Genomic DNA, 144,179 nt, shown 5'->3' with positions numbered 1-144,179 from the left:
CCAGCTTCCAACATAACATCAAAAGCATGCTCCAGTAAATGAGTCTGAAATAAACATAAAACATAAAGGTCAAAGTCACACAATATAAATAGTTAAATATGATAATTAAAAAAGCACAAACCTTTCCAGCACGGGACGCTTCAACGAGCAAAAAGGAGTGTTTATTTTGATCAAGTTGATACCCCGAAAACACCATTTCCTTATAAACATAATCAAAGTACTCCCATTGATGAGAACTAGCAGATACTCTAAGCATTTCTCCATACGTGTATGCATCCGGGTTAACAAACGGACCATCGCGGCCCATGTTAACATTATGGCCATTGGATCGTTTTGTATCTTCAAATAACTCCTTGGCCTCAAAAAACATGTCGCTCCGACCGTAAACTTTAAGCATCGCGTTTATAATCCCAATATCAGGAGCACAATGCTCTTTACTGATATCAAAGATCCGTATACAATTACCAATATGCCCTCCGTCCATTGAAGATAATATCATGCCCGTGAAGGTAACCACTAAAGGTCTAGTTAGAGGAAGTCTTTTCATCTTCTTAATCTGCATTTGTATCAGCTATAATAATCAAACAAACCATATATACAAAAAAAACACTCATGTTTAAAAAAATGAACCTCTATAATAGCTTCTTGCCACATGCCATTGTAACAAAGACAAAATGCCAGCTCACAGTATACCGAAGCGGCCCCCACAATACCGTTCATTTCCATTTCTCTAACTGCTTCAACTGCTTTGTTCACTTTACCTTCTTTCGAGAAGGCCTTAACTAACACTAACAAATTTCACCAAAAAGAAGGTTAATTGAGACATTAACACACATGATGTCATGATGATACATTTAAGGAGAAGTAATAATACCTTTATAAGTAAGGGCTTTGGGGGTATTCCCGCTTTTCTTCATCTTTTCAAAGTACTCATGCACAAGCTCATACTTCCCGGATGCCAACATTACCTTTTAAAAACGAGTTATTCTTTAAGGGGGTGTTTGGGATTCCTTATTTTACATCATTATAACTTTTCATTAAGTTAATAAATTACAAAAGTGTAACTTATGGAACTTTTCCTCTCACATCAAAAGCAATCCCAAACACCTTATTCTTTTTCATAAAGTTAATAAGTTATAAGTTGATGAAAATAAGCAATCCCAAACACCCCCCTAAGACTATATAATTGGCAAAACTACCCCTCACCTAAAAATCCAACAGTAACATAATTTACATTGGAGATGTAAAACTTTACAAATAATTAACCAACCCATGACGACGAAATATAAATACTAAATGAAAAACTAGACTTTTTATAAGACAAAACTACCGCTCATCTAAAACTTGGAAACATATATATGTACAACTTGTTATCCAACCCAAGAACATGGAATGTCTGCTAAATAGCCTTTATAAACAACAAAGCTACCGCTCACTTAAAGTTAACATAATTTACATTAGAAATGTATAACTGTGTAAATTGTTATCCAACCCAAGAACATGGAAATACAAATATTTAAAAAAAAAACTAAACTTTATAGTTGACAAACCTGCCCCTCACCTAAAACTAACATAATCTACAATGGAAAGGTGATAACTGTACACAATATTATCCAACCCAAGAACACGAAATATAAATATTAAATGAAGAAAAGAACAAAACTTAAATTAAATAATACCTCCATTGCAAGTCCATAAGTTGCTCCACTTGGTTTCAAACCACTTCTTCTCAACTCATCAAACACCCACGGCACGCCTTTCCAATCTCCCGTCAATGTACAGGCATTCAGTACCTGTGTGTAAATTTACAACATTACTTTTATCCCTAGAATAAACAAGATCCATACAATTTGTACAATAAATTCGTATAGAATCTAACTTACAGCATTGTACACAACCAAATCTGGTTGAAGAACCGGATCCCAGTTTTTTCGTTTCTTCATCATCTTTGAAGGCTGTTGCTTCATGCAATCAATCACATTCACGAGTTCTTTTAGAAGACCCGATTGACCGAGTGCAATCGCAATACAGTGGTATGCAGCCATATCAGGGTATATATGGTAATCAGCCTACATTAGTTTCAAGAAAAATTTCATTCCACCAGATAAAAATCACAACTTTGGCATAAAATTAACAAGATACGTTATTATCAATCATTACCCGCATCGAGTTAAATATTTGAAGGGCTTCATTGGGTCTTCTTGCTTTTCCCAAAACTGACAAGAGTTTCGTGTACACAAACCTACAAATTAAAAAACACACAATAATTTACTTAATAGTAAAATAACAGAAATGTTACTAAAAATGAAAGAAAACTAAACCTGCTTTTGAAGTGTTTATGCTCTTTAGAACTGTAAACCCACTTGACAACAGATAAAGCATGCCTCCATTGACCTTTATCACCAAGTCCACCAACAATCTTCAACAACTGGTCTTCTGTAAACTGCAACTCTGACTGTTTCATCATTCTTGAAAACTTCCAGTTCTTCATACTTAACTCTGTTCCACTAAGCCTACCCAATATCCAAATTAATCAAATTAACAGCCTTTAAATCTTTAATCACTCTAAAATGGTATAAAGATACAAACTTGGCTACATATTGGGCTGTAAAAGAGCCGAGTGTTCGGCGGAAAGTTCGTTTATGTTCGTTTAATAAATGAACGAACACAAATAGAGGCCATATTCGTTGAATTATGTTTGTGAATGTGAACGTTCAATAATGTGTTTGTTTACGTCCGTTTATAATGTCTATTTGTTTATGTTTGTTTATTAAAGGTTATATAAAGTTTTAATGACTCTACTAATCTTATCATGTAGATTTAAGCAAAATACTAACGATAAAACTAAAATATACATGAGTATTATGTGATTAATTATATGTAAATAAAATATGAATATGAATGTTAAAAAAAACACACAAACTTGGTAGCCAGACCGAACAGTTAACACAGGCCATTATCGGTTAGCCAAATGAAACAAAACATTGTTTCTGCTCGTTTGTGTTCATGAACCATTCTACATACTTAACTCTGTTCCACTAAGCATACCCAATATCCAAATCAATCAAATTACTCTAAAACTGCATAAAGACACAAACTTTATCACAAACTATTACATACCTATCAACAAGAAACTTAATGGCTTTGTTATCGTTAACTTTCCGTCTGGGTCGAACCCAATTACTCTTGTTTTCAAGCAACCCATCTTCCAACTCAATATCATCTTCCATAACCCACTTGAATTTATCACGTTCCTTCTCAATAAACTCACTCAATTCCTCCAAATGCTCATACTTCAAATTACCCCCAGTAACAATTTCTTTATTAACATTCGCATACTCCATCAATTCGGCTCGTTCGAGCCGTTCCCATGGCTTTCCGACCAAAGAAGACGAACCCATGTCCTGTTTGGTCTTGGTGGTGGCTTTAACAATTGCTCTGTTGAAGGATTTGAATTCATCTTTTAGGGTTTGGAATTGGGCTTGTTCTTGTTCTTGTTCTTGTTCTTGTTGTGGTGAGGATTGAATTGGGACGGCGGCGATTGGATTTTTGGATTTGTTTTTTGCGGAGAGTGTGGATGAGTTTGGGGGTGGGTGTGATGCCTTTTTGTATAAGGTTTTGTTTGATGGGTTCGGTGTCTGGTGAGAGTGGTGGGTGTGGGTGTGGGTGTGGGTGTGGGTGTGGGTGTGGAGGTCCTCTTAATGTTAAGGATTCCATTCTTGAAGATTGAAATGGGTAAGTGGGAGTGTTGCAGAAGAAATATTTAGGTGAGGGTTTTAGGATAGTACAAGTAGGATTTGCCACATAAAGGTACAAGTTTGTGATGCATGTTATGAGTTGGATATTATGTGTTTTGAGTTTTATTATTAAAAAACATAACTTGGGTAGTTGCTACAATGACCTACTTAGTGAGTATGAGAGGTAGGTATTCAGCAAAATAAGATGGAAGAGATTATTGTAGTTTGAAGTGTTTTTGACAGTCGTGTTGGTCTGTTAATCCTTGGTTGGTGTATATGTGAATCGTAAGTATAACGAAAATAAGGGGGATAATGCGATAACGAGGAAATGTCAAGCATTCCCTTCTCTCGAAATAGCACACGCAGCAATTCCCACACATGGAAGAGGACAAACCTATTGCGAAGACAAAACGATAAGTGAAACTTAGGGCGAAGACAAAACGCATAGAAGCCTTGGGTGATGCTCCTAAGCTCATAAGGCAAAGTAGAAGAAGAAGAACCACTGTGACATAATCTCTTCTTATTTCTTTAGAGCAACAAGTATATTTAGAAGGTTTGTGTACAACATAATAATTTTAATATATTCATGTTTGATATTGTTAATGAAATGAATGAAGAAATGAAATGAACATGATAATAGAATGAGCAAACGAATTAAATGAGTTATTACCATTACAATGAGATGTTTGGTCACCACATGGGAATGAAATGAACTATTAATTTTCCTTGCTTGATAGGCATGAAAAGATGAAGGAATAAAATTAAAATGGTAATGAGTGGTAGTGGTGGGTGGAAGGTGACGGTTGTGGCGTTGGCGGTGAGGGTGGTTAGCAGTGGCGGGTGGTGTTGGGCAGCGGGCGCTAATGGTCGTTAGAGATGGGTGGTGGTAGTTGCCGGAGGGGGGGGGGGGTAGTGTTGGGGAAATGATGGACGTAGCAGACGAAAGTTGTGGTTAGGGGTAGTGGGGGTGGTGGGTGGCGGCAACGGTGGTGGTGGTCGTGGGTGGCGGCGATAGCGATGGTGGTGGTGGAGGCGATCGTGGGAGGCGAGCGGGACGATTGTCGGTGGTGGTGATGGTGATGGTCGGAGGCGATGACTGGTGGGTGTGACGATAACAACAGTAGTGGGTAGCAATGGTGGTGATTGGCGGTGGTTGGTGGGGATAACGGTGATGATCGTGGGTGGTGGTGGTTGGGGTTTGGTGGTGGTGGATGTTGATGGTGGTGGGTGTTAATGGTGGTGGGAGGGTAGTGGAGGTGATGTAGGGGTGAAAGAGTGAATGAATGAAAAAAAAAACATGGGAAATGAATGGAATGGAATTGTGGTGTTTTAGAGGTTAAGAATTGACTATGGAATAGGTTATTCCATTCCATTGAATCATTCGTAAACATAGGGATCATTAGCCGATACTTAAGGTTAGCCCTGGTACTATGACCCTGACATATGTTGGCCTAATCCTTCAATGGGGATGGTCGTTAGAAAATCCTGAACCCGAAAGTATTCAAACACCGCCTTTTGGCGAAGTGATAAATCAAACTTCACTTATAAATAAGACACTCGCCAAAGCATGTTGGCCTGGGGGGTGTCCTTATTAGAGAACCCACTAAGATCAAAATAAAGAAGTGAAGTATGTAAATGATCCATCACACACGCATAATCAAAGTCTAACCCATAGATATAACCACCCCGAAGAACATGGCCATGCAAACTCCATGTTGTGCTCTCAAATCCACAAAAGCATATATATTTTTTATTAAATGTATTCTACGTAGCTCAATAAGTAGCATATGCTAATATGTTGGTAGCCTAATGTCATGACACTTGTTTACGTCTACCTTTCGTTCTATTTTTATCCTCATATGATGGATTTAGGCTATACATAGAACAGAAGACATTAATTTTGATCAATGATCAAAGTAACCCAACTTTGGTTAGTTACCATATGTCAAATTGAACATTACATTTTGAGTTGTTCGCAATTGAGGCATCTTGTAAGAGTATATAATGCCTATAAACAGTTCATCTTTATCATAAAAGCATCAGTAAAACATTAAAACAGAACTCATTGAGCATCATAAAAGCAGCCGAAAATGATATACAACACAATAATCAACATCAGAAAACAAAGAATGACAGAAAATAATGATAATAAAGTATACCATTGGACAGACCGATACCCAAATTCATTCAAAACAACTCCCCATTCTACATTAAGTCTGCCAAACCCGACACAAAACCAAACACACGAAAGCATCCGCCCTTTAACTTTTAGATTTTGAGTGCTTCACAAGCCAATCGATGACCGAGTCAATGTTGGTTGAATTCTTGCATGATATCATAAAGCAACACACTTCTCTATCTGTAATAGCCTTCAAATCCCTGTACACCATCACAAATAAAAGAACTGATTCCACCCACAAAGATTATTCATAAACAATATAACATACAAAATTATAAAAAACAAGTCTTACATTTGATCAGTCAAAGCTTGTTTGGAGAGTGCACCGGCCTTATCAATTTTGTTACCCAAAACCAACAAAGGAATACCATTCAATGCAGGTTTACTCAGCAGATCATGAAGCTCACCCTTTGAAATGCTCAAATTATCATGATCCGCAGCATCCACAACATAACTGCACACATCCCAAATGAAATCAACAAAAATCAATCATTTTTACGAAACACAAGTTTTCCAAAACATGTTTTAGTGAAAGTAACTTACACGATAGCAGATACTGCACGACAGTATCTTTCCCACATGCTGCGAAAGCGGGGTTGACCTCCAAGATCCCACAACTTAATGGTTACATTTCCTTTAGTTACCTTTCGCATATTAAACCCCACCTAATCGCCAATATAATTATTCGTAAGGTAATGTGTAATAATAACTAGGTTCAAAGACTTTGTTTGCAGACACCAAAAGTGTAAATCTTTGAAGAAAACTTACAGTTGGGATCATGTCCTCAGTATATCCACCAGTCTACAAGCAAGAAAAAAGAAAAATAAATCGGTTTCGATTACGTTACAAATAAATGTTAACAAACTGTATATGGAACTGGTTTAATTAACTTACAGCAACAACATTAACAAGTGAAGTTTTGCCAGCATTCTGAAGCCCAATCAACGAAAGCTCCATTTCTTGCTTGAAAAACAAGCTGTAACAAGTGATATAAACATCATCATCAATTCTCATCTATGAAAATAATTATCAGTGAAAAGAACAGACAGATCCTTAAACAAATAGCTAAAACCAGGGGCGATCATAAAACGAGACCCGACCCAGTTATTTACAATAGAGTCTGTTCCCGGGTCCTAATTAACCGGGACTGGGTCGGGTATCACGGGTCTGACCATTTTCTCTTTACAAAAACCGGTCAAGACCCGAACAGATCAGACCCGATTATTTGCCACTAAACGGGTGGGTCGAGTCTAGCTAAAACACAGAAACCCTAACAGACCAAAATTGAAGCGTAAATTAAAGGGTTTGGAACATAATTAGGAGTAGAAAGTACCTGCGGAGCCAATCAAGAAAAGCTTCCCATATGCCCATGGCGAATCAATTGAGGGATACAAAAACCCTAATTTCAGAATCGGAGAAGGAAGAGAGAAAGAGATCTATCGAATGGAATTGATTTTGACCAAATTCAACAACAACTGTGAGCTTGTCTTGAATCAATTTTCAAAACCCATGGACGATTGATTGGTTTTGAATTGAAATTGGGAATTAAGAATTAAGAAATGAAGTGGAGAGGTGTGATTTTGAAGCATGTGTTTGGGTTAGGGTGATGTGGACCAATCAGATGTGAGCTTAACTTATCTCACTCGAAGGTGGAGCGCGTGGAAGATATTATCTATCGAGAGATCATGTGAGTGGATACGCCAACTTAAGTTGTCATCAAGAAAAAAAAAATGTATTGTATATGATCCATGTGTCTTAGTGGAGAGCTCGATATTATATACCAGTTAGAACCCGTGTAACACACGGGTTAGTTAAAAAATTTAAATTCTTGAAAATGCATAAACTACAAATATAATGCTAAAAACAAATTTAGTGTATAAAATATTAGCAAAACCGAGACAAAAAAATCTTCTTACTACCATAGGATCAAAAATCTGCAACTTTTAACTCAAGCGAACAAAACTTTCACAAATCCCTAAACTGGCCTTGGACCAAAAACTGAATAATTTTGACTCACACTCAAAATCTTAACTCGAAACTAAATAACTGATATGTTCACCCTACACATGTATAACATTTAGTTCGCGAATTTTATGTTACAAAAATAACAAATAAAAAATTCTATAATTATCCTTCAGATGCGAAGTTCATTTACAATATATTGCTGGTAATTTATGGCTGACACTTGTGGTTAAAGAAAATGCAGATCCAGAATGGCCATATTTAAACTTGATCATTATCTTAAATTTATTTCTTTGTTTTTTAAGTCAAGAAGTCCTGTTTCAACTGCTTCATACATTAAACCCCAAAAAATAATGAATAAATAAAATAAAAAATTCATTTTTACATAAAAATAAATGGAGCAAGAAAAACCAAATTCATTATTTTCCAATTCACAAAAGTCATCTTTTTACCTTTTTCAAACCAATTTCTTTAAGGTAACTGATAATTATTAAATCTATAAATAGTTTTTAATCATAATGTCTACATATGAAATTTTTGGTAGTGAAGAAAGTGTTAGTAGGAGAATGTTTTACAAAAAATTATAAACATGTTGGCATATGAAAAGTTAAAAACAAAAAAAAAACATTTTACTTATAAAGTGATTGTTTTTTTCCTTTTTTCCCTTTTGTTTTATTTGACAAGAAATTCACATAAAAATATATTTACAGTTAAATATAAAAATAATAGTAGACGCAAAAAAATGAAAGCAATTGTTCAAATCATGCTCGTTTGAGCCAAACTCATTTTTACGTAAAAAATACATTGACCAAATTTATTTTAAACTAAACATGAACCCAAGCCGGTCATTTAAAATTACTTATACTTAACTGTATAATAAGGGTGATATAAAGTTGCATTATGATGTGCAGATTGATAAGATATTTGGTAGTGGTTATTCTTTTTGTTATCACAAATCATCTCCTTAAAAACAATAAAAGTCCATAATTCTTCAAAAACAATCCACTAAGAATAAAAGTAATTCAAACATTCCATATTCGAGGACATTTACTCGTTAACTTATTAAACATGTACTATATTAACTTGCTTTTTTTGGACTTTTTTATGTGTATATTTAAAGATAATATGTCTTTATATAAATAATACTTATCGATGACTGATGACATACTTTAATTTTTTTGTAATATATATTTAAGTAAATAATTTGTGTTAGATCATAAAATTAGAGTCTCAATTGAAAGACAACGGATTACATATAAATCAATTACGTGAATCAGATTACATGATTCGGATTAACTGAATCGCATTAAGAAGATTGATCGATTGAACCTATGAATCGATTGAATATGTGTAGGTGAAACAATTGATTATGTGAATCCGATTACAAAGGTTTGATAGTTACCTTGAATACTGATGAATTTCAATGTAATATGTATATGGTGATTGCAAGGGTTAGAACATGTGAATTAGGATGATAAAATTTAATAGGCATCACAAGTTTGATTTTGAAATTGAATTAAAATAATTAGGAAATGTCATGTAAAAATTTGAAGAAATTTGATGAAAAATAAAAGAAGAATTTGGTGGAACCAACTTGTTTATTATATATAGAGTTAAAACAATTAAAAAATATTTAGGAATTGCCATGTGACAATTTGAAGAAATTTGGTAAAAGCAAAAGGAGAATTTTGTGGAAAACCATTTGTTTATTATATAGAGAGACTAGTAAAACTTACATCGAATCGAACGTAGAAATATTGACGTGTGTTTGTATTTTGAATTTGGAGTCACGTTACTTGTAAAAAAATGTTAAAGTATATGATATTGACCAGGATCGGTGTAGTACAAAACTGGTACTGAAATGTAAATATAAATAAGTGCATCGCAATGGTTATTTAGAATTTATGAAACATAATAATTTAAAAATAAAATATGTCAAATACTAATTATAGAAATAAATAATACTAAATTATTATAAATTGAATAAAATCAATATGTATATGGAGAGACATAAATTAAGTTGTAACTAACTACTTTGAAAATTGAGATGTTATGCATACATGTAATGCATTAATTGGTTTCTTTCATAAATAGTAAATTTTATGAGATAAAACTGGTCGCTATGGTGGGGGGCTTCGAAGCCCCTTCACCGTGCCACGCCAGCGCCACGTAAGCACCGAGGGCATCGAAGCCCCACCCAAATATGTCCCGCTATGGTTTAATGCCCCAAAGGCGCCCCTATTATACATATATATGTATATGTATGTATGTGTATGAGAGAGAGATGGAGAGAGCTGCTGAGAGGGGGGCCCACCCAATTCATCAACCGCGCCGACCGTTGGAACGACCATTTCTTCATCACCCATGGTTCTTTGGTGCCCCACGACGGTGTCCGGCGCCCTCGTCGCCCAAAAAGGCGACCCAAGGGCGCCCCACGTGATTTCTTTTGAGAACCACTTTGAGTTTTAAGAACTCGAAAGAACTCAACGTAACAATTTTTTTCGAATTATTTTTACACATGTGTAATACGTAAGTGTAAGTGATGTACAAAAAATTACGGTATTTTTTTACACACCGAATCGACTTTTTACACATGTGTAACTGACGGGTGGTCCATTGGACAACCCTTAAGTGATATAAGATCGTTTATAACCATGCATACAATTGGTTTATTTTGTGGAATTAGTTGACTATGGCTACTCATATAATTGCAGGTAGGAGAAGATAGAGGATGTAATTACGAGAACGTGGGCGAAAACGGTGAAGAAAACGGAGTTGAAAAGAGAAAGTTATCACGAAAACAAGGTGGCTTTGTTAAAAGCCACCGTAGCTTACGGTAGCCACCGTAAGCTACGGTGGGACCTGATAAAAATGGTCATCGTAAGGTAGTTTTAAGCCCCGTAGGGTATTTGGAAGCCACCATAAGCTACGGCGGCCACAGTAGCTTACGGTGGACCTGACGAGGAAAGTCGTAAAAACGTTATAACTTGTATTTTTGGACGGCTTTTGACATCCTTATCATACCCTTTGATCCTAGAGCGACCTAGAGGCGATTTTAGGGTGCAATAACATTATTGGGAGTGTGGTAATCATTAGAGACTCGATTTTGATTCGAATGATTACTATAATCGAAAGGATGATGAACGGAATCATGCTTGGCTAATTCTCTTTGTGTTTTCCCTCGGATTGTAAGGTTTTATTATGAATGTTGATTGAATGTTTTTGTAATTTCTGAGATAATAGTTTGATCTTGTTGATTTCATTATTATGGTGTTTATGAATTGATTGATAGATTGTTAGTTTATTGAGTTTGTGTTCTAAACCGTCAGTTCTTGGTGCTTTAAGCAATCGAGATTAATCGGAAGGGATTCGGGGTTGGATAAACTAATTGTTATTTGAGTGATTACCTTGCGTTTATAATCCAAGTACTTAGTCTTCAGTTATCACAATCGTTTGCATAAGCACGAACTAGTTCATCTCAGATTAAACATTTACTTTAACATTCATGGAAACCTGAAACCGAGGGAAGGCATATTTTCTCATATTGTTTTAAAACTCGTTAAATTGTTTTTAGTTCTTTTTGTTAATCAAACCAAACAACCAAATCATTGATTTTATTTTTTTGCACTTAGTTTAATATAGATTAGTTACAAAGCTACTTAGTAACACATTTTCCACAAACTCCTTGTGTTCGACACCCGCTTATCGCTATCTAATTAGTTATAATCGGTTTATTTTTGAGTGAGTCTTCGACCTCACGTCAAATTTTGGCGCCGTTGCCGAGGAGTAGTACGCAACGTGTGTTAGCTTTAGTAGTTTTTGTTTGTTATTTTTGGGTTTACGCTGGTTGTGTTAGTGTGCAGGTACCTACAGGTGTATGCATACTAGAAGATCTAACAGGTCATCACCACTAGTAATCAATCCCGAGATTGACAGAACGCTTCAAAGAAACCGAGTTTTACTTAGAGAGAACAAGCTTTTGAGTTCTCCAACTGCATCAAACAGCAACATGGATTCACCAGTTCCCACTTCGGGTCAACCAATCCCGATTACACCTCCACCAAATCAACCTCCACCGATCACTACTAATATACCTACAACATCAAGTTAATTGCATCCACCACCCATAACCGAACCCATTCATGCTCAATACACCTACGCAACATCATCCACATTGCCATCTATTTCCAACCTGTTTCCTACCTTTGGTGCATCATCATCTCAACAAAATCAACAACCAACCTTTCAACAGTCATAATCAAATGACCAATATCAACCCCCACCTTTCATGCAACATTCAAGATCATAAGGTGATGGATACAGATATGGGTTTGACTGTGAATTCGAGGGGTACGAAGTGGAAGGTTACTACATGGGAGGTGATGGAAGCAAAAGGGTAAATCCGGGAAATTTTGGTAATGGTCAATGGCAGCAACCGGAATTGTTGCAAGAGCTTAATCGACAACAACCACCACCGGTTGTCCAACAACAAGCTCAACAACAACCACCGGTTGTTGTTCATCAACAAGTTCAACCGCCACCGATTATTCAACAATTTCAACAAAAATGCCCCAACCACAGTTTCAACAACAATTTGCACAACCAAGGCCAGTTTATAGGCAAATGGGTCAACCAATAGTACCAATGGGGGTACCAAGAAGGCATGCAAGAGAGATGGTTAAGAGGATTGAAGCCCATTTCCGACCGGTGATTATTAATAATCCGTCTTCGGTGGTTATTCCTCACAATCAACAAGGGAGGACATTCGAGGTGAGAACAAATTCACTTCAAAGTCTTCCAAAGTTTAGGGTCTAGCAACGGAGGAACCTTACTTCCACTTGGAGGCATATGACTCCATTTGCAACACAATTGGGGGTTAAGGTTTTACATCGGATGAGGTCAAGTTAGTTCTATTTCAGTTTTCGTTGGAAGACAAGGCAAATAGATGGTTTTACACATTACTGTCCGCATCTATTTATACTTGGGCCGAGATGCAACAAAGATTCTTAGAAGAATTTTATACGGCTCAGAAGACTAATGATGCAAGAAGAAGCTTGAGAGCTTTCCAACAACAATCGGGTGAGATGCTTCATGAAGCATTTGAGCGGTTTAATATGATGATCAAGAATTGTCCTCATCATGGTATTGCTCTTTGGGAGTTATTGAATGCGTTTCATGAGGGGTTGAGTACAGAAGATGAACAAAATCTGATGTCGATTACAAATGGGTCATTTGGTACTAACTATGAACAAGATGATTGGGCATATTTGGAGCAAATGGCGGTCACATCAAAGAGAAAGGCTCAAACCGGTAGAAGAGCAAGGCCAGTAATTGGAAGATCACAAGTACAAGCCGTGAAAGATGGAGAGGTACAAACCACTAATCAAGTAATCAACGTTTGTACAAATTGTAACGAGTTGAGTCATGCATCGGAGGTGTGTACGGTGGATCAAGTACAAGTGGAGGAAGTGAATGCACTTCAAGGTCAAGGGGGAGGTGGTAGAAATACAATATGAACTCCAACACTTACCACCCCGGGTTGAGAAATCATCCGAAATTTCGTTATGGAAATCTGGCCAACCAATCAAATCCGAATTTTCAAGGGGTTTCTCAAGGAAATTATGTTCCTCATTAACAATATGCAAATCAAGGTTTCAAAGTCAATTTCAACAAGCGGGAAATGATCAAAGTGGGTCTTCGGGTCAAAGTTCTTCAAGTGGGAATGAAGTTATGGAGATGCTCAAGGTGATGCAACAAGACATGCAAAGGAGAAATCAACTTGATGAAGTGCGCATGCAAAAGGATGAAATCTTTGACAAAGCCATCCAATCGTTGACCACTCAAATGGGTCAACTTGCAACCGATGTGGCGAATTTGAAGAAAAACAGCTCGAGTTTAAAGAAGGGGAACAACGTGCATATCAACGCGGTAAGTCTTTTACCTAATTTTGAAATTTCTAGTGTTCAAAGTGATCTAACACCACAGTTTGTTGAGATGGTGGTGGAAGATATTAGTGATATGATTGAAAATGTGGGTAATTATGAAATAATTTTTCAAAATAACTCTGAATTACAACCGAATGAAACATCTTTTTGTGAAAATTGTTCTTGTGATAAATATTTAAATGACAAATTAACCAAAATAAGGGATGAGAGGGTTGATAATAATATTATAACGAGTAAACTTCAAGACCCAGGGGTGCCCCTTTTATCAATCCAAATTGGTGAATTTAAAACTGATCGGGCACTGCTAGATCTTAGAGCTTGTGTTAGTATCATGCCCGGTAGTTTATATGATCAAGTATGAGTTTGGTCCGCTACAAAAAGTAAACACCACTGTGGTATTAGCGGATCAAACCCATACACTTCCCCGAGGCATGATATATAATGTGATGGTACATGTGGAGGATTTCTGTTACCTAGTTGACTTTTTAGTGCTTGATTATGCTAAAAATGTAACTAACACGCAACCCACAGTCATATTGGGTAGACCCTTCCTTGCCACTTCACGTGCAGTGATTGATTGTGCTAAAGGGACATTGGGAATTAAATTTGGGAATCATGATAAACGGTTATTATTATTTGAAAATACTACTGACACTCTTGTTGACAACGAAAGCCTGAAGGCAGATTTTTTTAACAAGTGTGTATCCTTGAGCAATGATCACACGAAAGTGGAGTGTTTTGTGATTGACAGGTTAGTTGAGAAGAAAGAAGTTGAGAATCAACAGAGTGAGAAGGTGGCTAAAAAAGGAGGCCTACTAAGGAAGACGAAAAGGAGACATCCACCTAACCTAAATGATCAAGGGTGGAGGATGAGGATGTTCGGGCCTGACCCTGGTTTTCCGGAAGGCTGGAAACAATTGCTTGAAAAGGAGCGTGCTTATAACGAGAAAGCTGCACTGGAATGGGTCAGTCACCCACCTTGAATGTCATAAAGTTTCAAAAAGGTGGTAATTGTATATTTTGTATATTTTTATTTTTATTTTTATTTTGCATTATAATTTCTAGTTTGTTTGTTATTAATGGTATTTTAAGCATATCATCTTAGCAAAAACCAAGTGTGGGGAAATTCTTCTGGATTTCTCTTCGACACTGTGTTGGGAACAACCCGGGTTTTTCATGGAAGGAAGTGGAGTTTTACTTAGTAGTGTCTTTGTTTTTATTTTCTCAAAACCATACATTGGGGACAATGTATCCCAAGTGTGGGGATGGCGAAAATTTCGTTTGTTTTAATAAATAATAATAATATATATAAAAATAAAAAAAAATTAAAATTTTAAAGAAATCGGAATGTGGTAAGATTGGTGAGGTAAGGCTCGGGTCCCTTTTCATTGTCACAATTCTCAAATAACATGTTTGACTGGTTGTTTTTAAAAGGAGGTTGTTTAGTATTCTAATCAAGGTTAGCATGCTTTTGGTGCAATAACTTGCATCACATGTTCGTTTACACTTGCGAGTTGGAATATAAAGATTGTTGAGAAAGTTGAGTTTTCTCCAATAGAACTTGTACAATTAGTGCATTTCGAGATCTTAGCTTGACATAAATGCAAAAGTGATAGATGCAGCTAGGTTAAGCCTCGTCTGGATTAGTGCGAGTGTGGGATTTTGGGGTTGGGCCTCATACATTACATATATGAGCGTGGATAATGAGAGGGGAGGGGGGTTGGTTTCCTTAGAAAACATTTTTGGGCATATTCTTTCACTTAATCAACCCTGTTGTTATATTGCGAGACGATCCGGCTTAATAGGTTTCTTTGTAATTGTTTTAGTATTTATCAATAGGATGTAAGCATTATGTTATTATGCTTCAAAAAAATGTGTTAAAGTTGTAATGTTCATGTATTATGTAGTGAAAAAAAATATGGAAAAAAAAATACATAAAAAAAGAAGAAGACAAAAAGAAAAAAAAATGAAAGAAAAGAGAAAAAGAGAAGTTAGTGATGCTTTTGTTTATTTCATTGTTTACTTAGTTTGTTTGTAATAGGCCGTATCAGATCGTTTGAGCTACTTTCAATATTCAATTTCCATACCCTTACACCTAGCCCCGTTATGACCCGTTTTAAGACCTCTTGATTTACATTTATGTTAAAGCATTTACATAGGTGGAGATTTGATGATTGTACAAGCGTATGCGAGGAGAATTGGTTATATGTGTAAATGTGCGCTATGTATGGGTAAAAACTGAAAGCATGTTAGGTTTGGTTAGAATTCTATGGTTTAAGTAGAATAGCAAGTATACTAGTGCAACTCATAGAAATGAGGAAATAGGGTATGACTTGGGACCTTGACTGAGCCGGAATTGTTGCTTGGATTGGTGGTTATAAGTTAAAAATGAAAAAATCGTTGTTTGAGGTGTTGCTTGAGGGCAAACAACGGGTAAGTGTGGGAATGTGACGGGTGGTCCATTGGACAACCCTTAAGTGATATAAGTGTTGGCTTGAAGGCTTTAAAAATCAAGCGTAAGAGCATCCACAACGGTGGATGAGTAGAAAGAAACTAAACGCGCCACATCAGATTTCCACACATTCGTTTTCAAACACTAAAAGTTCTTATTTATTCTCCAACACTACATCCACTTTTAAACACCCATATATTCCACATAATCACTTATTCTATATTTTCTTTCTTTTTTTTATTGAATTTTTTTATTAGATATTTTTATTTTATATATAACACAAACCGAGCTACATCTGGATAATGGGTAAGCGAGCAACAAGTTGCGCCGCTATCCCCTTTTGAATCGCACAGTCTATTCTACTAAATATAAATCCTTGGTTCCTCGGGCTCTGCGAGTCACTGTGGACCACCTTCTACACCCGCTCTAAGAAGCGAACCGCCTCGGGAGCTAGGGATCCAAATGTGTCAAAGGCAAATGGAATGAACACGTGCTGATTCTCCAAACACGCTGCCTCATGCTTAGCAACCTTCCTAGATTCCGCTCTCAAAACCGTCTGTCCCGGTACGAAGCCACTATCTCTTAGCCCCACCAACGGGGACACCCCAGTGAGGTCAACACACGCATGTTTACCCCCTGCCCAGCCAAACACAAGAACGCCCAAAGGATGCAGGGTAAATCTTCCCTCTCGCGGATCAGTCAGAAAGTTAACAGGTGCCTCTTTCTTGGCTGAGATCCCGGCACGCCTAAGCACATCTCATAAGACATCTCTAACCCAGTCATGACGATACTTAAATCTCGACAATTCCTTACAGTGGAGGGCATGCTCACCAAATCTATCCAAACAAGCTTTTTTACAAATGAGACATAATTCATCTGGAGGGAAAAGAGGAATCATAAGCCGGTATTTAAGGATGACTATGTATTCAACTGCCGACATCCGTTGCGCAAGACCTTCAATGGACACAACAGTCAAAAAAATTTCTTTCTATAAACTAAAAATACTTTTATAGGTATCTTATTTTTTATTTCATATTATTTAAAAATAAAATAAGTTCTGGAAAATAGATTTAAAATAAAAATAATAAAAGTCATATAAATTAAATTTAAAATTACATAAACAATAAATAAAACAACCGCACACAAGCACATTTAATTTTAAATTTAATAAACAATAATATTTTTTATTAACAAATTTTATTGTTGAAAGTAAAAAAAAACAAAAAAAATTATTTTTTAATTCAAAAAGAAAGATTATTAAAGTGGGGCTTAAAATTGGTTTCAAATTTAAGTGAAAATTAATTATATTATGCCCAGTTATCATGTTACTTCAATATGGTTTTGTGAATATGCTTTAAAATCAACATTATATTTAATGTGTATTTATCTAATTCTGAATGTTACCATCTCATAACTAAAGTACTGAACAACCAATTGAAGTTCCTCTAATATACAACAGTTTTTGGCTTCATTAAAAACTATTTTTTCTACCTTGAATTTTAACCTGATAAGCCTAGGAGAATTAAATGTCTAGTAATTCAGGAAACATAAAAAACCATAAGGTACAAGAATGAATATGCATATACGATATTTAAGATACATACTACAATACTAGAGTACTAGTATTGTAGCCCGTGTAATATGCGAATGTCTTAAAAAATACAATAAAAAAGTTAAATTTAATAATATACGTAATAACATACCTTATGGATTCATAAGATATAAATAATTATATATAAAATTTAAAATTCATAAATATTTAAAAACCTTATTTAATATAACATTTAAAGTTACATTTGTAATTTTATTAGTAATTCTATAAATGATAATAGTGTTAATTGGCATCCTAGTTGGCTACTTTAGTAGAATAACAAGTGGAAGAATGATTTTGCTTTAATAATATACGTGGATGATACAACCATTGACGGATCTTAGTTTGGGTCAAGGCGGGCAACGTCCCACCCAGCGTTTTCATTATGTAGTTTAATTTTTTCGAAAAAATCAAAGAATTTATACGTTTTGAGTCTAGTCCATCCAACTTATTGTTCAAAATCCTCCAACCCACCTATGTGTTTAAGATTCGTCATTGGATACAACATTAGGTCGGTGACAAAGGACAAGTTGAGTAACAAGTCAATACTAGTAATTTTTGGCATGAGCTACACTTTTTGCATTTAAAGCTATATAAATGATTTTGCGGAGTGAGTGAATTGCCTAAATGATATTTTGTCTAAACTTAAATATTACATGTATTTTTATTTGCAGCATATCTATTTAAAACCTTTTCAACTTGGTTTAAACACGACTCAAAAGATGTGTCAAAAACTGAGAAATCATCTATGAAGATTTTCAAAGACTCCCCCACCATATCTGAAAAGATACTTATCATGCACATTTGAAAGGTGGCGGGAGCATTACATAACCCAAATGACATTCGCCTAAATTTGAATGTGCCACACGTTCTTTTCCTGATCTTCAGTATTAATAGATATCTTATTATAACCTTATCATTTTCAGGTAAAATTAAGGTATATGTCTAGTATTCGAAAAACCTGGTTTTAAGTATGAAAAAACCCGGGTTTCAGCGGTGAAAGACATACCCTATGGATATGGTTGTTTTTCTAATACCTGGTTCCATTGTGCATCTTCAAACAAAACACAACACAAACAACCAAAATGAAAATGTGAATCTTGTTAGCGTGAAAGAAGGTGAATTAAAAGCGTGTGAAGGAGGGAAAATAAAATAAAATAAAATAAAATAAAATAAAATACAAGAACGCAAATGACGGGCGATTCCTAAAGAGATTTGCGTATCACCTAAATCTTCGTCTTCTTCGTCATCATCTTCTTCCTGACTCGATCACTTCTTTCCATCAACCAAGCTATCCTTACCTTAACCCCCAAGTCATATAATACTAATTATTATTCAATCATGCATTCCTTAATTCCCATTTCCATATTCACATTATTATTATTATTATTCTCCCATGTCCATTTCCAAAGCCTCATTCATCTCCTTATTGCTCCTCGCCTCCCTCTTCACCCAAAACTCACCCGTCCTCGCTTCCCGCCCCGACCCTCTTCGCCATTTTATATGATTTTTTTTTCAGTCTGCCGCGTTTACAGGCGTCCATGGCTACGCGATGGCTGGAATTTGGATCATGTTCGGTCTTGGTTTTGGGAGTTTCTTGATGGTTAAGAGTTTTAACTGCGGCGGTTTCCACCCGTTTCTTGATCATCCAAGTTCTTATTTTCTTGCTTGTTTTGCACTCACTGCTATGTTCATATTAATTGCCATGTAAGTTTACCATCATCATGATCTTTATTATTATTATAAGCAATATGCTGATTATATATATATCATGTTTTGGTTTCTTGAAGTGTTTTCTCGAGTTTGGTTTTGGTGGCAAATCAAAGCTCTTTACACAAAAGCAAGACCCTGATGGACACTATTTTAGGAGCTGCTAGTAATATGCAACAAACGATTGAAGCGGTTATACACGGGTTTATAAAAATCCAGGTCCTTTTATAGCCTTATGATCACCAAACATCCGAGATTTTGAATCAGATAACTAATCAGATGAGGAAGGAAATAGTTTCAATTCAAAGTTTTGTTCAAGATGCGCGACAAGCTTCAAATCGTGCAATGAAAGCCGTGTAAGCAATTATCTTTATTAAATATTTGTAGCTATACATCATGGTTTTAACAATTTTATTTCGTGTTACAGTTACACTACAAATCTTGTTTTTGTCACAGCTAATTTAGTGGTTTTGGTCACAGGATGTGGTAAGATTTCATTAATCTTTATGATGATGTAAATATTAAATATATATAGTTAATAATAATATTATATAACTGTATTGTTTTCAGTTATCCTGTTCTTGCATTGGCACCCTGGACTTATCATGTGAGTTGAATGACATATGTTTGTTTTAACTTTCATCAAATTATTGTGTCAAACCTATATGTATTAACACTTTCACACGCAGCCTTATTGTCGTGTGCTGGATTTTGACGACTGTTAGTTGGATTTTGACCGGCTTTGACTTCTTCTTCCACGTGTGAGTACGATGTTGACTTTTTTTCTTTTGACTTCACAACGATAAGGTGCTGAGATAGAGTTGACACGTGCGCAGCTTTGCAGGTGACACGTGTGAAGCTTTTGAGGTTTTTGAACAAAGCCAAAGTTCCAAAAACAATGGTATCATGTCAATTCTCTCTTCATGCTCAAATTTGTCAAACTCGGATAAACTCATGACTCAAGTTGGTTACACGGTTCATAAATATATAGCCGAGGTACATTCACCATTATTTGTTTGAAATTTTCAAATTTAGAACGGTTAATGTCTTAATGATTGATGTTTTCTTTTTAATTGCAGTCAAATTCACAGATAACGTCACTGGCTTTCAAAATGATTCAGCCGAACGGCCAAAGTGATGATTCATTTATGATCCAGAAAATTTGTGACCCTTTCTCGGGACCACCTAATTACACTTATGTCCCTGGGAACTGCCAACAAGATGCTATTCAAATTCATGATCTACCAAGTGTTAGTCTCTATACCCATAGGCCTGTTAGCGAACCGAACGAACACACACATGGCATGTTCGTGTTCGTTTGGTTAACTTGAACAAACGATCAAACATGGACAGTTAAATGAACATGGATTTCTTGTTCGTGTTTTTTAGTTAAGAAAATGGGCATGTTTGTGTTTGTTTATGGTCGTTCATTGATAGTATAAACGAATGGTTCACAAAGTATACGATGGACAAAAATAATTGAGCAACACTAGTTAAAATTAATGTGATTAATAAAACTAGACCTGATTGCAATGCTTGATATTTTGATTTCTTAAAACTAGAATAAATTGTAACGGGTCTAAAAAATTTTAATGAATATATAAACCAACGAACATAAACAGTAAACTAAACAAACATAAATGAACGAATGATTTGTGTGTTCATGTTCATTCTTTATTTCTTTTAACTAAATGAACAAAAAGTTTTCTTCATTTACGTTTGGTTCACTAAACGTTTGGAGTGTGTTTGCAGCCAAACGGTTCATTGAACGTTTGGTTCGTTTGCAGGCCTACCAGTACCCGTGAACTTGAATTAGTTTTCATTTTATAGATCCATGTTTTTTAAGGAACTCAAGTTTTTTTGTTTCCACACTTTTTGGAGTGTGTTTGCAGATTCTTTCAACCTTAACATGCAAAAAAGACACGCCATCGAACATTTGTAAAGCCGAGGGTAGATTCTTTCCTGAATCGGCATACGGGAAAACAATGGCTTATATTAAATCTGTTGAGAATATAATAGCTACATATCCAGATTTGCAAAGCTTAGCTGGATGTACACCACTGAAACACGCGATTGCTGACATGGCAAAACACCAATGCAAACCGTTCAAAGCCTCAATTAAATTGCTATGGGCTAGTTTTCTAACACTTTCTATTGATCTGACGATTCTAACGTTGTTTTGGATCATTAAAGCTTACCAAGAAAAGGGTAGACATTTTTCTTTGTGTTCAACGGTTCCTAGGAATAACAATCAACAGAATTTGTAAACGAAAGTATAGAGTTACAGACTAACCCGATCATCAAGTCGCAAGACTTTGGTTGACTCATTGAGGTTGTATTGTGTATATAACATCATATACATTTGTTTGCCATACTGTAATAACACCATGAATTGGTCAATAACATTGAATACATGTACCACCAGTATATGTACCAAATATACAATGAGTGTAAAGGAATCTTTGTTCTAGGATAAATAATTGGCTGGTACCATAACTTTATTGATATTTAATGTTTTTTTTTTTTTTTAATTCTTTTTGAGATGAGAATATTGTTAAGCATTTGCTCTTTTGGGAACAATTGTGGGTCCGCATTGCTGGATGTTGGTTCCAAACTTATGACTTTTGGCTTTTCTGTTTTACACTTATGTTAGACATTCTCCTCCTCACAAACTCTTTTTATCTTTTTTGGACAAAATTAATGAGAGGATTATTAACTCAAAACAGGGATAACATTTTTAATACATATTTGTAAAAATAGTAGCTGTTATCAAATATTTATTTGAGTTCAAAGAATTCATTTATGATTTATCTCAACTATAAGTATTTTCTTTACAACAACTTTATAAAATTATCAACATAATCATTAATTCTCATTAATTCTCTAATATAAATTAATTATTTTTTTTGGAACGACCAACTAAGTAACGCCGAGTACTCCGTACACGGCCCCTATTGGCTAAAGGTAGCCCGAGACGGCCACAAGTCCGGACGGACGGAGCCCCTAGCGGTCCACTATTGAGGAATTCCCCGGATAAAACCCGACCTCCACGCCCGCCAAACGGCATGATAGCGATGAGCCGGTAAAACCGGGTGAGATCAGGACTCGAACCCTGACAATAAAGGGAAATTAATTATTATTGTTTTTATAGAAAAATAGTGTAGTTATAAAAGCGTGATATGAATAGGAAATTATAATATTAAATAGTAACAAATCTTATATATTTAGTGGTTGCTAAAATGGTAGTAAAATTAAAGGTTTGTTTTTCTAGTTTAATACTAATAAGAAAATTAAATGTATTATTATCTAAGAAAATTATCATTAGACATATGTTGTTGGCCATTTCAGTTTTGACGAGGTGGTAAGGTGGTTTGAGTGTGAAATTAAAAGACAAGGGTTTAATCCCCATAACGTATAATACATAGTTGTTAAAAAAACGACATATCGTCGAAACGGCTGTTAAAAAACATATGCTTTGGAGGTAGAATTGGATCCCGGGGCGTTATATAAGGTTATGTGTAGTGGAGAGGCTATAATTGGGGGTGAATTGTGACACGTGGCGCCCAGTCAGCATGGAGTGGAAATTTGTTTTTGGGGTGTAATGGTTTAGGGGCTACAAGTTGAGCTCACAGTTTCTTTTTTTATTATTTTCTTTTTATAACTAAACTAAACAAATAAAAACCAGTTTATTTAAATAATTAGATAAAAATGCATTAAAATTAAAAAGAAATACAAAAAACTTAAAAAACATAACTAATAATGCATTAAAATTAAAAAAAAAAAAATACATAACTAAAAATATTAAAAAACATAACTAAATAAAATACTAATATCCATAATATTCGCGCATTTTTTCCATTCGTCGTCGTTGTAATAATGCGGCCTCTTCGTGTAACCCGGCATCTTTGAGGGATTTGTATTCTTCACTCATTTCCCGCAATTCCAACATTTGGGCAATCTTTTCGTGTTGTTTGTCGGTTTCTCTCAAGGCATCGTTGAGTTCCTCGACACACTTTTTGTGTTTTTTGATGATTTCTTTCATGGTAGCGGCGAGTTCCACGAGTGTCGGTTGGTTCGTGTTGTTTGTAGGATTCATTTTGTTAGATTTTTTGAAGAATTTGGGTATGAATTGTGTATGAAATGGATATGAAGTGGAGAAGGTGTGTGTTTATATATATATATATATAATGTTTTAATTATTTTTTTTATATTTGCAACGGTCAAATGAATTTAATAATAATATTTCTCAAACACTGCAGGCGATAAAAGAACCCCGCCCCTTATCGCCCAAAAATCGTCTGGAGGACGGTGTTCACGCCCCTAGTCGCCCACGTTTCGCCCAAAGTCTCGCCCATTACATATGGCCTAAAAGACGGTAACAAATGATAATGAATGTAATAATAATAATTTAAGAGAAACAACCGAACCAAACCAAAAACCAAATAACTAGTCGTTGAAATCATCATCATCATCATCATCATCATCTTGTACAGAGCAGATATAAAAGCATCCGTTGATTATTGAAAGCTACATATATTTTGGTCTTAAGTCACTATCAGCAGCATCACTTCCAGATCCAAATTCAAACTTACGAAACAAGTTTTCAATCCATTCAGATCAGATTAGATTACTTCATTGATTCATCAATGGTATCAGGTAGGTAACCCTTACTTTATCTTTAATTATTTAATTGTTTGTTTGTGTTTTTTGATTGATTCTTCGCCAAGTGAGTTACTTGAACTAGGTTTTGATTGTTTCAGAAACACAATTGTATATCTAATTACCAATCCATTGTTCACTTTAGGATGTTTTATATCACTGATTTTGCTTCGATTCGACCCGTATCATTCGGACTCCCAAACTTATAATTAGGGTTTTAATTAGATTAACAAAGGTTGACTATTTTGACTATTTTGATTATTAATTTCAGTATTATCTTGAAGAAGATTAAATAAATGGAGATCAAAACAAGAATGAAGAACAAATACAAGAAACCAACCACTTTAAATTACTACAACCTCTCCCTTATTATATGCACCGTCATACTATGCGTACTCGTCTTCCACTTTTACCTACTCGACCAAAGTCAACACACGCTAACCTACACGAGCCAACATCCGTTTTACCGTGAACTTGTACAAGTCGATGACGAGAGCATAAAAATCCCACCCCCACGAAAGCGGTCTCCGCGCGCTATCAAACGCAAACCTAAACGACCGACGACCCTGATCGAAGAGTTTCTTGATGAATCTTCTCAGCTTAGATACTTATTCTTTCCTGGTCAAAAGACTGTCATTGACCCGATTAAGGATGTTGGCAACGAGAGTCTTTATTATCATCCGGGTAGAATCTGGTTGGATACTGATGGGAATCCTATTCAAGCTCACGGGGGAGGTATTTTGTATGATGATCGCTTGAGGACATATTATTGGTATGGAGAGTATAAAGACGGGCCCACTTATTACGCTCACAAAAAGGCTGCAGCTCGGGTGAGTATCTTAATCTTGATAACTGGAATGGGTCAAACGGGGCAACTAAAAATGTTTACCTAAAAAGCATACTGATCGAATTGGTTAAACGGGTCAACAGTTGTCCATGGTTAAGTGGCCATTTTGAGCGATGAATTTGATAAAATAGGTTTGACATTTTTTGGTTCAGTTTCAGTTTGCTATTGACCAAAAACTGAAACGAACTGAAAAAAAAAAAACGATTTTAAGTAATTTATAAGAAATTAATAGATGGTGCAGCCGTGCAGCCCAAATTAATAGATCAACTAATCATTAATTAAAAAAAAAGGTTTAGGCCCAAAGTTTCTGGTCCAAATTCTTTTTCTTTGGGTCATATTTTTTCCAGCCTAAAATTTTCAATCCAAATGGTAAAACCAAGAATACCGAACCAAACTGAAAATCAAGGAATTTAAGTAATTTACAAGAAATTAAGAAACGGTGTAGCCCAAAATTTGTAATAATCAAATAATCATTAGTTAACAGAAACAAGTTAGACGAATTATGTTAAAACCGAAAAAACTGAATCGAACGCAAATAACCGATAAGTAATTTATAAGAGATTAATAAACGATGTAGCCTAAAAAATGTAGGTGCAAATGTGCAATTAGCAACTAATCATTAATTAACAAAAAAAAATAAAAAAAAATAGGCCCAAGTTCATTATTTTGGGTCATTTTTTTCCAGCCTAAGTTTTTCAAGCCCAAATGGTAAAACCGAAAAGATTGAAACCGAACAGTTTTCAAAAAACCCACAAACCTTCTCTTTTTTTTTTTTTTTTTTTTTTTGGTTTTTGGTACTATTTGAACCAAAAACCAACCCGGACGGACCCATCACCCATGCACAGTTGCACACCCCTAACTCCCTAACCGGAATGGGTCAAATATAGAAATTTAGCTAAAATCAAACTGGTTGAATGGGTCAAAAGTCAACCAGAGTTTATATTTAATCTATGCAGCTGCATAAATCATGGTATTAGAAAACTCATATTATTGTACTAATAATATAGCTTTAATTGCAGGTTGACATCATAGGTGTCGGTTGCTATTCTTCAAAAGATCTTTGGACATGGAAAAACGAGGGCATCGTATTAGCAGCCGAAGAAACAAACGAAACCCATGATCTTCACCCATCTAATGTATTAGAAAGACCAAAAGTAATTTACAACAAAAACACAAATAAATACGTAATGTGGATGCATATAGACGATGCTAATTACACGAAAGCCTCGGTAGGAATTGCCGTTAGCAGCTCCCCAACTGGCCCGTTTGACTACATCAAAAGCAAAAGACCACACGGGTTCGAAAGCCGAGACATGACAATATTCAAAGACGATGATGACGTGGCATACTTAATATACTCTTCAGAAGACAACAGTGAGCTTCATATCGGCCCCCTCACGGAAGACTATCTCGATGTTACAAATGCCGTGAGACGGGTTTTGGTGGGCCAGCACCGTGAAGCTCCGGCCCTGTTTAAACATGAGGGGACTTATTATATGGTGACTTCAGGCTGCACGGGGTGGGCCCCAAACGAGGCCCTGGCCCATGCGGCAGAGAATGTTATGGGCCCATGGGAGACGATGGGGAACCCGTGTGTTGGGGGGAATAAAGTGTTTCGGCTTGCTACGTTTTTCGCGCAAAGCACGTTTGTTCTTCCATTACGTGGGTTTCCGGGTGTTTTTATATTTATGGCGGACCGATGGAACCCGGCTGATTTAAGGGACTCGAGGTATGTGTGGTTGCCTTTGTTGGTTGGAGGGCCCGTGGACCGTCCGCTTGATTACTCGTTTGGGTTTCCTTTGTGGCCACGGGTCTCGATTTATTGGCATAAAAGATGGAAGCTTCCATTTAAATGGAGTGGTAAGAAGTGATATTTTTTTCCTCAATTTGGGGGTATACTTATTTTATGTACATTATATATCCTGTGTATTGAGTGTGTATTTTAGAGAGGTAATAATGAAGCATGATAAATGACTCCACCATTCAAACTTAGTTATAGAAGTTTAGTATACGAGAGCGATAAAGTTTACAAACAGTCATCAGTTTATATACGAATTATACACCTGCATCATACGTGCATACAAGAGATTTGTAACTCTTGGTACTAGATACCGTCCTGTTATGATCGAAACAGTAGTGCATAGATTTGTAACCGCGGCTACTAAGTGTTGCCCTGCTAAGAATGAAATAATAGTCCCGAGCTCCATCTTTGCGCGAACCAAGTAGAGTGCCAAGACTATAAGGGCTAAAGCCAAAGAGACTCCAGTAACCATAAATAGACCCCAAAATCTAACTATGTTTGGGGTTTTAGGCATGGTGGGGAACGATAAAGAGAAGTCTTTCCCGAACCACTTCTTCTCTAAGTTCATTAGAGTCCCGTCTTCTCTTATTTTCGCAATTTCCCTCGACATATCTATTACCAAAGGCGAACCTTTTGCAAAGATCTGAGTGATATACATGAGAATGATAAGTTAATGTGAGATTCATATAAGACAATAGGGTGCATGTAAAGGGTACTTAAAAAGCCAAAGCCAGAAGTAATAGTTTTAGATAACACCATGGCATGGTCATGTGGGTACCTCCTAAGAAACATCTTGATGTAAGGAATTTCATCAACAATGGCATCTGCACCACCATGCTTTCCACCTCTTGATAATGCACCAGCGTAATCCTCATATGATCGATAGGGGTTTTGCATATTGTCTGTAAGTTTCAGATCTCCAAAAAAAGAGCCACCATGGAATCCGACAATTCCCTGTTTCGTGGTTAACTCAAGTTGTTCAACCGACGACAATGAAGCCTGTGTTGCGATATAACTTTGTTTAAACAAGAAAGCCACCATTACAAACCAAACAAGCATCGCGAGTCTTGACAGGTTCCTTAACAACCTCTCTCCTGCAAAACCAACAGCAACGATTTATTAGCTATTGATTAAATTTTGTTTTTTAAGTATAAAGAATGAAGATTGAGTGACTACTTTGAGCGACATATATGCTCAATAAGACGAGAACTGCAATCGTCCCAATTTGATGAGGTGGTGTGCTTTCAGGTGCTTGAATCACAGCTAAAATAGCCCATACAGGTAAGATGGCAATGATGCCGAAAACAACATAAGTTAGCCACAAATCCACATCGAATCGCTTCAAGAACCCCCACGGGTCTTTTTCTTTTATTCGAATTAGAGTCCCTATACCAACGTCAGTGTAAGTTGCCGTGAAATCAACATACTGCGATCTACTGGCTAGGATCGTGGAATCTCCAAGAACACCATCGAGTTCCTGTTGAACATAAACCGAATTAATGTTTTGTCATTTTATGCAATTTGTACATGTCAAACATGAAGCCGAAAGTATCCTTACCTGATTATAAACCTTATTAATAAGATCATCGTAACTTCCACTTTTAAATGCTACGAATTCATAAGACACCTCGTACGACAATGCATGAATACAAGTGTTGAAAACCAACGGAGAACCCAGGGGCGAAGGTTAGTGAGGGCCGGGGGTGCCCCCCCGGTTTTCTTGCGTAATAGTGTAAATTTACCTGTTTTCGTCCGAAATTTTTTATACGTAGTGTAAATTTAGCCGTTTTCGGCCGAAAATTTGAGCCCGGCCCTCTCTGTTTTTGAAATTGTTTATACATTTTGAGTCCGCCCCTCAGATGTCTTAGTCCAAGCTTCGCCACTGGGAGAACCCAAAAGCAGTTGTCTTATTTTTTGCTGCTTCATAATATGCATCTACAAAGTACTTAAAACTTAGACCTGTTCGGACACTAATCCTTAATGTTTTCCCGACACTCATTCTTGTAATCCAACCTCTTGGAATCATAGTAGACCCTCCGGGCCAAACAACCTCTTCGATGCTACTAGAACGTAGCACAACGTCATCGAGTGACCAATTAGCTCGTCTAATTCCGTTTGATACAGTCCAATATCCCACTTTCCTTTCTCTATGGTCGATGGCATTTATAATCTTGAATCACTGGAAACTAGTTTATTTCCACTAAGACGAAACTCGCCATCAGCGCCCTTGAATTTGACTTTCAAGATCTCACTTAAAAGCATATGACCGTTTTGTGGGACTTCAACTTTCTCCACAGCCTCCGCAAGGGCCCACACCGTGTCGTATGCCCATATGGCAAGCGTATGCAGTTCTCTCGAGAACACATTGTACCATCTTTTTGTCAAGTCATGCAGCTTACTCGACATTGGAATGTCAGGCCGAAAACCAAGTGCTCCACGAATATATTAGCTAAGGTTCACTCAGGGCGACGTCCCAAACTTGAGTGAACCTAAGCAATTGTTTTTGGCTCCACGAATAGGTCTCCAAATTTTAGAAAGAAAATATTATAATTCATACAATTGCTTTTGTTTCTCTCCTATGCTTGAGTCCTCATAAATTCACATTAACTAACTGGTTTTGTGACTTTACAAGAAGGACAAGATCCAAACACTCCATAGTTACTTTATAACTATTTAGCCACAAAAAAAACCAATAAGGTCTCTTTGTGTGAATTGGCTACGTTATTTGCAAAAATACCGCCAAGGGGACCCGTTGTCTCCTTTTTTATTTGTAATTGCTATGGAAGCTCTTACATGCGTGATGAAGCGGGCGTTGGACAAAAGGTTGTTTTGTGGGTTAAAGTGCGGGTCGGAGGGGCCGGTACTTTCCCATCTTTTGTATGCAGATGATGCAATTTTCGTGGGAGAATGGAATTTATTAAATTCGGTAAGTCTAAGAAGAATTCTTAGGTGTTTTTACCTTGTTTCGGGTCTACGGGTGAATCTGTCCAAGTGTCGGTTATCTGGGACTAGGTAAATAATATTGAGGAAAACCAATTGGCGGAGGTACTTCGATGTAAAGTTGGAAAACTACCGTTTATTCATCTTGGTCTTCAAGTGGGCAAGATGAAAGGGATTAACTGATGGGAACCAGTCGTGGAGGTGTTTAGGAAGCGGTTATCTCGATGGAATGCACAGATCTATCTTATGGGGGGTGGGGGGGTCACAGTGGTTAAGTCGGTTCTAAGCTCATTACCGACTCATTATTTCTCGTTATTTAAGGCGCCCGAAGGAGTTGTAGATAAGCTTGAGAGATTGAGACGAGTATTTTTTTTGGGAGGGTCGGAAGAAAAAGCGAAAATGAATTGGGTTGCATGGGATAAAGTCGTATCTCCCATTGAATACGGGGTCTCGGTCTTGGTCGGTTGAGGGATATGAATGTTTCTTTATTAGCAAAATGGTGGTGGCACTTCAAAAATGAAAGAGGTAGACTGTGGTGGAAGGTCATTTGGGCATTTCATCACTCGTCGAGGTCATGGTCTGTGATTCCGGCAAAATTATCTAATCCGGGTCCGTGGAACCGGATTGTAAAAATTGAGTCAGTTTTACAAGAAAAAGGGATTGAGTTGAGGAGGTGTTTTTTGCATGACGTGAGAAATGGGATGAAGACATGGTTTTGGTTAGATAATCGGCTTGGTCCAGTTCCACTTTGTAACCGGTTCCCTAAGCTCCTTTCCTTAGAAAAGCATAAGAAATGTGTTGTGGCAAATAGGTTGTTTATTATTGAGAGTTGGATTTGTGGGCAGCGGTGTTGGTCACGACAATTATATGGTAGGGAAGAAATTGAGGAAATGTGTGGTCTGTTGCAAATGTGTCAATGGGTTGTAATTAAATCAGGGGGGAAGATAGGGTGGTTTGGATGTGCTATGGGGAGGGTGATTTTTCGGTCCGAAGTGTAAAAGAGAAGCTGATTAAGTGTGAATATACCACCCCTGATTTTAATTTTAACCGGAACCGGTTAGTTCCTAAGAAGGTCAGTTTCGTAGCATGGCGGGCACAACTGGGTCACCTGCCAACTTTTGACGAGCTAAGGAAAAGAAATATTCCGGTTAGATCGAATTTGTGTTTGCTATGTGGTGAAGTTGATGAGTCGGTGGAACATGTTTTTATTTTGTGTGATCTAGCACAAGCCATGTGAAGTGTGATTTCTCAATGTTGTAAGATGCCTACTTTCTTTTTGTTTAGCTTTCGCGACTTGTTGGAGCTCTATAATTTTTCCACGTTTCCAAGAAAGAAAGCAAAAATCTTTCAAGCGGTTTGTTTGATAGCGGTTTGGTGCTTGTGAAAAAAAAAGAAACAAACTTGTTCATAGTGGGGTACCGGTTTCAATTTCGAGCTTGATTAAGGAAATAAAAGTGTTGGGGTTCTTATGGGTTAAGAATAAGGGAAATATGATTAATCCTATTATATTAATCTCAATTAATCGTTAGTCCCTATGGTGTGTTGTGCTGCGTGTAGCTTGTAAAATAGTAACCGATTGGATATTTAGCTTTTGCACAAGATCGTGTTTTAAATTTATAAAAGTGATTTCTACTAAAACTAAACACACACAAAGTAGGCGAGTGTACCTATCATATATGTAGGATGGTATCGGTAAGAACCAAGTATCGATCCGTGGACACAAATGTTTCTAACAATGAATCGTCGTTTTACTTTAATCGGAGGTTTAATTATATTGAGATTGATTTTTGAACTTTTTATAAAATATAAATACTTATATAATATATAGATGACCAAGACGAGAAATTCTAAATAAGTAGTTCAATTATATGAAGGTTACCATCTAAGATCAAGAATCCACTCCATTTATCCTTGATGATTATAAAGTAAAAATGTGATAAACTTGCCGTAATAATATATGGTAGAATAGCCCCTCATTTCTAAGTGCGCATATCCTATGACATAAAAGAGAGTAGCATGCGCATTTTAAAGTCAACCATTTCTTAATGTCATGCTACCACGAGAATGTCAATTTAAGTTGGCAAGTAGTTTAGTAAAGTAGAAAGATTAGGATTGACTTCGATTTCTCAAATACCAATTCTAACAACTTTGGGTGGTTATAGTTTAGTCACACAACCTCCCCTTGGTTGATTTAAGTAGGTTATAATTACACATTCCGTTAACATATGATTTCTTTAACTAGTATGATAACCTAAGCAATCGTGTTAACGATGTTATTTTAAAATTTCCAAACCTAGAGAAATAGATCATAACTTATATCTCATCAGTTCTAAGTACAATATAAGGATCCATGTTTCGATAAATTATCAAAGTATTCTATCTTTCAAGAACATGAATAGATCATGAATGATTGTCAATCACCAACTTTGAATTGTTGAATTAAGATAGTGAAACATTTTTCATCAAAAGATAATTGCAAAATAACCATGTACTTTACTAAACCAAATCACATGTTTGATATAATCATTAAGTAAAACAAAGCTTCTTCATAGATTTTAGATGGTAAATGGAGTTTAGCTCATAATGAGCATGGTTATGAACATTAGAATGTATGATGATAACAAACACATGATTAAACTAGAACAATCTAACCAAATGCGGATGAATCTTCCTTCTTAATGATGATGATGATGATGATGGTTGTTGATGATGATCTCCAAGCCTTCAAACTCTTCACTAGATCTTTAATATGAGTGTTAGTGGGTGTTTTTATAAGTGAAAACTGTATAGAATTCTCTTCAACACTTGATCAATGCAACATGAGTCATTATTTATAGGCAGTTTGGAGGAAGAAGCACGGCCCCATGCTTAGGTAGGCACGCCCCCGTGCTTTTATTGACATGTGCTACAATTGTTTTGTCTTTTTGTTGAGGGTGACCACGGCCCCATGGTCAAGAGGCACGGCCCCGTGCTTTTGTTGACATGTGCTACAATTGTTTTGTCTTTTTGTTGAGGGTAACCACGACCCCGTGGTCAAGAGGCACGACCCTGTGCTTTTGTTGTCAGTATTTGTCTTTTCTTGTAGATTTTTGTCTTTTCTTGTGTTTAAAAGCATGGGGGCGTGTTTCTTGCTTTTCTTATGTTTTCTTCCGTTTTTCTTCGTCTTTTCACTTGTTTCTTCGTTTGGGGCTTGGGTTTACCTGAAATTGTATTCTATTATGATAAGTAGCCTTCTGTGCTATGTTATTTGATAGAAGTTGCAGTTTTTAGAGATTATTTGATGCTAAAAATATGTATAAATTTATGTACATCAAACATCCCCACACTTGAACATTGCTTGTCCTCAAGCAATCTACTTATAAGTATTTTCTAAAAATAGCAACTTAGGACCATAGCTTAAACATCCCTAAAAGAGTTTCAAGAAAATGGGAACAAAATAACCATCCCTAAAATTATAGGAATATATGTAGTGATACATACAAAAGATTTGTTTTTATGAGTTTCTGTTTATGCAAAACGTCACGTTCTCACAATGTTCACTCACGGTCGGTTTATATATCTGAACATACCTGTGATGTATGTATGTGAACACTCTTAGCCAAAATGTAACCTGTGATAAATAAGCTTGTAACAAGTTCAATCTCCATCTTTGTGAAGGGTTGCTTAGATCAGAAGGTAATATGGGTTGGTTTTGTGTGAGTAGAGATTTTGGTATTTTTGTGGTGGTTCAATGGTTTATGTTAATAAGGATGTTAAATACAACTTCTGCTGATCATCGGGAGTCCTAATATGTCTTCAACGTTTAGCTCCTTTCTTCTCCCGATAATTTTTTTTAAACTAAACTAGTGACTCTTTTAAGGTCCAATCGTCAATACCAGTTTTGTCGAGGATGTGGATAAGTTCTTCCTCAATCCTGTTTTGAACATAACTTCCAACTCTAATGGATCGTTCGGCTTTGAGCCTAATAGCCCCCACCCTCATTAGCTCGGTATATTCATGCTGAGACTAAGTTTGAATTTTTCTACATCTTCCTTCGTTAGACCAGTTTTCGCAACCTAAGCATTGTTCGTATATTTTTGCTATTCTTTTCATTGCGCTTTTGGAAACTCCACAAAATGATGGCCTTTGTTTGTCTTGCCGCCACTTTTTCCTCACCTCATTGCTAAAGAGAAAAATTCTCTCCATAAGTTCTGGAGGCAACCTATGTTTTGCTAAATGTATGCAGCAAAGGAAATTGAAATCGAAAGAATGCATTTCCAGTTCTTTAGGGTCTGTCGGTAAAAGACCAGTGTTGTATTTTACCGGTGAGAGGGATAAAGTGGTGTGATAGGGTTTTCGGGTTTTGTGATTTGGAAAATGGTTTAATGGGATTGTGATAATATTACCTTCTTCCTTATACAACACTTCGTGCGTTCTTGAAATGAATAATTACGACAAGTTCTAATTCACACGAAACATATGACTCACTCAAAGCTTCCGAAAAAATATTTATATGGCATGAGGTTTATCTCACGGTAACGGAGGAATTGGGTATAAACGCCATATTTTGCATAAACCTGTTCTCAGTATTACAAAACTTCTTTTTACTTTTTCACATTTGTTATAGTAGCTTTGTAGTTGGTTATCTTGCAAAAAAATTTATTGGCCTTTTCTTTTGGTTTTGTTAAAAATGGTCTTTATTTGCTACAAAAATTTTGTTTATTAGAGAATCTTTTATAATTAATTGAGCAAGCAATTGGTCAAGTAATTCCCCTCCCCACACTTGAATCTCACATTGTCCTCAATGTGAAAGGATTCATAAAAAGATTAGAATTTTAATTAAGTATGGTAGGTTACAATGGAGAGGTACTTCCTTATGGTTTAACGAAATTTTGACAGAGCCTCCCCTGTTTATCGTCCGTTTTCCTGTTTTGTACCTGTATTATGTAAAACTACAACAAACACAAACAACCAAGCACAATTTTTGCTGAAAATTGGGTATGGAATCATCCATTCCCTGCCCAAACGGGCTAAATAAGTACCTAATATAGTGTCTTGGCACCACCGGCCATAAAAGTATCCAACAAACAAACAAACAAGTAAACGACGGAATGTAAATTGTTTAAACAAACATAGTAATAATAATGTCATGAAAATACTACCAACCCATGCCCATGCCCGACCTACCATTGCCGCTGCTCATCAGTTACCCGTCTCCGGGTCAAATGGTCCCCACTGCCTGTCCATGCGATAACCCAAACGCTCAATCTCTCGCCTCGTCTCTTCATATTCCGTCGCGCATTGTGCGTCAGAGGCAGCAATCTGTCCTGTGATCCTGTCAAATGAGGTGGTGGTGTTAGCTGAGAATTGATCGATGAGACCCTATAGGCCCTCGAATGAGTATCAGCTACCGTGTGACGAGTTGGGGCCGGCTCCTGATGAAGATGGGCCTCCTCGCTGATGGTAGGTATGGCGACGACTATGTCTAGGTGGTGATCCTCCTCTCCTCTCGGGTACATCCTGGAGTAACATCTCTGCCGGGTCCTCAGGGTCCCAAAACCTGGTTATAGGCATCACAAAATCTCCACACATCCGAGTTTTGACCAATCCGTTAAACCATTTGCATGCTGTTACAAAAATCAAGGCTAAGAGAAATTGGATTTGGGCTTCGGGTCCCTTCTCTGTCTACATCATAGGCTCCATAGAGGTTATAGATCCATGGCCCACCAAAAATCGGTGTGTTCCCTTTGGCATTCGCATTTGTCATGAACATCTTGCAGAATAAATAAGTGACGTTGTAGGGTATGCCATTCTTCATGCAATATAGTGCCCAGAGATCCCTTAAATTAACAACCCTCTCACTTTGACCTCTAGCAGTGGCAGTGTGACTGAGCAGGCGGTGAATGTATCTCATAAGTGGACCACGTAGTGTCGTGCTCTTTGAACTGCTTGCATTGTAGTTTTCGGTCCCGTAGCTCAGTTGTTCCCATGCTTCTAACCTTGTGTTTCCAGCTTCAGCATCATCATCACCATCTTCATCTGCGAATGTTGCTCCTGCTCTGAACCAAATTTCTTCGTATGTTTCCTCAGTCGTGTATATTCCCAGATCAATCCCAAGTTGAGTTAAAGAAGTTGTGTGCCATTCACCCCCACACTTGAACTCAACGGCTTCTTTGTCCAACATATCCAGGTTCTTGGTCTTCATAGAGAAAGAAGCTAAGAATTCCTTTGTCAGTTCCGTTACAGCTTCTCCTGTATGACCAAAAACTCGCTTCCTCGACCCTCTAACAAGGGTTTTGTACCGGTTTCATTGGTTGACTCGCTTCAATGTGTCCCTGCAGGCATAAAAGTTTGCCTCTAGAAACTGTTGGTTGAGGTAGGTTAACTTGGTTTGGGCTCTTCTATTCCTTGCATCGCGCTCGGGAAAGACCAGAAATGCATGAATGTCGTCCCCATACTCGGCCATCTGCAATTTTTATTCAAATTAGTCAAAATGTATCAAAAATTATTAATATACTGGAACAGAGAGAAAACCACGGCGCCGTGCTTTTAAAAGCACAGCCCGTGTTGCTGTTGTTCTTCGGTTTCTTCCAATTTTGACTTTCTGTTGACCAAAAGGTGACCACGATTCGTGTTGTTTAAAGCACGGTTCGTGTTTTCAATTCTAATTTCAAGCCCATCAAGGCTCAAACCTGCGTTTTTAACCGGTTACATCAATTGGGTTTTTAGTTGCTGGATACTCAATCCAAGATCCAAATCCGAACAAATTCTTCCAACATTTTTTAGTATAAAACCTACCTAGCAATTCATTATCTTAAATCTAATCGAATAACCCATCTAATTTTCGAGGTTAAACCCGATTCAATCGATTGATGAGAAAAGGGGTTAATCTAGACCAAAGAATATGAAACCGAACAATAGATTTGTTAATTTAACGTACCTTTGGTTGGAGAACGAGGAATTGATGTAGAGATTTATAAAATTGATAAATGGTCGGCGGTTTGTGGTGATGAACGAAGTTGTTTTTAGGGTTAAGTGGGTGGAAAAGTTAGTTTATTGGTTTAAAACTCGTAACTGCTATGGACTCAAAAGCACGGCCCGTGTTTTTAGAAGCACGGTACCTAAAAACACGGGTCGTGCTGCACTAAGCAGTCAGTTTCTTTGTTTTGTTGTTTATTTGTCGAGATGGTTTGTTTTTAACTGATTTTCTTTGAGGGTTAGAATCAAGATAGTAATTAAAAGTCCTAGGTTTCATTAAAACATAAAACATAGTTAAACATAGTAGAAAGAAAAATACAACAACAATCCCGAATCATGAAGCATAACACTAGCAAAAGTAACTTCTTAACAAGACAAAGTCGGAACTTCAACGACCACCATTTCCGAACAGGTCTTGGATGTGTGGTGGAGCTCGTTTAGATTCCAAGAGCCCAGAAAGCTTTTTTTCGAGCTTTGTGATCTCCCGGTTAAGATAGTTTAGCTTAAAGGCCACATCCTTGTTGTGGCTATCCACAACATGGAAGTTTTCGAACCGTAGTAGTTCGACTTTGTTGATTAGCTCGATTAATGGAGCTTCGGTTTGGATGTTTCTTTCGACTTGGTCCCTCATGATGCATTGTAGCCTCATGACCTCTTCCTCAAGATTTGAGGAAGAATCATGTTGCTTGACTTTCCTCACTGGCCTCCATTCAACTTTCTTGCTTTCCATTTTAGTATTTTTGTGTTTGGTGTGAATGGAATAGTGAGTTTTTGCATGCATTATATAGAGACTGGAAAGTCGAGCACGTCCCCGTGCTACTAGGGGAATAAATGTTTCTGATTCAGAGAATTGTACGGAGTCAGCGCGTATCATGCTAAAGATTCTAAGGTGACCACGATCCCGTGCCTCAAGAAGCACGACCCGTGCTTTTGTCACTAAAATTTTTCTTTTATTTTTCAGCCAAACGCGAGAGCTGGAATTTTTAGAATGATGTTTAGTATGTTATTTCAAGGGTTTGATCATCCTAAAAATTACTTTTCATTAAAATTAAAAGTCCTAAAACAAATATGGGATAAGCCCGGTTTTCCTAGAAACATAAAAATATTCGGGTTAAGCCCGAACTTCCTAACACGATGTGCCTAGTGCACTTGTTACACATGAAAACAGAAAATTAAGGTTCCTAGATCTCTCCGAAGGGTTCTCCTCCGTCGAATGGTCCTGGTGGTGGAAAGTACGTGAAACCGAGAACTTGAAACTGGAGTTGTTCGTTAATGTCTCGAAGTTCCATTTTCATATTTTCCACTGATTCGGTAAGTTGTACGAGACGCATTTCAGCAACGAGATTCATTTCAGTGAGTTCCTTGACGAGTTCTTGAAGTTTCAAGAGAAGATCGGTTTTGAAAACATGTCGGGCATCGTTTCTCGGTTGTCAAGGAACGGGAACTGCTTCACTCATTTCAGTAGGCATGTCGAATTTTCAGAGAATAGTGTTTTGGTTTTGGTTGGTGCAAGGAATGCATTGGCAAGAGGTGCCTTTTATAGCCAACCAGATACCAGGCACGACCCTGTGCTTTTAGAAGCACGGCCCCGTGTTTTTGCTCTGACAATTTTGTTACAAACCAGTCTGACTGAGAATTTTTGCAGCTAATATTCCGGCCCGCATATTGTGGCACGGTACCGTGCTTTTTAAAGCACGCCCCTTGTTTATTATTATAAATTTATTTTAAGATATTTACAAGAATGGATTCATGAGGACAACATGATTTTTTCTATCCAGCTGATCTTGAACATAAAACACCTGGCGTGCTTGCGAGGCCAATATGAACGGATCATCCTTGTGGCCAAATTTGTTTAGGTCGACCGACGTGTAACCAAGAATATCATGTTTGACATGTTTACGGTCAACTCATTGGCACATGAAGACTGGAATTCTTTTAGTATGATAATCTAGGACTCATATCTCTTGCAAAACCCCAAAATAAAAGTTTTGTCCATAGATCACCACGTCTTTTTTGATGTGCATGTCATCCACCTCTACACCAACCCCGCTGTTCTGGTAAACTCTACCATCATGAGATTTTGTACGAAATTCAAAACTGTTGATGTCGTATGAGTCGTATTTGTAAACGTTGCGGCGTGCTCCGTGTGCAATCCACTTTACGGTTTCCGATACAGAACCAGGGGAGCCCGCTAGCTCTCTTTCAACCTGAATTTCATTACAAGGATTAGCTCTCTCTATAAAAGATTTTTGAAATTATAGAAGACTTAATTAATTGATCCACCTTGTCGCGTAACCAGTGACCAAACTTTAAAGTATGCTCCTTCTCCAGCAATGCTTGTCGTTTACCAGGTATTTGGTTTTTCAAAGAGGTCTTGTGTTGTCTGCAAGTAGGAGTAAATATATTGTGAATTAATGTGTGTGTATATATATATATACATATATGGGTGCAGTTACTGTACGCTAATGCCTTAACGTATGGTATATTCTGAACTAATATATATATATATATATATATATATATATGTATATATATATGGGTGCGTTTGCTGAGCGTTTTAAGTTTTCTGAGCGTTTTAGGTTTTTTCCTTTGTTTTTTGCCTTTGAGCGTCTCGCATATCTTTCGTACGTTAAGATATTAGCGTACAGTAACTTCACCCTATATATATATAATTTAGAGTATATATGTTAGTAATACTTACTCGATATACGACGCTATTTCAGGCGTATTCTGCAGCACATAGAAATTTGCTCTCATGAAGAGATCAGGAGAAACTTCAACTGATTTAGCGCCTGTGACAGGAATTGTCTCCCCATTATCATCATGCTTATCATGTGGAATACCAACAATACTCTTGATGTTTTTTTGGTATTCGCTCAGAAACTCGATTGTTTCTTCTGCAATGTTCTCCTTAGCAATGCATCCTTCTGGATAAGTTTTGTTTCGCACATGCCCTTTGATAACCTTCATACACCTTTCAAAGGGATACATCCAACGAAAGCATGGTGGCCCACATAATTTTGTCTCTCTGACAAGGTGCACGGTTAAGTGAACCATGACATCAAAAAATGATGGAGGAAAGTACTTCTCCAGCAGGCACAGTGTAACTATTTGCTCTTCCTGCATCTTATCAAGCTCTTCTACAATGATTTCTTTGCTACAAATTGACTTGAAAAAAAAAGCCTGATTATAGCATTTCTCATTGGTTCTGGCATGATGGACCGTATTGAAAGGGGCAGAAACTGTTGCATAAGCATGTGATAATCACGTGATTTAAGGCCTTGTAGCTTTCTTTCTTTAAGATTCACCAAACTAGAGAAGTTAGAACAATACCCTAGTGGAGCCTTCAGTTTATACAATGTTTCAAGAAACATGTCTTTTTCTTGTGCTGATAATGTGAAGCATGCTGCAGGCAATTTTGTATTGTTGCCTTTTGCTTTTGGTTGCAACTCCTTTTTAATCCCTAAAAACTCCAAATCCTTTCTAGCTGCCAATCCGTCTTTTGTCCTACCGGGAATGTTCGGCAACGTCCCGACAATACTTTCTGCCACATTCTTTTCAACATGCATCAAATGAATACAATGTTGGACAGGTAAATACTTCCAATAGCTGAGCCGTTGGTACCATATGTTGAACTTCTTCCAATATGGCTGCGGCGTTGTGTTATCCCTTTTCCTCTTACTCCCACTTAGGGATTCAGATCCCTTTCCCCATTCATTGTTAATGTTTTTGACCTCGTCGTATATCTCTTCCCCTGTCATAGGCTCTTTAGCGGTTCTCATCTCCTCTTTTCCATTGAACGTCTTTGTTTGTTTTCTGAAAGGGTGGTCATGTGATAAATACCTTCTGTGGGCAGCATAACTCTGCTTCTTTGTGTGATAAAGTCGAACACACTGAGTGTCTCCCCTACACACCACACAACCTTTGAATCCACTGTAAGGGCAACCACATAGTGTACCAAGAGCAGGGTAATCATTAATCGTCCATAACACAACTGCACGTAGTGTAAACATTTCTTGTTTATATGCATCATATGTTGGCTCCCCGACCTCAAATAAAGATGCTAGATCGTTTCCTGGCACTCTGGATATTAATAAGGAAAGCATGATGAATTTTTTTTTCATACACATCCAAGGTGGAAGGTTGTAAATGACTGCTAAAACAGGCCAGACACTGTGGTTTCTGTTGCCTCTATGTATGTCCACCCCATCAGTGCAAATACCTAGACGAAGATTTCTTGGATCGCTTCCGATGGTATCGGAGTACCTGTCATCTTTGGCTTTCCATGCTAGTGAATCTGATGGGTGGCGTAAAACACCGGGTTTATTGGTACTCGTGGCGTGCCATGTTAAATTCTCTGTTGTGGTCTTTGACTGAAAGAGGCACTTGAATCGTGGAATAATGGGAAAGTACCACAGTACCTTAGCGGGCGTGTTTATATAAGTTTTGTTAGTCTTCTCATCCACGTTCCATATTGAATTTTTACAAACTGGACATGCTTCCAAATCCTTGTAATCCTTATAGTAAATAATGCAGTCATTGATACACACATGTATCTTTTCGTATCCTGAGCCCATTGCTTTCATCATCCTTTTGCCCTCATACATATTATTTACCATTTCGTTGTCTGCATGTAGCATCTTTTTCAACAATTTCAGAAGTTCATCAACGAACTTATGAGATACCCCGTGCTTGCTCTTCAAGTTGAGTAGTTGTACTAATGCATACAACTTGGTGAAGTCAAGACATCCTTTATATAGGGGCTTCTCAGCGTCAACAAGTAGTTGTAGAAACTGTTGATACTTCTTGTCGCCTTTGAAATGGTCTTTTGTAGCATTTACCATTTCTACAGTTTCACATGCATCTGTTGGAATGTTGGTGTCAAAAAACCCAGTATTATTATCATAATTAGTTGGAATGTAGGTGTAGGCAAACCCAGTATTATTAACATTAGTTGGAATGTTGGTGTCGGATTCTCCATGTTTTATCCAAGTAGTATAACTCTTATCAATTCCAAACATGTACAAGTCATGTTCTACATCGTCTACACTAAGAGATACGTGGTTCACACACCGAACACATGGACATGAAATAGAAATTTGTGGTGATGTCTCCTTGCAATTACGAACTGCAAAATGTAGAAATGCCTTAACACCATCTTTATATGCTTTACTGCACCTGTCGCCTACTGACATCCAAGACTTATCCATCTTCCAAATTTTTTTTATTAATTGTGTCATCAACGATATATATATATATATATATATATATATACTAATTAACGCCAATAAATGTAACTGACTAATTAAATGCAAAAATATTTGCTACTTACATGGGATTAATGAAGCCGTTTGGTAGGATTGAGATTGATAAGAGTTCAACAAATACACTAGCAGATCATTTATTAGGGTTTGGTGAGATTGTGAGATTTTATTTGGTCAATACTAATTGATGTAGGTGGCTTTCAGAAGATAACTCGATTAATTAGCGGGTAAAAATGAAAATTTTAAACTTCTAAATTTCGTTATATAAATATTAGAAGAGGTTCTATTACATTCTCAGGGTGTAGCTCAAACGGTTGAGGCGCTTGTGATTAAACATAGATTGCAAATACCGCGGGTTCGAAACTCAGGAGGGAACATAGTTTTATTAATTTTTTATAATAACCTCTTTTTAATGAAATAAATACACTGTGATTTTGAAAACACTCAAACTAAACTACTCATTAAAGGCCGTTAAATCCGTTCAGAAACATAAAAATACATCATAATAGCTGGTCTAAAATCATAACAAAGTTTCTTAGCTTTTAATTACAAAACTAATTAAAAGCCCTAAAAACAATAAGAAGCAAATAAAATACAATATCTTCACCTTTTTTTCTGATTCAATCAGTGAAGCTACACTCCTTACAAGTTGATCCTATAATGACTTATTTTCCCTTATCAAGATAGGAATTATGTCTGTACATCTTGTGCACACATCAGATCTTGTGGACGAAACACAATCAGACCATGTAAAGAAATCACATTTTTTGCCATAAGTTAAAAAATTAGAGTTTAAGGTCAACAATTGTAGATGAATTCCAACTTTATTTGCAATTTCACTAACCTGAGATGCACAATTGTAGAACCTCCGACCTGGATTTTTGGTGGTCCTTGATGTTCTTAGAATGGCTTCTTGACCACAAATACAATAAACCTGAGATCGATTGTTACTGGATGTTGTGGTCCACGATGAGATTTCTTCCATGGTGAAAAAGGAGTTGTTATTGAAAACAAAACTAGATATAAGTATATATATATAGGAGGGTTTAGAAAGAAGTTGTTATACACATGCGTGTTACTAGGGTTTTAGGATATTTATATATGTCTTTGTACAGTAGCGTGTTGCAAGATTAATAGACTCTTTTAAACAAATATATAACATATTTTAGCTAATTGATTACACGCATTTTTAACAAAGAAAGATGAGAACCATTAATCCATTATTACCATTCATCAAAAGATGCATCACAAAAAGTACCATTAATTACAATACATAAAACATGTTAAGAAAGCATTTTAAGATAATCCATATTTACCATTCATAAAAAGATGCCATACCAGCAAAGCTAACATCACCATCACTCCGCCTTGTCCACAGTCTCCGCCCCCATCTCCTTAAAACTCATGTTGGTTGACACCGTAGTTATGGTGTCAACCAGGGTCTCACACACTAAGTCGTAGCATTCAGACTGTTGTTTCTAATAATCAGCAACCATTGCTCGCAACTCATTGTTGTCTTCAAACAACATGATTTTACAGGAGTCGAAGGTCGTTGTTTTTTCGAATGCGAGTCTAGCCCTAATCACTTCGACTGTCTTCAACAAAGTGTCGTCTTTCTCTTTCTCAAGATCCATCGACGTTTTCACCATGTTCTTCACGGTTTTGTCAGAAGAATACATTTTTATTATCTTTCTGAAATTTTTAGTGTGATTGAGTAACCAGTAAGTTAGTATGTTTGATTTGTAGTAAGATATAGTAAGATCTAGAAAGATATAGCTTAACTTTAATGTAGGCTATCATTACCATAATATTTTTCCCGGCATTTTTGACATGTGAGTATAATTGTGATCAATTAATTCTGACAGGTGATATAAATGCCAGTAATCTCTAGATTAAACAAAAACACATGGACAAGTTTGTGCGTTTCCCAAGCGTGGGACACCCTTTTGTTTTTTTATTACAGAGTTACTATTCATCCGGTTGTGTTTCCCTAGCGTGGGACACCCTTTTGTTTTGTCTGTGAGCCTTTTGGTTATATATACCTACACCACATTTGTGAAACTCATATACCTACATAATTTTAAATTATTTTTTTAGTTAATAATGGATTGCTCGTCATCATCATCATCATCATTCAGATCTTACAAGGCTACCCTCAGAAGGCATATTGAGGCTCAAATCGAGATAGATAAAGCTTGTAGGGAAACTCTTACTGAATATTTTGTAAAGACTAGCAACAGCTTGGATGCCAGGGATGTCATTGCAAAAGTTCTTACTTGAATTCCCGCTAGTACTATCCGAGATCTTGCTGTTTTGTTTATGGTTGATGTAGGACAGAGAGAGCTTGACAAGTTAAAACTTTTGGGCAGGGCAATTCTTAACCTGAATTGCTCAATGGAATTGAAGTTGAAGTTTCTTATGTCACTCAGAGATTAGTATGTGATGGTGTTTCATGAGTGTTTATGATGTAGTGATTGTGTGTTTTTATGTGTGTCACCCAGAGATTAGTAGTAATAAAATTTGTATGTTTGTGATGGTGTATTTATATGTGTGTTTTGGTAATAATAAAATTTTTATGTTTGTGTTAAAACATTGATTCAACATGAAACTATTATCTTAAAGTGCATTACAAACTGATAACAGAAGACTAGAGATCTCCATGACAAGTATCTTAAAGTACATAGCAGTCAGTTTTGAAATCATTCAAATTTTTTGTTGCCTTTTTCTTAAGTTCAACAATCAACTCTTCTCCGGTTAAACGAGTGTCATCATTTTCATGGAATAGCAGTGCTTTCTTGATAAAAGTATTTATGTGTTGGTTTATATCCGAGAGGAGGATTTTGCACAAATACTTTGACCTCAACCATTTTAGCTGTCTTTGTTGTTTATGGCCTTCCTTTTTGAAATTACACCCCCATGGTCTCTTCCCATCATATGTCTCCATGTGTCTCATAGCAAAAATACCACAATCTATTCCATTATTTCTTGTTCTCCATGTCATCTTCAGTCTATTGATTGTTGCTACTTGGATTTACTGAGTAATGGGGTGTTTGATTGTTTTAAGATACATGCAAAAGACGTTTCTCTAAACAACATAGAAAGCAATTTAAGTATTTTGAAAATTTTTATAACAGATATGTATGTTTTTTGGGTTAAAGGTATATATGTTTACCAGTATATCAGGAGTTTTTCCGTATCTTTCCACAAAATTCTCTCTAATTGCTTTTGATTTGTCTTCTAAGCTTTTAAACTTTGCATCAGTTGGTATTTCTTGATTTGCACTGTTGTCAAGTAATTCTATCACTCTTGTTTGAAGATTGAAGGTAACCACAAAGAAATGATCGCGTTGTAGAATTGGCACGAGCACTATAGCAACCTCCTTGAGTGATAGAATTCCACTCCTTGCCATTTCTGTTTCGATGTTGTCTGAAAACACATCCAGTCTTTCTTTGTCTGTGTAACCCCTTGACACAGCATAATGGTCACTTGTCTGTATAATAATTAAAATGCAGATGATTAAAGCGTTTATTGTGCGTTTTCTAATAGTACAAACAAAATAGATTAATTTGTACCAGCACAGTGCTTGAAGCAAAGAATCTGAACGGTGATGCTACAGATTTTTTCTTTTCTTCATAGTTCATTACTTCACTGAATGCATCCATTGCATTGGTGGCTATATAAATGCTAGGATAGAAGCTTTTAAAGACCACCTTGAACGAGTCTGTGTGAGTGGACTTGTAGACCTCCTCCCAAATGTCTTCAAGACAAAAAAATATATACTCTGAAATTATTTCTTCATCTACTGTGACACTAGAGGATACGTCAACCTCTCTCAGAAGATATGGAGAGTTCAGTGTAATGAGGCTATCACTTGTTGAAAATCCGGTGTCAATTGTTAAACATAAAATAACTCACATTAAATTTGACTGAAAATAATTGTAACTATAATTAAATACCTTCAACCCCTTTTGGTTTTTATTTATAATTAAATACCTTCTTTTGCCCACGCAACCACTGTATTAACAACTTCATCAATATCTGCGCACGAGACATTGTTTTCTTGACCTGCATCATTTTTTACGACGGCCAAAGATGTAATATGTTCAACTATGATTATAATTAAGCCGGTATATAATTAAGCTGGTACATATATGATATACCTTTTTGAGCAGCCACTGGACCACCAACACCAACATCTGAATCAACTGCATCACACAGATGTAATAAGTTTAAAATAAAAGCATAAGTGTTTTAAGTGAGTTTTAATTATACTAATAATTAATTTAGCCCAAATACCTTTTAGAGCAGCCACTGGACCACTAACACCAACATCTGAATCTTGTGTTTTAGGGACCACATTATTAGTGAATCTGTTTTCCCATTCACAACATCTAGCAAAGATATTCTCATTTTATGGATGTCGATCCTTTCCTTGACGGACCAACTCGTTGATCTCGGAGCAAATTTTATCAAATTTCTTCAACTTGTTATCCATTGCTTTATTCCAAGACTTTAAAAAGAAAATATAGTTATTGTTAATTCAAAAACATTTTCAATTTATCCCAGCCAGTTGTAATGGAGTTAAATAATAGTCAACAAGCACGATAGGCATTTGCAAACTTAAAGGTGAATAATCGCTTACATAATCATCCAAATCTTGTTCAGCTGTTTGATCGGCATTATCTGTTTCAGATGCACTTTGACCATCTGTTTTTTAACTACATATAATGTTGTATTACATAAAATGCATGTAGATATAAGAGATATGAGAAATTTTTAGAAGAAAATAACAAGTTTAATACCATGTTCTTGTTTCTCCTCAGCTGCAGTGTTTTCTTCTACTCCAGGCTTACCGGCAGCACTAACCGTCACAGCAGCAGTAGCAGCAGCAGTCTCATCAAGTCTCTTCCCGGCAGTACTAACTGTCACAGCAGCAGTATCAGCAACAGCAGCATCAGTAGTCTCATCAAGTCCCTTCCCGGCAGCACTAACGGTTATAGCAGCCGCATCAATCCCTTTCCCGTCAATACTAAACGTCACAGCGCAACCTCAGTAGCATCTTCTTCTAAGGGAGGACCATTATTCTCCAAGTATTTTTCCATCTTATTAAGAGTAGTTGTTGTTATGTAGTTGACTGCAGGCGTTGTGACGGGAGTCCCAAATGGACCATATTTTTTCTGGTATTCATGCGTGTAAAGCATAACAAGGAAGGTGATCAGACCGTTGTATTTAGCGTTGATACCTCTCCATTCTTCCTTTGTCATTTTCAAGTTTTCAATAACAAAGCTGCACCAGTCTATATTTGGAATATCCGAGGTTTTATCAATTGTGGAGATGAATCGTTGATTGACTGTTGTTGATTTTATCACAAATCCTATACAGGAGTTGAACAACACAAGGAAATTAATCTTAAACAGTTCACCAACTCCTTGATCCGCGGCCAGTTTGTCTTTCACATGCTTTATACTTATTCTTGAATTTGTCGGGAATTGATTTTTGAAAAAATCTGTAGTAACATCTTCCCCCAATCTTGGTCTACTCTTGTCTAAAACAGGAATCTTACCCATTGGTATCCCCAACACTTCATGTACTTTTTGTGGTGTTATCTTAATAACACCGCTCTCAATGTTCAATTCATTTAAACGGTTATTATAGTTCATGAGCAACCAATATCCCAAAGTTCTTGGAGTTTGGGTTGCTTGAAGTCTTACCATTGACCCGAAACCCATTTCTTCTACACAAGTTTTTTGGGCAGTGGTCATTGCCTTCACTGCATCAACAATATTAATAGGTGCACACCTATTCTTCAATTTTTTGTCTACAAATTCAACAAAAGGTTTTCCCCTCTCGGATGGCTTCTTTTATTTAATGGCTCTCTTTTTCAGACGCTGAAAGTCCGCGCTAGAGGTGCTGTGTTCCACCTGTTTCCGCTTTGACAACAACCTGTCGATTTTTGTGTCAAGGTCTAAATCAGAGTCTGCTTCCACAACATGTTTTATTTTCCCCACCGGAGCAACTTTTTTAGTCTTCCTTTTATCAGTCTTGTTTTTTTCGACAACTGAATCACATACATACAATAAAACACGGGGGTAGGGGATAACAACACGAATCACAAGGAAACAGAAAACTCTTATCAAACATCACAATGATAAATTTTCATACCAAAGCCATAACACGCTAATCATACACTTATAACATGCTTTAATATTATACATAGATTTAAAAAAACAAAGATATGTATTACAACAACAACACGCTTATCAAACGCTTTAATACATACGAAGATTCAAACAAATGCTTACATTTTAAGATTAAGTAAACCTAAAACGCTAAAAAAAATCATAAATTAACACCTGTTCCATCTTTATTCTGAGACCTATCATACTTTTGCTTCGTCCTTGGTTCCGTTCCAGAAGTAGATGAGTTAGGGTTCTTCATTTTGGTTATGTTCCAGAATAATTAAACCACTCGGGCTTGTGCTTGTGCTTGTGCTTCACAGTAGAAACGAATCGTTGACGGTTTTTAGGAATATTGACTTACGAGGTTGAATTTTGGGAATAATTATCGCCGTTCCAGAAGTAGATGAGTTAATCGTATGGTTAGTATTGTATAGTAGCAAAAAGGCGCGTGCTTTTAAATTTTAATCGTACGGTTTGTATTGTATAGTAGCAAATATATATATATATATATATATATATATATATATAATATTAGATGGTGATGGACGGTGGCGGAGGTGTGGTGGTTCGTGTGGCGGATGTGTGGTGGTGGGTGGTGGTGGTGGGCAGTGGGTGGTGGTGGCGGAGGTCGGTGGTGGTGGTGGTGGGTGGGTGGTGGTGGCGGAGGTCGGTGGTGGTGGTGGGTGGGTGGTGGTGGTGGTGGGTAGTGGGTGGTGGTGGTGGATGGGTATAAATAAATGTATATATATTTATATATAATATTAGTGGGTGGTGGTGGTGTGGTGGGTGGTTGTGGTGGGTGGTGGTGGAGTGTGGTTAGTGGTTGGTGCTGGAGGTCGTTGTGGCAAATGTGGGTGGTGGATGGTGGTAGTAGGTGGTGTGCAGTATGATTGCGGATATGTAATACATGAGACGATGATGGTGCTATCCCGTATGATGACTGGCCCAATTATGACGAGACGATGCTAATATAACAACCTGGGTTGTTGGTGGTTATCATATTGATGCGGCTAACCTATATGGTACGGTTTGCTTACGCCAACCCATACGATGGCGACTGTAGCTCGTACGACGAGCATGATGTCTATGATGATGATCACCCATATATACGATGATTACCAATTATATGTACCTATATGACAATACGCCACACAGGCGCGCACACACACACACACAGGTATATATATATATATATATATGTTGATGATGATGGTGACATCGATGTTTAATGACATGTAACCCGTATGATCGACGACGACCATGATAACGTATACGATGGTCATACTGATGGTAGCATGTACGACTGATGATGTCGTTTGATGACGACAACAATTCATAAGATGGTGCCGACAGTGATCGCTAATATTGGGAGTTTTGTTTACGATAACCTATACGATGTTGACTACATCCCGTACATGGCAAACGGATGATGATGATGATGATGATGATGATGATGATGATGATGATGATGATGATGATGTGTGACGATGATGACGACACTGATAGCTAGATATATGTTACCCATATGATCAACGCCGACTACGATAGCCTATACAATGACCACGTTGATTACCTGCACGTCTGATGATGATGCCGTTTCATGGTGACGGTGATCGATGATTATGATGATGATAACCACTATAATACATGATAACCATGATAGCTTTATGATGTTGATAATCATCATAACACATATGGTGATGATGATAACCTAGAAGATGATAATGATACAAAACTACATATGATAATGATAACACTAGAATGTTATGAGCTTCTCTATTACGAAGTTGTAAATCTTATCCAGAAAATCTTACTAATGGTTAAGATAATACTTCAATAATGGAAAAAAATTTAATTTTATTTAAAAATACGATTTATTAAACGAACTCAATTTTTAACGAAATTTAATACCGGAATGTTAATAAAAAAAAACTAAAAGTAAATGTTTTTTACTATTTCTAAAAGGTTATAAAACAAAAACCAAAAAATATATATAATTAAATGTGTAGAAATAAATAAAACCAAAATTCAAACCCCTTTTAACTTCAAAACCCTAAATCGACTTCTACTTCGCTTTACTGTAATTCGTAGACATCGCTTATCCTGGTAAGAACATAAAAATGCCATGTCTCAATAATGGAGTTAAGTTCCTGGTAGATATCGACAACGATTCCATGAGTAGGATGGTATGTTAATGTTATCTGATTAATTTTTTTTATGAAGCATTTTACAGTTTTGCAACATATACATTCTAAGAACATTTTTTTGTTACTTATAGCTCATTCCTAAAGCTGTTCAACCAATGTTTGCTGACATGAAATCGAATACCGGCTATTGTTTGATTTATGATCAAAGTGGTAGAACGTTTTATGTTGTTATAATCAAAGGATGACTTTTATTTTGGAACCGGTTGGACTGAATTAATCAGAGAATGTTGTATAGAAGCTGGAACATATGTTGTTTTTGAGTTTAAATCAAGATCTATGTTTAATATGTTTACTTTCAAAAGAAACGCAAATGATCAATCCGGTACTATGATATGTATTCCAGTCAGAAACCGACACGTCCATTACTTAGTAAGTTTTAATTTATGTTTTTAATGATTGTTTCCAAATTCAAATGTCTTTTAATTAACATGTTTAAACGGATTTCCCTGAGTGGTACTTGATTCAATAATTTGGTGTCAATTACATGAATTTGCTTTTCGAGCTTATTGCTCCAGATAGATATATGTTTAAAGTTTCATGTCTTTGGGATGGAATGGGTTGTAGGCTAGAGGATGGATGGATTGAGGTTTTTAAACAAACCAACTTGAAAGGTGGTTCGTTTGTTGTGTTTGAAATCATATCACATAAGACATTTTATATTAATGTCTTTCATGAAGATGACATAGAATTTATCCTTCCTGGTCCAAATCAGCTGTTTCTCAACTACCAATTAAGCAATCAAGGTAGTTCCTCCCAAAACCCAATTCATCTTGATGAGAAAAATGATGAATCTAAAATCGTCTTCCACATGAACGTCACCAAGAAATTGGTAAATTGAATTTTTAAATTTCTATTTTATTTACAAGTATATTTGAAATTTGCTTTTCACAACGTCTTCCGGGTCACATTGCTACCAAAATTGATGCCTATGATGGAATGCTAATCACTGTGGTTAATCCCGAAGGTCGTAAAAAAAATAAAACTCCATGGTGAAGTGTCGAAGCTGAAATTCAGATATTCTTTACAAAAGGGGAAAAATTCAAGGAGGAAAATGAATTACAGATTGGTGATAAGTGCAGATTTGAATATGACTTCAATGAAGGTACTTTGTTAGTTTCAAAAGTTGATTAGTGATTTGGTGATGTTTGGAACATTTGGGAAATATTTGGTGATGTGTTTGGTGAATTTTAGAACATTTGTGATTTGGTCACTCTGGGTAATATTTGTATGGTTGTATTGATACACTTTTTAGTTTATTGTGTTGAATGTTGGTTGGTTAGCTTTTAAATACTTTACTTTTATAGTTTCTTGTATCATCTATTTTGTTATTCACTCTTATTTTGTTTCATGGAATGTATTGTAATGGTGCCTATTGTATGAAAACCTTTAATGAATGGTAATTATGGAGTATCTTAAAACAAATCGAAAAAATTAAAAACACTTGGTTAAATCTAAAAATAAAACAAAAAACACTTTGTTAAAAAACACTATTATGCATGTATCACGCTAATGTACATAAACATATATAAATATCCTAATACGCAAGTAACTCGCTTATCCAACCATCTTCTGTCAAAGTGTCTATTTTCAGCCACAGGTTCTCTGCCGTAAAAGCTATGTCAATAATCTATTGGTTCTTAATTAAAAGGGAGGCAAAACTCAAAAAGCTCCAAAATATTGACTCCAAATATTCAAAAAATCCAAATTACATTTAACACTCCAAAATCAAATTACACTCCAAATTATTAAAAATTTTCCACTCCACAAATCAGCACGAGAGTGATTTATACTCCAAATTACACTCCAAATTATTAAAAAACAATCGACGATGAAGCTTATAGATGAAAGAATCGAAGAAGAACATGTTTTATACTCCGATGAGGAAACCAACGACGACGACGACGCTCAATCAGACGACACTGAAGGCTACTCCAGCGAGGAAGCCAATGACGACGACGGTCAAGCAGACGATGCTATAGCGACGACGGCTATCGAACACTTCAACAGTTTTGCTACTACTCAAAAATCTACAAGGGGGTTGACGAGGTTACCAAAGCTACGTACCGATTATGCAAACTCTGGGGGTGTCAGACTGGTAGTGGAGTTTCATAATCTGGGTAGGTTCACTGACCAAAACAGATCAAAGTTTGCAAGTTTTTAAGGGGATGTTGTAAGGGAAATAGTTGGCTTGAGACATTTAAGTTGGAGGGAGGTCACAAAGGAGCTTAGAGATAAACTGTGGAAACAAATAACAGTTATTCTTAATTTTTATTTGTGCATTTTATATTTTGAGAAGTAATTTACCTTTATTGTATTATATTATGCAGAAATATTTTGAGATTGAGGCGTCTCACAGGCCTTCTGTGATGAATCGGCTCGGACACCTTCTTCAGGATTTCAGAAGAAAAATGTATGCCAAATACATTATGCCGAACATCTGTAAACCTCTGAAGCTGAAGGCGATACCCAAGGGACACAGGACGATGATCAGGCAAGAAGGCTGGGATCGCTTCGTTGAGTACACACAATCAGAGCAGTTTCAGGTATAAATCCTCTACTCTGCAAACGTAGATTGATTGACTATATATGGTTTATGTTTTTTGTTTAAATATAATGAAATGATTATAATGTGTGGTTGAAGAAAAAATCGGCTTCATCAAAGGGAGCTCGAGCAAAGAATGTTTTTTATCTTCAAATGGGACAAGGGGGTTATACCTACCTTCGAGAGAAACTGGTAATCTCCGCCAGCTGCTTTCTCTCTAGTTCAATGATTTGTTGGTTATGTGTCTAACGCATGACCGTCAGCTGCTTTCTCTTGAATATTTTACAAGGTCAAAAAGAAGGAAATTGAACCGGATGAGATCCCCGGTCGTGCATTAATGTGTATGAAAGGAAGGGAGGACAAAGATGGTGCATACAAGAATGCTGTTGTCGAAGGCGTGGCAACCAAATTAGTATGTTTTAGTATTAAACTTTTTAAATCATGTTAAAGTCAATTCATTGTCTTATATTTGGAATAACTTATGTTGATGGAATAGAAGCTCTTCCTACTCTCGTATCCGATGAAGAATAGGCCCAAGGGACATCCATGGACAACCGCCACCCACGTGGTTTAGCTAATTCAACAGCCTTCAGAGAAAAGCGACAAGTACCACTGGACAAGCAAATCACTTTTGGAATCACCTTCAAGGATCCTCTTACGGTGAAATGCCGGAATGATGCTAGGATATCCCGAGCGAGTCAGCTAAACAGAGACAGAAATCTCAGTACTATTCTGTCCAGGGTATGCTTTTTGAATTGAAGGCATACCGCACACTGCTTCAAATAGAAAGATATTGGTTTAATCTCAAAGCCTCGCCAGAAGACGTTCCACAAAAGCATTATTTCTCTTGTTCCTTGAGCAATTGAGGAAGCGAAGCGGGCTGCTTAAACGCTCAACTGTGGCACGATTAGTTCAAATTCTTTCAGAAGCGAATGCTATGGAATATTCCATTCTTGTAGCAGCCACCGCTTCGGATCCTGCTCCTCTGCAATTTCTGGCTCGTGCAATCAATAAAAAAGATTCGCGTTAGTAAGCTAGCTTTGTAAGCTAAGCAAGCCTGGTTCTCCGGGCACTACGGTAGGACATGGATCGACCATGACGAGAATGGACTTCTCTATACCCGGGGCCAGAGAAAGTTGGGTTGGGGTATAGAGCCGTAAGCGCGGTGGGGGAGGGGGTGACAAAGGACGTGCTCGTACAGTTCATATAAGGAAATTTAAAAGTCATTGATTGTTGGGAACTTTCACTCCTCTATATTCGAAATATGCCTTTCTAGGAGCATTACGATCTGCAGCTCAAATGGTCCCTTATGAAGTCTCTATTGGTCTTATTCTTATTGTGCGCCTTGTGAGCGCGTTTGGATCCGCGACCGGGGCCAGAGAAAGTTGGGTTGGGGTATAGAGCCGTAAGCGCGGTGGGGGAGAGGGTGACAAAGGACGTGCTCGTACGGTTCATATAAGGAAATTTAAAAGTCATTGATTATTGGGAACTTTCACTCCTCTATATTCGAAATATGCCTTTCTAGGAGCATTACGATCTGCAGCTCAAATGGTCCCTTATGAAGTCTTTATTGGTCTTATTCTTATTGTGCGCCTTGTGAGCGCGTTTGGATCCGCGAAGGATTACCTTGAGTTAGGCCGAACGTATACACCTTTTGTTATGAAGATGTGATCTTATCCACCGATGGGTCTTGTTCTAAGCCCAACCCTCTCGTCTTAGGGTAGGATATCCATAAACCTTCAATCACGGGAACCCTACGGCATCCTTAACTTAAGTCTGTATAACTTGTCTCAACATTTGATATGGATACATAAGCGTGTTACTAGCGTATTAGAATATTTATATATGTTTTTGTACATAAGTGTGTTACAAGTGTATTAGAATATTTGTTTTCTTGCAGGTTCAGCATGATGATCAGATCCCCTCCAAAGCCCTGGCACTTGAACCGTGCACAGATGCCGTCACCTTAGTGCTTGGCAAAGAGAAATGTGGGTTTTTAAAAGGGATTGGGTACGGATTGACAACAGGTAAATATTGGGGTGTGAGTCGGGTAAAAGGCTCGTTTAAGAAACGGATTTCCCAACTTGAGTATGAGGAGGTGCAGAGAGATGAAGTAGTGAACAGGCTGACGACTCTACTTGAATCCACGAATTCTCTGCTAGCAAGCCGTGAGAAGGAACAGTTAGCATTTGAGGCCAGGTTCAGACATCTCTAAGGATTGTTGCCGCAAATGTCGGCAAGTCAAGTAAGTGACGTATGCTACATATTAATTAATGCATTCGACATACATAATTGGCACTGTTTTTGTCACAACTCGTAGGCAAATCATGTTCCCAACCGGGTTGGTTCTAACCAAAGTACTAGTGCTGTGGCGCAAAATAAAATGCCAGCACCAGTAAGTATCTGACAGTTTCTTTGTTTATTACAACTTTTCATGTGATTTTTCATTTTCCATAACCTAATAAATTGATTTGTAGGCCAGTTCTGTGGGAAACATCTTAACCTTAGGTGAGGCTGTGCAACAAGAATCCGCTTCTCAGGTAAGCATTTGACAGTTTGATTGATTTGTTTTAATAATTAACTTTCCATGTGAGTGTGCTGATTTTGCATAAATTAATTGTAGGCCAAGTCTGCGGATAAAATAGTTGTCGAAACGGTACCCGCTCCCCATATCGCGACATCAGTAAGTATTTGACAATTTCAGTACTTTTTATAATTCGTTTCCAATGTGAGTGTGCTCATTTTCTATTACCGAATTGCAGGCCAAGTCTGTGGAAAAAGGTGTTGACCAAACGGTAGTCGATCCCCATAGCGCGACATCAGTAAGTATTTGGCAATTTCAGTTTTTATATTTTATAACCTAATAAGTCTAACAATTCCAATTCTTTTATATTACCAATGAAGCCTGTAGAGAACAATGTTGACCAAGCATCAACACAACTACACCACACTCCGGATAGTAACGGCTCGAAAAAACCATCAGTAAATATTTGGCAATTTCAGTTTTTCCTTTAATTGTTGATTGATTCATTGAATGGTTTTTAGGTAAAACGGAGAAGCCGCAAAAGAAAAGTTGATGTATCTACGGATGAAGCTTCCCCACCTGCTGACATAAAGGTATGTATTGCGCGAAACATTGTTAATTTCCCACCAACATGGGTATGTACTTATATATTGACTTCAACTAAGCCATCTTAATTTCACATGCTTGATTATAGGTGTATGAGTGTCGTTTGCGTGTGCATGACAAGCGTAACAAGGTGGCAAATGATAAAGTTCATTGGTCACCGGTTCCACAACAGTTGCATGGAAAATCAATCCCGGAGGGTTGCTATAAAGTTAGTATTGATGGAGCCATAAAGGAACAAGCAATTATTCCATGTGAGGCAGGTGAAATTACGACTGTTGGCGACGCAATTGGTACTTTTGTTGCTTGGCCAGAACACCTAATCTTATGTGACCAGGAGGTTTGTTCCCTTTTAACTTAACCAAACAAATATCTATGTTCATTTTCATTTAGTTTAAAAAATGAACACTTGTGTTCGTTTATGTTCGTTTGTTTATAATCTAAACTAACGTAATTGAACAAGGATAAACGAACTTCCAGCCGAAAGGTTCACGAACAGTTAAACGAACGTTCGGTTCATCTGCAGGCCTACTATTTTGTTCTATTCAATTACAAAATACGACATTAATTATACATATTCTTTTTTCATATCATGTTATTCCAGCTACCACCACTCCCATCCTCAAAAGAACCAGACAGAGATGGCAAGAAGGCAAAGGCAAAGTACACAACGATAGACCGGGTGACCAAACAGAAGACAAGGAGCAGTGCCAAGAAAACCGACGCCTTAGCTAGTATATAGGTAGTTGTTATTTTTGTATTTTGTAAGATATTTTGCATATACATTTGTTTAAGTGAATATTATTATTATTATTATAATTTGTTTCTAATTTTGTTTTGTCATGCTTGCTTATAGTTGTTTTATATTACTGTACAAAAATAAAAATAATTATATATTGCCTAATTACACACAATTTGGCCACATAGAACATATTAAATAGGTGTGGCCAAAAGTAAGACAATAGCCACACCTGAAATTACAAAAATTAGAGTCTATAAATGACCATTATCCACAACATAAACATTTTTGTGTGACGAAAAGTATGATAATAGCCACACTTTATATTACAAAAGCATTATGTGTGACAAACGGTAAGACAACGGCCACACCACAAACTACAAAAGATTGTTTGAGTGGCAACTTCATATTTTTAGCCACATTGACAACAACCTCCAGTGTCTATATGATATTATTAGCCACACAGTACCTCACTATGTGTGACGAAAAGTTTGACAATAGCCACACTTTAAATTACGAAAAGCATTATGTGTGACAAACGGTAAGACAATGGCCACACCACAAACTACAAAAGAGTTTTTGACTAGCAAGTTCACATTTTTAGCCACATTGACAATAACCTCCAGTGTCTATAAGATATGATTAGCCACACAGTACCTCACTATGTGTGACGAAAAGTTTGACAATAGCCACACTTTAAATTAGGAAAAGCATTATGTGTGACAAACGGTAAGACAATGGCCACACCACAAACTATAAAAGAGTGTTTGAGTGGCAACTTCACATTTTTAGCTACATTGACAACAACCTCCAGTGTCTATATGATATTATTAGCCACACAGTACCTCACTATGTGTGACAAAAAGTTTGACAATAGCCACACTTCAAATTACGAAAAGCATTATGTGTGACAAACGGTAAGACAATGGCCACACCACAAACTACAAAAGAGTTTTTGACTAGCAAGTTCACATTTTTAGCCACATTGACAATAACCTCCAGTGTCTATAAGATATGATTAGCCACACAGTACCTCACTATGTGTGACGAAAATTTTTACAATAGCCACACTTTAAATTAGGAAAAGCATTATGTGTGACAAACGGTAAGACATTGGCCACACTATAATCTACAAAAGAGTGTTTGAGTGGCAAGTAAACATATTTAGCCACTTTTATTGTAATATCCTGTGACTATATCATATAATTAGCCACTTTATTATTAAATTTAAGTGGCCATTTCTTTGCTATATTCACACGGCATAGGTCACAATGCAAGCTTAACACAACCCTATTGGCCACAATAATATAAAATTCATGTGGCCGAAACATGAATTCATGTTGCTATATACATGCAATGGTCACTCATAGTAAATTGTCATGTGGCTATTTTCTACCGTTTAGCCACACTTATTGGAGAGACTTCTTGATGGCCAACAACTAATGCATGTACCCTTTAGCCACACTTATTACCACATAAGGCCACTAAAAACTGTGTGTGGCCATATCATACACACGGTGTCGCGACCTTTGGTCACATATGACCCGAACCAAATGTGTGTGGCTAAAGGCCTACGGCCACACTTTTTTCGTATGGCTGAAGGTCAATTTTCACGTAGTGATAACTGTATAATTCAATCGGTTAGCATTATATAGTAATAATTCCAAATATAGAACAAAAAACTTTGACTAATATAACCTTGTAATTAACTAAAAGAAAAAATAAAAAGAAAAATTTTGATTGGTTGAAAGAACTTCACACACTTCTTGCAATAACTTGATTTCTCTCTTGAACTTAAACCTATATATATATATATATATATATATATATATATATATATATATATATATATATATTAAATCAATATGAACCATTTTTACATTAAAAATCGTTCGACTATTAGTAATAGCATTAATTAGATAAATTAGGTATGAACTTTCATATATATATATATATATATATATTGCATCTTTAAAAATCTTTCAAATTTATATGAAATTGATAACCTTAAATGCAATCGAGAATAATATTTCTTCTTTGATTAACTAACCAAAAATATTTATGTTATTACCTCCATATGTATACTTTCAGTTTCACAATAAATTTCACCACACGTATTTTCATCAATTAAATTATGAAATTTCACATTTTTCCCGTAAGGTTCATTTCTATTTTCATATTTATGAACATATATAATCTAATTTTACATTCGTTACTACTTACACATTCTAATTATTATTTATAAATATTTTATTTACACGTTTTTTAAGTTAATTATATAACAGGGTAACTGAAATCAAGCTTATGTCAGAAAGACTTGTATTCCAAAGTATAATGTTTATCTTGGTATGAACAAGGCGTTTATTTTTAGGAAAACTTCACTATGAATCTATGATTAAAAAAATTTTCATTTAAATTGAAAGGAATGCACTTTTCATTTATAGTTTGTTTTGCAATGACCATTAATAGAAGTTAAGGTTAGTCTCTAGCAAGAGTTGACATATACTTGAGAGACCATGTGTATGGTCAACCTTATGTTGCTTTATCAAGAGTGATGAGTAGAGATTGTATTAAAATGCTTATATAAGATAATGAATGTAAAGTTACAAATAAAACAACAAATAAGGTTTATAAGGAAGTATTTAGTAATTTATGAATTTTACATTTTCAACTATTGATTGAGTTTCTAAGCGTTGTACTTTGAATGTTATTTTGGTTTAACTGTATGTTTGACAATCATGTGTTTTCGTACAAGTATTATTTACAACTAAACATCATGTTGCCGGCCCAAAAAAACATATTACAAATTATGTTATCATTTTAGATTACGTGTGTTTGTTAGACGATTTCTATGTTTTCACCCGTGTCATATACGGGTCAATAACCTAGCTATATTATATATTATATTAAAAACCAAAATTTTGCCCACTCAGTTTCCACTATTCATAGTTAGAGTAATCTGAGCCACATATTTTTGCCACATACAAACACCACTTCACCCATTTGTAATTTTCCCATCTCTCGTCACTAATCTGAACAGTTCTCGTCTCTCCAACTTCAAACTTTGGTTTTGATCAATTCACTGGCTCATATCTCCTTTTGTTCTCTCTTTCGTCAGTGAAAAGGCGTATACTCCGTGCAACCTCCTGAATCCATTCGTCCACGGTAAACATGGCTCAACTACTTAATCCTTTAATGACGTTGTGTTTCGCGGAATCTGTAATGAACAGAGTGGAAGATTAGCAACCAATCAACAAGAAGAGATACGACAAAGGATTGTGTTTTTGAATGACTTAGATTGAAGATTTCGTTGCTGTTGCGAGTCTTTTTATCAATTCCACCGACGGCTCTCTCACTCACGTACCGTGTTAACATCTTAATTTTATTTATTATTTGATATTGTATTCCAGTTATTGTGATATTATAATTCATGATGCTGGGTCCAAATTTGTCCGATAATGAGTGTTTGGCATGTGTTTCAAGGGGAAAACAGTTTTAGTGTAGTATAGTTGAATCAATTCTGTTTATTTGATTGTTTATCAGTTAACAAGTTTTGCATTTGCTGCAACTAAACTAATAGTATTAGTTGCATGAATGGATTCCGAGCCCAAACTTTTGGGTTTTAATGTACAATTTAATCTCTAATAAATTGTTTCTTAGTTCTCTTAAATCGTCACTTATATCTTTCTTTGGAAAAACTATTTCGGAACCTACCAATGTGAAGAAAGATGCAAAATGGGCCAACAATTTTATGTTTTTGTTGGCGGCAAATGCAATTATAAATTACGTTGATGGACTTAATACATATTGTTTTTGACATTTTAGTTTTAATGATTTTTGTCTACGGATATAGTGACCTCAAGAAAATATGCTTATGTATTGCTTAGTTTTTAAAATCTGTGCATCGCATACCTTTTCAAGGTGGATTTGAGTACAGATTAAGAAAAATGGCAGCGCATCACAAAGTTGCAGTTGAGTTGTGTGAGGCGATTAAGGTATCCATATCAGCAAACATTCTTATTGTTATTAATTGTTTTGTGAACTCTTTAAACTATTTCATTTTATGAATTGCTGTTGAAGTTTGACAACACAAAACCATTGCTTTTTTTTTTATCATAAAGCAGAGTTTTCATTTTATTCATTTTATGATACACTAACGCAAAAGCAGTCCTCTTCAACAAGGCCATGTCAGCAATGCTGAACATCACCTGCAAAGACTTGATGGTGGCTACTGGCTATGTTATATGCCCATTGAATGTCACCATGAAACACGACGGCACAGTTGCAGAGGCAACAACACTATCCACGGACACCCCAGATTTTAAAGCAACAGCCATGAAAAAAAATTAGAAAAAACCCCACCATTTACCAGGCACAAACTCAACATCCAGTTTGGTGTAAATAAGTAAATTAACAATATAACATTAGCTACATCTAAAACAAGTTTCAAATTTTCAACAGACCGAAACACTAGGCAAGAAAATATAAGCAATCGAAGAGGTCATCTGGGTACCAGCGAACACAAATAAAATGTCATCAACAGGAACTAGCAGGTGAAACATATTTTTGGTATAATCAGATACTGCATCTAGGCATGACCTTATCATGTTTATTATGGCATTACCTCAATGGACCCAAATACACAGTTTTAATTGAGTTTGGCACATACAACATATAGCCAACTATGATAAAGCATGACTAGGAGGTCAACAACCAACACCAACCACTCGCCGCAACGCGCGGGTAAAGAAACTTGTATACATTATAATTAAACATATATGGTTACATTAACATTACTACATTCAATACTACATATGTGCAATATATATAAAAATATGCAGTAAAATACATTGCTTATGTACTACATATATGTAATATTAGACTAATCATGTAAGACCTCTAAATTGATATCAATTCCCGATACTACATACGCAAATCATTCCTAACTTTCACTAGTAATCAATATAAAAATTATCGTCAATCAACACTATGTTGATCTTCGTTCAAACAAAAAAAACAGGGTATCATACTATATGAATGTAATAGACCTAATCAACACTGATTATGCGTTAATTGAATGATTGTGAACCTTGATCTGAAAATGTTCTTCAATTTTCTGCTTAATTTCTTGATTGATTAGATGATCGATTATCCAATTTACATAAACCCAAGGTTATCAACAACAGAGTGACAGGGAGGGTTTGATTATGCACGAAGGTTGAGTAGGTAGATGGAAACGATGGGTTAAATCTGTTTAATTCCAATTTTGCCCTCTCCCCTTTAAAAATATCTACAACGTTTATCTCTTTACTTTCCCTTTATTTTTAGACTTTTAGTGAAATTTAATTGAGTTCTCTAGTTCTCTCATTTAGAGGAGTTCTCTCTAGATCTCACCTATATATATAGGGGAGGGTTATCCTAAAAATAAGTAGTTTCATATGAAGACTAGGAATAAACCATAGTCATTGGATCATGTTAATCAATGGTTGAGATTTAAAATTACCAATAACCGACATAGTTACCTAGAATTACTCTTTCATCATTTTAACCGACATAGTTTCCTAGAATTGTTCTTTCACCATCATTTGTAATGCCAAATGTAAAAAATTTGTTGGTTTTTACCATTCCTAGGAAACTTCTTATTCTTCTCACAAAAATATTGTTTTTTACATTAACCCTACCATATATATATATATATATATATGGCTACAACACCATTACACCCCTAAAACAAAAACCCGTATTTTGCTGACTGGGCGTCACATGGCGCAATTCGCCCCATTTTGTAGCCCCTCCACTACACCTAGCTTTATGGGGCCAGGGAAGGGAAAACGATGGAGAACCTGTGTGTTAGGGGTAATAATGTCTTACGTCATGCTGTGTTTTCTCGCAAAGTGCATCCGTTCTTCCTTTACATGGGCATCCAGGTGTATTTAGATTTACAAAGGACCAATAGAACCTTGCATATTTAAGGGACTCAAAATCAACTAGGTGTATGTGTGTACCCACCATTATTGGTTAGGGGACCGCGTAGACATGTGCATAAATCACATAGAAGAAGAAGATAGCTTTCAAAAGCATTCGCTACTAATTCTATTCAATGACTGTTGGTAGTCAAAGAGCAATTGGCAATTGAATAATCTCAAGATCAAGATAATGATATGCAAATGTGAATTCTTGAATACCAACGCTGAATATGCAAATACAATTGTATTGACATTGTTCCTTATTTATAACATCTAAAGGGTACGTGTAGTGGAGGGCTACAAATTAGGGTGAATTGTGACATGTGACTTCCAGTCAGCAAGGGGTGAAAATTTGTTATTGGGGTGTAATGGTGTGGGCTAAAAACTGACCAACAGTATCTTTTTTTTATTATTTTCTTTTAATAATTAAACTAAACATATTAAAACCAAGTAAATTAAATAATTAAATAAAAATGTTTAAAATTAAAAAGAAATACAAAAAAACAAAACTAAAAAAAATACATAACTAAAAATAAAAAAAAATGCATAAGTAAAAAAAACGAATATCCATAATCTTCGCGCATTTTTTCAATTCGTCGCGTTGCAATAATGCGGCCTCTTCGTATAACCCTGCCTCTTTGAGGGATTTGTATTCTTTACTTATTTCCCACAATTTCAACATAGCGGAAATCTTTTCTTGTTGCTTGTTGGTTTCTCTCATGGTATAGGTGAGTTCCACGGCAATCTTTTCGTGTTGTTTGATGATTTCTCTCATGGTAGCGGTGAGTTCCACGGCATAGGTTTCGAAATGAGGGAATGGGTGGTTCGGTTGGTTTGGGTTGTTTCTAGGATTCATTTTGCTAGATTGTTTGAAGCATAGTCACATGGATCGCGGTACGGTCTGGTACACGGTACGGGAACTGGTACGCGGTTCGTGCATTTCAAAAATTAGGTACGAGGGGGTTAGGTTCATTCGGAACGCCATTTCGGTACGCGGTACATTGTACTATATAATCTGGTACATCATATATATGTAAAACAATTTATATAGATTTTTTCAAATAATTATTATAAGTTTCTAACATAAGTTAACATATAATTTAACTTTAAAGAAGCTTTATTCATAGTTTAACCGGTAATAGCGTATGTTTTCAAAGTTAGTGGTAAACTTTAATTAAAACTCTAACTATAAGGGTTAAAAAGTGTAATTTGAAAATATAAATATATGAAGAAATGTGACCTAATTTTAAACCTAATCCCCTTTCTTCACATCTGCCGCCTCTCATCTATCTGCACACCCTCCTCTATCGACAAAATTATGGCAGTTTGTCAAAGATTTTTGTCGATTTACATAACGCGTAACCTGTTGGGTCTCTGTTTACATTCAATTGATAAATATGCAGAGATTATTGCAATTAATTTGTTCAAAAAATGTGTGAAATTGGATGTTGGGATTCTGGTACGTGTTTTTGCACGATCCGAAACACTGAATTCGTGAATCGGGAACGCGAATTTGACGCCCATAGTACAATTTCTTCAACAATTGGGTACGATCAATTTTGCCGATCCGGATCGTGTACCATGAGCGATCGGTTCGATCTTGTACCGCGATCCGGTACAGGCAATCTGGATCGCGGATCGTGGCTAACCTAGCGTTTCCTGTGACTATGGTTTGAAGAATAATTATATATGAAATTGAGAAGAATGTGTATTTTTATATATATATTGTTTTAAACATTTTTTTTTATTTTTTTTACCATGGCCAACATTCATATTATTAAAATAATAATATTCTTTTCCTCCTTCTGGTGAAAAAACTCACCCGCCCCCGCCCCATTTCGCCCCAATATCGCCCGGGGGCGGTGTTCCCCCCAAAATCGTCCCAGTCGCCCCACGATTCTCGCCCACTAAATCCTAAACGGGTGCTTATATTACATATGTTGACCATACTAATTACAATAAGACCCATAAACTTAATATAAATTGTTTAGTTTATACACTAATAATGACTTGGTGTATATGTACAACTAGCTTGTTCACAAACCATATACTAATCAAAATTTACATTTGACTCCTTCACTTATTTCAGCATGTAACACCTTTGTGGCCAAATATCGATTTATTGTCATAAAATTTGGAAGATTTCCAGAAAAAGTCATTCAAATTGGTTATAGATGTAACATTCGTCATTTTCGATCTTTTTGTATTTGTATTTGTATCAAAACTGTTGGTGCATGTTTTGTGACCGTCGCTATGCAATTCTGTTCAGCGTTGTGGAAGTACGAAGTTAGAGCAACTTCGCCATAGGCGAAGTTGTAACAACTTCGCCTACAGGCCCAAGCCCGCGAAGTTTATATATATATATGTGTGTCGTGTTTAGGGTTAGATATCCAGAAAAAGTTAGAGTTTTGTGTTCAGTTTATTTGTCTAGAGAGAAACCGAGAGAGAGAGTCGTGTGGGACGACCCGAGGTAGAGCTCACCTCGGGTCGGCCGTCATTTGTTTTCATGTTTGGTATGTAAGTGTTTCGGTTATTATATAAAAGATCTGCAGATGTGTTTATCCCATTCGTGTGTTTGTTCGTGTATGTGTTTGTATGTAATCGTGTTCTTCGTCTTCTACACCATAAACGAGTCTAGGAGGATTCCGCACTCCTAGACATCGTGCGGATCTCGTATCGATCGGCGACGTCCCGGGGGGACCTACAAGTGGTATCAGAGCCTTAGGCTCTTATGCTATGGTTCGAGATCTGCGTTTTGGTGTTTCTGGCACGTTTCTGATGCGTTTCTGGCCGATCAGCGCCGCAGGCGAAGTTATGGGGTTCAGGCGAAGTTGTCGCTTAAATTTTAGGGTTTAGGCGAAGATATAAGGTAAGCGAAGTTATTCACAACTTCGCCTACCTCACAAGTTCGCTTATCACAGGCGAAGTTATCTGCCAGGTGAAGTTATGGACAAGCGAAGTTATCTGTCAGGCGAAGTTATGATCAGGCGAAGTTAAGGAGGGGCAAAGTTGACTTTTAGGCGAAGTTAACTTCAGGCGAAGATAAAAAAAAAAAAAAAGTGTTTGGAGTTTTCGTCTGTATGGCCAGGTGTACACGATTATTGTGAGACCGAAGACGTTGTTCCGTCAACGAGTGAAACTTGTTATCTCTTGGTCTTACGTGTGAACAAATACGTGTCAACTCTGGATTTGGAGTTGAGGTTGTGAATGGGATATTGATTGAAACTGGATATTGACACATATTTGGGTGTTTGTGGGCAATGAAATAGTTGTTGTTCGAGGTTGACCAACTGAAGAAAGTCAAATTGAACTGAAGGTTTTCGTCATTACTGGATTGCGGTCAGAGCATATTATTTATGTTATTTTCAAGGCGTTCGAGAATTGGATCCTGAAACGTGATGCTTATTTATTAAAGTGAAAATTCTGGAACAAGTTGGATTTAATCGGGAATTAAAGTGTTTATGTTCTTGATCGTTATCCCTGGTGATTGAAGATGCTTCGGATTAATTAATGGTCATGTGTGTTAGATTCTGTCAAGGTGGTTTTGTGATGAAATTGATCACTTGATGTTGAGTAGTTGAAGATTAAACCTTATCGTATGCCGACGTGTTGGTGAAGTTAGAAGAACTTCACGTGTTGGTGAAGTCAGAAGGACTCACGTGATTGGTTGAGATGATTAATTAGGCACGGGGATGCATGCATTTTAAAGACCTCAATCTATATAGTCGGAGAAGCTTACACTGAAGGGGAGATCTGATATGGAAGACGCTGGGTGATTGGTAGATTTGTAAAGCTACACGACAATTTCAGACACGGCTGGTTGAAGAGCAAACAGAAGATCATCAGTTAAGAGGGAGTTCTGTTGGTGCATATTTTGTAACAGATGATCTTTTGTGTTTGTTAGAATTGAGAGCAACGGTCAAAGGGGAGTCTGTTGGTGCATGTTATGTGACCGTCGCTATACAATTCTGTTCAGCATTGTGGAAGTACGAAGTTAGAGCAACTTCGCCATAGGCGAAGTTGTAACAACTTCGCCATAGGCACCCCTTGTTTGTAAACTAAATCTTTCACTAATATAAAATGTTGGATTTTTATGTTTCATAATCATCTCTTACCTTTTGGATTTGTTACTGGATTGTATTATTTAAACCTTTTTAAAAAAAAACACATGCAAGTATTGATATAAAACAAGGAAAACAAGTTTGACTCCTTCCCTATATAAACAACCCCATCCTCTTCATTATTCTTTGCTCATTCATCTTCTTTCTCTCCCAAATAAAGTTCATATTTCTAACCTCTAAGGTTCTTAATAATCAAGTAATAACCTTATTTAATTCTTGTTTGTTACTTATTAATTCATATCTTGTGGCACAACATATATATAATATGCACCCCTTGTTTCCTTCGGCTTTCATCTTCTTCGGGAGGTGATATGCTACAAGGCAAGGCTACATGGAGAACTCTTTGTATTTCTTGTCTATACTATTTTCCTTTAATGCTTTCCTAGTCTTGTTCATATTGTAAGTAGTTTAGCTTTTAATTCATGTTTAAAGAGTTTCATGGTATTGGTTATGAAATCACTAGTCTCGGTTTTATCCCGAGATTAGACCCGAATCAAGACCGAACCAAGACCAAACTCTTGTTTACTAGTCTTGTTTATACTATTTCCCTTTAATGCTTTTGTTTATATTGTAAGTAGTTTAGTTTTAATTCATGTTTAAAGAGTTCCATGGTGTTGGGTATGAAGTCACTAGTCTCGGTTTCATCCTGAGATTAGACCCGAATCAAGACCGAACCAAGACCGAACTCTTGTTTACTAGCTTTTGTTTTAAATAGTTTTGTTTACTAGTTTTGTTTAAAGTAGTTAAATAAACATGTTTATGAAAGATTTGAACCTTGTAACTTCTAAAACCATTTTGATAGTTGTATGGTATTTGGGTATGTGGCAACCACCCTCGGTATCATTCCGAGTCAAGGACCGAACCAAAACCGAACTAAACCGAGTTCACTTGCCTAAGACACACAAGTGTGTTTTTGGCCATCGAAACTCATCTTTTCTTCAAGAATGTATTTTAAACTAATTTTAAGTATTTTATCAACTTACTTGGTGTGTCGGTATCAAACTTGATCTTGTAACAAGCTTGGACCGGTGATACCAAATACACACTTAACGGACGTTAAGGTTCTTCATAATTGAACTATATAATTGGTTAAGTCTTTGGATTTTATTGAGTTATCTCAAAACATTTTGGAAAGTTAACTTGAGTTTAGTTAATTATCTAGACCCAAGTTAACAAATCCGAACACTCAATTAAAACCTTGTTTTGGTGTTCATATACCCAAAGGGTATTGCATTAGTGCATTATAACCCACATAAGTTACTTAATATAGGTTGAGTAATAATTATGAATGAAATACCAAGACACGGTTTTGAGTAAACTTACTTTTTAGAACATGTCTTTAATTTCCCAAATATTTACATTTTTAAACCATAAACTTCATTTATTTACTTTACTTGTCATATTTTTTTTAAGCCCTTCCAAGACTACCTACTAACTTAAGACCCGTTTAATCTAGGTCTTGCTTGTTAAACCCGATCTCCGATTATTCACGAATCAATCTTTCAATTTACTTAGTTAACGTGAGTACATTTCATCCCCCGTTTTCACTTTTATCTTTTGGGGGTAACATGCATACTTATTCAAACAAAAATGATTTATATTATACTCATTTCTAAAACCACAAACTTTAGGGTATATGATGCTAGAATACTTGCTCTATTGTGTGTTATATGTCTCATATGCTTTACGTGCGCGAGTGTTTATTTTTATGTTGTTGTTGAGCCTCATTAAGTATGATCATATGCTCCCCTAACTACTTAGCCTTGTGCTAGTAGAATAGGGCCTCATTATCCAAGTATGTCGGTATTCTTACCGATTAGAAAGGATCCTCATTTACATATGTTTTATATACCATGATTGATGCTTTTATTTATAGTCTCATATACGTTTGTGGATTTCACTCATATTATATATACTCAAAACTATGAAATTGCTCACCAACATACGTGTTGACAAATGTTATTTTATGCATGTTACAGGTTTGATTATTACTTGAGTTGGAGTTTGAAGACGTCATTCTATTTTGATACCGCTAGGTTATTAGAAGAATGAACAATATCTATTTCTTATGTTTTGATGTATGAACAATATGTGTTACTTTGGTGATTGAATGAAATTAATGAGTTGATTAAATATTGTCACTTTAATAGTTTCTTGTGTATTTGTCCAATCACGTTGCACCCCGGCATGTTCCGCCGCCCTTGGTCGGGGTGTGACAATAGAAGTACACTATTCTTCAAATCATACAATAAAGCATAAAGTTTACAAATGTTTATAAGTTTAAATGCCCAACCAATAGCTTTGTTGTTGTTGTTGTTGTTGGTATTGATGTTGTTGTTATCGTTGTTATTGTGGTGGTGGTGGTGGTTGTTGTTGTTGTTGTGGTGGTGATGGTGGTGGTGGTTGTTGTTGTTGTTGTGGTGGTGGTGGTGGTTGTTGTTGTTGTCGTCGTTGCTGTTGTCGTTGCTGCTGCTGTTGCTGTTGGCGTTGTTGCTGTTGTTGCTGTAGTTGTCGTTGTAAGTTCAAAAACAGGTTATACACGGTCATCATACGAGCATACAGGAGATTTTGAACCCTACGTACTAAATTCTGTCTTGTTAGGTATGCAATATTTATCCATGCATTTGTAATTGTGGCTACTAAATGTTGTCCTGCTAGGAATGAAATAATAGTTCCGAGCTCCAACCTTGCGTGAACCAAGTAAAGTGCCAATACTATAAGGGCTAAAGCCAAAGAGATCCCGGTAACGATAAGTAGACCCCAAAATCTAACAATGATGGGAGTTTCGGACATTGTGGGCAATGATAAAGACAAGTCTGTCCCGAACCACTTCTTCTCCAGGTTCATTAGAGTCCCATCTTCTCTTATTTTCGCAATCTCCCTCGACATATCTATTACCAAAGGTGAACCTTTTGCAAATATCTGAACGATGTACGTACGTACAAGAGATGATAAGTGAATGAGATATTCTTATAAAACAACATGTACAAAAGTGCATGTGATAAAGGGTACTTACAAAGCCAAAACCAGAAGTAATAGGTTTAGATAACACCATGTAATAGTCATGTGGGTACCTCCTAAGAAACATCTTGATATAAGGAACTTCATCAACAATGGCATCTGCACCACCATGCTTTCCACCTCTTGATAATGCATCAGCATAATCCTTGTATGAATGATATGGGTTTTGCATATTGTCTATAAGTTTTAAATCCTTGAAAAGAGAACCACTATGGAATCCGATAATTCCTTTCTTTGTTGCTAGTTCAACTTGTTTAACAGGCGAAAATGAAGCCTGTGTTGCCGAATAACTTTGCTTGAACAAGAGAAACACCATTACAAACCAAACAACTATAACGAGTGTTGAGAGTTTCCTTAACAACTTCTCTCCTACAAAACCAACCAAAAAAACGAATAATGAGATCTTGATTTTATCTTATTTTGTAAGTAAAAAAGATCTCAGATGTGATGACTACTCTGAGTGAAAAAGATGCTCAGTAAGACGAGAACCGCTATCGTCCCAACTTGCTGTGGTGGTGCGGGTTCTGGATTCAAAGCTAAAATAGCCCATACAGGTAAGATGGCTAGGATGCCGAAAACAACATAAGTTAGCCATAAATCCACATCGAATCGCTTCAAGAATCCCCAAAAGTCTTTTTCTTTTATTCTTATAAGTGTTCCTATGCCAACATCAGTGTAAGTTGCTGTGAAGTCCACATAATGCGATCTACTAGCCATGATTGTTGAATCTCCAAGAACACCATCGAGTTCCTGTTAACCACAAAAACAAAATGTGAAAATGACCAATTTGTCTATTTGACCGGTCAAAGTAATTATTTTGTCCATCGAAATCTACCCCCCCCCCCCCCCCAAATTAATGACCATTTCATATCCAGTAGACCCACCTAGATAATAATCATTAACCAACTATATTGTCAACCAACCAGGTCACGTCACATGTCAATAACTAGTCGAGTCGCCATGTTTTTTTTGTAAAAAACCAGTTGAGCTGCCTGGATTATAAAATCGGTAGCAACTCCATGCGGTGACTTTTTTTTAAATAAAAAATGAAATCCCGCCAGATCATCGGGGGCATCCCTTACAGTTGGACTGAAACATGGCAGGCTGCCGAGAATATTGCCGGCAAAAATCTAAGCGGTTCGACTGGTTTTTTGAAAAAAAATTGGCAACTCGAGTAGAAATGTGGCATGACCTGGTTGGTTGAAAATCTAGTTAGATAATGATTAGTTATTAGTTGATTATTATCTAGGCAGGTCTACTAAATTTGAGGTGAACATTTTAGGAGACCATATTTTAATGGAAAAAATGGTAACTTTGACCGGTCAAATGAACATTATGGTCATTTTCGATTTTCCCAAACAAAAATGCTCCTTCAACGTGAAGTTGAACATATGGTCCTTTCCTTACCTGATTATAAACTTTATTTATTAGATCGTCGTAGCTTCCACTTGCAAATGGGACAAATTCGTAAGACACTTCATATGGTAATGCTTGAATACAAGTGTTGAAAACATCAACAGAGAACCCGGTAGCAGTTGTCTTATTTTTCTTTGCATCATAATATGCATCTACAAAGTACTTGAAACTTAGACCTATTCGGACGCCAATCCTTAACGTTTTCCCAACACCCATTCGTGAAATCCAACCTCTTGGAATTGTAGTAGACCCTCCAGGCCAAACAACCTCTTCAATGCTACTAGAACGTAGCACAATATCACCGAGTGGTAATGGAGCTCGTCTAATTCCATTTGATACCGTCCAATATCCCACTTTCCTTTCTCCATGGTCGATTGCGTTTATAATCTCGAATCCATTCGAAACCAGTTTATTTCCACTAAGTCGAAACTCACCACTAGCACCCTTGAATTCGACTTTCAAGATCTCATTTAAAAGCATAGAATCTGCGGGATTTCAACATTCTCTGCAGCCTCCGCAAGGGCCCACGCTGTGTCGTACGCCCATATAGCAAACATAGGTAGCTCTCTCGAGAACTCATTGTGCCATCTTTTTGTCAAGTCATGCAACTTACTCGACAATGGAACATAAGGCCGAAAAACAAGTGCCCCTTGTATCAGAGAGAATATATTAGCTAAGTTTTATTCGGGGCCGGCCCAAGCGGGAGTTGACCCAAGCAATTGCTTTGGGCCACCACCTAAATAAGGCCTCCAAATATATTTTTCTTTTTAATTATAATTTATTTTGCACTAGGTTATGTACCCTTGTTTTACACGAGTTTGACAACTTAAATTTTAAAAGTGATAACTTTTGATAAATAAAGTTGAATAATACATTAAGTAGAAAGTTAAATTATAATACTATTCACAAACTTTAATATAAATCATAAATCTTTAAATACTTCTTTCGATACAAAATTAGATAATACACTAAAAATATGGTAGCAACTAAGTAAAATAGTATTATGAGAACATAAACGGTAGAATCGATACGAACCAACCATCAGTAGAAGAAAATGCTCGTTTAGTTGAAGAATGTACAGTAAAGGAGAATCGATAAGGTTTTGATCGACAAAATTTGGATAGAAAGAAAGATATTACGGTTACATGTGAAAAGAAGGCGGGTTGGATTCAATTAAAGATCCACGTGTTTTTAACAATGAACCCCTTAAATAATGACAATGTTCAGTTTATAAAAATGTTTTATAAATAAACCTAACATGTTCAAAAATATAAATTACGTTTTGTAAAAACAATTAGAGAAATCATTAAAGAAAAAAATATATAGAAAGAACTTTAAAAAGTATGTATAATTAATAGGAGAAAGAGGCGGGAAGAAAAATAAAAATGTATAAGAGAATGACATCTGGAATGAGAAAACTTTTATCTACTCTATTATATAGTATAGATTATGCTTGAGCCATCATAAATTCACACTAATTAGGGGGTGTTTGGCTGAGTTTAAAAATTGCTTATTTGATTTTTGAAAAGCAAAAAATGTTTGTTAAACATGCATTTTAAAGCTTCAAAAGCTTCAAATTAAAGCTTTTCAAATTTGCTTTTGATTTTCAAAAAGCAAATAAGCAAATTAGAAGATCAGTCAAACACCCATTTAATTGTTTCTGTGACTCTACAAGATGGACCAGATGTATTGCCCACCATAGTTGAATGTGAAACATTACATAATTTACATTTATTAACATTCTTTGATCCATTTGCTAATCTATATCTAACTAACATTCCCTAGTTACTTTATAACTGATTAACAACAAAATAATTAAATCAGGTATTTTGTTTTTTTATTTTACCGGGCATTAGCTTGGTATCTCGGAATTCTCTCCCAACAAAAGAATGTAGCATTCTGTTATTAGAATTATATCTCTAATAATTTGAGGGCGTTAGTCACCCCTCGTGTTTATTGTTATATAATTACAGTATTTAAAAGATATGATTTGATAAGGTGGGGATGAATCTTGCGAGAAGTGATATTATAACGAGAAGTGAAGGTGTAACTCCATTAATCCTTATTTCATTTTCTTTTTGTATGATGTTACATACATGTATGTAGGTTGGTTATATTTATGTCTTAGCTACACACATTCAAACCTACCTACACACATATACATGCGTACCTACACACATTCAAACCTACCTACACACATACAAACGTACCGAGCCACATTCAAACCTACACACCTACACACATACAAACATACATACACATATACAAAAATACGTACCTACACACGTACATACGCACCTACACAATAAAAAAGGGAGTGAAATTAGGAATTAATGGAGTTACACCTTCACTTCTCGCACTTCTCTCTGTAAAAAAATTTCTGAAATAATCCAATACCTTGATAAGGTTTTCTTTATAATATTTATTTATTTAAATTGTATTTTTATAAATAGTTCATCAATAATATATAATATGTTACGCGGTTTTCATTATTCTATACCTTGTAGTGACTCAATAACTTGGAATTCTGTTGAATGCATTGTCTCCATGGTTTTATGTGTTAAGATCCATGCATACTCTTTACTCATCATTCCTTGCATCTTTGCATTTAGGAAAATGCTGGATGCTAACAAAGGTGACGTGTGTACAATAATTACGGTTGTTTGGATACTCATAAGCTTACGCAATTCTTCGGTGACTTGATCATTTGTCGCAGATGCCGAATCGCACTTCTGTAAGCAATTCGTATGTTTTTGTGTTGAAACGATACGAACAGATGCTCTAAGATCTGTGTCTGTGGCCCATGATCAGTGTCCTCATAAACAAAGATAACGTCCCTCCATTTATATAGTTCCACAAGGGCAGCGATGCCTTGTGACATAGCGAATTCGTCTTCTTTGATATGAAAAATGTAAGGATGTTGCGATGAGGATTTAGCAGCAAAAGTAAATATAGGCACCTTGGTGTTATCAGGAATTGACGTCAATAGTTTTGAGCCAACGTACGTTTCTGGACCTATGATTGCGCTCACCTTTACCGTATTCACAAGATCAAGAACTGCAAAAACAGGTAAACAAAACGTAGTTAAATAAAATAATTATAAAAGGGTGATGGTACATGCATGAAATAGTAACATTAGTTATATCATATCTATTTACTAACTTTGAGAAACCTTATAAGTTATGAAAACCGAAGAAAAATCTAACAGGTTTCAAGTGTAACTTAACTTAAAAAATTACCTCAAAATTTTACCAAACCGTAGAAATCGATTATGGGATCGGAACCAAAGTGAAATTGGCCTATTTCATATGAACCCAACTTAATATTTTGACTTGTCTGAGATGACTGTTTGGCTCATTTTCCATGTTCTAAACATGCTTGTTCTACTTTAAAAACTATTCTTTTAGAACTTGCGTATATAAGTGAGTCTATATTGAAATATAACTTGCTACATATAGTAATGATACCAGATTTTACCGTGTGACATGGCTTGTAGTGGATCTCCTTTAGAATCCCTCGCGTGGACAACTATCTTGCTTCTGTAACTATCATTACCAGCATAGAAGTCTGAAAGAGCCATCGTAACGCAACTATAAATGGATCTCCCGACCCATGCTTCCATGTCAAGAACAATCCCAACATCTACTAAATGTGCATGTAAACCATGACTTAAAGTGCAGAGATATAGCAAAATCCAAAAACTGGTTTTGTTGGGAGACATGGGTGTTTGTTTCAACTTCTGATAGAGGAGGTACATATATACCCAAAAAAAAAGATAATTAATTAAGCTACTAGGTATTTTAAATAAGCTACTTGTCAGTTTAAATTATAGGATTGGCTAGCTAGAACTTATTTTGTAAAAGTCAAGTGATTTTGATTGGTTAACTAAAAAATTTAAGAGGTCAATTTAGACCTAATCCAACTTATAATCTGAATCATGAATTATCTTAACTCATATAAATAAGTTTTAATGTGGTTGATCCATAACCTTATTGTCCCCTTCAAATATTCGATAGATATGATAAAAGTCAAAGCTTCCAAAGTCAAAGCAAAGAAAGTTAAAATCTCTTTATAACACCTACTTTCATTCTTTCACTTATATCCCGTTATTCAAATCATAGCTTGATTTGGATAAAAATTAATTATATGAGTTTATTTGGGTCATCGTAAATAAACCAGTTAACGGGTTAAACGGGTAACTATTATAAAACTTGTTAACTTAAAAGGACCCAAATGGGTTCATGTGACCACGGTTTGTCTATCACATGCTTATTGTTGCTGGCACCATCGACGCCGCCACTACACCACCAATACCAACACCGTTGTTGCCAATCCACCGCCGCCGCTTTACCATTACCATCCACCAGCTCCACCTCACACACCAACCCATAGTTATCCCCACCATCGCCGTTGCCACTGACACCACTAGCCACCATAAGAAAATATAACATGTGAACGTATATGGGTATTTTTTATACAAACCTCTGGCCAAAGTTTAATCGGGTTTGTTTAGATTTTTGGACAAATTGAGCCCAGGATGTTTGGTTATTAACTGAAGCCGACCTATAACGGGCCATTAACCAAAACTATAATCGATTAACCACAAACAAGAATCAGATTCGGTTATGGTTAAGCCTAACACTTAATCGAGGCTATCGGTTATGGCTTATGGTTATGGTTAATAGTGTTAACCGAACCGCAATTTGCTCACCCCCCATATTCATCCGTCACCTCTACGTCACATCACCACTCCATTTTCCACCCGATCTTTCAAACCATGTTCTATCCCTCACTCACCATTCAACAACTTCTTCTAATTTGTTAATACAAATAATATTTAAAACTTTTCATTGATAAAAAAACATGATTATAAAACAAAAATAAAAACTTTCCATCATCTTGGAGCTACTATTTTATATTATATACACTCAGTTTTGGGTAGGATTTCTACTGTAATGTTGAAAAAAATTAAACGGAGCTGTATTTTTAACTTTCTTAAAACCTAACGAGGAAACGTTATTAAAGAAAAATGTTTCTATTCTTGCTAAATATGATTGTATGTTTAGTGTTATATAGGCTGCCCTTGCAGACGGGTTGTTGTTGCTGACCGGGCTACTGTTATGACTTGTGACTATAACAAGCAGTCAAGCAATCATCACCTCTCTGATAAAAGTGGTTTGTATACAATCTCTTCAAGAGTTCTAGAATATTAGTGATCATGATTTACAACCGTTTCTTCAAGCGTTAAAATTGCATACTATTGAATATAATTTCATTTGTTTTCCATATGTTTGGTTATATAAACTGTAAAGATGTTGTCAAGTGTAGTTCAAGTATTGTGGAATATCATACTAGAAGATGGATGCATCCATGGTCAACACTGAAACAAATTATTAAAAGTTTGTAATCACCACGTTTCTCCTTGATAAGGAGATGAAATGGTTGATTGATGGTAGACACAACACAACAGGCTGGCCATTTTCCATAATATTGGTGACTGATTATGTAATAGGCTGATTGGTCCATATATAGACAACCAAAAATCACAACACTATTTATGTCAAGACAAAAATGTAAACCATCCTCAAAATGGCAAATGAAAGCAAGGGAACCAAAAACAAATAATGCAACAGCGGCTTATTAATCGAATGTTCCTGTGGTCCAGGAGTTGAAAAATCACAATTCCATTTGACTTTTAAAAGACAAACTCACCATTTCCTGATCAAGGTTTGAGTGCAAGTGCCAAACCAAACTTGGGTGTTTTGTCCAAAGCATTGGTCTCCAACTCGCTAGACACTGTCACGAGCGATTTGGGAATAATCTCATGCTGCAGCACTGCACCCAGCTTTCCATGGTTGTTAAGCTTAGCTTTGACCACGGTCAAACCATCAACAGCATACGACCCGCCAACTGTGAAGGTGTTCTCGTTTAGTGAGAATCTTCTAGTAATCTCACCTACAGCAGCGGTTCTCTTTGATTCATCCAGATGATGTATATATGATGCCTTTATTGTGTCCCCTTTATCGCCCCTGATATTAAAAATCAAAATAATATCGATTAACGGTTTAATGTGAACATTAGTGATAATCTGATATTATGATGGAGTGAAACTGCTTACAAGATTATGGAAGCACTCGAGTCAGGTTTGTTAACACTTATGCCAGCTATGTATTTGGTTAATCTTCCAGAAGATGGTTCATAACCGGCTTCTGCACCAATTACAAATGTGGGAGTACCGATTGTAGCTGAGAAGTCAAAGGCTGGGGTTTGGGTCAAAGTAACTGCTGATGTCAAACTAGCATGGCTATGAAAGTACTGAATATCAAGCTGCAGAAGTACACCAAAGTTAGAGTTATTGTCGAACTCTCATACTAAATTAGGGGGTTTAAGGATATGTACTGTACCTTTCCTGAATTGAAATCAGGCAGTTTAAATGATGCAATAGTCTTTGTTGAGGGGACAAGCTCTGTGAAAGTCAATGTTGTAGCAATCTGCAAAACGAGGGTGATATTATGAAGAAAAGGTTATATATGTGTGTTTTGTGTAAATTAAGGTGGTGACTAACAATCAAACCTTAGATTCGGTGTCAACTTTGACATCGAACAATATATTGTTGTATTTGTACACTGCTCCCACATCTCCGGTTGAAAAACCGCCCTTTTTGGTTGCAGTTGAGGTTAATGCCTGCAATAAAAAAATATATAAAAATTAGATGTCATTCATATAATCGATTTTGTATCCTTTAATCTTATGCGAGTCCCATCAAATGCACACGTCACGTAAAGTAAGACATGGCAAACAAAAATCTTCACTCTCCTCACATCACATTAGTCAGATTCACATCGGTCAAATTTAGAGTCCACATTATTAACTGGTTGTTTCTGAAAAACAAAATTAACAAAGTACCCACTAACACACACTTACCTAAAGTGAATAGAAACTCCTAAACTACTACAACAGAAAATAATACAAACAAACAAAAAAACTAACACTATAAAGGGTGGGTGAGTTGGATCCATGTATTCGTATACAAGGCACCGAGTGCCTTCACATTTTACAAAATGTAGGCATTTTCCTCTATTGACGCACCATTAATTACGATAATCAATTGTGCACGGTGTATATCAAATATCAATCATAAAACTGTGGCATAGTATCATTGCCTTTAGAAACCAAAAACCAAAGTGCAAAATAAGTAAACTAAACTGAAATATAAGCATATGACTATAACTTAAAAACAAGAATTTTCAAGCATTGCCTACATGGGAGTTGCATAGTTGCTCTACGGATTTCTCAGGGAGCAAACCAGTTTACAGAAAGTAAACCTAGACTATCAGGAACAAGAAATAAATTGGAATGCGAAGTGAAAATTTATGTTTGCTCCTTGAGAGGAGGAGATAGCGATTTCTTTTGTTAGGGCCTTAGGGGTGGAAAAGAGCGAAGCTTGAAGATCCATCGCGAGTAGAGCATACCAAAGAATGAATCGTCAAGGAAATGAATGAAGAGACTTTTTGAAAGTTTTACAAGCTGACCTTTTGGGTGGTCCTCCATTGTTGTCACAGTGGAGCTTACAAGGATATAGAGTCGGACAAAAAGCAAAAGAAGGGACATTCTTTGAAATTTTTACTTGGCGACTTTTTATACACCATTTCGAATTGGAGAATGGGGAGATTTCACTAAGAAAGAATTATACAATAAGAACGTATAACATTCCCTTCGGATTTTATCATTCAAGAGGTTTTACTAAGAGAAAACTATATTTTTTGTTTTGGTTGAAAGTAAACAAGAAACGAACACCAAACAAAAACTCTTTTATATTTTGATAACGAAAATCAAAGAGTTCAGTTTCTGATGAGGTGATCCTGTAACGTAAATGACCAACTACAATTAAATAGAAACATTTGATAATATAATTCTTTTCCAATTCCTTCTTTTGTCTCAGATTAATCTTGACTCAATTCTATTTAAATAAATTAAAAAAAAAAGTAACTGTTGTTGATATCTTTCTTTATAAAGCTAAATTGCATACGGCATTCACATGTTTGTTTGATGTTTGTTTCCTCTTTCCTAGTAAACCCCGCCTGAAAGACAAAAAAAAATAAAGGGTATATGAAATGTTTTTTATTCATACCTAACAAAACTAATTTTAGTTCTTTCTTAATGAACCCCCGCCCCACCAATTTGTAATGAAGGGTAGCTAAAACTTTTAAAGGGTGTCCATTTCCTTCCGGCCGACTCCCATCTCCAGTTAGTTCCATTCGCGACAGCGCAAGACTCAAAAAGTTTATGTTTGTCCTTTATGTTTGTAACAAATTTCAGTCATTGTCCTTTATCTTTAAAAGTAACTTGTTTTGTACTTTACGTTTCAAAATGCTACATTGTTTGTCCTTTAGCCCTAACCCAGTTAGTTTTTCCCGTTAACTCAGATCATGTGCAATGCACATGAGGGCAAATTAGTATTTTTACCCACTTATTTAATAAAACATTTACATAATTAAAAACAAAATCAATTAAAACATTTTATAAATATATTATTATATTTGTATAATCCAACCCAACCTCTTTCTTTCTCTACCAGACTTCCCTCTCAACTCACCACATCCAACCACCACCACCCCTCCACCAGTCAACCACCACCAGCACCAGTCGACCACCACCACCACCATCTCTCTATGCCCTCCCCCTCTACCGCTTTCTCATCATGTGTCTCGTTCTACCTTCTATTTCTCATCCCTTTCTTTCTTCTTACCTTTTCTGTCATCGTTTCACCATCGGACCAGTTGACTAATCTTAAATCGAAGTTCACCAGGAGTAGTACTAATGCAGCAGCTAAGCCGGCTTAATTAATTCAACTAGTTAGATTTAGATTATGATGCATATTTGCAATTACTCCCGTTTAAAAATTTATATATATGTAGAAGAATTTCATTTTATTTTAATCATATTTTTGTTTCGTTTCATTTATATATTATCCGTTATTACACTTATTTCTCAAATGTCACTAAATGTGAAATGCAATCAAATTCATGTGATTATAATTCATTTTTTATCACATTTTAAAAATGTCACTAAAAGGTTAGATTTGAGTGATTATAAACTATATATAGTCACATTTTACTATATAATTTGTGTCTAACATATATATATGGTCACATTCATTAAATAGTGTGTCACTACAAGTGTCACTAAAAGGTATATATTGGTAATTTTGTGTTAACAATTGTGTGATAACTAACTACATATAATCACTGCCTACCTAAATATTCGTGTCTACATCCCATAAACAGTCACAGTCTTTTCTCTACAAGTATCTAATACAATACAAGCAATGTTAATCATATATTAGAGACTTACTAGCACTGGTAATCTATCACAGCAAAATGATATTAAATGAAGTCATTCATTGATTTTTATATATGAGTATAATAATAACAATAGATCCGGTCCGGTCAATTATTCATAATCAATCAATGAATGATTCAAACGAATGGGAGTATCTAGGGTTAGAAAACTTACAACGCCGGTGGCACTGACGGTGGAGACAGAAAACTTCTGATCCGTTATGTAATCCCTCGTTAACAGATCTAAACACAAACATAAACATAAATTAATAATTAAGTCAAACAAATTAGGGCAAATTCAATACGCATATAACAGAAATGGATCTTCAATGGAATTGAAATACCTTTGGCTTTCTTCCCGGTCCGGTATTCATACTTTGTTGGTGTTGAAGGAGAGTTTTCGATCGATGGATGGATGGATGTGTGGAATGAAAGAGGTTATTATTATTTGGAATCGTGTGTGAGCAATTGATTAGTCAATCTCTCTGACCATGTGAACTATGTAAGAAGAATAATAAGTTTTAAAAAAATCTTTGAAACTTTAATCAAAGCATGTCTCTTTAATCATAGCATGTCTGTGTAAGAAGAATACTAGGTTTTTAAAAAAATATTTGAAAAATTAATCACATTGTGTTTTTTTTACTATCTGCAATACGAAGCATATGACAGGTCATACTACTCGTGTGGCCATAAATAAATCTTTATATAAAAAACAATATGTTTCATATACTAGTTAGATTTTCATATAAGTATAAACAACAAGTATGAAATATATATTGTGGAGTCGATTTTGATGAAATAAGCGTATGGAATAAACAAAATGTGGAATCTGGATCTGGTCATAGTATGAAAATCTAATTTTCAAACCACAACGATAAATTTCGTTGATGAAATATATGATTTTGAAGGGAATGTTGTGGAGTCGATGAATCTTCCGCCACCGTTTTTGTGGAATCTGGTCATTTTTTCGCAATCGAAGAGGTATACGTTTTCTCTTCATGTTTGTATTATGTTATCCTGTCATTAACAAAAACGAATCTTATTTCGAGTGTTTATGTGTTTCGATGAGTTGACGCAATGGGCACACAACTCCGGACTTGACAATGGCTACGTGATAGTGACCCAAAGGTCTAAGACAAATGTTGTTGGTGAAAAGAACAACGTGTTTCTTAGACGTGATCTAGTGGTTGATATAAGGGGAAGGCAACTGTCAGACTCGGTGGTACCAAGACAATCAACTGCCTGTTTCAGTTGATTGCAGATGCCACAAAGAGGAAGATGGTTGGAAACTAAAAGTTGTGTGTGGTACACATAATCATCCGGCTGCTATATATATAGAAGGCCATGAATTTGCAAAGAGGCTAAACCCTGAGCAAAAAGTTTTGGTGAATGATATTACAAACCAGAACATGGATTCCCATAATATTATATCAATAATGAGAAAACAGGACCCTCGTTGTGCGTCTACGGTTTGTGCTCATTACAAGGGTCAAAAGTGGTGCACTAAACGTGATTTATATCATCTTTATTGTTTGTTGACCCGGTAACTGCAATCTGGCGTATAGCATGGCCATGTATTTCAATTCTTATAAAGTCAGGAAGAGCACCGGCAGCATCTGTGGCGGGCCATACATTACAAATATTGCAGAATCTTTGAGCTATACAAATAATATGGTGTGGTTGTCCTCCATGACTGTTTTCCCTCCATAGCGTATTGCCGAGGCTTTTCCCGATGGTGGTCTGCAGTGGTCCTTGTGGCTAGGACTTTTGTGGTTTCTGGGACAGCTGCTAGAGGTGGAGGAGCGGATTATAATAATTGCGAAGTTGTTGGCGGCTCAGGATCAGAGGTTGGGGAGCGGTCAGGTATATCGTGGGGAATTATTTAATTATATTTTAATACTGACGATTGAAAATAACCTTTTTTATGTATAGGCTTATGGGCCGCATGCCGGTCAGGAGCCGCCTGTGCAGGGGCATATGCAGAGACATGGACAGGTATATGATCAAACATAAATTGTTAAAATTTAGATTCAAACCAAACCAAACCAAGTTATTATTTAAGGTTTACTTTAAGTGTTATTAAATTTAATATATAATATTGTTCCAGACTTTGTTACATTGTCATCCCTAATGTTTATGTACATGTTCGAGGACCACATGTCGATCAGTGGCAGCCGCATGGCAATGCCGGGACAGTGAATCAGGATATGCGATTAATTAATATGGAGCAGCGTATGATAAGGATGCATAGGATGATGGAGTGGCTAGTTCGGGACAGGAACGGTCCCACTGATGATTTGTCATTACGTGATAACTGGCTCCACCAAAGGAGTCGCAACCGCAGGAGAAGTCGGGCGTTTATGATGTTGGTGATGATGCTATGTGATGGTGTTGGTGATGATGATGATAGAGGTGATGGTGATGATGTTGATTTTGGTTATAATGATAGTTTTGGTGATGATGATGGTAGTGACGAGGATCAAGGTTTATGATGATGCCTAGTATGATAAATGCACAATTTATTTATTATGGTTTATCTTTTGAAGTTGCCACACACAAATGTTATCTTTTTTTGTTGTGTGTGTGGATTCTAGTAATTTGGATGGATGTAGTAGTAATTTTTTTTCCTATGTTTAGGTTTGATGTATGCTAGTATTTATATTTTTATGTATTTGTTATACAACAATGTGAGATTAGTACTTAGAGGTGTTCATAGTTTCGTCTTTTTTAGGTCAACTTGTGCTAAATAGTTAGTAGCGGTTTTTGGTAGCTGAAACCGAACTTAAGTAACACAAAACACACAATGAAAATTATAGCCTTAAAAATTTATTAAAGCTTGTGGAACAAGTACTATAAAATATCTTAAACAAATTCAGTTGAAAAATCAAATATTAACTAAAGTTCAAAATGGGACTAAAGTTAAATTTAAATAGGATCTCACATATGCGAAGCGAATCAAAAGCCAACACGGTGAGTGGATGAAACATATTATCTTTAGTATAACTATGTATTATCAACACCATATATTATAAATATTATAAAAATAAAATATATTAAAAATTATGTTTCCCGTAACAAATAGAAATGAAAGTGAGAAGTGATATATGAAGGTAGATGTTATTAAAGGAAGATTATGTCTTTTTTTCTAAAGCTAAGATCTAGTTTTATAGTCATAAATTAGGCATACAAATCGTATAAATAGCATATGATTCGTATAACGCTCACATGTTCTCCAGCACCTCGTAGAATGTCATATACGACTCGTTTATCTACTTTACACAAAAGTGGGAGTACGACAAGTATACAATTTAGACGATTCACATGTTATTATATGAAGTGTATTCTTTCTATATGAGGCGTTTATTAATTTTACACAAAAGTTTTTCATACGACTCATACACATTTCAGTTTATTTGTATTTTTGTTTATATAAGTTATATGAACCGTATAACATTACATACAAAGCGTATGACATTTGAAAAAGTCAAATCCAAGATTTCAGTATACGTGTCGTCTACTGAGCATACGAAGCGTATGCTGAATGGTGTATTGCTAAGCCTAGTTGATAGGCCTAGGTGGTGTAGAAGTAAGAAGTCTTAATTTTTTTAATAAAAATTCAGGTTCAATCCTTATATATAACATTTTGAGGACGGTATTAGTGGTTCGATGAAGGAACATAGGGATCTTTGTAATCTCTGGTTCGATCCAGGCTTTACAACCAGTGGACCTTCGATCAGGTGGGTTTTTCCCGGAACTGGAGATAACATGGAGGCGCTTAATGGCTCTGCATAGCTGAGTTAGAGGTGATAAAAAAGGTTAACCATACCGACCCGAAAATCGAACCTAAATAGAACCGGTTTAAAATCGACTATGTAGAAACCGGTTTGGAACCGATTGAAACCGTAAATTCGGAACCGGTTTGTAATTTTCTCTACCGAAACCAGCTAAAACCAGTCAAAAATGATCATAACCCGAACTGAACCAATCGTAAACCAGTCAAGAAACTGGTTTCAACCCGAATTAAAGCCAATCATAAATCAGTTTTGACTTTTGTTGACCAAACCGAACCAGTTTAGAGTTTGAAACTGGTTTGTGCACCTCTAGACGGGGGGCTAGCTACCAGTGGCCTTTTGTCATTGGGTCACCTCGTACGGAGTATCTAGCAATTCCTTGTTTGTGGGCCGATAATATATTTATTTTTTCTCTGGTTGGATTGTAATATGTAGATCAACTATGTATTTGAGCTAGGGGTGTGCATGGGTCGGTTTGGGGCGGTTTTAGTTCAAACCCGTAACCATAACCAACATGTCGGTTAATAGAGAACCATAACCGATCCGTTATGACGGTTTTATTTAATCAGTTTTAAAGGTTATAACGAGTCGGTTATAGGTATTACACAACACCGCTCAAAGTTAGGGGTGAGCAATTTAACAGCCATAACCATTAACAAAACCATAACCATTAACCGAACATAGATATTAAGACAAAAGTTGTCTAATTTAAGTGCTTGTTTTAACAGGCGTGTGTTTGCTAACCGTTTTAGTAACGTAAGTACAACATCAACTTGTATTATAATATTCGAAGATCATCAATTACATAAAAATATTTTGGCGTACACACGTTCATTTATATTGTTAACAAAATAATGCAACTTTTCATACACGGTAGCAACATAAGGACATAATATGTTGCATGTTTTTACCTAAAGAAATAAGCAAAGTAAGATTTTACTAGGTGTTTGTGCCAATTTATATCGACAAGGTATACATTTAAAGATACTATAATATGATACATCAGGTCCGAGGGCTATACATTTAAAGATACTATAATAGTTGACTATACGGCAAATATGGGAAGAACTATGTATCCTACGCCCACAGGTGTATGGACTATCGAGATATCTCCGTGGAATGTTGTTTTGAGGTTAAACAGTATTACCCATGTATAATAATCATGTACTCTTACTTAACAATAGCTAATATGTTGTTAAATATACATTCAGATTTAACACAACAAACGTCAGGTAGATCAAGTCTCGGGCCATGAAATTTTTTAAAATGTTTGTTATAACAAAGTGTCAAATGAAGTAAGTCATAGAGGGAATTAAACTCTACAACGTTGTGTTTAATTGTTGATCTATAAGGTTTTGTAACTTTTAAAGGAATAAGTTAAAATGTTAATAAGTTTTTAACACAATTTAACGTGTGTTTGATTTTGAAAAATATCAGACCTATTTATGCAATAAAATTCTTCATCGAGTTATAAAGTTTTTGGGTGTTACACAAATCGAGGTATTAATAACTACTGTTATTGGACATAATGTTTTTATATATTTACTAAAATTAACAATAATTAAAATGATTGGTTCCTGGTATTTTTATGTTTGTGTATAGCACCGCGTAGTGGCAAGGCCATGTTGCGTCATGAATGAACTTGTTGAACCTAGCTTTGAAAGATGATGGAAAATCCAACGCTGGAGAATGATATGTTGTACTAAGATCGATGAGAATAAATTCGTCGCGTCAAGAAACACGTGTCAATGCATTGGTTCGTTGAAAATTTTTTAAATTTGAGAGCGTATCATGTTACATCATTGAAGGCTTATTCGTTTAATAAATCACTTAAAAAAACAACAAAAGCTAGCATTGATATATTATAAAAGAAAACATTGAACTATAATGAATTTCATACTTTAAGCTACAGTCAGCAGCACTATAAACTCATCGTTTACGGTTTTGGCTTGAAAAAGTTAATTGTAATCACCAACTTTTATAAAACAATCACATCTTTCTCTTTCACTTCCATAGTAATTCCAAGTTTCCTCGCCAAATACTTATCAATCAAGCGTGTAAACTCTGTACTTTTATAACTTTAATTTGCCACCTACTTCATTTCATTATTTCTCTGTGGTTTCTTTTTCTGTGTTTACCTTTTGTTTTCTCATCATGTATACACACACACACATATGCTTGTTTGAGTAACAAGAAACAACTTATATAGTCTGACATTATCTACTTTTGTGAAGTTATAAGAAATGGAAAACTATTTGAATGAGAACACTGATGGAGAGAAGTCGAAGGTGTTGCGAAAATGGAGGGACATGTGTGGTCATGTAAACAACCCTAAAGGACGGTTTCGTGTCACTGCTAACGCTCACAACGGCCACGAGGCTGATCAAACTATGCATGATCAGAAGTTGAGGGTTGCTGTCTTGGTGTCAAAAGTGGCATTTCATTTTCTCAACGGTGAGTTCTTAATAAATACATTACATGTAATATCACTACGAATATTATGATGCATGCAGGTGCAGAAGCCAGCAGCCACAAGGTACCCAAGGAATTCAAGGCAAGTGGTTATGGCATCAATGCAAATGATGCAAGCTCCATTGTTGAAAGTCATAACCCCGAAAGCCTAAAACTTCATGGTGGGGTAGAAGGTCTTGCAGCTAAGCTCAAAACATGCACCACTAATGGGTTTGATACGGAGGACAAAGAGTTAACCCACAGAAGACAGCTGTTTGGAACCAATGAGTTCATGAAACAACAAAGCTTTCAGGCGTTTGTATCTGAAGCCCTCGAAGATATGACCATCATGATTCTTGTTGTATGTGCCATTGTTTTGTTGCCTGTTGGCATAACAACCGAATGGTGGGCAACGGTTGGAATCATGGCTAGTCTCTTGTTGGTAGTGTTTGTAACCGCGACGAGCAATCATCGCAACAAAGGGAAAAAGAAAATATTCATCCAAGTTACTAGAAATGGGAACATACAAAAGTTATCAATGTATGAACTGCTTCCTGATGATATAATTCATCTTGATATTGGAGATCAAGTCCCTGCGGACGGGCTTTTTGTTTCTGGATTTGCGGTTTCAATTGATAAATCTAGTTTGACCGGAGAAAGAGAGCCGGTAAAAGTCAATACCGAAAATCCTTACATGTTTTGTGGAACTAGGGTTCAAGATGGTTCATGTAAGATGTTAGTTGTAGCAGTTGGCATGAGAACTCAATGGGGAAAACGAATGGAGACTTGAACCGAAGGTGGAAATTAAAGGGAGTTCCAACTATATATAATTGGAAAAGGCGGACTGTTTATTGGGCTTATAATGTGTTTTAAGTTCTCATGTTATGATTATGTTGGTTTATAATTTTATATTGTAGGTGTTATGTGTTTATTGTGCAAGTAGTTTGGTAGATATGGCAAGAATACACTATGCACAAAATGTGATCCAAGTTATATGTTTAATTGTTGAAATATTGAGTTTCAATTAATTGATTCTGTTCTTTTTATTGTTCATGAATCACAGTCAAACTATAGAGGATAATCTATATATGCACAAATTTGGTTTGGTGTACATATAGTGACAACATTGCTAAGAATCTTTTTTTAAGTTTATTGGCAATCCAATATTTAAAAGACTTTGCAGAAAGTACTTATTCTTGATGTTGAACAGTTTGTACTGTTTAGCAACCAAAGCATTTTACTTTGGTTCTTTTAGTTCGATAACTTTATGCCCAAGTAGTATCAGTTTTGAAAGCAGGTCTTTTTTAGGCCTAAAAGAAGTTTACTGATATACATTTTAACATTATATATATATAACAATTCATGGCCAAGTGCATATCTAATCAAAAATGTATCTAGTGTTTCACTTAGTTCAACCCATACAATTCAAATTAGTATAATTATAACGAACACGTGCATATTATGAATATAACTTTTTATACATGTGTTGTGTTTTGTATTCCATACCCATATACCTATTATGTGTTTTGTTTCTCTTTATGAAACAATGGCCATCACTCATCATAACAATGCTTCATTTACAAAATTAACTTTTCAAACCATCATGCTGCAAGTTCTTCAGATATCATTATCTTTAACGAGATTAATATAATGTACATTAAGTGCGATTAACATCAAGAAAGTGAGAAACATTTCATTTAAAGATTTCATAAAAGCACGACTGTTTAGCAAGGATTAAATATAACAACTAGGAATGAAGAACATACCTTAGAGCTTAAGGAATAAATATAACTAAAAGCAACTTACAACACATCAAGAATCACAAAAATCAGTTTCCATATTTCCTTTCATCTCTTCATGAATGTAACTTCTCCAAACAGGTTCAACCAATGATCTTGCACTTTCCAACATCTTCTTTTCATGTCCACTTTCAAGCTCACAAACCGCAGCCTCCATCAAAGGATACAGTTCGCTAACAGATTCCAACATCAGTTTCAAATCAACCCATTCACCATTTTCATGCTTCACTAACTTCACACACACAAAGCGCAACACCCCACATAACAATTCGTAATCTTTCTTCTTCAAACCAACGAGTGAACCCGACAGCAAAAAGGTCCCAACCGCATCTAACACACTCTGGCTGCCTCTCAAAAGCTCAACCATCGTTTCAACAACTTTTCTAAATGTAGAAAACTTTGATGATAAGGTAATTTTATCATCCATGTCATCCGACTCCGACTCTTGAAGGTCAAATATCTCAATCTTTGCCAATATAGATAGCCACGAAGGAAAGCCGAATTAAGTTTTACCAAATGCACTTGATGACAATGATAACGCTGATGGCGATGGTTTCTGTATTTGCAATGAACCCAATGCAAGGATCAAATCAGGCAACCACAGTTTAGCTGCAGAAAAAACGAGTGATCCATATTTACACCCCAGATGTTCTTCAACTGAAATAATGAGATCAAACAGATCATTAGCAAGATTATGGGCTTCATGTGAAGGTGGGCTAGATTCTGATGAACTTGTTAGAACCAAGTTTAGTAATTTAGCTGCATAAGTGAACGAGCTTTTCAGGCATAAAAATGTTTCCTTTAAATCTTCTTCCTTAAACTCAAGCAAACCGTGTGAATGCCGTCTCAGGTTAAGGATTATAAATCCAACATACTTTCTTGTAAAACCTAAACATCTTTGTTCACATTCACGAGTGTGATTCGATGTACTTGAGTCAATAATGAAGTTGAGGATCGATGTTGACAGTTTCACCATGTTTGTTATAGAAAAAGGTGTCACCTTGTTTCTAGAAGCACTTGCTGCGAATACTTTTTCTATACAGTTAGCAAGATGTGCGATTGTTTTCTCTAAGTTCTTCAAATCATGATTCTTAACAGACATACGATGACTGAGTGATGTGTATGCCACCACATGCGAATTGTTTATGTAATCACACTGCATGCACTCCATAATATTAAACTCAGATATGACCTTCAAAGCATTAACTGCAGATTCAAGACTTTTTAATCCCATCACCGCTTTACACGTGTCACTATGTTTGAGCAAATCCTTTAATTGCCAAGCTATACTTACAGAAACTGTATAATCGTCATTGAAACTAGTTTTCTTCCCACTTGTACGATTAGATTTAACTGAAACTTTAACACCATGTTTGACTTTCCTCTTCTTTCCTGACGACATATCGTCTCTGGTTCTTTCTGTATCACATTTTTCGACACATCCATTGGCAGTCTTTTGCAAAAGTTTTGAAAATTCTTCTGCATATAATCAATCCAACCACATGTCATCATCATTTTATGTACCAATCTCACTTGTGCTTGTTTTTCCTTATCATCAGATAGCCCAACACACTTACTTACCAGTTTTATGCATTCTTGGCGAAGTACAACAGCAGCATCAGGGTGAACATTGGAAACAATGTTGCACACGGATGCTTGAGCTTGACCCGACTTTGCAGCAGCAAACAAGGACACAAGCTTTTTACTAGTTAACTCATCCTTCAGAGTGGATCTATATTTGGTTTCAGTAGCTAAATTGCTGCAAATGTTGGCAGCAGCCATAAGTATGCCATCAATCTGATCCGAACTTGTATTAGAAGGTGAGAGAACCAAATTTATGAGAATTTTGAATAGTAAACTGAGAGACTGTGGAGATGCCCCTTCAGATAAACAAAATTCACAAAATCTTGCACCAGCAAGTGGCGATCTTTTTATGAGTGTCACACATCGGTTACATGCTTCTTCTGGAGTTATGGTTGTAGGGAAATACGAAGGTAAAAGAAGTTTAGTGATCTTTTGGCTAACAAGTGGTTGATCATTTGCAAGTGTTGATAACAGAACATCCAGTTGCACCACCTATAAATAATAATAAAACTTCCAGTCAATAGGCGTAGAATGAAGCCACTCAGTTTATAATAAGTTAATAACAATTGTAAAGAAGATTTGTACCTTATGAAATTGAAAATTTTGAATACCCTTTATAACAAGTAGGAGATCGACAACACCAGTTCGTATTGAAAGAGTGGGATCCAGAATCAAATGCCCTAACCTTGGTAGAACCACTTTGAGAATCTCATGCGATAGAGGATTGCCAAGCAAATAGATGATACCATTGACTGTTGAAAGTCTGACATTGTTGCAGTTATCATGAGCCATGTCATCTAATATCTTGGTGATTAATTTGGTGATGACTGAAGATGGTATTGTCTCCCAAAACATATATAGAATGCGACAACAACCTTCAACAGCAACAGCTCTTATATCAGGACAATCATCCACAAGTAATTTCTCAATCAAGAACTGTTTGTGAAGAAGTGTATCTTTAGCTTCCCTTGTTGCATCAGGATCTTCTAGAGGGAACACGTCTATCAGTAAATGCAGCGCATTTTGACGAACATCAGAGTTTGCAGCCTGCAAAGAAACATTAGCAAACGTCATAAAGGTATCAAATTGATCAACTGTATAGCTCTTAAACATTTATTATCCAAATACGAACCTGCAATGAACGAAATATAACAGGCTCCGCAAGATTGAATATGAGTTTCTCCACTCCATCGGTAGTTCTCTGGCTAATAAAACCACCTAAAATTCTCCTAATTGAAGCAGCAAATGAGCCACTACTAGCATGAATCGAGCCATCAACCAACTGCTGCAAAAAGTCGTGTTCAATCTCATCTCTCGATTCTCCTTCTGCAGACTTCCAAGCCCTAAAAATAATGTCAGCATACGCCTCCAACATTGACTTCCTCCCAAAAGAAATTTGAGACCTAATCATTGCCAAACATTCCTTCACTAGCTGTCTCGATAATCCAAACAAGTAAGCCAAAAACCGACGCCCCTCATCCATTTTCAGAAACAATGGAGATATTAAGCACCTAATGAGCAACAACTTCAAGTCCTCTATACTCTCATCTTCAAAATCAAACAACGCAAACGCTTCACGAAACGCATAAACCCTATGAACGTCCACTTTCTTCTTCAGAGTCAACGATTTCGACATAAGAACGGTATGGACTGTGAAATTAGCGTATCCCTACCTACAAACTCTCTCTTCCACCATTCCTCAGATAAACACGCTATATCCGACAATAAATTGGACTCCAACTCAAAAACAACTGAATTATCATGCAATTCTTGAACCGAAGGTAATAAATCAGACGCCGAAAACACACTTTCCGGATGCGTAACACACATAAGAATAACATAAGCATAAATCTGAAGTTTCTCAACCACTTCATTCTTCAATTTTCCAAGTTTATTCTGTCGATCTGTACCTGAAATAGGGGTGTGTTTTTTAGCTGTACCCAAATACCGAACCCGACCCGAATCCACCCTAACCCGAATTAGAGAATACCCAAAACGCCCGAACCTGACCAACTTCTGTTATTGGGTCATTTTTTTCTCAACAAAAAACCTGAACAACCTGACCCGAAAAACCCAAAACCAACCTGAACATTTATTGTCTTTTGTTTATAGATGTGTTTTAGTTTGGAGTCTTTGTATTTAAAATATGATGTTTTCTAATTTGTTTTCGGACATTTGAATACTTGACGATATTTTGTTAATAAAAATATTTATTTTATTATACATTCAAACTCCCGATTTTCCGATAAAAGCCTACTTCCATACCAGATAGATCGTATAACCCATTTAGTGTGTTGACGGAACATGATAGAACATTCATATTGCCCTCTGAAAAAAATAGAACTCTAGACAAAGTTATTTTGATTCAACCATCTCTTTCTCGACTTGACTACTTGAATCGTATATTTTGAATACCGACTAACCAAATTCTATTCCTTGTTATTTTTATCTCTTTTTTGAGATTCAAAAATAGTTACTGATTCGATAAATCTCTTTTTTGGGTTGTTTTTAATAGGATTGGCTTTGCTATTCAAAAAGGGGTTGCGGTGCAGCTTGTTAGTTGTTACCCGTTTGCCTGCCACTTTATTGTAATCGTTTTGAGTTTAATGAGAAGTAAAATAATTTGAGTGTGTAAACGAGTCGCTTTGCTTGGTTCGGTTTGTAAACGAGCCGAGCAACGAGCAAATATACAATTTTTAAGCCATTTAAGTTTTCCCTATTCCATCGAAAAAACAATAAAATTAATTAATTAATTAATTAATTAAACCCAAAACTGAACAATCCGACCCGAACTAACCTGAACCCAAATAACCCAATCCCGGACAACCCGAATTAACAATAGGACGGTTATCACCCGAAACCCGAAAAATGAACCCGAAGAACACACACCCCTAACCTGAAACAGCGCCGTTTTCATGGTCTTTGTTGGTTTCGGGTCGACGAAGGCGCTTAGTAGGCGGTGATGGAATCAGTAACGGAACGGTGAAGTGAAATGGGGAGTGTGGAAACGACGTCGGATGAGCGTTTAAGAGAGTGGATGAGGGTTTTGAGAGAGGGCTTAACGGAACGGAGGAATTCGTCGGCGGATGACTTCAGAGTCTCTTCTCCATTTGTTGAGAGAGATTTGATTCAGATCAGACCCAGCCGTTGATTTTGAGTTTTTTTTGGTACGCTTCAAACTTTTTTAAATCTTTGTCATGCCGCTCGAATTAACAGTGGAGTAAATTACTATTTTGACCCTTGTCATTTGAGAATCCAACATATTTGTCTTCTCCATTTCAATCCTTTTGGTCCCATTATTAAATAAATTAAAGTAAATAAATTAAAATGCTTGGTCTTGGCTATTTACGTGATTTGGATTTTACTTTCTTTACGGGTTGTTCTTCTTTTACTTCTTCTTCAAGTTTCGTTTTCTTCTTCTTCGTTGTAATCGTGTACAGGGAGGGGTTGTTATTTGATAAAAGGAGGATCTGACTGCAAGGTTATTGTAGCGGGCTAGCAAAAGGGTCTGATTATAAATCAACTTGTGGGGAATACGTGTATTGACCAGGTGGAAGTTAAGTAGAGATGTTTGGTGGCGGAAGATTACATGAGTGATATGGCTATTTGATACAGTTGACTGGTGTTTGTTGTTGAAATGGTGGTTGTCGAGAGTTCAATCCATTTTCGCTAGAATCGTCTCTCATCTAAAGCTTTTATTGATTGAATTGGTACTCCATTTTTTGCTCAAATCCATTTTGAGTAATTGTAGTAGAAAAATGTATAACGATGGTTAGAAATATAGGAGACTAAATTGAATGTTTGTTAAAAAAATTTTTAGAGAAAAGTGGGTTAATTTATAGTGTATTAAAAAGGGATACATGTTTTAAAATATGTTTATTTGATTTGTTTTAATGTTTTGTTTGAGTCAAACGGTCATGAGACCGTTTGCCTCCTCCCACTAACGGCTATCTTTCTCACCATTTTTTTCGTCATTCTATATACTTAGATTGCTTAAATATAAAAAAGGAAAAAATATTGATTGATTAGTGATGAGCATGAGGGTGGTCACGTGATGCCGATCATGTCACAAGTGACCAAGAGTGGGGTGACGGTGTTTCATTGACTTCACGTGAGCCACACCATCATCACTAGGGAGTCAAAGTGACATATGCTCTTCAACCTAAAAGAGTAGCAGAGCTACGTGAATGTTTGAATATGTAGTACGGAGTATTTTGTTACCAAATTAAAAAAACAAGAACAAAACCTTTAAACCTACCTAAATTGCTAGTTTATACTTTTATTTCTGGTGCCGACATATCATAATAAATACAATTATATTTGATTATTCTAAGGCACTTGATGTGTATTCTCAAAAGGTATATTTTACTCTTCACGTAAGTTTAACGAGACAAAAATAGGCTGTCAATATTATATAACAAAAGACTAATATAAGTCAAAATTCGTCTTGTAATAGTCATTTTCCTTTTCTAAAACAAGTTTCTCAAAAAAATTATGGAATAAATAATGCGTAAAAGTACAACTACGAGTGGATGTAAACATCAATACCGTCAATGTCAAAATAATCATTTTCAAATTAATTGGTTTTGATCAAATCAAACTTAACTCATCCTTTGATTTTTTTTTCTAATGTACGTATTTGTAAAACTATGTTGTGGAGATGGATGGTTAATTAAGGAAAATTCTTACAAAAAAAATTCCATTTTTGTCTCTCAAATTTTAGAATTCAAAAAATGCCCCCCGTTCCAAATATCTAACGCATATTTGACAACGTGTTTGTAAAACACATCTTCAAATATGCATTAGACTTCCCAACACAGCGTCAAAGATTCGTTAGACTTCCTAACACATCGTCAAAGATGAGTGGGGTATCCAAACACATTATCAACAACATGTTAGCATCTAAAACACATAGTCAAACACGTGTTAGCCTCTTATTTGTTTTTTTTAATATATTAATATAACTAATTTTATCTTTTGTTTTTCTTTAACTTTTAGTATATAAAGTTTTATATTGTTTCAAATATACTGATTGAACATGCTTATTTTTATCTACGAACCGACATAAACTTATTTAAACCCGAGCCGTGTCAAATTAATATCGAAATGTTCATTAAATTTGACCCACATGGTTTTAAATAAAATTTATGCCAACATATAAATACAAATAAGCATGTTTTATCAACAGGTTATGTATTAATTAAGACTTTTATATTCGGTTTGAAACTTTTAGTTTCATTACACCTATATCATATCCATTGTGTTTTGTAAATAGGTATTAACGTGTTAACCTGTTACTAAACGAGTTCATGTTTGGATAAAATGACATAATTAATTATCGTGTTCGTGTTTAATAACACAGATCATCGTGTCTGGCATGTTTTCTGACAACCCTAATTAAATATTAAACTGCTAAAACATACCCTATAATGTGTAACTTCTAGAATTTGAAAACGTGCATATTTATTTAAGTAGAATGACGTATGTATCCATTTTGTAAGTTTTTAAGTATTTGAGTCATGCGATACTTGCTTATCGTTTAATCATATTCTTGAAAAGGCATGTTAAAGACGTTTTAAACAATGTTTGATTTGTGGCTTTTGATAAAACTATTTTGTGGCTCTTGACAAAAATAAATAAATAAAACAAAAATCAAAGCACTTCGTCTATACAAAGGGTTTTAAGGACCGTATCTCCGTTGAATAAAAACAACATTATTAAATATCAACATTGGCATGTTTGTTATTGAGTTTGACAAATGATTATTGGCTTGTTCAAAAAGCAAATTTAAAAAATCATGAATTTGAAACTTTTAGAAAACTACTTTTTAACCCTTTTAAAAAACTAAAATAAAAATGATTTTGTAATTGCCAAACACATTTTGGTTTATTGGCTTTTTTAAAACATCAAAAAGCCAATAAACATTTTTTTAACTCAATCCCGAACATGCTAGCCAATAAGCCAATGTGTTTTAGTTTAATTGACATTGGAGGATAAATGAAGATTTAGGCTTGTGATCGTAAAGTTCCGAGTGTGAATTCAATTATAACCGAGTTTTACTGTAGTGAACTTTCAGACGACGAGTAATGGTGGACTTGAGCTATGCAGCTTTGTCTACGATCATACAAAAGTATGTGACACTTTTAACCATTGAATTACCTTTGATTATCGGGTTTTATTCGTTGGTTGTTAATAAAATATCAGTATAACTCTTAAGACATCATAAGACCATTCCATCACATCAAAGAGACTTTCACATGGAATAAAAACTACCAAACCACAAAAAGAACGGCTGGCTTTTAAAAGCTATAGAACACGAGTCTTGTCCGGGTGTTTTAGCTTAAAAAGTTAAAACTTAAACGGACCACAATTAGCCACGTAAGCGTTGTACTAAATTTAGATTATATAAAAATCAAGAATATAGTCATTGTGACACTACATTTGAACCAACGACTGGGACGGTTCCATTTTAGTGGTCCCTACACTACCAAAGAGCAAAGATGGCAATGGTGAACGGTGGACTGGTGGTACAGCAAACTAAATTTACATGACACTTTATTTAATATAGTTTTAATTTAAGTGATCACAATTCACAACCACAACCACCCTCATTTCATTAAAGAAATGTTTACATCGATAAAAAAACAAATTAGTAATAAGTTGTGTCATTAGTTTTTCTTGAAGAGCATAACTAAGTCGTCTTAAATTAATGATGGTCATAACATTCTTATTAACTGAAAATAGCTCTATAGTCTCATACGTTAGAAAACTGAAAATATCAAATGCAAAGGATATAAACACGTGTTGATTGTCAACACACACTTCATGTGTTTGGTATCTTTTAGTGCAGCCTAACCTATCATGAAAACACCACTACCCAAGCCCACAACACGTGGGCCATTGTAAGATCTACACATGCGTGTTTTCCTCATATTCATTTAAAAACAAAAATGCAGCTAGTCTACGAGTTGGCCTTCAATCTAATAGGTCTTCAAGAAATTCATATGTGCTTCATTTTTAATAGGAACCTCAGCGCGCTTGAATATGTCAAAGAGCACATCCCTAATCAAATTGTGTCGGTACTTGAACCGGGTGAGCTCTCTACAATTTACCGTGTTCTCCCAAAGGGAGTCCAAACATGCCTTGCGACAAACATGGCATATCTCATTAACCGGAAATTGTGGAATCATGAGGCAATAAGATACTGCGATGCTCCACCAGTTACAATGTGTTGACCTAAACCCTCTACATGGATAGCAAAGCATGCGTTGCTCGTAGATACTCGAAAAAAGCTTTTTGTCTAGATGTCATGTCAAAGTGTGTTTCCATGTCGTGGACAGTTATACTAAAACGAGCACTCGACATTTGCCAATGCAAGTTGAACTTTAAGGGAGGCGGTCTCCTTGGAATTGCAAAGTGAATGCCGGAGAGGATGCCTGACCAACTAAAGGTTGTATGAAATGTTAATATAAATAGTGTGACCTACAGAAAACAATGGTTATAAATTGTTAAGTGTAACATGACATTACACCATAACAATATTTATTTGTAACATATATTCTTAAGTTAATTCACCGGTAGAGTTTGCAATTTCGGTCAACAGTATGTAACTTGTAATAGCTTATGTTGCTTCCATCTCATAATTTACTTCTTTACATTAAGGTTACATAGACTCAACTCATGTGGTTTTGCATGAAACTAAAAGCAGAACTCCATATAAAACCACAAACACTATATTTAACTTATCGTAACACTGTGAAGACTAGGCTTCTTTTCTAAATGGGCAGAATTTATAGCTTAAGTTGTAAAATACTAATTACTAACAGTTAATTAAGACAACAAATTGACAAGACCATGTTGGGCGTGACTACACTAACCGGCGTTGCTCACTTCTATCTTCTCCATTAAATTGTTTTATTCATTCAAATACGTACACATCAATCCCTTTGTCTTTAAACATTAATCTAATAAAATGTTTTCTGAAACTGTTATATATTTTTGAGTGAAAGTTATTAAATGCCTACCAGGTACGTGGTATAAACGTAACACATGATTTTTACTTTTTAGTTAAACCACTATACATGTCTTCAATAACAACACTATAATTTATTAAACTTTGAAAACCTTCTAGGTAAACAATATGAGAATATATCGTATATGCATAATGATTATCTGAAAACAAATTTGTAAAGAAAACCGTTCAATAAAAATTTATAAAATATATAAAGTACTTAAATCATACTTTATACTATTTTTGTTATCATTCAAATAAACATGTAGTTTAAAAATATCAAGTCTCAGCATTTAAAGATCTTAATGTTCAGTATAAAACCACAATATATGCTACATAAAAAGAATTTAAAACTGTGTGGGCAGTCGGCCATACACCATATATACTAGGTTACTAGAGTATATTCACGTTGTCACCGTCCTTGTACTCGTACACCCCATATTATACCAGGGTCCGTTTATACGGACCATACAGTCTCCATTCTTGTAGATGGACCATACAATCCGTTCTTTCACTCGAGTACTCTCTCCTCTATTGCATCCCGTTAGTAGGACGCTGCCAGCCGGCATCCAAAAGATACCCATCGGAGATGCTCTATCAAAAAGTGGTTCGAATATTATGACTTTTAGTCGTGGAGCCAAATCTAATACTTGAGGGTGCAAAGTGCAAAGTGAAACTCACCAACGGTGGAAATGACACACGTGGGAAAGCAAACATCGGATAAGCGCGTGCTACCGAGTCAGATCCTTATATTTTTTGATTTTACGAACCGCACGTTTAAACCTATGCGTCGGAGCTGACACAGAAACAAAATAAAATAAATAGTGACATAATAATAACATCTCACCAACCAAATTTCCAGATATTTATTTAACCTCTTTCCATGGATTATTATTATTTCTTCTATAAATCATTCCCAATTTCTCTCTCCTTCATATTTCATATCATTCGTTCATTCAATCTGCCCATTGTTACAAGTTGGTTGGTGGCGGACCACGGCGGACGGACGGTGGTGGTGCTGTTCATCCTCAAATAACTTGTAACAATCGGCATATTATTATTTAGCTACCCAATACATATACAACAATTACAACGAGATTGAAAACGTTTAGGTTTTCCAAAACGAAATTATTCATGATAATTACAAAGTGATTATTAAATCAATCTCACCATTGTTCTCTAATTTATCCATAAGGTAACTTTCATTTTATTCGATAATCACGATGATCTGTACTTAATAATTTAAGATTCTAAGAGACATTATTGATTGATGTGACAATGGGCATAGGATATTATTATAATCTGACGAGGAAACAAGTCATGGAAAACAGCCACCAGCTGGAAAGTCAAACGGTCATTCAAACAGTTGCACCGGTTCCTCCGACATTACCCGCGAGAACCGTAACTACCCGCACGATGCTAAGGCGACGAACCTGTTGCGTCTCGGCGTCCACGACGGAAACATGGGATCGATTGTTTGACGATGCTTACCGAGCTGACGTTTCAATTCAAACGAGCAGTGACGATATCATCTACGCCCATTCTAGCATTCTCGTAAGTTCAATCGACTTATTGCTTATTAATTTTGTCATCTTGTTTTTATTTTGCATATTATGGGTTCTGTTAAATGTACCCCACCCCTTATTAAAAAAAAACTCTAAAGGGTGATGTTAGCTGAACCTATTTATGAATTGATAGTTATATAAGAATATTTGTTTTCTTTTATAGGGGTTAGCTTCTCCTGTTTTTAGAAGCATGTTTAAGAAACAAAGTAGAAGCAAACGGTTATATATCGTACCTATACGAGGAGTTCCAACGGAGGCTGTTCGTGTGTTCATTAGATTCTTGTACTCTTCTTGGTAACAACTCTTTTCCTCAAAAAAACATGGTTTATGTCTTTTATCTTTATTGTTTTATTTAGAAGTTTAGAACCTAAATAACACAAGTTTGTTATATGTTTCTTTTAATGTAGTTATGAGGAGAATCAAATGGAAGAGCATGTTTTGTCTTTGCTGGTTCTTTCGCATTCGTACGTGATACCTCGTTTGAAACGCGAGTGTGAAAATCAGCTTGAACATAAGTATATGAACGTGGACAATGCCATAGATGTTTTTCAGCTTGCGTTGTTGTGTGATGCTCCACGGCTTAGTATTATTTGTCATCGGCTAATCCTAAAGAACTTCAAAGCGACATCTTTGTCGGATGGATGGAAGGTCATGAAAGAGAGTCACCCGATTCTTGAAAAGGAACTTCTTGAATCCGTTGCGGATGAGGCCAATGTAAGCGTCTAGCTTGTTGATATGACATAGCCAGATTTTAATATTTTTGGGTTGACTAAATGTACCCCTCCTATTAAATTAACTGTAACGGGCGTGACCTTTTCTTTTAAACATCAAATTATGGGATTTGGGAAAGGGGGATATTTCTTTTAGAATGAGTTATATTTAATGGTGTAAATTTTGACATGTAATTATGTATTTTGTAGAGGCAAAAGGAGAAGGTGAAGAAGGCGAATGAGCGGAAGACCTATCTACAACTATACGAGGCAATGGAAGCCCTTGTTCATATATGTAGAGACGGTTGTAGGACGATCGGGCCACATGACAAAGCGTTTAACAAACATCAAGAGCCGTGCAACTACGAGGCATGCAAAGGATTAGAATTACTCGTTCGCCATTTTGCTGGTTGCAAATTAAGAGTACCCGGTGGGTGTGTCCATTGCAAAAGAATGTGGCAGCTCTTGGAGTTACACTCGAGAATATGCATAGATTCAAACGTTTGTAGGGTTCCTTTATGCAAGTACGAGTCAATATCTCTTATTGTTATTATTCTTCAATACTTCATTTTAATTGATGTTTGCATGATTAACAAGTGCCACACTGGCCCATGTGCCAGTCCACATGAGGGGAACATCATAATTGACATAACATATTAAGTTGTAAGTGTACAAAATAATTAAAGGTGGTTTGGTCTTTTCAGGAATTTCAAGGACAGAACTAGGAAACAAAAAAAGAAGGACGATATAAAGTGGAGAATATTGGTGAGAAAGATTTTGAGAACGAAGAGTATAACGGGTGCTCCGTATTTTTCATTGACAACGTCGTCCTAAATGCTAGCGCTGTCGGTAGTGAGTACGCACCTAGTCATAAAGAAACCTAATTTAATCACTCGATAACGGGATCGATCTCATTGTATTGTAATTATAATCATAGCAACAACAATGTTATGGCTAAATTGTTCAATTTGTGGTTGAAACATACCAATCAATCGATACCTTATTGTAGGAGTTCTATATTATTGACTGAAAAACTGAAGTTTTAAAATATAGGGCTATCACATAGAGGTGCACAAATCGGTTTTTTAACCGAACCGGTTTTTTTGGTCCGGAAAAAAACCGGTTCGGTTAATAACCGGACCGGTTAATAACCGGTTTTTGTATGTCAAAACCCTAACCGGTCTAACCGGTTAGGACCGGTTTAGAAACCGGTTAGAACCGGTTTTTTTTATTAACCGGTTTTTTAATAACCGGTTTTTAGGTTAACCGGTTTTTTTTTTTTTTTTTTTTTTTTTTTTTTTTTGGGGTTTAGGGTTTAGTTTGGAAGACCGAAGCCATTCTTTGCTTTCGTTGTTAGGGTTCTTTGCTTGGAAGATTAAAAACACATAACTTTCATTTATAGTTTTTATATTAAAAATACAAACATTAAATCGTTATCGCATATTCGTAACTCAAAAATACAAACATTAAAGAATGCTTAGACACGATTACATGAACAACTTGCTGTTTCTTACTCATTATTTGCCTCCATGTTTGCTGTTTCTTTAACTAATTTTCTTCGCTACCCGATCCCAAGCTATTCCTTAGGTAATCGTCGTACGCGGCTTCTTCATCGGTCATTGGTTGAGTGTGTCCTTGATTGACCTCGTCTTCATACAAGCCCGCCTCATACTCCATTACCCCCTCGAGTGAGCGTTGATGTTGTGCCCTATCTAAAGAGTCCAAGTAATCCTTGTAGCAAATCGACATCTCTACAGCTGGTGGAGTGAGTCGAGTCCTCCTAATCGATATAACCCTGCCAGAAACAGAAAAAGCAGACTCCGAAGCTACAGTGGAAGCTTGGACCGTTAGTAAATCTTTGGCCATGGCGGCGAGGATCGGAAACTCATCCTCCTTACCTCTCCACCAAGCCAGCAAATCAAGACTTCTAAATTCATCCGGAGTCATGTGTTTCACAAAGTTGGTACCACCATACATTCCAAGTTCACTGCTTGGGGTGTTTACCTTTTGACGTTTACCGGCGTCTTCCCAAATCATGTAGTACATCCCCATTTCAAGGTCGGTTTGGGATTGGGATTGGGCAACAGCTCTTAACGAGTCATGAATTTGGGAAGACGACCCGTATTTTGTAAGGTAAACATCATACATGTTTGACAAGGTGGTGTTGAAAGCATTCTTTAAAGTTTGGCAATAATAGGGGTTTTGATCGTCGTTTAACTCTAGCTCATCACAAATTTTTTCTATTAAAGCTTCAACACCACCAACATTGATGCAAGGGTTTAACGCAGCAGCACATGTCAAAACAGCTGGTAGTTCTTGAAAATATTTTCTAAATTTTTCTTTCATTTTTACACCCATATCAAAATAAGGTGCACCCCTACAATGAAGTTCACTCAACTTTGTGCACATGACAGCAATTTTTGGTAAAGCAATGGGGCTTGTTGGATAGTAAACCCCGGATAAACTAGTTGTGCAAGATTTAAAAATTTGAAGGACCTCCGTAACGATCTCAATCAATAACCAGTTTCTAGGATCGTACGGTGCACATTTACCCCTACTTGACAAAATTTGATGAAACGCAATTAGTGATTCTTTTTGTTGGATGACTTTATCAAACATATCACAAGTCGAGTTCCATCTTGTTGGACAATCCCAATTTGGCCCCAACCATTGACAATTAGCTTCTACACAAAATTTTTTGTATCTTGAAAATGTTTTATTGTTGCTAAAAACATCTCGTAACATTCTTTTAAAATTGTTTCTTTGTGTTTCGATCACGTTTAACCCATCTTACACGGCCAAGTTGATAATATGTGCAATGCATCGGCTATGAAAAAACGCTCCATCACAAATAGGTTTATACTTTAATTTTAAATGGCCAACCGTGGCCGTATTGTTGGACGCGTTATCAAACGAAATTGAAAAGATTTTATGTTCAATCTTGTATTGTCGAATGACTTTATCCAAGAGTTTAAAATATTTCTACCCGTGTGCGGGTAATCAAACAATTGAAACGCAACGGTTCGTTTCATCATTTGCCACGACTCGGGGTCAACCCAATGAGCCGTCACACAAATGTATGAGTCGGGCGAACCATTAGGTACCGACCACACATCCGTTGTTAAGTTTACACCAGTTTGTAAGTTTGAAAAGTATGAAATTAGTTCGGATTTAGCGTTTTTCCATGCTTTAAGACAATCTCTTCTAAGGGTCGAACGACTTACGTGTTGGTAGCGTGGTTGAACATACTTTTGCATCATCTCCGTGAATTGAGGGTTGTCGAAGTGGTTGAAAGGAAGTGTTTGTTGAATCACAAAGTTTGAAAACTTTTGACGTACCGCTTCAAGGTCGTACGTAAACACCGTTCCTTGATTCGTCATCTCCGGCTGCGAACTACTTCCCGATTCGTCCTTCAAGGCCTAGCAAAAGGGCCTTTGTACATGCGCTTTTAAAGTGGAGTTTGCATCTTTGCCATAAAACTTCAAACAATGTTTGCATCGAGCTTTTTGGCTACCGTTAGACATTTCGCATAGGTCGAAATGTTGCCAAACATCTTGGTTTCGTTTCGTGGGGATGACCCGAACGACCGTTTCTCCCGTGTTCGAGGCACCCATGTTGACGGATGAAGCAGCACTTTGGGAGGCCATGATAATCGACTACAAAATAAGAGCGTATGGAGTGGTAATGTGGTATAATTGAGCGTGAGATAACAAAATAATCGCGTATGAAATAAACGTTTAGAGCGTTTGGAGTTGTATAATCGAGTGTGATGTAACCAATACCCAACCTAAACTATATATAGATGTTTGTGGGGGTAAAATGGTAAAAAAAAAAAACGGTCAAAAAAAAAAACGGCTATATAGCCGTTATACAACGGTCTAAACCGGTTTTTAACCGGTTAACCGGTTATAAAGAAACCGGTTAACCGGTTTTTTTCCAACGGTAAAAAACCGGTTTTTTTATAAACCGGTTTATAAAAACCGGTTATTAAAAAAAAACCGGTTTTTTCATTAACCGGTTTGAAAACCGGTTTTGGATCTAAAAGTTGTAACCGAAGTACAAACCGCCGGTTTGTAAACCGGTCAAACCGGTTTTTAAAAAACCGGTTTTTGTAAAAACCGGTTTCCGGTTTAAACCGGCAAACCGGTTCCCGAACCGGTTTTTTTGACCACCTCTATTATCACACAAAGTATTTAGGATGGCAATGTTTTTGCATATAAAAATAACAATAAATATTATATAAAACAAATAAAATGTTACAAAAACTGAAGATGTAAAACATAGTAATGTCACACAACTATTTGCAGTACTTTTATAAATTATTATAAGCAACAAGATATTGTAGTAGAGTATTAAATTTGTAGAAAGGAGAAAAATTTATAATAATAAAGACAAATTTGGGCTCAATCAAGGTCAAGCCCAAATAAGCTTAACTAGAGGTGCACAAAAAACCTGAACCCGGAACCGGACTCGAAATAAAAATTCGGAACCGGTTTTTTAATACCCGGGTTTTAATACCCGAATCCGTACCCGACCCTACCCGTAGGGTACAGATAGGGTATACATTTCGACACTAATACCTGAACCCGAACCGGACCCGATTTTTACCCGGTAATACCCGAAAACCCGAACCGATTCCATACCCGGAACCGGGTTTTTCCAATACCCGAAATCGGGTATTTCAAATACCCGATGTATACCCGAAAAATATCTTAAAAATACCCGAAAATACCCCTAAAAAGTGCAACCTTTTAAAAAATCCAACGTATACTCGAAAAGTACTCGGAAAAAGCCCGGAAAAACCCACAAATAGGGTTTTTTCAATACCCGAAGATAGGGTATTCAAATACCCGGTTTTAGAATACCCGGTTTTCATACCCTACCCGAACCCGATACATAGGGTATGGTTTTTAGAAGCAATACCCGGACCCGGACCCGAACCCGACCCGATTTTTACCAATACCCGATTTTCTAATACCCGATTATACCCGAACCCGGTTCCATACCCGAACCCCGGTATTTGAAACACCCGATTTGTGCATCTCTACTTTTAACCGGGAATAGGGCCTAATGGGCTAAATCGGTCATTTAGATTGTTTATATAATATAGATAGGGAGAGAGGTGGAGGTGCATAAATTGGGTTTTTCAAATACCCGGTTTCGGGTATGGAACCGGGTATTGGAAAATCGGGTATTGGTAATATCTGGGTCGGGGTTGTCAGGGTATTGTCTCTAAAAACTAGGGGTGACAATCTTGACCCATGGGTTGAATGGGTTGTATCAAAATGTATAAGATGGGTCAGAATGAGTCAAACTAAAAAAAGAAAATGATTGAAATGGGTCAAAACGGGTTTACATTTCTCGCATTTCTTTTATGGAACGAGAAAAACAGAGAAAACTTTTTGGTATTTTTACTTTTTAAGTTTTTGATTTATATTTAGAGTTATAATTTTTTAATTATTTTTTTTTGAATTTTTTTGTGAGGAGTTTTGAAATAGGCTTTGAAATCTCAACCCATTTTGACCAATTTCAAAACCTCTCACCAAAAAATTCAAAAAAATAATTAAAAAATTATAACTCAAAATATAAATCAAAAACTTAAAAAGTAAAAATACCAAAAAGTTTCCTCTGTTTTTCTCGTTTCATAAAAAAAAAACCCGAGAAATGTCAACCCGTTTTGACCCGTTTCAATAATTTTCTTTTTTTAGTTTGACTCATTCTGGCCCATCTTATACATTTTGATACAACCCATGGGTCAAGATTGCCACCCCTACTAAAAACCATACCTTATCCATCGGGTTCGGGTCGTGTATGAAACTGAGTATTTGAATACCCTATTTTCAGGTATAGAAAAAACCCTAGTTTCGGTTTTTTTCCATGTATTTTTTGGTATATATTGGATTTTTTAAGATGTTGCGCTTTTAGGGTTATTTTCGGGTATTTTAAGGTATTTTTCGAGTATAAATCGGGTATTTCAATTACCCGGTTTCGAGTACTGGAAAAACCCGGTTCCGGGTATGGAACCGGTTCGGGTTTTCGGGTATTACCGGGTACAATCGGGTTGATTCGGGTTCGGATTTTAGCACCGAAATGCATACCCTATCCGTACCATACGAGTAAAGTCGGCTACGGGTTCGGGTATTAAAAACCCGGGTATATAAAAAACTGGTTCCGGGTTCGGGTTTTTTGTGCACCTCTAGAGAGAGGGAGAAATATTGATAATGTAAAAAACAAAAACACGTGAGCAACCTAATCTTATTGTACTGTTAAAACAACAAATTATGGACACATGACATCATTCTAGCATGTTCATATAGGATGTCCCATAAACTTTTATCAATTTTAACAATTATTTAATTAAGTAATTTAAACTAGAATTATGATTAAATATTCTTTAATATGTTTATTTGTTTGCCATTCCATCTATAATTAGCTAGCTAATAGCATAGATGTAACCTCTATTTTTAACTACTTATAATTTACTAACTTATGTTACTAAATAGACAAAATAGAAAATCATAAGTCACTTCACCATACAAGACAATCGACATTAATACGTTATTCTTCCAATTTTAAGCCACTACAAAAAATATTATCAAACATAATAGTTTTCATATATTTTTATAAAATGCAAGTTCATATATTACTTGACCAATAACTTTCATTATACTATATGATTTCACTATATTTTATAAATTTATTGTTTTCCAATATTATGTTTTAGTTGTTCATACAAATTTTTACATCTAAGTATCTAATCTAACGATTATGTGATATTCTAATCTTATACACCTAATAATATAATTACTAGCAAATATGTTAAATGTTAAAATATTAAATAGTGAACCTGCAATTCTCATAACCTTCTATTCATCCAATTAATTCTAATTACAAAAAAAAGCATAATATTTTCGTGAAATCATCTTTATACATAAATTTCTGAATTTTATAATTATTCTGATAAGTAATCATATATGTTTACCTTTATCTCACGAATTTATCAATTTCTATCCGCGTGATACACGGGCCACTAACCTAGTACGGTAACAACTTAAATAGAGTGCAACAAATAAAAAGATGCTTGTTTAGCATAGCGTGATATATTAGTTTGGTTTTCCTAAGATGATTCCACCAAGTTTTGCGGCTGAAATATCATATATCAACAAAACAAATTGTTTGTGAACAATTTGCCTCAAACCCCTATTAGTAATCATCACTATTTGAAGCTGCTATTAAATACGAATGTTATGTATGTTTAAAATATAGAAACATTATAATTTATATAAACATGTGGGTTCGTTTGTATAGTACATCTATAGAGCTAACGAGCTATAACTTTTGTGTAACCAATAATAACTTGCTAAGTTTCTACTTCTACCTTAGCATGTTCATCTAACACGGGCTTCTCTATTATCTTTTAATGCATTTCTTTGGCAAGTTCAACAATTGTAGTTACTTTGCTATTTGCATCTTTACCTATATACATAAAAAAATGTACACAAAAAACTTGCATAACAAAGTCAATTGACATTTTAGGATCAAACGCATTTATTATTTATGATGCTTAAATAATTTAATAATGTTTAAGAACTTGGATAGTGAGTTTTCATAAAACGTCTATGTGAGTCATGTATTTCACTTAAGATGCCAAATGATGTAAATATGGGATCATGTACTTAAAAATGAACTTAAGCTCATATAGTCAAATGAGTTCTCGCATCATTAAGGTATGAATAATAACCATTGTTGGGAATTTTAATGAGTTGATCAACAAACCAATCAAGGGTGTCAATAAATGTGGAAAATGACTCAAAATATATCATAGGTGCTAATGTTGTTAATTGAAATCTAATAATCTTTAAACTTGTATTAGAGGTTGGTTAAGGAAGTAGATAGTTGAAATGACCCATATGTTGTAAAATGAGTTTTATATAAAAGAAAACTGCATAATTGATAGAAGGTATGTCGAATTTAGAAAGTAAATAAGGAAATACAAGAAATGGAGATCCTACGGACAAAGGTGAGCAATACATATCCATAAGTAAGAAAGTGTAGGTAGATCCATATTGATTGTATTAATTTTTATTTGATTTATTTATTATATATATCTATAAATAATATTTAATAAAGATTAGAAAATTGGCTCATTCGCACCCCAGTCCATATGATAAGGTGTCATGTTTTCATGTAGCAGTTTGCAGACCATCAAGGCATCAATGCCTTATGTCTGGCTCTAATTAGATCAATAGATCATTCGGTCGCCTACTGTTGGTTCACTGGTTGGGTCTCAAGCCTTTATTGAACTCTTGGGCCTCTTGGCTTTAAAGGTGTTAATTTTTACATTTTTGAAGAGAAATATATTGGTTTTTGAGGAAATGAGAATAATGATAATAGTTGGACTTTAAGTTATTTTATAGTTTTTTTATAAATACTCTCTCACATAATAGAAAGTTAATCAAGTAAAATAGTGTTTGGACTAAGAGCACATGATATATTCCATTAGGTTATATTCTATATAATAATTATATGAAATAGTGTGGCAAAATATGAAGATATTGTCTGGCGTCCCTCTAGACAGGGAATCCACATAATCTTTGTTAGATATGACATGCATACAATTTTATAAAATATTAATATCATTATTCTGTATTACTTAGTTATTAATATTTACATGGTAAGAGTGATAAGTACACACCATGTTATACAAAGATAAACTATTAAAATAACAAAAATCTTGATATTGACTTCTCCTAGGTCTTTTGGTTTTGTAAGGATGAGATCATGTGTGTATCAAATTGAGCTAACAATAGAACTGAACAAAGTATATATCACTCTTTTTGTGCTAAATCTCAAAGAAAGTCTGCTTTTATTTTCTGTCATAAATAAACTGATCTCTTTTATGCTTGGGAATATGAAGAATGTTCGCTATTTGAATGCGCCAAGAGAAAATCGAATCTAATACGAATTGAAATAATATAAAGGTGATTGGAATAAGGCTTTTGAATTGGATCCATACCTAAAACTAGGAGTGACATATCGTGTATACCCCCGTACACGATAAGACACGAACACGAAATGTGTATACTTGTACATGACACGGAAACTTATCATGTACTTGTATCCCAAACACGAACACGAACCTGTTACTACATGGTATACACGACAAAGCACGATAAGAGCTGTTTAAAACACATATTTGACAACATGTTTAATGAAACAAAAGTTGTCGAAAATTCATAAAAGTCTTAAAATAAAGAATAATTTCATGATTCTTAACAAATTTAAGACAAAAATCCATAGAATTCTAATCGGTATATCTATTGAAAACAATTCAACTATTCTAGAGCAAGATAAACTATAAAGAACTAAAAACTAGATAAATAATAGGCATGCAGTAAATTAGATTCCAAGTAGAGAGATTACTAACATACTAAGTAGGGTTAACGATGATGCAGCAAGTTGTGATGACCGGAGGAAGCACCGACGACTCGGGTCCAGAGTTCAGAGGCGGCGCTATTTGCCGGAGTTCATAGGAGGAGCTGATGGCCGAAGACGGAATGTCGTGAGTGATGATGGTAGAGAGACAGAGAGTGAGAATGTTTTAGGAATTTAGAGTTTAGAATAACTTATAATCACACACACACACACATATATATATATATAATTATAAAAATCTTACCAGATACTTAACAGGTTTTACATGTTTAGACACAAAAATTAACAGGTAAATTTGTGTCTACCTGTTTAGTACACGAAACTATTAAGGCCTTACATGTTACATGTTAAATTCGTATAGGTACATGTCGTGTATTCGTGTATAAATTGCCAGACCTACCTAAAAGAACTTCCAAATAGGTTTTTAATTAGTTTCCGTGCCATAAATTAATTAAGGATGTTCTTTATTTGTAATTTGTATGCAACTTGAGAAAATTAAATAAAATAAACTGAGTTAGCTTTCCAAATGGACTTCAAATGAATTTATAAATAGTTCTTTGATTAGTTTTCGAATCTCTCTCTATCACACACACACGGAGTTTTAACGTGCCAAGCTAGACCTTGAGCCTCACAAAATAAAAAGCCTCCATTTTCTAAATAAGCTTTATATATATTTGGGCTTATCATGCTCATATTTGGGTCTTGGGCATGCAATTGAAAGTTAAACGATTCAGTTAGTTGCCTCCCCTTCCTTTCTCGGGAGTTTTATTCAATAGGTACTTTTCTTATGCTTCTCTTCGGCCTTCTTCATTCTTTAATCGATTCAATTAATTAGTTTTGAAGTTCAATCGATTAAATGGGAAGTTTGGTTTTAATCAGTTTTGAGTTTCAATGGGTACTTGGCTTTTAATCAGTTTTGAGTTTTAGTTGGGAGTTGGGTTTATCAATTTTTGAGTTTCAGTTGTCACTGCTTGCAGCTTGTGGAATTGTGGGTCAGTGGGTACTGGGTTTATACTTTCAGTTTGTGGCTTTAAAGTTTAAACAGAAGGACAATTTATGATAGACAATTTGCAAATGTTTTGGCCTCAACAAGGTACTAAGTTTAATAGTGTCAGGCTAAACGTACACCCTGCTTGCTTGTCATAACCCCCCCCTAATGGAAAAACCAACTTTCATATTACCCATTGAAATCATATAATTAACAAATTGACACAAAATTAACGATTTCGAATTATTTTCTTACAATGTTTCGTTTTCTTTTTATAATTTCGGGTTTAGGATTTTAAAATTTTTTTATATCAAATAATCCAAATCCCTTTTAAATTATAAATGTATTCCTGTTGTTTATGTTATGATTTGCACATGAATGGATAACGTGATACATTCGTATTCTGTTATATTAAATTACTTTATTGGTTCTTATTCAAATTGAATTTTCTATTTTAAGATATATATTGTCATTTTAATATTTTGGGTTTATGGTTTAGGGTTTTGGGTTTTCTGTTGAGGGTTTATGGTTTATTTTGTTAAATAATTAAGATCAACAAATAATATGGGATACAAATTATAAAAAGGAAAATAAGAAGTTTGAATTGTATTTCTTAAATACTTGAAAGGAGGGGTATGTTTAGTAAAACTAGAGCAAGGAAAATAAGAGGTTTGAATTGTAGGGTCAAGTTATTCTACAAAGGGTAACAAAAATAAGAAGTGTGAGAAACCATAAATAATTGACATGTGTCAAGTGTGGACCAAAAGAAAAAGGGTACAAAGGTAATTGTACACATTTTCTCTCTCCACATGCAAGGCACATGTTAATACCCCCATCATTTTAGAACGTTTATAACTTTTTCGTATGATATTTTTTTTTTAAAAAAAGTTTATCATAATAACAAGCGTTTTTTTATATTTAATATGAGTATGATTTTTGTTATATAAAATTTAAAACAAAAATCACGTCATTGTGTCTTTTTTCGTCATTATGTCTTTTCGCACACCATTGTGTCTTTTCGCTTATCATTGTGTCTTTTTTCGTCATTGTGTTTTTTCGCACACCATTGTGTCTTTTCGCACACCATTGTGTCTTTTCGCTTATCATTGTGTCTTTTTTCGTCATTGTCTCTTTTCGCACACTATTGTGTCTTTTCGCTTATCATTGTGTCTTTTTTCGTCATTGTGTCTTTTCGCACACTATTGTGTCTTTCCGCACACCATTGTGTCTTTTCGTTAATCATTGTGTCTTTTTTTGTCATTGTGTTTTTTCGCACACCGTTGTGTCTTTTCGCTTATCATTGTGTCTTTTTCGTCATTGTGTCTTTTCACACACCATTGTGTCTTTTCGCTTATCATTGTGTCTTTTCGCAAACCATTGTGTCTTTCCGCACACCATTGTGTCTTTTCATTTATCATTGTGTCTTTTTTCGTCATTGTGTTTTTTCGCACACCATTGTGTCTTTTCGCTTATCATTGTGTCTTTTTTCGTCATTGTGTCTTTTCGCACGCCGTTGTGTCTTTTCGCTTATCATTGTGTCATTTTTCGCTTATCATTGTGTCATTTTTCGCCATTGTGTCTTTTTTCGTCATTGTGTTTTTTCGCACACCATTGTGTCTTTTCGCTTATCATTATGTCTTTTTTCGTCATTGTGTCTTTTCGTACACCATTGTGTCTTTAACTTGAAACGTAAAACACAATGGTGAATACGTATAACACAATGACCTAACACGTAAAAAACAATGATGAATACATATAAAACAATGACCTAAAACGTAAGACATAATGGTGAATACGTATAATACAATGGCCTAAAACGTAAGATACAATGGTGAATATAATGACTTGAAACGTAAAACACAATGAAAACAACATATTGCACAATGACACAATGAACAACAAAAAAACACAATTAAAAAACCCATTATTTTTTTTTATTTTTATATAACAATATGATACTCATATTAAAGATAAAAAAACGTTTATTATTATGGTGAATTTTTTTTTTAAAAAATAATGTCGTATGAAAAAGTTATGAACATTTTAAAATGATGGGGGAATTGGCATGTGCCTTGCATGTAGAGAGAAAAACTCAACAAAGGTGTGTTATTACCTTCATGCCCTTTCCATCAATTTTTATTTATAAAGTTAATCACAGCCATTCAAATCTAAGATCAATGGACATGATTCCTTCTCACATTTCTCATTTTTGTTGTCATTTGTATTTTAACTTTACCCTGAATTATATTATTATTTAAGTTTTTAAAAAAATGTTGATTTAATTTGATTCCGTGATTTAGTGATTTTAATATAATAGTGAGCTTGTATAATGTTTGAAGTTTATAGTTATTGGTCCCAAGTGTGGACAAAAAGGAAGGGTTTATAACATGGCTATTGTAGAAAATGCCACGAAGTTTTTAGTGCTTGAGGCCCCCAAATACATTGGACAACGCCTCTCCACACACACACGCACGCACACGCACACGCACATGCACACGCACACGCACATATATTTGTATCATAATTATTATTTGATCATGACATCATGTCATCATGACACTGAGACACGACCTTTGTCTAAGATTTTGACTCGCAGTCTCATATCATAGTTAGATCTTCAACCACCGTCATCACTTAACCGAATTATAACTTTTAGAGCAGTACGTGACTTTGACTTCTCAAACTACAAGAAGGCTAGAATCCCTTTTATACTAATTGTGATGGATCCGTCATGTTTGCGTTGTGCAACGCTTCTAAATTCTTTGGGTTAGCTTTACCGTTCCACTTATAATTACGGGTGACTATTTTTGTAATGGCATGGACTGATTAGAGAGGCGATTCAACTCCAAACCAATGTGATATGAAAAGTACACACATCTTACATTCACCTTTATCTAATTGTTAAGATTTTCAAATCTATCAGGAGTCTCACACATTTAGCCATTTATGTATAACTTGAGTAGATATGTTCTTTAAACATTTGTCATGTCACGATAAACTAGTATACCTTTGATCCGGATTCTATAGTATGAGATTTTATCCTTTTGTATTTACCGAAAAATTTTACAATTCTACTTAGGGTTGGATTTGAAAATTTACGAGTTTAGATACTAGTCACATTACTAGTGTATAGAGCTGAGTTTGAACTACTACTCTTTTCCCTTTGGTTTATACTTTATACATTAGAGCAAATCACCTGATCAATTGAAACGGTTATTAACCAAATTCTAATCAACTATGAATAATCGAATTCGAGTTGATTAATGAGTTTTAATTCGTATTCAAGTTAGTTTTCATATAACTTATAAAATTTTGTCATGTCGAAGAAACTAAAAACCAACTCGATAAAACAAACCTGGTAACACATGCATAAAGTTACAAGAATATCCCTTGGATTCACTAATTACTTCAAACTCTAAAATTGTACGTCTTTGTTGGTTTTTTGTATTATATAAATGTAAAGTTAAGAATGAACCCTACCGTGATCTTCTTTACCAATCGATCACCTTTGAAACTCAAAACCACGTGAATGCTTTGTGTCCTAATTTCGAAAGAGAGAATCCAAGAGTGGACCACGTGATCCCCACACACAGCCTGCAACATGAGGTGTGGGTATTTATGTTACGTAAAAGAAAATGTATAAAGCCATAATGTAATTCTTATTTATTTAAATCCACTTACTTTAACTTTCTATAACTACAAAAATCATAATCGTAAAAAGTTTTTTTTTGTGTTAAAATCATGTCGTAATAATTATTTTAAAATATTTTTTTTGCAAAATACTTAGGTGGTTACATAGTTCGTTAAGTAGTTAAAAGTGTTTCAGGAGGCTGAAGGGGTACACATTATAATTATATCATTATAATAATAAAATTAATATATAAGTTAAAGCAGAAAAAGTCCACGTCGATCAGTATTCCAAGTTGATTATCAGTTCATACACATTGGATGCCATTTTAGTAAAAAGCGCCTACTTTGACCGGTTTCAAGTAAATTTTGTCAAAAAGAAATTATAGGCTTTAGTAAAAAAGAAATTAAATTTCCTTTTCACATTTCTTTATGGTTTAAATTGATTATTTATTTAATCAACTGAATACGACTAAACTTGATTTGACTAATATAATTGTGTGATAAACAAATTATACACAACTATTAAATCAAGCAACAAATTACATCACAAAAACCAACAAGTCATGAAACAGAAAACACTTGTTTCACCTAGATGAAGTGGTAATTTTACCTTTAATGTTTTCTTTTCATACTCTCTTGAATAACCGGTTGTGATATCACTCTATCAAAATATTGTTTTAACCGGTTTTCTATTGTAACTCATTAAGACGGCTTGTTAGCATATCTGAATCTTGGTTGCTATACCATAACTGAAGAAACACGGATCCAATCCCCGGGTATGGGTCCTGGATCCAATAAGTCTACAGGGTAAGATACGATAATTACTACCAATGATATGAGTGTGACTTCCCAAAGTCCAATGACCGGAACCTGCAAAACAGACACCGTGAGTCTCGTTACAGGAAGGACAAGAGGGGGGGATCTTCCTGTAACCACCCTCCGGCGTGAGAATCAGTAACGTTCGTAAATGGAGAAAGTACTGAAGTAAACAGACTAAGTGTAGTCAGAATGCAAGTGAGTGAATGAATACCTCATACCGTTTGACAAGGTATTTATAGCCGAAGGATGTAGGAAGGTGATTGGGCCAGCTGTCTTCTTCCAGAAGATCTTTGATAACTGCCTGGACGCGTGTCCTCTTGTGATAGGTTGAGCTATACGTCCCATGTGCATGGGTATAACAACCTAGACACGCGTCGCCTAATGATAAGATGGATTGCACCCTGGCCATGTGCACGGTTATAACAAACTGGCTAGGTGTCCTTTATTTATTGGTTGTCCAGTCACGTATTTCCCAAGTAAGAGTGTTGGTGCATTATGTCAGTAGTTCGGTATCTAGTGTCTGTAATCGTGCTAGTTAGTTTTGTTTTGATTTGTATAGGTTGTCTCACAAGTTCGCCTAATATAAGCGAACTTGTGGACAAGCGAAGTTATTGACAACTTCGCCTAGTCTGTTAGGCGAAGTTGTCGAAGGCTTTATAAGCCTTGGCGACGGGTTGTTTAAAAAGGGAAGAAGACCAGTACGTGTAATTGTGATTGAACGTCACGTGTTGAATAGTTGCAATACAACGTGTCTTTTGAGTATTGTAACGTGTATTTGTGCTTGGTTTTAACGTATATCGCTTCCTACGCTCGTATCGTCTTACGTAGGGATTCCGCACCTACGTAGTACGAGATACTTCCGTGTAGATCCGGCTGGGAACCTACAAAGAGTCATGAATCTTCTTCTAGAGAGTATTTGAGTGATGACAGCTGTCCTACTGGCATTATCTTCCGGATGTTTAGGCGGACAGATATCCCGTCCTGCGGATGACTTTTGAGGATGCCAGGATGCTTCCGCGCGTGTTGTGAGGACGTTCCTCCTCATTCGTGATATGCGGGTGGTCCATGTGTCCCGCGGGTGGCTTATAAGAGGATTCTCTGTGACCCGCGGGTGGTACTTAAGGGTATTTAGGTCTTTTTGGTACCCTACCTCTACAAGTCCCCTAGTCCAGTGTTTCTTCCGTGTGAAATCTATATGTGGGTGAAATTCTGGACTTAATGCGTATTGGGGATTTTTATTATTCAGAAGTTAGGTAGAAAATATCTTCTGATGGTATGGATAATCATGAAAAAGGACAAGTTGACCACTCGCAGGCGCGTGAACAGGTGATGGAACGTTTTTTACGGCTGTCACTGTACCCGACTGTACAACTTTTCTCTTTTTCGAATTTCCCGCGTGACGTGTCAGTCGCTGGTTAGGTGATGTTTTTCTCTCTCTATTGTTCATATCCCATCGCATTAATTGCGATGGGCATAAATAATGAGATATATTTTCTAATAGAAGTTTTATCGTCTTTATTCTCTAGTCATCTTTTTATTTTCTCTCTGATAAAGTATCGAATCTTTCTTATATGTCCCCCTTAGATCTTTCTGAAATGTCGAACGTTCAAACAGAGGTTGACGAGATAGAAATTTTATGGGACTATTCTGACTATGAGAAGTTGTTAGAGACTTACGGTATTCCACCAGAGTGGGAACCGGAGTTCCCAGGCCCTGGTTCGATAGCCAGTTTCCCACTGCCTGGGAAATGGCTTTGTATTCTAATTACTTTGTTCATGGGAACTTCCGTTTACCTATAACGAAATTCCTTGAAAAAGTGTTAACCGTCTATGGGATCCATATATCCCAACTGCATCCGCGTGCCATGATGCGAATTCGTCACTACGAATTCGTATGTATAGCACGTGATATTGTACCTCATGCTGATCGACTTCTAGTTTTCTATCGTGTTGTTAACCGTAATGGCTGGTACATATGCCAAGAAGTTTCCGATCGGCGTATCGGGTACGAAGAAAGCTTTCTACGGACTGGCGGGGCAAATTCTTCTGGATTTCTGAAGACGTTATTCCTTTATCTATGGTCCGCCGTCCGGTATATTCTGCTCTCCCGGATGTTGTGACGGCTGCTCACGAAGGTCGTGACGGGTATCGTATTCTCATGACGGAACCAACAGCCATGCGTGCATTGCCAGAGGAAGCTTTAGTGTGGGCAGGCATGAGCCGTTTGTGGCCAGCAGAATTTATGGAACCTATATTTGTGGATCTGCATGAACGTAAGTTATTTGTTATTGTCTTTTTTCTTACTTGAGTATTCTTATAGATCGACTTTTATGTTTTCAGGTCGGAGCTCCATGCTTAATGCCCTTTTTGAGGACAAAGGGTGCATGCGTAAAAGCATCCGCGAGGCGGGGGATCATCCCATCCTTGCTAAGACTAAGTCTTGATTCCTTTTTCCAAAAAAGGTTCGGGCTGAGCCTATCACTTCGGATGCCACCTTTGAAACAGGTGCGTATGTTTTAAACCCTCCTCCTCTTAATGCTATTACTTCCTACGGAATGATCGCCATCTTATCCTCCGGTGATGAAGATGGCGATACTTCTGAGTTTTCTGCCTCTCAAGAAGAGAAGGATTCTGATGAGGATATTCTTAAACGTTCCTTTGTCTCGTCTTTATTAGCAGAATTGGAGAAAATGAGAGCTCTTCGGAATCAAGCGGGCATGGCGACTGCGGATGCTGAGGTAGGGCCGTCAAAGAAGAAACGAAAAACCCATCGCCCTAAGAAGCCCAGTTCAGTCTTGCTGACCGTATCGATACTGTAGAAGGTTAGTGTTGACCTTTTTAAGTATTTATACTTTCATAAGTTGTTTAGCTGAAAATAACTTTTGTTTTGTAGATCCACTGATCTTTGGAGAGGATGTTTCTGAGAAATTGCCTACACCAACTCCTCAACCTAATCAGCGACCATCTCCGTCTCCCGAGAAGAACGTGGAGGATAAGCCTCTGACTCCTCCTGGCCATACTGTCGTGGAGGGTCGGCCATCCTCACCTTTAGTTGAGAATGTTGTAGGAGAAAGAGTGCCAACTCCTCCGACTGATACTATCACTGTAGAGGGTGCTGACTTCCAGTCTGAAACTGATGCTCGTTTTGAATATCTTTTCCAGGCTGGGGGTGGTATTGAAGGTCAGCAGAATAATCCTGCTGTTAACGAGGAGGGTTATAGGATTTGTAAGGCCCCGTTACCGGTAACCCTACTTTCGTGTTGGATTTACTCATAAACACAGTTCTAAATATCAGAGTTAATTAAAAACTTTACGCGGAATATAAAACTTTCATAAAACATTACATATCGATTCATAATCATGTCTTAAAACATTCCTTTTGTCTTTCAAAATCAAAACATAACTTATAAAACATATCAGATCTTCAGATGCCAGGCTTTAGTCTTCTGCCATGTGTCCTCCACTCAAGCCAGCTGTCTCAACCTACTCACCTGCGTGCATACTAAAAGTCAGCTACGCTGAGTGAGTTCTAGTTAATCATACAATACCATACAATACCTTATTACATACATACGTACTTAACCTCATAACTTTCTTTCATACACTCATAAGTACTCATGCCTTCATTCTTACTTACATACTTTCTTTCTTACTTACATACTTTCTTTACATTCATAATCATACGTTTTAAAGAGCCTTTCGCCCTATAACCTCACAGATATTATAAGGGTCTGGTCCCTAACATCACAGATATTATAAGGGTCTGGTCCCTAACATCACAGATATTATAAGGGTCTGGTCCCTAACATCACAGATATTATAAGGGTCTGGTCCCTAACATCACAGATATTATAAGGGTCTGGTCCCTAACATCACAGATATTATTAGGGTCTGGTCCCTAACATCACAGATATTATTAGGGTCTGGTCCCTAACATCACAGATATTGTTAGGGTCTGGTCCCTTGTTTTCGAATATTAGTAGGGTTCGATTCCCTCTTCGTTACCATACAACCATACATCATACCTCGAGTATTATTAGGGCTCGGTACCCTTTTCGTAACCATACAACCATACAAGCATCATTTCCTTCCTTTATTAACTTTATTATGTTCATACACATAAACATACATATCATACTTGCCATATTTATAACGTTACAACCTGACAGTACGTGCAATATCCGAAGATCGTTCACGTACCATCAAGCAATCGTTCATACATATCATACTTACCATATTTATAACGTTACAACCTGACAGTACGTGCAATATCCGAAGATCGTTCACGTACCATCAAGCAATCATTCATACATAACATACTTACCATATTTATAACGTTACAACCTGACAGTACGTGCAATATCCGAAGATCGTTCACGTACCATCAAGCAATCATTCATACATATCACATATATCACATATGGCATATACTTATCACTTAGGATAAATGTATTAACAACACATCAAGTATGCACACAGCCCCGAAAACATAACAAGGAATGGGGCTAGAAACTCACCTGGATCCTGTTACGCTCGCCGTTGATCGTAATTCCTTTCTTTAACTGGGCCCGGCTAACTGTATAATATTTACACATATCAATTAACTACTACTACTCGTTTTGTATTTCTATCTATATATGACCCACAACTAACGGGGGTCCGGGGGCAGCGCCCCTGGCAGCGGGGTTCTAGGGGCGGCAGCCCCTAGCGGGGTCCAAGGGGCAGAGCCCCTGGCTGGGGTTAAGCTGCCAGGTCAGCTTGGAAAAATTTTATTTTCGATAACTGCCTTAACACATTTTCCATTAGGTTTTTAATTTATTTTCTAAGCGAACTTCACTTTAGGCGAAGTTAAACCGTAGGCGAACTTGGCTTCAGGCGAAGTTAAACCTTAGGCGAACTTGGCTTTTAGGCGAAGTTAAACCTCAGGCGAACTTGGCTTTTAGGCGAAGTTAAACCTCAGGCGAACTTGGCTTTTAGGCGAAGTTAAACCTCAGGCGAACTTGGCTTTTAGGCGAAGTTAAACCTCAGGCGAACTTGGCTTTTAGGCGAAGTTAAACCTTAGGCGAAGTTACCATTTCAGCGAAGTTGCCATCAGGCGAACTTGGCTTCAGGCGAACTTATCATCAGGCGAACTTGGCTTGCAGGCGAAGTTCATCAGGCGAACTTAGCTTGCAGGCGAAGTTCATCGCTTGAAGGCGAAGTTGCCCAGATGAAGGCGAAGTTGTCGCGCTGCAGATCTGTTTGCCCATAACTCCTTCGTTTCTTAGCCAAATAACTCGATTTTGGTACCCACGGAATCGTATGATCGGCGCCTACAAATCCCAACCATCAAATCGGCCTAAAATCGACGTTTTAGGGGTCCGATTTGGGCAGTTGTGTTTCGGGTCCGATTAACCCGTCAAATCCTAACCATTATCAGTAATATTAGCTTTGCGGGATTAGTTCTTACCTTTCCAACTCAGATCTACCAGCAAAATCTCGGGTCTCGACTTCGGATCTCGGTCGGTTATGTGTGTGTTTTTGAGTGTGTAAAAGAGAAAGATGGAAATAAAATGATATCTTGGGCTTGGGATGGGTATTTATATCTCTCAAGCCCACGGACCCAAAGCCCATTCTCATTTAACCCATCTTACGTAATCTAAGCCCATGACCCGTTCCTTACTCGACATTAAATAACTAAAACGTGAAATCACTAAACATAACTTTCTTTTATTTAACATTATAAAAAAATTTTAGGATGTTACAAGTCTTCCCCCCTTAAAGAGGTTTCGTCCCCGAAACCTAACTATTACATAAACAAACTAGGGTAAAACTTGCGCATCTCATCCTCGACTTCCCAAGTAGCATCTGATCCCTTGCGGTGTTTCCATATCACTTTTACCAAGGGTATAATCTTGTGACGAAGCTGCTTCTCCTTGCGATCAACGATCTTTATCGGTTGCTCGATGTAGTTCAATTGTTCATCAACCTCGATGTCCATTAATGGCACGTGAGACGTGTCATCAGCTAGACACTTCCTCAGATGAGAAACATGGAAGGTTGAATGAATTCCTTCTAACTCATCGGGTAAATCCAGCTTATAAGCTACTTCCCCCACACGATACAAAATTTTAAATGGTCCAATGTACCTCGGACTTAGCTTCCCTCTCTTTCTAAAACGGATAATTCCTTTCCAAGGCGAGACCTTAAGCATCACATAGTCGCCAACGTTAAACTCAATTGGTCGTTGCCGCTTATCCGCATAAGACTTTTGTCTGTCTTGAGCGGCTTTCATTCTTGCTTTGATCTGATCGAACTTTGAAGACGTTTCTTGAACCACTTCTATACTTCCCATTTCCTTCTGACCAATCTCACCCCAACACACCGGGGTTCTACATCGTCTACCGTACAGCATCTCAAACGGTGGCATACCAATACTCGAATGGTAACTGTTGTTATAGGAGAACTCTGCCAGATGCAGATGATCATCCCAACTTCCACCAAAATCTAAAACGCAAGCACGTAGCATATCCTCAAGGGTTTGGATCGTCCTTTCAGACTGTCCATCGGTTTGAGGATGATACGCCGTACTGATGTTCAACCTCGTCCCCATAGCTTCATGAAATTTCTTCCAGAACCTCGAAGTAAACCGTGTATCCCTATCAGACACGATCGATAACGGTACTCCATGCTTGGTTACCACTTCCTTGATGAACAAGCTTGCTAACATTTCTGACGAGATGGCCTCTCGTATGGGCAGAAAGTGAGCACTCTTGGTCAAACGGTCCACAATCACCCAGATGGTATCATGTTGCTTAGCTGTACGAGGTAGCTTAGTTATGAAATCCATGGTGATGTGTTCCCATTTCCACTCAGGTATCTCTAGCGGTTGCATCTTCCCATAAGGCTTTTGGTGCTCGGCTTTGACTTGTAAGCAAGTTAAGCACTTACTAACATAATCCACTACATCGTTCTTCATTCCTGGCCACCAGTAATCTCTTTTCAAGTCTTGGTACATCTTTGTAGCTCCTGGATGGATTGAGTACCTTGACTTATGAGCTTCATCTAAGATTCGACTTCTAAGATCACCATGGCGTGGGATCCACATACGGTCGAACCTAGTCTTAACTCCATGAGTGTTTTCCATCAACTCATCTTGCTGGCCATAAATCCTTTCTTTCTTTACTAACCCTTCGTCTACTAACACTTCTGACTGCACTTTGATGATTTCTTCAAAAAGACTTGAGTTCATGATCAACTTGTATGATTTCACGGTTGCAAGGACTTCCTCATTCTTACGACTTAGCGCATCAGCGACCACGTTAGCTTTACCGGGGTAATACTTAATCTCACAGTCGTAATCCTTTATCAATTCTAACCATCTTCTCTGCCTCATGTTCAATTCTTTCTGCTCGAAGAAGTACTTTAAACTCTTATGATCGGTATAGATAGTACACTTAGTGCCGTACAGATAATGCCTCCATATCTTAAGAGCATGCACTACAGCTGCTAACTCCAAATCATGCGTCGGATAAGTACTCTCATGGACTTTCAACTGTCTAGACGCGTAAGCTATCACCTTCCCTCGTTGCATCAACACGCAACCTAACCCTTGATGCGAGGCATCAGCACAAACAACAAAATCCTCATCACCATCGGGTAAAGTAAGGATTGGAGCTTGCGTGAGTCTCTTCTTCAATTCTTCAAAGGCTTCCTCCTGAAACTTTCCCCAACTGAATACTATCGACTTTCGGGTCATACCGGTCAGCGGTGCGGCTATCTTGGAGAAACCTTCGATGAATCTCCTATAGTAGCCAGCTAACCCTAGGAAGCTTCGTATATCAGTCGGATTCTGCGGAGTCTTCCAATTCGTTATCGCTTCAATCTTAGCTGGGTCCACGGTAATCCCCTCCGGATTAACCACATGACCTAAAAATTGCACTTCTCTTAACCAGAACGCGCACTTCGAAAACTTGGCGTACAACCTTTCTTTCTTCAGAACTTCCAATACCTCTCTCAGATGCTCGGCATGGTCAGACTCACTCTTTGAATAAATCAATATATCATCGATGAAGACGATAACCGACTTATCCAACATCGGTCGACACACCCTATTCATCATGTCCATAAATGCTGCAGGAGCATTTGTTAGACCGAATGACATTACAAGGAACTCGTAGTGTCCATACCGCGTTCGGAACGCTGTTTTAGGGATGTCTACCTCTTTCACCTTCAGCTGATGGTAGCCTGATCTGAGATCTATTCGTGAGAACCAACTCGAACCTTGCAGTTGGTCAAACAGATCGTCAATCCTAGGCAAGGGGTATCTATTCTTTACCGTAAGCTTATTCAACTCACGATAGTCTATGCACATTCTCATACTTCCATCCTTCTTTTTCACAAACAAAACCGGTGCGCCCCACGGAGAAACACTCGGTCTGATAAAACCCTTGTCGAGGAGTTCTTGCAGTTGGGACATCAATTCCTTCATCTCGGACGGTGCTAGACGGTAAGGAGCTTTCGCGACGGGCTGGGCTCCTGGTACTAGATCTATCTGAAATTCTATCTCTCGCTCAGGTGGCAACCCCGGAAGATCCTCAGGGAATACTTCTGGGTAGTCGCGCACAATAGGAACATTCTTCATTTCTTTCGTCTCGGCCGTAGCGTTGACAATATACGCCAGGTAGGCACCGCACCCTCGCCTTAACAAACCCTCGGCTTTTATCATCGAAATGACATTAAGCCCATAACTCTCCTTATCACCATAAACCGTCACCGCACTACCATCCAATGACTTCAACCTTATCATCTTACTTTTACATACTATCTGAGCCTCAAACTCAGACAACCAATCCATACCCAAGACTACATCGAACCCTCCTAAGGCCATAACATACAAAGTAACAGGGAACTCATGTCCCTCTAACTCTATCTTACAATTCTTAACCATTTTTGTTATTTTCACCGAAGTGTCACTTGCGGTTTCTACTACAAAAGTTTCAGACACTCGGCAGCCTTTCATTTTAGCTAGTTTACTAAACGTCGTAGCTACAAAACTTCTATTCGCACCAGAATCAAATAATACAGAAGCGGAAACATCGTTCACTAGAAACGTACCTGTGACGACATCCGGAATCTGCCTGGCTTGTTCCTGGGTCAGCATGTAGGCTCTAGTTCTGGGCCTAGCTTGATCGGCATCCTTCTTTCCACTACCTCCAGCTACACCTTCAGTGCACTCCCTTGACATATGGCCTGTCTTGCCACATTTGTAACATGCTGGCTTCGCACTGCACTCATTGGCATAATGCCCTACCTTCCCGCACTTATAACAGGCATTCGACCCCATCCTGCATTCTCCACCATGAGCCTTTCCACATTTGAGACAAACATTAGAACTTTTACCCCACTTGCACTCACCACCATGCCTCTTTCCGCAGGTCTTACACGATCTCTTCTCCCACACTTTCTGTTTCTTATCCTTGGAGTTCCATAACTGAGTTCCGGGTCGTTTAGCAGGAGTGACCCCTTTCTTCTCTTTCTCTTCGTCCCTTTCCACCCTATCATCCGCGGCCACGTCAGCATAGACCATTTCCGCGAGTCCAACAGCCGAATCAAAAGTAGCAGGTTGAATCGCCCTGACTAACATGCAGACCTTTTGTGGCAACCCCCTCACATAACATTTGATTCTCTTGACCTCAGTGTCAACCATGTCAGGCACCAACCTAGATAGTCGGTTGAACTCCGTGGTATACTCACGATGCGTCATCATACCGGCTTTTAAATTCTGGAACTTCATCTCCGTTCTTTCAACCTCGGCATCTGCACAGAACTTCTTCATTACCAACTCTTTCAAATCTTCCCACTTCATCTCTTTGATCTCTTCACGGGTCTTCCTCTGCTCCAAACTCTCCCACCAATACATAGCCTCATCTACGAATGACTGAGTAGCATAACCCACAGCTTGGTCGGGACGGCAGTCGCTAATGCGGATAACCTTGTCCATAGCGGTTATCCACTGGAGAGTAGCGATTGCGTCACCTAAACCAGTCAGCTTAGGCGGGTCACAACCTTTGAAGGACTTATAGCTGCACCCACCTTGTCCTCCTCTCCTATCATCGACTTTCACAGACTTATCCCCACTCGAGGCCCCTCTTACACCTTCCCCATCCTTTCTACCATCACCACCCGCCCCTTCAGCAGTTCGCTCACGGCTTCCAGCAGATCCTTCGGGATTCAGGTTCTTCACAGCAGCAACTACAGCCTGAACGATGGCTGCTTGAACTGCAGGGCTAAGTTGAACTTCCTCGTTGTTGTTCTGGTCTCCTCCAGCTGCGCTTCCTTCATCTTCGGTGTGGGAAGCTTCTTCTACCGAAGGTTGCCGGACAAGACGAGGCCTGCCACGACGTCCAGTGCGACCCCCAGTTTCAACAAATTCTCCAGCTCCAGCCATTAGTATTCTAAAGGGGAAAACACAAACATCGTCACTCAAGGAACCGTTTAGTACAAGGATGGTAAGGCTAACAGGTAATAACAGTGGCAGTTGTGATTAGCTGATCACGTTACTTTCCGTGTCCTATACACTTCCTTTTATGAGTCTATTTGTGCTGGTTCTACTTAAGCAGTTAGTCAATTCAAACAATCAATTATTCCTATCCGTACCATTCTCATATCTTTTCTTTCTCATTAACATATATCATTTAATCATACCTTTCACCTTTACTGATCTTGCTTGAGCGACACATGGCATTCTTGAACTGGCATCTTCTTTCTTTTCTTACTTAAATCCCATTCTCTGTTCGAGTCTAAGCATGTAGGATGCTTAAATCTCTCGAACTTTGCTCTGATACCAACTTGTAAGGCCCCGTTACCGGTAACCCTACTTTCGTGTTGGATTTACTCATAAACACAGTTCTAAATATCAGAGTTAATTAAAAACTTTACGCGGAATATAAAACTTTCATAAAACATTACATATCGATTCATAATCATGTCTTAAAACATTCCTTTTGTCTTTCAAAATCAAAACATAACTTATAAAACATATCAGATCTTCAGATGCCAGGCTTTAGTCTTCTGCCATGTGTCCTCCACTCAAGCCAGCTGTCTCAACCTACTCACCTGCGTGCATACTAAAAGTCAGCTACGCTGAGTGAGTTCTAGTTAATCATACAATACCATACAATACCTTATTACATACATACGTACTTAACCTCATAACTTTCTTTCATACACTCATAAGTACTCATGCCTTCATTCTTACTTACATACTTTCTTTCTTACTTACATACTTTCTTTACATTCATAATCATACGTTTTAAAGAGCCTTTCGCCCTATAACCTCACAGATATTATAAGGGTCTGGTCCCTAACATCACAGATATTATAAGGGTCTGGTCCCTAACATCACAGATATTATAAGGGTCTGGTCCCTAACATCACAGATATTATAAGGGTCTGGTCCCTAACATCACAGATATTATAAGGGTCTGGTCCCTAACATCACAGATATTATTAGGGTCTGGTCCCTAACATCACAGATATTATTAGGGTCTGGTCCCTAACATCACAGATATTGTTAGGGTCTGGTCCCTTGTTTTCGAATATTAGTAGGGTTCGATTCCCTCTTCGTTACCATACAACCATACATCATACCTCGAGTATTATTAGGGCTCGGTACCCTTTTCGTAACCATACAACCATACAAGCATCATTTCCTTCCTTTATTAACTTTATTATGTTCATACACATAAACATACATATCATACTTGCCATATTTATAACGTTACAACCTGACAGTACGTGCAATATCCGAAGATCGTTCACGTACCATCAAGCAATCGTTCATACATATCATACTTACCATATTTATAACGTTACAACCTGACAGTACGTGCAATATCCGAAGATCGTTCACGTACCATCAAGCAATCATTCATACATAACATACTTACCATATTTATAACGTTACAACCTGACAGTACGTGCAATATCCGAAGATCGTTCACGTACCATCAAGCAATCATTCATACATATCACATATATCACATATGGCATACACTTATCACTTAGGATAAATGTATTAACAACACATCAAGTATGCACACAGCCCCGAAAACATAACAAGGAATGGGGCTAGAAACTCACCTGGATCCTGTTACGCTCGCCGTTGATCGTAATTCCTTTCTTTAACTGGGCCCGGCTAACTGTATAATATTTACACATATCAATTAACTACTACTACTCGTTTTGTATTTCTATCTATATATGACCCACAACTAACGGGGGTCCGGGGGCAGCGCCCCTGGCAGCGGGGTTCTAGGGGCGGCAGCCCCTAGCGGGGTCCAAGGGGCAGAGCCCCTGGCTGGGGTTAAGCTGCCAGGTCAGCTTGGAAAAATTTTATTTTCGATAACTGCCTTAACACATTTTCCATTAGGTTTTTAATTTATTTTCTAAGCGAACTTCACTTTAGGCGAAGTTAAACCGTAGGCGAACTTGGCTTCAGGCGAAGTTAAACCTTAGGCGAACTTGGCTTTTAGGCGAAGTTAAACCTCAGGCGAACTTGGCTTTTAGGCGAAGTTAAACCTCAGGCGAACTTGGCTTTTAGGCGAAGTTAAACCTCAGGCGAACTTGGCTTTTAGGCGAAGTTAAACCTCAGGCGAACTTGGCTTTTAGGCGAAGTTAAACCTTAGGCGAAGTTACCATTTCAGCGAAGTTGCCATCAGGCGAACTTGGCTTCAGGCGAACTTATCATCAGGCGAACTTGGCTTGCAGGCGAAGTTCATCAGGCGAACTTAGCTTGCAGGCGAAGTTCATCGCTTGAAGGCGAAGTTGCCCAGATGAAGGCGAAGTTGTCGCGCTGCAGATCTGTTTGCCCATAACTCCTTCGTTTCTTAGCCAAATAACTCGATTTTGGTACCCACGGAATCGTATGATCGGCGCCTACAAATCCCAACCATCAAATCGGCCTAAAATCGACGTTTTAGGGGTCCGATTTGGGCAGTTGTGTTTCGGGTCCGATTAACCCGTCAAATCCTAACCATTATCAGTAATATTAGCTTTGCGGGATTAGTTCTTACCTTTCCAACTCAGATCTACCAGCAAAATCTCGGGTCTCGACTTCGGATCTCGGTCGGTTATGTGTGTGTTTTTGAGTGTGTAAAAGAGAAAGATGGAAATAAAATGATATCTTGGGCTTGGGATGGGTATTTATATCTCTCAAGCCCACGGACCCAAAGCCCATTCTCATTTAACCCATCTTACGTAATCTAAGCCCATGACCCGTTCCTTACTCGACATTAAATAACTAAAACGTGAAATCACTAAACATAACTTTCTTTTATTTAACATTATAAAAAAATTTTAGGATGTTACAGGATTGAGGAATCTCCTCCTCGGTCTCCTCCCCAACAGCCTTTTTCAACCCCAGCTCGCCTTAAACCTTCAGGTTCCCGTTATTACGGGGACACGGGTCTGGCGATACGCATGAATTATTTGTCCCTCCGTGGGGTATTACTAATGGTTCTCGGTTCTCCCATCCTAGAACTTGTATGGATTTCATTGAACACCGTACGCCGCCCGCTGAAATGGCATATCAACGTGACCTTTCCCGCCATGATCTTCACACGAATCTAGCTTATCATTTAGCTAATGCTCTGGCGGGGAGTCAGGAAATCTTAAGTGAGTGGCGTACTCAAGGTGGGAAGGTGGGAGAAGCTCGGCGAGCCACTGAGGCTGCCAAGAAGGAAGCTGAGGAGCATCGGATTGCCGCCCAAACTGCTAGGTGGAAACAAGCCGACACGGAGAACGCCCTCAAGAGTGAGAAGGATCGTAACGCGGACGCTGCTCGACGATGGAAAGAAGCCCGTGAAAGGCAAAATTCTATTCGTGAAGCAGATTGGGCCAAGGCTCAGAAGGATAAATATGATTTAGCCCGTGCCCAGGAAACCAACTCCTCATTAGAGAATCAAGTTGCTCTTCAGGGTGCCCGAATTGATCTTGAGGAGGAGCTAAAGTTGCAAAAGGAACGAGTCAGTCTTAAAGATCAAAGTGTTGTTGAAATTCAGACTGCTTATGACTCTCTCCTCAAAGCTCATGAGGAAGCTATCGCGGAATCGAAGGAACTCCAAGCGCGGGCAGAGCGTGCGGAGCAGGACCGTCAGTGGTTCCTTACTCGGGGAGTTGATGCTGTAAGTTAATCTTTATCGTTTATTATTTCGCTCTTATTCTTTGATATTAGGAACTTATGTTTTTGTCTCAACAGGTCGTTCGCCATATTAAAGGAAGTAAGGAGCTGAATGATAGCTTTGCCAATGTGATGGCTGCTTCTGCATCGCTTGGGCGTGTTATGGGGTTTCACGAAGGAGTGAGTTATACTCGAAGCAACCGCACATTTCAAGACCATCCGCTATATGGTGTAAACGTCAAACAAGATCGTGCGAACCGGGTCAAGGAGCATGACACTTTAGTGTTTCCTTTACAAGATGCGCTTCCAGAGTTTGCTTTCGTATACGACGGAGTACAACTTTTGAAGGGTTACCTTGGGGAGGAATCTGAGGATGTTTCCTCAGAAGATACTTTGCAGAAGGCTCCGGAACATCCATCAGGCTCGAACCCTTAGGATATTCTTAGGTTTTTATCACTTGTAATTTTTCTTTCTCATTTTGTAATTATCTTTTGAATAGTTAATGAGAAAACCTCTTTGAATTTTGTGGACACTCAACTGTTTGGAAAAAATATCTCTAAAAGATATTTTTGAAATTTACGGCTTTTGAAATGCTCAAATGTTTGGATAACTATGATGACGTGACGGAGAGAGAAGATCATTGAGGACAACTGATAAGACGTGTCTGGCGTCTTATGACAACCTGTTTTCACTATCTTGAATTTACCGCCTGACGTGTCAACCGTCTGGTGGTCCGCCGTTTCTCTCTCCTCTGTCACTCTATGGATCGCATTAATTACGATGGGTATAAATATAACCCTTGCGGTTTCCACTTAATCTTTATCACTTTCAAATTTCTCTCCAACGCTCTAGACTTTCTAACCTTCTCTGAGATTTCTTCTCCTTCTGATATTTCTTCATCTTCCTATTATTTAAATGGCTAAAGAAAAGAAGGGTACCCCTACTATAAACGAGGTTGAAGTCTGCCTTAGAGAAGAAGATTATAACGACGTTGTAAATGTGTACGGATTGCCGACGGAGTGGGAACCGGAGCGTCCTGCTAGTGGTTCTATTGCCAGTAACCGTCTGGTGGTTGACGAATACTTGTAACCCACTGTCTGCAAATTGTGTCCCGTTGTCATTAACGAGCTCTAAAGGGAGGCCAAAACGGCATATGATAAATTCCAACAAGAATTTTTTAACACTTGCCGCCGTTATAGAAGCAACTGGTTTGGCCTTCACCCATTTTGTAAAGTAGTCAATGGCTACTATTAAGAATTTGACCCGTCCGGGGGCTTCAGGGAAAGGTCCCATTATATCAATAGCCCATTTTTGGAACGGCCAAGCTGAAGTGACTGGAACTAATTCGTTCTTTGGTCGTAGCGTGTTAGGGGCATGCCGTTGGCAAGAATCACACTTTCTAATTTCGTTCACGACATCCACGTGCATCCCTGGCCAATAGTATCTGGCATTCATTAACTTCGCCACGAACATACGCGGGCCAGCGTGAAGACCACAAATGCCTTCGTGAACCTCTCTGATTAAGTAGTTTGCGTCCTCGGCATCCACACATCGTAGTAGTGGTCCGAGGAAGGAACGTCGATACAAGACACCGTCAAGTATTTGATAGTTCAAGGCTTTGTGTTTTATCTTCCGGGCCGCTGTTTTTCCCTCCGGAAGTACTCCAGACGACAGGTATGCTGTAATCGGTGTCATCCAGGATTCCACTCCCGTTTGGATCACTAAAACCTGATGTTGCGGGACAGATGGGCGGTTTAATATTTCGATGCGGATGTATTTGGCAACGTGTTCGAAGTTTGTTGAGGCCAATTTACTGAGGGCATCCGCTGATCTGTTCTCACTTCTCTTTATATGAATGACTTTGCAAGAAGAGAATTGGAGCATCAGATCTTTCGCATGTGACACATATGAAGCCATGATATCATTTTTTGCTTCGTATGTGCCGTTGATCTGTCCCGCAATCAACATGGAATCCACTCGGGCCAGATAGGGCCTTTCGCATGTCTATTTGGTCTCGGGGTTTGAAACTCGACTTTAAATTTTTGCTTTGAGTTACCACTTCTCAATGTTTTCTCAGTGTTCGCATACACTTTTGCTGCAGTCATGAGATCGTCCCACTCTTTTGGCATTCCATCTCTGCCCATAAGTGTGCGGACTAAATCATCACATCTGACGTTTTTGCGGAAGACACCCCGAAGCATGTCTTTGCTAATTCCTCCGATGTTCAGGCTCTCATCATTGAATCTGGTGATAAAATCTTCTATAGACTCGTTATCGCGACGAACGACATCTAAAATTTCTGACTGATCTCGCGTATGCTTCTTCTGCTGACTGAATTGTTGAGAAAATTTCTTCACCAAATCGTCCCAGATAGAAATTTCACCGTCGGGTAACTTTTCGAACCATTATCTTGCTGCCCCTGTTAGTGTCAACGCGAACATTTGACACCAATAGGGAAGCGTCCAACCACTAACACCGCCTACCGCCACAAAGTTCTGAAGATGATCACTTGGATCAGTCATACCATTGTACTTACCTACCGATGTAGGTATCTTAGCATTAACAGGAAAGGGTGTTGTGGCAATGCTTGCTATGAACTTAGATTTCTCAGGGAAATCCGCGGGGCGATATGGTTTGGTAAAGTCTCATTCAGCATTGCTATGGTACTCGGTGTGGCGGACGGTGTCATGCGGACGACTACTTCTCGCCTGGGAGCTCATCCTACTATCCCCGGTATACATACTGTAATCTCCCGGGTGATAAGATGAATCATAACTATCAAACTCCTCAAAATAGGATGGTATCCGCATGTCTATGCGAGGACGAGGGCGTAGCCTCGGTAATTCGCCAAATTCTGGCTCCGCCTGTTGGCTGTAACGAATCTGACTTCCTCTCACTATTGGTGGAGGGGAGGGAGATCTCCTAGGAGATTCCTCATAATCCAAAGTGCGAGCGTGAAGTCGTTCATTACGTTTTCTTCTCTCGTATTCAGCCACCAAACTTTGTTGTTGCACGCGGAGCCACTCCTCAGGAGTTAATGCTCCTCTGGATCTAGAATTACGTTGATGAGATCTCGCGATGTCAGAATCGCCTGAATCATTTTCTAGATCCAATTCTGGCCGTTTCCGGCGAGTCTCATCCGTAATTCGTTTTTGACCCAAATTAGAACCTTCCGGTGCCAAGGCACGTCCCATGTTTGTGGGGGTGGGATCGGTTGGTGCTGTGACATTTTCTAGGGAAAAACCCCAGGTGTTACCTCAGTGATTTGTGACCCCGGAGCAGTGATACGCTCAAGAGCACGACCACCCTGAGTTGTGATACGTGCAAAAACACTGAGACCCGGAGGTGCTTCTGTGTTAGTTACACGTGAATCGGGTGCAGGGGTTCCCGTCGGCCCTTCAGGAAGTTTACTCATATCGAACGAACCAAAAAACCGACAGAGACAAAATTATGCAATTCTAACACCAACACGGATGGCGCTAATGAAGAAACACGGATCCAATCCCCGGGTATGGGTCCGGGATCCAATGAGTCTACAGGGTAAGATACGATAATTACTACCAATGATATGAGTGTGACTTCCCAAAGTCCAATGACCGGAACCTGCAAAACAGACACCGTGAGTCTCGTTACAGGAAGGAAAAGAGGGGGGATCTTCCTGTAACCACCCTCCGGCGTGAGAATCAGTAACGTTCGTAAATGGAGAAAGTACTGAAGTAAACAGACTAAGTGTAGTCAGAATGCAAGTGAGTGAATGAATACCTCATACCGTTTGACAAGGTATTTATAGCCGAATGATGTAGGAAGGTGATTGGGCCAGCTGTCTTCTTCCAGAAGATCTTTGATAACTGCCTGGACGTGTGTCCTCTTGTGATAGGTTGAGCTATACGTCCCATGTGCATGGGTATAACAACCTGGACACGCGTCGTCTAATGATAGGATGGATTGCACCCTGGCCATGTGCACGGTTATAACAAACTGGCCAGGTGTCCTTTATTTATTGGCTGTCCAGTCACGTATTTCCCAAGTAAGAGTCATGAATCTTCTTCTAGAGAGTATTTGAGTGATGACAGCTGTCCTACTGGCATTGTCTTCCGGATGTTTAGGCGGACAGATATCCCGTCCTGCGGATGACTTTTGAGGATGCCAGGATGCTTCTGAGCGTGTTGTGCGGACGTTCCTCCTCATTCGTGATATGCGGGTGGTCCATGTGTCCCGCGGATGGCTTATAAGAGGATTCTCTGTGACCCTCGGGTGGTACTTAAGGGTATTTGGGTCTTTTTGGTACTCTACCTCTACAACAACCCCACACAAGCTATAATATGCTGGTCAGTATAGTTGTAAAATGATTTCACAGCATGCTGGTCAGTATAGTTGTAAAAAGATTTCACAACCTAGAATGATTCCACAACCTTTGAAAACTGGGTTGTAGCGATTTGATGAAAAACAATAGTATTCATAATGTGACACATGACTGAAACGTCTAACAATAGAGGTTTCCTCTGATAACGGGACCCACAGACGGACCAACGATTTGCTGGCATGCGACATTTATTTTTAGAGAAAGCGTCTATCGATACACATTGTGAAGGGAAACGTCACGTGAAGTGGAGGTAACGTCTGCCTAAGTCGATAAAAACGTCTAGGGATCAATTCCCCCCACCCCTAAACGTCTATGTAACCGTTTCTTTAAAAAAATGGCACGTGTCCGTAAATCGTTGGTTCGCCCATGGGTCGAGCTAAGAGAGGAAACCCCTATAATTCGAACGTTTCATATGTTTATTTATTTTGCCTTTTCCACTTAGTCAATGGCCATTTGACTCATTTTAATGATTTTTCTTTTTTAATCGTCCATTAACATTATAAAATAATCAGCCATTGATAAAAAAGGTTTTCCATTAATTACAACCTTAATCTAAACACATACGTGGTCCGGTCTGGTCTGAATGTGACGATCAGAAAAGGTCACGATTTCATTTGCGGAAGATAAAGTTTCATAATATAGAATCAAGTACCACAAAAAGCTCACAGGTGTGTCTCTCTCAAATAAAAAGACGATAAAGAAGCCAGCCGAGCCATGCGGTACGTGGTGCTGAATCTAAAGTTACAAATAATTAACATTTAACAACAAACAGCCAAACAATTTCACTGTGGGAAGTGCGAACATTCTGATCTCATCTAATCTAATATTAACTTTTAGCTATAACACACTGTTGCTTTAGTGGCTGGCAAAGATTAACGACCACTCATCTTTTTCCTCCTACCTTGTCTCTTTTCTCTTCTTTTTATTTTTATATCCATTTATCACTTCACATTTTAGTATAAAGATAACAAGACATTACATATAATTAATTATGTAGTGTGTGGTGTGGGGTACGTACGTTCCATTTGTTTTTTTCCTTCCTAAAAAGATTGCACTCTCCTAGTGTTCATTTGAGAACTGTTTGATTCGTTTTATTTTTCCTGTTTCTCTGATTTATTCCTTACCATTCGTTTAAACTCGAGATGGGTGTTGTTTGTTTTCATCTTATATTCAATTTCTCAACTGGCTTTTCAACATAACACTAAGGTTTGTATATATAATCCTATTCTATTGTATTATATATTTATATGTGTATGTTTTGAATATCTTACATTATGTTGCATAATATTAAGCCTGACACTGTAACAAGAGGTTAACCATTTCGTCATTCGTGAAGTAATAAGTGTTGTTTTTTAGTGCAAAGCTTGTGTTTTTGTTTAAAGTTCCAAAGCAAGTTGATGTTTGTTTGTTGTCTACATATTTGGTGGTGTATTTTAACTGATATCAAGATTATGTTGGGAGTGTGACACAGGTGCGTGCTTCATATTGCCATTGGTAGTAGCAAGATTTTGTTGAAGAATGTGGATTTTGTAGGCTTTGATTATTCAACATTTGGGTGGTTTTGAGGAGAGAGAAAGAAATAATTAAAAGCTCTCTGAAACTGTGTTTCATTTGAACTAGTGTCTTCTTACTTATGATTTTGTCTTGAAGGTGAAATAAGTTTAGCCTCTTGAAGATGAAGTTTATGAAACTTGGATCAAAACCTGATTTGTTTCAGTCTACTGGTGATAATATTCGGTTAGTATGTTATTACTCTCTTGTGAACTTTGTTGTTTGTGTTTGACAGTTATCTATTTGATGATATAGGCTTGTAAAGATACCTAACGGACATGAATGGAGCATGTTCATATTCTTCGTTCGTTTGACTTTAACTTAGCAAACTATCAAACACAAACCATTAAATAATCTTGTTCATGTTCGTTTGTGAAGAAAATGAACACACCCGTGTTTGTTAGTTAAGAGTATAAATGAATATAGATGAATAAAGATAACGCAACTAAAACTATTTTGAAGTAATGTGAAGAACGTTATAATGTTATTTAAAATGTACTAAGTTATAATGGGCCAGAAATTTTAAAATGAATATATTCACGAATGTAAATGAACAAACTTAAACAAACAAATTTAAATGGATAGGCGCAAACGAAAGCTCCAACATAAATGAACAAACGAGACGTGTATTCATGTTCGTTAATTAAACAAAATGAACAAAATTTTATGTTCATGTCCGTACGTTTAACTATTTGCACAAATTTTATGTTCATGTTCGTACGTTTCGTTTACATGCGTAGATGGCTATGAAATTTTGTAGCATGTGTTCTGAACTTAACTGTTAAATGATTTTGTTCATGTTCAGATATGTAGCAACTGATCTAGCTGCTGATATGATTGTAAGCATTGGAGACGTTAAATTTTGCGTGCACAAGGTTTGATATTTCATTATTTTATACCATGTTAACAAATTAAACATCTTTCCTTAAAACAGTCTAATGAAATATTATCTTCGGTTCCTTTTAGTTCCCATTATTATCCAAGAGCGCGCGTTTGCAAAAACTCGTTACAGTTCAAGACACCGAAAACAATGAAGAAATTGAAATCAACGAGGTGGGCCCATGGGGTTTGAAATCTGTGCTAAGTTTTGTTATGGCATGACTGTCACACTCAACGCGTACAATGTGGCCATGGCTCGATGTGCAGCCGAGTATTTAGAAATGTATGAAACCGTCGATAAAGGAAACCTCGTTTACAAAATCGAAGTGTTTTTAAACTCGAGCATTTTTAAAACATGGAAGGATTCGGTTATTGTTTTCCAGTCAACAAGGGGTCTTGTTCCATGGTCCGAAGAGTTAAAAGTGGTTAGCCATTGTCTAGACTCGATCGCTTCAAAAGTATCGGTTGATAGTTCTGAAGTCGAATGGTCGTTTACTTATACGAGGAAAAAAAGCGTTACGGTTCCAAAAGATTGGTGGGTGGAAGACTTATGTGATCTTTCAAGCGATTTGTATAAACGAGTAATGATCGCGATTAAGTCAAATGGGAAAACGGGCTCGTATGTTATTGGTGAATCTTTAAGTTTATATGTGCAAAAGAGATTGCATTGGTTCGGAAACGAAGCGGCAAACGAGACGGGGATGTTGTAAAAACCCGTGCTTTGATTGAAATGATACTCGAGCTTTTACCGGATGAAACCGAAAGTGTTTCTTGCAGGTTATTGGTTCATTTGTTACACGCGTGTGTGGTTTTAGAGTGTGCGGGAACTAAAAGGAAGGAATTGATGAGATGGATTGGGAATCGGTTGCACGATGCAACCGTGTCTGATATTGTGATTCTCGACGTTGATTTGGTTCAAGAACTCGTTGCAGTATTTATGACGCGCGATCAAAATGATGAAAACAGGATATTGGAAGTCAATGGTGACTCGAGTGCGAAAGTTACCGTGGCCAAGATTATCGACGGGTACCTTGCTGAAATTGCGAAGGACCCGGACACATCATTGTTAAAGTTTGCTGACCTGGCGGACATGGTGTCAAGTTTACCACGATCGACACATGACGGGATTTATCGCGCTATCGACATGTACCTTAAGGTCAGTTTAATTATGGGTGCTACACGGGCCGTGTTCGCTAGTTGACATGTCCAACCCAAAAATCGTGTTAGACATATGAATCCGAACATGACACGAATATACGCTGTTGACACGGACATTACCTGTTTAACCCCATTTTTTTATAAATACTTTAAATTTACATTTTACCACAAACAAAGAAGACAAGTGCATATAAAACTGTTACTTTTTAATTATAAAATATTACAGTTATTTCTCTTCTAAGTTAACGAATTTAATTTATGACATAAAACATATTAAAAAGATAAAATAGAAAATAAATGAGTAAAACATGTCAACCCGTAAACCCCGCTAATTTGACACAAACACGTCTAGTTTAACTAAATGGGTTCGCAGTATCGACCTGAAAGTGGCTCAAACCCATTTATACTACACCCAAACCCGCTAATTTCATGTTAGGTTCATACTTTGTTTTCGTGTTATGTTAGAAATTCACACATTAAAAATTAGTAGGTAAAGTATTAATTAATACTTTACCTACTAATTTTTCATTCGATTTATCGAGTTTGACTAGTCAAAAAACTGATAATATTATGAAAATATATACAGGAAAACCCTGGGATCGGAAAGAGCGAAAAGAAACGAATATGCAGGTTAATGGATTGTCGGAAGTTATCACCGGATGCTTGCAAGCATGCTGTTCAAAACGAGCGGCTCCCATTACGGGTGGCGGTGCAGGTTCTGTTTTTTGAGCAGCTACGAGGTGGCGGGGTGGCGGCTGAAGCCGCCATGGGTGTGACGGCAAGTGGTGGCTCGAGGACTAACACGGAAGAAGAATGCGGGTCGGGTCCCACAAGTGAGGAAGGGAAGGGAGTGGTGATATCAAAAAGAGTGTTTATGAAGGTGTTTTCGAGTAAGGATAGAGATAGTGATAATGGGAGTTTGGATACGTCGGAGAGTCGATCAACGAATGCCGAGGAAACAAAGTCGTGTACGAGGAGCCTGAGGCATTCTTTGTCGTAGGTTATGTGTTTGTGTAAATTGGTTGTGTGTGTTTTAGGATGGTTTTATATGTTTGGACGGTTTAATGAACCTGTTGATCAACAAGTGCTTTTGTTTTTGCTAATGCTGCAATCTCTCATTTCCGTTTATTTGGTTTGTATCGACTTTTAATGAAATAAATTATTATTGTTTAAATAAGTTTTCTTTAATTTTTCTCTTATGAATATATTAACAATACTCAACCTATATAAGCCTGTAAAATGGATGGTTCGGGCTGGGTAACGAACAAACTGGTCAAAATAGACGGTTTAAGAAATATAAATTTGGTTCAGTGAACACGAGTTTCGGGGGAAATAGTCAAATAGGTTGACTTAAACAATGTAAGATTAGTATGTACATCACGTTGGTCATAATTATAGGGCTTGTTACTTGGTGGTAGAAATTGGCAGTCAAGTTGACTAGGAGGAAAATGCATTACCACTAGTCACAAGAATAACAAAATGTTTTTTCTCATTACAGGTAAATCACATTGGTTCAAAGCTTGGCATAGGGGTGCCTCATCTCGCAATAAATCGTTTGGTTTATTTCTTTGCTTGTTGTTTCATGACGCAAGACAAAAGCAAGAATAAAAGAGAATACTCTTGAGAAAATCAATATAATAGTAAATGTCTAGACTATTTTTTAAAATATTTTTTTATTAAGTTAGTTCTATATTTGACATGTTGAGCTAAAGTTTTAAAAGGTAAGCTTGGTTGCATAATTATAAATTAACTTCTTAAAATAAGGCAAAATTGTTAATTGTGGCTTCCTATATAGAAAATAAGGTTAAGGGTAGTGGGGCTTGATCCAACCTCAAGTGATTCCATATATTTACACCACGTAGGCGCCGACGTAACACATGATCAAGCCCCAGAGGGTGTAGTACTCCAGGTGATTGTGGACTTGATTGAATTTTTTTTTTATTTTTTTTTTGTTATACAAACAAATTTAAATTAAAATATTTCATCAAAACATAAATAAAAAGGAAAATAAAAAGAAAAATAAAAAATACATAAAAATAGCGTTTCTATTTTTTGTCGTCAATTCCTTCCGAATACGATCTTTTTCTTCCTCCATTATCGCTTGGTCGGATGCCGGTAGATGGCTAAAGTAGTTCAATCCTTCGGGAAATTGAGGGTCGTCGATGTTGATATTTCCGTAACCCGAGCCCGACATGGTTTTAAATTTGAGAAATTTAGAGAGGTTTTTTGAATTAGTAGAGAGAAAGGGAGTGAGAATGGTGTGTTGTTTTTATTTTATGGTTTTGTTATTTATGGGGGAAGTGGTAGGGTTTGTAATTTAAAAAAATAAAAAAAAAAACTATTTAAAAAATTTTTTTTTTGCCCTCCAACAGCTCTTTGAGCCTTCCCACACTCTCAACGGCTATATCCATTCCTATGGTCCGGTCCACGGCAGCCGTCCACGTCTAGGGGGTAGCGGTGGCCACGTCGTTCGCGCCCAGCCGTCCACGGCCCACTACCCTCACCCTAATGTAAATCAAAACTCACGAATTGGGGAAATCAAAAATTCTTGTATGACAACTTAGACATGGTTATCTGCCAATGAATACCGAGACGTTTGTGTCCATTAATTACCTATGCTGAAGTATCACACGATACACATTTTAAGATGAACACTTTTTTAACCCAATTATCTTTGTCCAGTTACTTCAAATATGCGTTTGGTATATCTCTATCAGCCCTGTCTTGTATCACGTTGTCTAAGGTTGAATCAAATCGTGTCGTAGCCCATTTTAGACCAGACATTTTTCATATGTGTATTGGCATATTGTGGGTGCATAGTGGCCGGAGGACAGGTTATGTGAACATAAATAAAGTAGCAAACCTTCACTTTCTAAAGAAATCGATCAAAAAGAAAAAAAAATTACAATATAGTCCAGAAAGTTCTAAAAGTGTTTATAAAGTCCCAAAGTATAAGTTATTGCCGTTAGAGATTTGCGGAAATGCGGGCCCAAAAGCAGTATCAGCCTCGTGACTTTTCGGCCCGGTTTTCACGTGGTGGAAACATTAATTAAGCACGAAATTTCAAACTATGAAAACCCGAACCAAACCAAACCAAACCAAACCAAACCAAAGCCAATCATCTTGCTGGAGACACTTGACCCATACCCCTTCCTACATTCGCTCCATATATCCATAACCGGTGGTCAACAATCATTTCATTTCGTCTGCAGCCGCCATGGAAGAAGTTAGGGTTAGCTCCGCTTGGGTCGTTAAAACTTGCCATTATAGTACTTTTTGCTAACCCCGTTAATTTTTTCTCGTTATGTCAGAGGTAAACTTGTAATTTCAATTATTTTATCATAAACTCAAAAAAATATGTGGTGATAGGGACTCGAACTCGCGTCTATGGTTTTTACAAAGTTTTAACGAGGGATGTAATAGCCAGTAGGACAAGTGACTGACTTGTTCATAAGCTTGTTCTGATACTTTTATAGTCAAGTTTGAAAGACCCCCAAATCCTCATAAACCATAGAAATGTCAAAATTGGTCATAACGGATCATGCAACTAGTTACACCACCACAATTGGGCCCAATTCCGCCCTCCAATTTCGTCAATCAGAGCTGTTAATCCCCTGCTTAATCAGGTCATTGCACTGCACATATTGTATAGCAGATTTTGGGTTGGATATCAAAATGAAAATTAACCAGTTGGCCAGAGCTGAGATGGCCGGAATCCCGCCGGTAGTGAGATCGGGACAGAAGCCGGAAAATGAAAGAGAAAGGGGGTGGGGGTTGTTTAGTTTAAGATTTGACACCATCGGTCCCTAGGGTTTTCAAATGTTTAAAAACTAAACAAAACCTTTACAAAAGGGGGAATTTGATTAAATGAAGAGTTAAGTGCCATTTTAGTACATGTGATTCGGCCAACTACACAACTTTAGTACCTAAAGTTTAGGTACTAAAGTTGCGTAGTTGGCCAAACCACATGTACTAAAATGGCACTTAACTCTTAAATGAATTAATAAAATAACTGAAATTACAAGTTTACCCTTGACTTAACGAGAAAAAATTAACGGGGTTAGCCAAAAATACTAAAATGACAAGTTTTTTAAAACTGAGGTAGCCAGTTGCACAAAATAAAGTTTAGGTACTAAAGTTGCGTAGTTGGCTAAACCACAGGTTCTAAAATGACAATTAACTCTAAATATATGGTTTGGGGTATGTAGTTGAAATATCAAGAATTATTATAATAAACAGAAAGACTCGATCTTGGTTGAGATCAAATTTTGTGTTCATGTCTTGAGCTGATTTTCAAAAATAATAATATACTTTTGTTATATTCTGTTATTTTGAAATGTTTATTGATTGCTATTTGATACCAGATAAGGATTTAAACTATGATAATTTGGCTTCTGGCTTGAAACAAGCCCTTGAAAATGACAAAACTGTGTTTGATGCTGATCGACTTCAAAAGTACACTGGTAATAATACTATTGAATCTTTATAACCTCAGAAAACTTGAGCTGTTGTTGATGGTTGACCAAGTTTGACTTGTGGTTATAATCAGGCCCTGAGTTGCGTGAGCTCTTGAAATGGCCGAGACCTCTTCCATTGGAGGATGAACGGGTCCGCTTGTTGCACGAGGTATATGCATATACATATATGTGCATGTGTAATATGTGCTGTGTTATATCATGCAATTAATAGCAAAAGTTGTATCTTTAGGTTGGGTTTGAGTTGGAAAGAAGCTTTGGTGGAAAAGCATCAAACATTGTGGAATCTTGTGATAAGTCGGCTGTTAAGCTTGTTTCCATGATCGCACGTCATTTCCCTGGTATCAATTTTAATACTTTTTGCTCAACCTAAGCAAATTAAGTTATTCACAATGAAATAGTTTTTAAAGTTTGAACGATTTAAATGGTGTAGGTTTTCGTGACCACACGGTGTACAAAGGTCACCAAGTGTTTCTGTATAAACGGGCTCAGATATTTGCTGCTGATGTGTGGGGTGCGTTTAAGGGTGAAGGATATGGGGAATTTAGTGATGTGGGTTCGATCACTATATTTGCAGACTATATTGCCCCTGCAGTGCTTCAGCAGCTTGGAGTATTTAGATATAGTTCAGATTTGGATAATATTATTAAGGGTAATAAGGAAATTGGTTCGGGGACTGAAGAGGAAGTTGAGTTGCGAGCTTGTTCTATATATGCAGTGGAGAAAATGAGGGATTTGATCCAGAAAAGAACCGGAAAACAGGTTGGTGGTGTTTGTTATGACTATGTATGTTTAATTGTCTGCATACATTAAACAGCAGTGAAAACATATTTATGAATGTTTTTGTTTTTCAGGTGTTGAGTGTGGAATTGGATCTTTGGTTATGGGCATATGGGGTTTCAAACCCGTCTCTTCAGCATCATCGCACTCTGTCTATTTATTACTGACGGAGTTAGGTTTTGTGTGCCTATAGTTAATGGTGTCGTTAGTAATGATTAAAAAATATGACGGTTATGTTCAAACTGCGAAGTTATACTAGTCGTTGAGTTTCTTAATTTCATGATATTATGAATCCTGAAACCTTTCCTTTTGCTTATTGATGTGTTGTTCATCGCAATGTGTGGTTTCTGACAAAATGTGGCTAGTACTTAGTAGGATGCTTTCCTTTACATCTTATTAACTCAAAATGTTGGGTTAGGTTCCTGATAATTATTTTTTAAGGCAGTGAGAATTTGTGATGTGTTAGGAATTTGACACTACCTTTTAAAACAAGTTGTTTTTGAGTTGCTCTGAACTTGTTTGGTTAACAAGTTGTGTTCAAGCTATGCTAAACATAAATAAACAAGTTAAGTTACGAATCAGACCTGCTTAATTTGTTTAATAAGCAGGTTTGTTCAAGTCATACTAAACTTCAATGGATTTTATCAGCCCATTCAAAAGAAAGAAAAATATAAAGTAATGTTGAAACTGTTTACGATTTCATTACATCTTATTATATTAACTAAGCTTTATGACCCGTCTACAACTCATTTTGAGTTTTGACTTCTCAACTCACTTGACATGTCAAATAATCACGAAACCATCTGTGCTAGTAGCAAGATCAGTAAATTTCTTAACTGTTTGGGAGCAGAAGTGTGCAAGAATCATGATATAATAAAAAAGTGGTGGGTGAAATGTTTTGCTTAATGTTGGATCGATTGGTCAATTTCTCATCTCATTCTCCATGTAATTTTCACCTACTTATTGAATAACAGAATCTAGCAATTCTGTCCTAAAATTGCATTCTCCTGTAGTTTTATCCAATCAGTCCACTTCAATCAGTGTCTTTAAAACAAATAAATATACATGGTACCTAACACCACTAAACTCCTGATGTCTTAAACTACTTTATTTGAGAATCTTTCGAATTTCATAGTGGTTTGAAAAACAGCCAAGTGTTTCTAGGCATTTTCTTAAAAGTGTTTGTTCATATAAACCTTTCGCGACATAGTAGCGAACTTATGCCAAAGCTGCCGTTGGAATGTTAGAGTTCACCGATGTGGCAAACAAATTCATCGAGCAAAAGATCTAATTTAATGTACTACACAAATGAATCTCTGTTGTTGGA

The 144,179-nt window shown here is 36.9% G+C and overlaps 8 protein-coding genes and 4 pseudogenes across 11 annotated transcripts in view; 6 read left to right on the top strand and 6 right to left on the bottom strand.

The window, feature by feature from the left end:
- Nucleotides 1-3,885, bottom strand: part of LOC143616260 (pentatricopeptide repeat-containing protein At5g67570, chloroplastic-like) — a 4,114-nt pseudogene extending 229 nt beyond the window's left edge. Inside the window, exons 1-9 of the transcript XR_013150633.1 lie at nt 3,121-3,885; nt 2,322-2,513; nt 2,161-2,242; nt 1,884-2,069; nt 1,680-1,793; nt 875-968; nt 631-788; nt 122-556; nt 1-44 (exon numbers count right to left, since the gene is read on the bottom strand). The exon at nt 1-44 is cut by the window's left edge and continues 229 nt beyond it. The product of XR_013150633.1 is annotated as a pentatricopeptide repeat-containing protein At5g67570, chloroplastic-like (transcript). The remainder of the gene's footprint in view (nt 45-121; nt 557-630; nt 789-874; nt 969-1,679; nt 1,794-1,883; nt 2,070-2,160; nt 2,243-2,321; nt 2,514-3,120) is intronic.
- A 1,876-nt stretch (nt 3,886-5,761) lies between these two features.
- LOC143616261 (ADP-ribosylation factor-like protein 8a) lies at nt 5,762-7,478 on the bottom strand. The gene is made up of 6 exons (XM_077089139.1): nt 7,250-7,478; nt 6,811-6,892; nt 6,685-6,717; nt 6,460-6,581; nt 6,209-6,370; nt 5,762-6,116 (listed from the first exon to the last, which is right to left on the bottom strand). The coding sequence occupies exons 1-6, from the start codon at nt 7,285-7,287 to the stop codon at nt 5,999-6,001; spliced, it is 555 nt and encodes a 184-aa protein (XP_076945254.1). The 5' UTR covers nt 7,288-7,478; the 3' UTR covers nt 5,762-5,998.
- An 11,930-nt stretch (nt 7,479-19,408) lies between these two features.
- On the top strand, nt 19,409-21,903 carry LOC143616257 (uncharacterized). The gene is made up of 7 exons (XM_077089137.1): nt 19,409-19,573; nt 19,657-20,062; nt 20,147-20,183; nt 20,266-20,337; nt 20,413-20,572; nt 20,656-20,826; nt 21,469-21,903. The coding sequence occupies exons 5-7, from the start codon at nt 20,483-20,485 to the stop codon at nt 21,841-21,843; spliced, it is 636 nt and encodes a 211-aa protein (XP_076945252.1). The 5' UTR covers nt 19,409-19,573; nt 19,657-20,062; nt 20,147-20,183; nt 20,266-20,337; nt 20,413-20,482; the 3' UTR covers nt 21,844-21,903.
- Nucleotides 21,904-24,524: 2,621 nt separating this feature from the next.
- LOC143616253 (uncharacterized) lies at nt 24,525-27,160 on the top strand. The gene is made up of 2 exons (XM_077089134.1): nt 24,525-25,065; nt 26,102-27,160. Exons 1-2 carry the CDS (start codon nt 24,532-24,534, stop codon nt 26,951-26,953), a joined length of 1,386 nt encoding a protein of 461 aa, XP_076945249.1. The 5' UTR covers nt 24,525-24,531; the 3' UTR covers nt 26,954-27,160.
- On the bottom strand, nt 27,122-29,325 carry LOC143616265 (glutamate receptor 1.2-like; annotated as a pseudogene).
- Nucleotides 29,326-36,109: 6,784 nt separating this feature from the next.
- On the bottom strand, nt 36,110-75,128 carry LOC143616264 (glutamate receptor 1.4-like; annotated as a pseudogene). The gene is made up of 7 exons (XR_013150634.1): nt 74,840-75,128; nt 73,863-74,419; nt 71,354-72,011; nt 70,402-70,696; nt 69,942-70,315; nt 69,509-69,847; nt 36,110-36,268 (listed from the first exon to the last, which is right to left on the bottom strand). The product of XR_013150634.1 is annotated as a glutamate receptor 1.4-like (transcript).
- Nucleotides 75,129-76,889: 1,761 nt separating this feature from the next.
- On the bottom strand, nt 76,890-82,124 carry LOC143616263 (mitochondrial outer membrane protein porin 2-like). Its single transcript, XM_077089142.1, has 7 exons — nt 82,107-82,124; nt 81,048-81,078; nt 80,879-80,946; nt 77,936-78,046; nt 77,767-77,853; nt 77,481-77,689; nt 76,890-77,391 (listed from the first exon to the last, which is right to left on the bottom strand). Exons 1-7 carry the CDS (start codon nt 82,122-82,124, stop codon nt 77,085-77,087), a joined length of 831 nt encoding a protein of 276 aa, XP_076945257.1. The 3' UTR covers nt 76,890-77,084.
- Nucleotides 82,125-86,472: 4,348 nt separating this feature from the next.
- Nucleotides 86,473-87,953, top strand: LOC143616259 (calcium-transporting ATPase 2, plasma membrane-type-like). Its single transcript, XM_077089138.1, has 2 exons — nt 86,473-86,948; nt 87,008-87,953. The coding sequence occupies exons 1-2, from the start codon at nt 86,738-86,740 to the stop codon at nt 87,733-87,735; spliced, it is 939 nt and encodes a 312-aa protein (XP_076945253.1). The 5' UTR covers nt 86,473-86,737; the 3' UTR covers nt 87,736-87,953.
- A 740-nt stretch (nt 87,954-88,693) lies between these two features.
- LOC143616262 (uncharacterized) lies at nt 88,694-92,317 on the bottom strand. The gene is made up of 3 exons (XM_077089141.1): nt 91,461-92,317; nt 90,914-91,375; nt 88,694-90,820 (listed from the first exon to the last, which is right to left on the bottom strand). Exons 1-3 carry the CDS (start codon nt 91,962-91,964, stop codon nt 90,035-90,037), a joined length of 1,752 nt encoding a protein of 583 aa, XP_076945256.1. The 5' UTR covers nt 91,965-92,317; the 3' UTR covers nt 88,694-90,034.
- A 7,328-nt stretch (nt 92,318-99,645) lies between these two features.
- LOC143616254 (BTB/POZ and TAZ domain-containing protein 4-like) lies at nt 99,646-101,622 on the top strand. Its single transcript, XM_077089135.1, has 5 exons — nt 99,646-99,893; nt 100,068-100,198; nt 100,312-100,618; nt 100,825-101,138; nt 101,319-101,622. The coding sequence occupies exons 1-5, from the start codon at nt 99,660-99,662 to the stop codon at nt 101,446-101,448; spliced, it is 1,116 nt and encodes a 371-aa protein (XP_076945250.1). The 5' UTR covers nt 99,646-99,659; the 3' UTR covers nt 101,449-101,622.
- Nucleotides 101,623-134,745: 33,123 nt separating this feature from the next.
- On the top strand, nt 134,746-138,807 carry LOC143616255 (phototropic-responsive NPH3 family protein NPY5-like; annotated as a pseudogene). Its single transcript, XR_013150632.1, has 4 exons — nt 134,746-135,746; nt 136,366-136,435; nt 136,527-137,595; nt 138,184-138,807. The product of XR_013150632.1 is annotated as a phototropic-responsive NPH3 family protein NPY5-like (transcript).
- Nucleotides 138,808-141,113: 2,306 nt separating this feature from the next.
- On the top strand, nt 141,114-143,091 carry LOC143616256 (uncharacterized). Its single transcript, XM_077089136.1, has 6 exons — nt 141,114-141,399; nt 141,962-142,060; nt 142,147-142,223; nt 142,305-142,413; nt 142,506-142,834; nt 142,927-143,091. The coding sequence occupies exons 1-6, from the start codon at nt 141,114-141,116 to the stop codon at nt 143,017-143,019; spliced, it is 993 nt and encodes a 330-aa protein (XP_076945251.1). The 3' UTR covers nt 143,020-143,091.
- The last annotated feature ends 1,088 nt before the right edge of the window (nt 143,092-144,179 follow it).

Source organism: Bidens hawaiensis, unplaced genomic scaffold (genome assembly GCF_021521415.1).
Source record: "Bidens hawaiensis isolate Kalapana, Puna unplaced genomic scaffold, B.hawaiensis_p1.1 tig00046373_1, whole genome shotgun sequence".
In the NCBI taxonomy this organism is placed as follows: Eukaryota; Viridiplantae; Streptophyta; class Magnoliopsida; order Asterales; family Asteraceae; genus Bidens; species Bidens hawaiensis.
Note: the sequence above shows the minus strand (reverse complement) of the source record. Positions and strands in the feature narration are given on the sequence as shown.

Bases quoted from the DNA above. Each gene is read 5' to 3' on its own strand.
- LOC143616259 (XM_077089138.1), top strand. From the start codon at position 86,738: ATGGAAAACTATTTGAATGAGAACACTGATGGAGAGAAGTCGAAGGTG. The intron at 86,949-87,007 runs GTGAGTTCTTAA...TGATGCATGCAG, and splicing joins GGCATTTCATTTTCTCAACG to GTGCAGAAGCCAGCAGCCAC.
- LOC143616262 (XM_077089141.1), bottom strand. From the start codon at position 91,964: ATGTCGAAATCGTTGACTCTGAAGAAGAAAGTGGACGTTCATAGGGTT. The intron at 91,376-91,460 runs GTTCGTATTTGG...GTTTCTTTGCAG, and splicing joins TTATATTTCGTTCATTGCAG to GCTGCAAACTCTGATGTTCG. The intron at 90,821-90,913 runs GTACAAATCTTC...TATTATTTATAG, and splicing joins AAAATTTTCAATTTCATAAG to GTGGTGCAACTGGATGTTCT.
- LOC143616263 (XM_077089142.1), bottom strand. The intron at 80,947-81,047 runs GTATTTCAATTC...GTTTGTGTTTAG, and splicing joins GACCGGGAAGAAAGCCAAAG to ATCTGTTAACGAGGGATTAC. The intron at 77,392-77,480 runs GTAAGCAGTTTC...TTTTAATATCAG, and splicing joins TCGAGTGCTTCCATAATCTT to GGGCGATAAAGGGGACACAA.
- LOC143616254 (XM_077089135.1), top strand. From the start codon at position 99,660: ATGGAAAACAGCCACCAGCTGGAAAGTCAAACGGTCATTCAAACAGTT. The intron at 100,199-100,311 runs GTAACAACTCTT...CTTTTAATGTAG, and splicing joins AGATTCTTGTACTCTTCTTG to TTATGAGGAGAATCAAATGG. The intron at 100,619-100,824 runs GTAAGCGTCTAG...TGTATTTTGTAG, and splicing joins CCGTTGCGGATGAGGCCAAT to AGGCAAAAGGAGAAGGTGAA.
- LOC143616257 (XM_077089137.1), top strand. From the start codon at position 20,483: ATGTCAATTCTCTCTTCATGCTCAAATTTGTCAAACTCGGATAAACTC. The intron at 20,573-20,655 runs GTACATTCACCA...TTTTAATTGCAG, and splicing joins TTCATAAATATATAGCCGAG to TCAAATTCACAGATAACGTC. The intron at 20,827-21,468 runs GTTAGTCTCTAT...GTGTGTTTGCAG, and splicing joins AAATTCATGATCTACCAAGT to ATTCTTTCAACCTTAACATG.
- LOC143616256 (XM_077089136.1), top strand. From the start codon at position 141,114: ATGTCAAAATTGGTCATAACGGATCATGCAACTAGTTACACCACCACA. The intron at 142,061-142,146 runs GTAATAATACTA...GGTTATAATCAG, and splicing joins TCGACTTCAAAAGTACACTG to GCCCTGAGTTGCGTGAGCTC. The intron at 142,224-142,304 runs GTATATGCATAT...TTGTATCTTTAG, and splicing joins GGGTCCGCTTGTTGCACGAG to GTTGGGTTTGAGTTGGAAAG.
- LOC143616253 (XM_077089134.1), top strand. From the start codon at position 24,532: ATGGAGATCAAAACAAGAATGAAGAACAAATACAAGAAACCAACCACT. The intron at 25,066-26,101 runs GTGAGTATCTTA...CTTTAATTGCAG, and splicing joins ACAAAAAGGCTGCAGCTCGG to GTTGACATCATAGGTGTCGG.
- LOC143616261 (XM_077089139.1), bottom strand. From the start codon at position 7,287: ATGGGCATATGGGAAGCTTTTCTTGATTGGCTCCGCAG. The intron at 6,893-7,249 runs GTACTTTCTACT...CACTTGTTACAG, and splicing joins TTTCTTGATTGGCTCCGCAG to CTTGTTTTTCAAGCAAGAAA. The intron at 6,117-6,208 runs GTAAGACTTGTT...GATGGTGTACAG, and splicing joins CAAGCTTTGACTGATCAAAT to GGATTTGAAGGCTATTACAG.